Raw genomic sequence first — 103,944 nt, forward strand, 5'->3', positions numbered from 1 at the left:
CTGTGGCGGCCAATGCCACTGCTGGATGATGCGTGCCCCCATAGGCGGCGAGCACAGCAGCGATATCTCGAGGAGGTGGTGCTCGTGACGAGGCTGGGAGATGCGCTTTGTGTTCGCTCGGCACGGGAGGGGAGAGCCGCGGTCGGGGAGCGGGAGACGAGGCTTGTGCCTTGCGCTGCTGCTGCTGTGGTCTCTCGGTGCGCTCATTACGGGTGCCTCGCATCGGTGCGTGGGTGCGTCCGTGCGTGCGTGTCTGTGTGTCTGTGCGTGCCTGTGCGTGCCTGTGTGTGTCTGTGTGTGTCTGTGTGTGCCTGTGTGTGTTTGTGTGTGCCTGTGTGTGCCTGTGCGTGCCTGTGTGTGCCTGTGTGTGCCTGTGTGTGTCTGTGTGTGCCTGTGTGTTTGTGTGTGCCTGTGTGTGCCTGTTTGTGGCTGTGTGTGTCTGTGTGTTTGTGTGTGCCTGTTTGTGGCTGTTTGTGTGTGTTTGTGTACGCCTGTGTGCGCCTGTGTGTGCCTGTGTGTTTGTGTGTGCCTGTGTGTGCCTGTGTGCGCCTGTGTGTGTCTGTGTGTGCCTGTGTGTGTCTGTGTGGGGGGAGAGTGGTGGTGTAGCGGTTAACGTGCTGCGCTACGAACCTGGCGATCCGAATTCGACTCCCGCTCACGGTCAGCATCAGTGACGAATATCTGAACTGGTCCTGGACCTCCTCTAGGTCGACTCAGCATCAAAATGAGTACATGTGTGTAAATATCGCCACTAGGGAGACAAAGGCGGCCGGGAGTGGTGCTGTTAACCCACTTCCTCGTGTGCCGTTCTGGCTTTCATAGATGCTCGTTAACAGCACTTGCCCAAAAAGTCTGTAAAGGCTATACGGGGGATCTTTGTCTTGTATAGTGGGGACCAGTGCTGCAGTGGTTATCACGAAACCGGCGACCCGAATTGGATTTCCGTTCACGGCCAACACCAGGGACGATTATATGAACTGGTCCTGGGTCTCTTCAAGGTCGACTCAGCCTTCAAATGTTTGCCTGGTGCGATGTTTTAAAATATCGCCACTAGAGAAACAAAGGCAGCCAGACGATGTTCTGGCCACCCACCCCCTCGTGTATCGTACTCGTCCCAATAGTCTATTTTGGCTATGCGGGTTATCTGTATTTGTTTGTATGTATTTGTATATACCTCTATACCCGAGTACCTAATGCGGTATGTAAACATCAGCACAAGGGATACAAAGGCGGTCGGGAGTGGTGTCACCCACACGATCCCCTTGTGTGCCGTTCAACCTTAATAGGTGAACGTGGCTGTGTGCGTGTAACCGGTGGTCCGTCACGCTCAGCGCCCTCAAATCATCGCGTTGATGATCGCCGCCCAATTCAGCGCCTCGCGGACCTCATGGCGGCACGCGGCTCGATCGCACCCCGCCCCTCTCTCTCTCTCCCTCTCATCTACCTGTCCCTCTTCCCGTCTCTCTCCCTCTCAGGGCAATGCCGATTATCTCGGTTGGCTACGTGCGGTGCGAAAGAAGTTCAACACGTACCCTACGTAGGGATAGCGCGTTCGCCACTTGTTGGTGCGAATCCAGCGGCCCACTGACGGACGCTGCCGTGCGCATTCACCGCAGTGACTCCACGCGCCGCGTGCTGCACAGCGGACGTCAAAGACCCATTGTGTGCCGGCGTGCGGGTTCAATTTTGCCAAATTAGAGAATTACTCAATTGGGACTATACGTAGTGATCATCGCCCCCTACTGGTAGACTATTGCACATTAGCAGATTTGGTGTTGAGTCGCCTTGTGCCCACAGGGACAGCTGCCACTGGAAGGGTCCTTTTTTTAATGTGTAAAGAAGGGAGGTCTCTTAAAAAACCAACACATCATGATCAATATCTCGCTCCCTCCTCCCCATGTCTCTCCTCCTGTCTCTCCCTCCATCTCTCCTCTCTTCCTCTCTCCTATCTCGCTCATAACACTCATCGTATCCCTCGTCTCCTTCCATCCTCTCCACGTCCCCTGTGTGTGCTTCTCCCATCTCCTTCTGTTTCTATGCTCCCCTCCGCGCTCCCACTCTCCACTCTGTCGCTTCTCTCGCGCCTTCCTCTCGCGATCCCTCTTCTCCATGTCTCCCTCCTCTCGATCCCTGCTCTGCCTGTCTCTGGCACTGTCCCTCTCTCATCACTCCACCTCTCTTCTCTCCCTCTAACAGTGATGACGATGTCCGGTATATAGCGCGCACAAATACCGCGATGCTGACATGACCCTTCTCCGCCTCTCGACCTCATTGCGTGCGGTGGTCGGTACAGACATTTTAACCCAGAATAAAACAAGAGCCCACAGACCCTTGAACGTCGAGGCGATGGCTGTGAGCTGACCGTGGATAGACCATGGTGAATGATGATTAGAACTGCGTGTATTTATCATCACGTTTTTTTTTTAAATCTCGGTGCGGGAGCAATGATGGGATCGAGTCCGTGGGGGTAGCAGTGGAGTGATGCTCACAACAATGAACCGAGCTTCAGGTATAAAACACAAACAACAAACTGGTACATTTGCCACTCAATGATCAGCTAACCCATAATGCATGGGTTTGGTCACTGACTTCCTGCCAGTGAGCATTCAAACATTCGTTACTCTACATGGCTTCAGGGTGCACCTAGCCTGGCACAAGCACCAACGAAACCCCGGACTGGGTTCGATTTAATTGATTGTCATCCGCAAGATGTGGCCACTTAGACTAAGATAATGCGTGGAGCGGTGCTTATCTCTGATGACAGCCCTGAGGCAGTGGTGCAAGTTCCACATTCCTATTGCAGGGGCCACAAACAGTTGTGCGTCATGTCAAGAGATGAAGACATCTCAATGCAGAGAGCAGTGCACCACTCTGAGTCAGAGAATGTCCCCGGAGTCTGGCATCGCCGAACGAGTTGAGTAGGCCATGCGAGGGACAGCCCTTGTGTATGCCCGGCAAAGACTGCGTGTCACTTGCCACTCGAACCCAGATGCTGCCATCTGCAGAGATGGCATGACCCAAATTGTAAAATGCAACGTGGCCGTTCTCTTCGTCGCTCGAGGCAGAGCTGACACTGCCCCCTCGCGACACTCGAGAACACGGCTGAATCACAATCGGTTGAAACCCAGAAACGAACACATCCCCCTAGGGTGCCGGTTGAGAGCTCTTCCGCAGTTATTATGATCTCCCTTACTCACCCCGTTCCTTGTTACAACAACAGGGGATCACTAATTCCATAGAACAGGTGACATCACCTTCTAGGCCAGGTTTCACAAGCGTGAGCCCTCGCACCAATTGTGACCCGACTCCCCTTGGGTTCCGATCCTTGCATCATTACGCACCGCACACACCTCATGATTGCCACGTGAGTCCCACGTAGAAAAGCGAGTCCAGAATAAGAGCGCTCCCAACAGCCGCCGTTTGTCTTATTCTAGGTGTATTGGAACATGTTTAGCAACCATCCGGCACGTATAGCGTGCAAGGACTGAATTTGTATTTTAACAGAGAAGGCTGCCACTTTGTAGGGTTCCGTGGTTCGTATGCTTCACTCTCAGACCTATTGCTGGGCCATGGAGCTCCCAGCGTCGGATGTTGTGCCGAACAGTACGAGGCTAAACCGAGGCGCGCACGCGAGCACTGACGGAGAGGGTTGGGGCCGCACAGAGCGGCGGCGCCGCGGGTTTGGGGAACGGTGCGCTAAGCCGCCACGCTCTCTCCCCAGGTGCTCGGCTCGCCCCGCGGTGATGTCCGCGGCCGGGGCACTGCTCCGCGGATTCAGCTCCCGGAATCGGAGCGAGGGAGGAGGAGGAGGCGGCGGGGGCGCCGCACAGCCTGGGGGCTCCAAGCGCCACCTGCGAGGCCGCGGCCGCGGCCGTGGCCGGCGGAGAAAGTACGACCCGGACGTGGTGGTGGTGAAGGGCAAGGTGCGCGTCCTCAGCTTCTCGGGGGTGTTCACCGCCTTCGGGGTCCTCATCTTGGTGGTCGGCGTGGCCATGGCCGCCATTGGCTATTGGCCTAAGGGCAGCGCGACCCGTGCCCTCTCCTCCAGCCCCACGACCGCATCGACCGCTTCCTCCTCTTCAACCTCATCCTCCGCCGCCGGCAACGCCACCTCCGTGACCGAGTGGCGCAACGGCACCGAGGAGGCTGCGCCCGGCCCCAACGTGACCTCGTCCGCGACCCCAGGCCGCACCTCTGGCCCCGAGCAGGGCTTTCTGGCCGCGCAGCTGCACTCGTACCGCATGAAAGTGCTGGGGCCGCTCACCATGGGCATCGGCATCTTCATCTTCATCTGCGGCATCGCGGCCCTCTACGAAAACCGCGACCGTGAGACCAAGGTCATCCACTTGCGTGACATCTACTCGGCCATCATCGACACGCACCACCACCACCACAACCACCGCGGCGCCAAGGGGGCCACGGCGCCATCTCGCGGCCAAGTCAACGGCCTCGCGGGACGACAGGGCGCCGACCAAATCGCTCGCTGCTACGATGCTCAGTGCGCGGCGCGGCTCACGGCCAGCATGCTCCTCACCCTGCCGTGCGCTATCAGCGACCCAAAGTTTTCAGCGGATCTGTGCGACGACCTCCGCCACGGAGACCCCTTGGGCATCCTGGGTGCTCCGTTCCGCGGCGGCCGCTCTGGCTCACTCTACACCATCCACTCGGAGACCTGTCCCCGCAGCCCGCGCAGCCCACGCAGCCCCCGCGAGGAGAAGGGCCTCTCCAGCAAGGCGTCCAAAGCTCCGTGTCGAGCCACTTCCATCGTGTCCTCGTCCATCACCGCGTTCACGCTTCCCGTCATCAAGCTCAACAACTGCGTCATCGACGACGCCGGTGACCTCGCCGTCGCGCCTCCACATCGCTCCGACGCGACGGCGGAGGGCGGAGGCGGTGATGGGGACCGAGAGAGAGCCAGGTCCTTGTCTCTCGTGGACGTTAGCATTGCCTCCGGCGCACAGGGACAGACGGAACGTTCCCCCGCGGCCACAGATGGACCTGAATCTGTCCCGGACGTGTCTCCTTACGGGGAAGGGGGAGACGCGGACGTTGAGAAGGAAGACGTGGTGCCGCCACTTCGCGTCGGCTCGGGTGCGGAGCCCACGGAGCAGCCGAAAGTCGCCTCCTCCGCCGCGTCCTCGCCTCCTGCCTCGTCCCCCACCTCGTCTCCCTCCTCCTACCGGCCCATGAAGCGGCAGTACTCCAACAAGGAGAAGCTCATCATGATCTCGCGCTTGAACCGCAACGTGAGCTTCGAGGTCGAAGAGGAATTTGTGCGTCCCGCCTCTCCGCCACATGGCCCCAACCCTTCCGAGACGCATCTCTAAATAAAGACCGAAACCCATCGTGGCATGAGATTTGAGGAGGCTACCAATGCCGACCTGGGTGAAGTGTGCTATCCTTCCACGAGTCCGCCCGAGACTACAAAACCAGGACAGGAGTTGGAGCCTCCTCAACCTGGAAACAGGAGCCAATGCCGACTCCCTGTCCAACGGATTAGGGATGCTGCTCACGACTCAGATACGCATCTTCTGTGAGCCCCATAATTCATTTGGGACAGCATAGACACGGAAGGATTAGTTGGATATTTGGGGGCCGCATTTAACTTTTTATTGCACGTCCCACGTCTCGCACAGCTAGCAATGTTTACATTAAGAGAGAGAATTCTGGTCTTGCCTGATTGCGCCCACGCTTACACGGTGAGCTGGTGTTTGTAGCAATCAACTTCACAGCCACGTGGTGTATGAGAGGGTGTTTTATGGGAGGGTGTTGTATGTAATAGGCAAGCGGCCCACGCACGTGAAGACTCAACCAAGACGAAGTTGCGCGCTGCTGTTCCCGAGGACTGCGGCCCGGGGGAAGCGAAGCGCGATGAAGCATGCTGACAGTCAACGAGTCGATTAATTGGTCAATTAGTGAAACAATCGCCATGCTGAGTCTTTAACATCTGCAGTTTTCTTTTCAGAAAGCGATTAAATGCAGCGGTGAGTGGTTAGTGAAGAGAACCTCGAGACGAAGAACATCACTGCCCCATGTCACTGTGTCTCTCTGTCTCTATGTGAGTCTTTGTGTATATCTTCGTCTCTCAGTGCGCGTTGGTCCTTTGTATGCCACAAAGTCTAATATTTACGTGCCTGTAAATCTTCATCTCTGTCTCTCTCTCACTCGGCGTTTTAATTGTGACTCTGTGTATCTGTCTCTGTGTATCTGTCTCTGTGTATCTGTCTCTGTGTATCTGTCTCTGTGTATCTGTCTCTGTGTATCTGTCTCTGTGTATCTGTCTCTGTGTATGTCTCTGTGTATCTGTCTCTGTGTATCTGTCTCTGTGTATCTGTCTCTGTGTATCTGTCTCTGTGTATCTGTCTCTGTGTATCTGTCTCTGTGTATCTGTCTCTGTGTATCTGTCTCTGTGTATCTGTCTCTGTGTATGTCTCTGTGTATCTGTCTCTGTGTATCTGTCTTTGTGTATCTGTCTCTGGGTCTCGATTGGAGGTCACTGTGTGGGTGGACAATCCCTCTGTCGTGTTGAAGTCACGCACAAGAGGAGGGCTAATGTCTATTTTTATAGCTGTTTTGCGCCAGAGATTTAGTGAGCGGTGATGGTGTTTATCCAAACACTGGACAGAAATGTATGGCCTCTGTATATACATTGAATATCTAAATATTTTTGTCCCGCCAGGGCGTCTATAGGGAAACTCAACGAAGTGAGATTTATTTATTTATTTATTTGCCTCTTGCAGGGGAGTTCTGGCAGGGGACGACAGAACATGCTCTTACAAGTTGGCACAAGTCCGGCGCGCTACGATTGTCACTATGAATTCCCAATGTCGTAAGTCCCTTATTTATTCGGAACTACGACAAGGCTTCTCTTGAACCGAACGTACGCCACCTCTAGGACGTCGTACGTTGTTCGGTACTATTATGGAGCCCCGGAGCAGAGGGAGACCTGTGAAAAACATGGATCGTGGCATTGTATGGTGGATGGTGGAGACTGAGGGGAGACAATGGTTCATGATGATGGTGATGGTCTCATGCAAATGCCTGTGCATGAACCTGATTCGCTTCTTGATGACAACGCAGCTTGCTTACTCGGGTATATGTCCGTACCGCTTCACTTAACTCATTCGCAAAGCCTCCGTGAGTCTCGTGGCTCGATTTCTGGAGGCACCTGCATTAGACGCATTACTTATTCCGTTTTGAAATTTGTATTCGCATAAGTAAATAATCCGGAGTGCCAGGATATATCCTACGCATTCCTCAAATCAGCAACATACTTGCTATACTGGCTGCCTACCTTCCATGCACTTGTGTATGCTCTTGGAAAAATGGACGTTTGATCTAAATGCTTTATTTTGTGTAAATATGCTTTTAATTGTTAGCGCAGACATGAGCCGAGTCCCCGGCGTATTGGCCAGGCAGCCCGCGTGGCACCCGCCGCGGGGTCTCTGCCTGAGCCGGGGCTGTCGCTAGGAGCTGCTTTCAGGGCTCCGATGGTGCGTTACTCCGCCGAGCGCGTTGCGCTACTCAGCAGAGGGAGGCGGTGGAATGTCGCCTCGCACATTCGCGCAGGCTCTGGTCCCCGTTGATCTGCCCGTGGCGTGGCTGCGTCATCCCTTCTTCTTGCCCAATGGAGCACGGAGGCTGCGCCGTGTAGCATTTGACTTTCTAGGTCAGGGCAAGCGGCACACGCAAACAAATGCACGCGCAGGCACAAACACAGTATTTACACGTTTGAACCAAGTATATAGCAGTGTGTTTTGGCAGAGTAACTCCTGCCATTATTCGCACGCGTTACATGTGCGTCACCAGCTGGCACATGCACGCGTGGACACATTCTGACACTGGAACCCTGTATTGAGGCTTATTGGAGGTAAAGACATTGGGATATATATGAGACAGATACAAACATGTATAACTATTTTGAACATATATATATATACCATTATTACAGGTCGAATGGGCCTGAAATGAGTACCTGGTGCGGTGCGCAGACATCAACAAAGACGGTGGAGCATGGTGCTGGCCACCTACCCCCACGTGTGCCGAGCTGGCCTTCACAAGGTCTCGCTAACAGCACCTGCACCAACAATCTGTTAAGGCTATACGGGGGATCTTTGTCTTTATTTACGTATGGAGCCGATGCTGCAGCGGTTCGCAAGGTCCTACAAGCCCAGCAGTCTAGGGCTTGATTCGCAGCCACGGCTAACATCAGTGGTCAGCCTTAGCATCGGTCGACCCAATGAGTACCCGGCGCGGTGTGTAAACTTTGGTTCCGTAGGGAGACAAAGGCGGCCGTCGAGTGGCGCTGGCCACACCGAAGCGCCTTAACTGGTGCTCTTCCATAGCACTTGCCTCCAGCAGCGTGCGGCTTCAGCGGGGGATCGTTACCTCGCTTCATACAGGCCTACTGTTGCACGTGTGGTGGCAGGCACGTGCCACTGATGGAGAGACACAAATACTCTGTGTCCCATGCGGCTGAGTGTAACCTGCAGGAGAGATTGGTGCATTGATGTGTTCGAGTGAGGCGCGTTCACATCTGGCCGTGTAGAGTAACAGGCGCACGGGGACTTGTGTTCATTATTTAGTGATGTCACCCGACCCAGCAGCTGACATTCCCAAGAGCGCAGGAGAGCTCAGCTAAAAGCTCATTCGCTTCCCTTTTCCTCCAACTTGCCTGCACCGTTGCCATATAATTGTACAGTCCTTTGTCGATCCACTGCTAGATGAAGGCCTCTCAATACCTTTCGGTTATGAAGTTTGTTTGACCATACTTCACCACGCTGGTCAATCCGGCTTGGTGAAGTGGGGTGCGACCAGGATGGCTTCTGATATCATGCGTCGCTGGTGTTAGCCGTGTCTGGGAATCAAACTCAGGTAGTTAGGTGAAGTACATGGGAAGACAATCTCACTTTCGTTTGGCCTGCACTCCTCGCTACTGGTGAGCAGGGGAGGGGCGCGAACCCACACCTGGTGAGCGAGCACTTTGGCATTGCGTGTACATTGACGCATGGGGTTCATCCCTCTGATTAGCACGGTTGGCTACGTGCGGTGCGAAAGAAGTTCAACACACTGTACATACATACAATGGGAACTGATTGTCAAGAGGAGGAGGCTAGGGGCGCAGTTAGGGTGAGTGTTGGCGTTCATGAATACAGGGCTCGCTGCTGGGCTCAAGCAAAGTTGTGCCTCGGATTCATGGAGTCGAGTTATGCTTTGGAATGTGGCAAATGCAACGTTTATGGTTGGGCTAAGACTACGGTTTATGATATGGCTCTAATTATAAGGCGAGCGGCTGATCGTATACACAGCGTAAGTGAACAATTCCATTAGTTTCCCACGTGAATCGCTCGCTGTAAAACACATAACGCAGTCACTCCATGTGGTCATAGATACGAACTCGACCGGGCCTTGGAGGGCGAGTTAATGAAACCTAAAGCCTCTGTCTTGATCGCGTTGTAGCAGGGACTGTGTTGTTTCTTCTTTCCTTATTTCACGTCTACAATACAGCGCAGTGTGAATATACCTGGTGACCTGAGTACATTTATATTTTACATACACAAACACACATCATTATTCACACACACACATTATTATTATTATACACAAACATCACTCACCATGGACTCACGGTTCTGCGAGGGCTTCGCCACAGTCCATGAGTTGACACGATTCAGTCTCAGTTTATTAAAACGTTCCTGGGAAGAAATGAGGTATCCACATTTTGGACATCACTTTTGTTAAAAAACGATCCTCAAGTTGGGCACTCGCCGTGATGTTGACATTGAGAGCAGGCTGGGCCGCAAATTAGGCTGTCGGAAGGTGCTGGCTTAGCCTCACCTGGTGTAGAATCTGGGCCACGTATACGGGCTGGTTTAGCCTCACCTGGTGTAGAATGGGATGGTTTAGCCTCACCTGGTGTAGAATGGGCTGGTTAAACCTCGCCTGGTGTAGACTGGGCTGGCTTAGCCTCACCTGGTGTAGAATCTGGGCCATGTATACGGGCTGGTTTAGCCTCACCTGGTGTAGAATGGGCTGATTAAACCTCACCTGGTGTAGACCGGGCTGGACTAAGCTCACCTGGTGTAGAATCTGGGCCACGTGAAACGCAAAGAGTATATTTAGATTTGCCTGATGCGCAAACGCGGGATGTGTGCGTGCGAGTGTGATAGTCACGCGTCTCCGTCTACAACAACAATTTGTGTTAATTAGTCGCTATGTTCCTGCACTTGGTATACTTTGTAAAGACGTAAACGTGCAATTTTTCAGTACTGTAATTTTAAATTGAAATGTTAATTGTGTGGAACTTGACATTGGATGGCAATCGGAAGGCTTTGCTGTAAACGCGTTTAATTGGTGGGTAGTGAGTGTGTGATTGAGAGCAGGGTGATTTGTCCCAGTGTGGTGTCACAGTGGGACGTGCCAACACGCCAGCACGTGACCCTGGGGAGGGGGGGGGGGCACATTGGTTCCACTTGAATGGGACAATTGTTTTCATACCTTTTTTTTACATGGCCAATAAAAGTTAGTTAGTATGTGATATGTTTTCAAATGGTTAATCACTCACAAATATCGACTATTGGTATAGGTGCTTTTGGAACCCGTATGGTGGCAACATCCGCTTGCCACCCCAGGCCCGATTTCCGTACCAGTGATACATCTGGACGAATGCTCTCGGCCCACCGGGAACGAGGTGGGACCAGGCGGTTGTGTTAACTGGATGCTGTTCCTGACATTTATTTACACATCAAAGCCTAACTGAGTCTCAAGACTCTTTTTTAAGAGATCCTGTATTTGAATGTTTGGCCAATTACATTTTAAGAAAAAATAAGAACGGAGTTTACATTACTGCCAATAAAGCAGCCGCTCGCCTTTTGGCGTTGTTCTCTGGTGTGACCCTGGTGGTGAGGCGAGGCCCTCAAGAAGGCCGCTGTCTCTGGTGTAGGCCAATCCGCTTCAAAGACAATGCAGAGATTACCAGAGCATGTTTGTTTGCATGTCCACCACAAGTACGCGTGGTTCATGCAGACTTGATTACTTGCAAAATATTTCTATTTGGTATTTGAACATCTTATCACCTGTTTTATTGCCAGAAAGGATAAACCCTATGCTTATTTTTTCATACTTTGATACTGACAAAAAGGTCCCATTTTGTACATTTTAAGAGTTTGTTATAATGTGGAAAGACACTGAAGTACCCAGGGAAACCCCTCACGTGCGAGGGGGTAACAATCCGGCGTCTGCCACACTCGTGGCATCGTCCACTTGCTGATTGGTCCAGCTGAAACGAACGATCTTCACCTGCAGTCTGTGCGTGGAGCTGAGAGATTGATGGAGGCTATACGTGAGGTCTGGTTGAATATATGGTGATGAATGTTGGTATATACATCATGAAATGTGTCAACACGGAATTAAAACGTGACGTTGGAAAATGTTACCACTTGTTTGTTCATCACGTGAAGGAGTCGCGTTCGTTACGCATATGTGTTCCCACTTGGATGACATTCATGCGTAACTGTATTTAGCAAGAGGGTATTGACTGGGATGTTTCGATAAATATCTAGGAGCTTTCTCATATCGAATGATAGCAGTCCACAGAGGGGACCACCACAGACACTCGAGAACACCACGACAATATATTGATATCCTTCCACAAACTCACTTTCTGTACTGCCTTCTAGAGGAAACTGCCTCGTTATCTTGCCTTACGGCTTTCATCTCTGTATGATCCGCCAACTCCACTACCACCCTGGATTGCAGGGTCATCTCTCCAGAATGCCCCGTTAATCATCAAGCGAATGCTTAGAATTCAGCAATGAACCTAAAGTACCTTGATCATTCAGGCGGTGTTGAGAGATTATGGGCCGCATTGACGCGAGGGATTAGTCATCACAATGGACCCTTTGTTTCATCCGGCCTCGTGGCTCGGCGGTAGAGCGAGTAGCTCGCAATGGCAAGGCTGCGAGTTCACATCCTGGCTGGAGGTTGCCCCAAGCCCATCATCTCTCCGTGGCCAATGATAAAATATGTGACCACTTTGCGGGGAAGTCAACAGTGGATGTCCTTTGGATAGAAGTTCCCCCATCATAGGAATGTGGAATTTCCGTCACTGGCTCATTTGAGCAGGAAATCACTTTGATTTGTTTTAACTTGAAATCGTGCATTTCATGACGCAGTGTTTGGCTTGTGGGAGGAAACAGGAGTAACCCGGAGACATTCCACGCATGCGAGGCGTGCGTGGATGCCGGATTCTGCTGCGAGCACTTGGCCTTCCCTTGGCCGCCACTCAGGAATCATGCCAAGACAGTGAATTGGACCGACGGTAATTGTCCGTGCAAAGCCACGTGCATTTAAACACAGGGCAGACAACGCGGTGATTTGCGAGCCGCGTGTGGCCTCGGCGCCTCCTCGAAGCAGCAGTCACGACGCGCATGCCACCACGCCTTACTGCAGGAGACGCACCGCAAGCACCATACAAGACAAAGATCCCCCGTCTAGCCTTCACACAAGTTTGAGGCATGTGCTGTTAGTGAGCGCCTATGAAGACCAGAAAGCAACACACGAGGGGGTGGGTGGCCAGAACGACGCCCGACCGCCTTTGTCTCCTCAGTGACGATGTTTATACATCGCACCAGGTACTAATTTGAGGCTGAATCGACCTAGGGGAGAACCAAACTCGGGTTGCGGGGTTCGTAGTGCAGCGCACTAACCGGTACGTGACACGACGCCATGCACACGCGAACGCCCCCCGTGTCGCCTCTCTTGACGAGGGAAGCGAGCGCACGTGGGGTGGCGGGGTCAGCATCGCGCACGCACGGTCAGGCCCTGTGCGTAGCAACGGTCAGGCCCTCTGCGTAGCAACGGTCAGGCCCTGTGCGTAGCAACGGTCAGGCCCTGTGCGTAGCAACGGTCAGGCCCTGTGCGTAGCAACGGTCAGGCCCTGTGCGTAGCAACGGTCAGGCCCTGTGCGTAGCAACGGTCAGGCCCTCTGCGTAGCAACGGTCAGGCCCTGTGCGTAGCAACGGTCAGGCCCTGTGCGTAGCAACGGTCAAGCCCTGTGCGTAGCAACGGTCAGGCCCTCTCCGTAGCAACGGTCAGGCCCTCTGCGTAGCAACGGTCAGGCCCTCTGCGTAGCAACGGTCAGGCCCTGTGCGTAGCAACGGTCAGGCCCTGTGCGTAGCAACGGTCAAGCCCTGTGCGTAGCAACGGTCAGGCCCTGTGCGTAGCAACGGTCAGGCCCTCTGCGTAGCAACGGTCAGGCCCTGTGCGTAGCAACGGTCAGGCCCTGTGCGTAGCAACGGTCAGGCCCTGTGCGTAGCAACGGTCAGGCCCTCTGCGTAGCAACGGTCAGGCCCTCTGCGTAGCAACGGTCAGGCCCTCTGCGTAGCAACGGTCAGGCCCTGTGCGTAGCAACGGTCAGGCCCTGTGCGTAGCAACGGTCAAGCCCTGTCCGTAGCAACGGTCAGGCCCTCTGCGTAGCAACGGTCAGGCCCTCTGCGTAGCAACGGTCAGGCCCTGTGCGTAGCAACGGTCAGGCCCTGTGCGTAGCAACGGTCAAGCCCTGTGCGTAGCAACGGTCAGGCCCTCTGCGTAGCAACGGTCAGGCCCTCTGCGTAGCAACAGTCAGGCCCTGTGCGTAGCAACGGTCAGGCCCTGTGCGTAGCAACGTCAAGCCCTGTGCGTAGCAACGGTCAGGCTCTGTGGGTAGCAACGGTCAGGCTCTCTGCGTAGCAACGGTCAGGCCCTGTGCGTAGCAACGGTCAGGCCCTCTGCGTAGCAACGGTCAGGCCCTCTGCGTAGCAACGGTCAGGCCCTCTGCGTAGCAACGGTCAGGCCCTCTGCGTAGCAACGGTCAAGCTCTCTGCGTAGCAACGGTCAGGCCCTGTGCGTAGCAACGGTCAGGCCCTCTGCGTAGCAACGGTCAGGCCCTCTGCGTAGCAACGGTCAGGCCCTCTGCGTAGCAACGGTCAAGCTCTTTGCGTAGCAACGGTCAAGCTCTCTGCGTAGCAACGGTCAGGCCCTGTGCGTAGCAACGGTCAGGCCCTCTGCGTAGCAACGGTCAAGCTCTCTGCGTAGCAACGGTCAGGCCCTGTGCGTAGCAACGGTCAGGCCCTCTGCGTAGCAACGGTCAGGCCCTCTGCGTAGCAACGGTCAGGCCCTGTGCGTAGCAACGGTCAGGCCCTGTGCGTAGCAACGGTCAGGCCCTCTGCGTAGCAACGGTCAGGCCCTGTGCGTAGCAACGGTCAAGCTCTCTGCGTAGCAACGGTCAATCTCTCTGCATAGCAACGGTCAAGCCCTCTGCATAGCAACAGTCAGGCCCTCTGCGTAGCAACGGTCAAGCCCTGTGCTCAAATTCTGTTGACTTGATGACCGCAGCAGAATTTTAGGCTAAGTTGAAATTGATGGAAAGACAGAGATGGCTCAATTTCTAATGTGTGTTATTGTGCATTTACGGGAGCCGAAACCGGGATGTTTGGACTCAAAGCGCAGGAGCGCGCGAACCACGACGACGCCTCTCTGCCCGTTATTAAAATGTGCCGGGATGTTGACGCTTTTCCAAAGGGTCCCCAATCGGGCGTCATCTGGGTTCACTCTGCATCTCACCCATCCGCACTTCTCCCTCCACCGCTGCTCATGGCGCGATTCAGGGTCACGAGTCGAGAACTTCCAGTGTCTGTCTCGCTCGGTCGGTGTCGTCCGTGCTGCGTGTGGTCTCTGCGTGCTGTCTTGTGTTTGTGTCTCGCATGGAACTTGACGGCGGTGTTGGTGAGTCACGTTGTGGTGCAGTCTTTGACGTAGCACAGAAAGTAGGTTGCCGACATTACTCGATGTACAACAGAGGTCGAGCATTATCCATTCCATATCTGTGGGCTTACTCTGCACTCCTCAATTTACATGGAACACAATAATCAGCCATGGTCAATCCACTGCTAGAATATGGTTTCTAAAGGCGCCGCCACCTCTCACGGTCCTGGGCCAATATCAAGTGAAAACTAATTTTCAAAATTCACAAAATTAAATTCCTTAGAACTGCTTTTTGCGTTTAGATTGTTATCCATGCCCCGCATCTGCGATTAGCGCGGTTGGCTACGTACGGTGCGAAATAAGTGCAACATAAATACACCCACATCACGAGCGGATTTCATCGCTCCATCTCCGTGGTGGATGCCCTCTCGGACGGGTTTCCTTATTTGAATTCCACGGTCATTGATTACATTGTAACCACGTGGATGTATTTATATACAACGATACTGTATTTTAAAAAGTGCATTTAGACCTACCGGTAAAATCGGTGGAAAACACTGACGGTTTGGAGTAGGTATCTGATAAACAAAGCATCTGATAAACAAAGCATCTGATAAACAAAGCATGCATCGCACAACATATCGGAGTTGGGTGGGGCGTGAATGACGGCGTCCCCGCGGCTGCGGAGCTGAGCGAGCGACGATTCCCACCTCGCGCCCACAGCGCCCGTGGCGTGGGCGCGGCGCAGATTGCGAGTGGGAGTGGGGTGTGTGGTGTGTGTGTGGTGTGTGTGGTGTGTGTGTGGTGTGTGTGGTGTGTGGTGTGTGTGGTGTTGGTGTGTGGTGTGTGTAGTGTTGGGGTGTGTGTGTGGTGTGTGTGGTGTGTGTGTGGTGTGTGTGTGGTGTGGTGTGTGTGTGGTGTGTGTGGTGTTGGTGTGTGGTGTGTGTGGTGTGTGTGGTGTTGGTGTGTGTGGTGTTGGTGTGTGGTGTGTGTAGTGTTGGGGTGTGTGTGTGGTGTGTGTGGTGTGTGTGCGGTGTGTGTGTGGTGTGTGTGTGTGGTGTGTGTGGTGTGTGTGTGGTGTGTGTGGTGTTGGTGTGTGGTGTGTGTGGTGTTGGTGTGTGGTGTGTGTAGTGTTGGGGTGTGTGTGGTGTGTGTGTGGTGTTGGTGTGTGTGGTGTGGTGTGTGTGGTGTTGGTGTGTGTGGTGTTGGTGTGTGTGTGGTGTGTGTGGTGTGTGTGTGGTGTGTGTGTGGTGTGTGTGGTGTGTGGTGTGTGTGTGGTGTGTGTGGTGTTGGTGTGTGTGTGGTGTGTGTGGTGTTGGTGTGTGGTGTGTGTGGTGTTGGGGTGTGGTGTGTGTAGTGTTGGGGTGTGGTGTGTGGTGTCGGTGTGTGGTGTGTGTGTGGTGTTGGTGTGTGGTGTGTGTGTGGTGTTGGTGTGTGGTGTGTGTAGTGTTGGTGTATGGTGTGTGGTGTTGGTGTGTGTGTGGTACTCATTTTAGTCCGAGTCGACCTAGGGGAGGCCCAGGACCGGTTAAATAATGCGCCACTCTTTATGGTTCTTTCGGTAAAGTCACGTTAAAGGGTAATAATAAAATAATAAAATTAAAACATAATAAAATTCTCACGACGTATCGGCCACAACGCAAGCAGCCGTCCTCAGGTGAAGAACAGGGCTGTCGGAAATACGCTGTCTTGGGCGAACGCTGTCTTTCCAACAGATCTGTTCTTCACCTGAGGACCGCTGCTTGCCTTGTGGCCGAAACGTCGTGAAAATTTTATTTTAATGTTTTTTAATGTTATAATTTCCCTTCTACGTGACTTTACCGAATGAACCAAGAAGATGAATCCTTGCAGTCACGAAAGCTTTAAATCGAAATTTAATGCGCCACTGTTATTGGTCATGAGCGGGAATGGAACTACCTCTCCCCAGTCACACACACATACAGGTAGATGCATGCACACAGACACGAGCAGCAATCCCCACAGTCCGCCGTCCTACATGTAGTGTAGCCTTACACGCCGATGGCGTCAGTGCTGTTCGCCCTATTAACGCCCGCAGGTAGCCAGCATCACGCGTGGCTGTCCCAGATTAACCACGTGGGGATAGCCCAGCCCATTGAGATTCACTGACCAGGTTTTCGCGAGGGGTCGCTGGGAACACCGCGGCTACGCGAAGCCTCCACTGTGATTCGTCACCTCCACTCTCAATAGTTAATTACCCCTCGCGGCAAGACGCACTTCTTCGATTCCCCGGGGTGCCTCTTTCTACAGGCATTCATCTCAATTAACTTCTCTAACTTGCTAGCCCTACGCACGGTAACATCTCCGAAGATGACGCGGTATTGAGCCATACATAAAACGGGTATTGTATGAACTTATTTCCCACCGTATGTAGCCAACTGGGCCAATCGGAGGCTGAGGGGCTACAGAGGGTAGTGCATGAGTCCAAATGTTGTAATGTACTTCTATACGCCCCCATGTGTGCTTCCCGAAATCATCAACCTCACTGAGCAGAAGAGTGGTGCAGTATGGAAAAGTAATCCCTCATCCAGCAGTGGTTTGACATGAGGCCTGTTCGTGTGTAGTGCAGTGGCTTCGGAAACGATATTTGTAGAGGCACCTTCTTTTATTGAGACACACGATCTCGCCTTGCACACACTCTGGAGCATCGGCGGCGCTGACTAAGACAGCTGACAGGCTGTCTCAGGCTGTCCAGCAGCGCAATGTCGACGAGACGAAAGCACCGACGAGACGATCTAATCCCAAACCGGCAGCCTCGAGCTCCCACTCTCGGCCCCTTTTATCCTCCGTGGCCTGGCTCCGCCCTGGCCACGCCTCCCTTCTCCAACCCACGAGCAGGTTCCAGGGTCTCCCAAATGGGCCCCTCAATGACCCTTGCCCCAGTTCCTCCATTCTGCCGACACGTCCGTTATCCTGTCGCTCACTGGCGTGTTGTGCTCTTTGATCACCGCAATTATCGTTTCTGGTCACCAGCTGTCGCTACTACACTACACATGCACAGTACGTGTCTCTCACTTTGGAAACATGAATCGATAGCACCCAGTACACAGCACAACACATCACGAATTATGCAAGTCCCAATCAATGAATACATATTTTAAAATTGAATCTGGGAATGTTACAAGACAGGGTGTATCGCAGTCGAGGCAGATAACCAGAGAGGCCGATTAAGAATATTAAGCGATTATAACAGCTCATGGTGAAAGCAGTTGTTGTTAGGTGTAGTGATGTTGATGGTGGTGGTATTGGTAATGTCGGTGGTGGTGTGTGGTATTAGTTCATGTGGCTGTGTTATAGTGGCAGGTGTAGTGATGGTAATGATAGGTGGTTGTTTTGGTGGTGGTGGTGGTAATAATGGTAATGGTGGTAGTGTAGGGGTGTTACGGAGTGGCTGTTATACAGTTGTATCAGACGGTAAACAAACACAGTGGGCGTGGCTATGTCTGTGCGCGGGGAGGTGCTCACAGCGACGTCCGCACCGGGCAGCCTGGGGGGCTGACTCGGAGCTGGGATCCCCCGGGGCCCCACCCCTCAGCGGGGAAGTTGGTATATAAGGGGGTGAGCCGGAGGGCTCGAGGCAGAATGTATGAAGCTTAACCAGTGAAGAAGGAAGATCTGTTAGATAGAGCCCTGGACTCCCCTGGATCGCCGCCCTTGTCAGGGCCGACCAGGACCGAGCCAGTGGCGTGGCCCTGAGAGCCAGAGCCGGTGCTCTTGTCAGAGCTGGTCTGGGGACTCCGGGCGCCGTAAACCCAGCTTGCCAGGGCTGGGCTAGCTAGCCTCCCCTAGCCCGATAGTGGAGGACCGAGAGGTAGGCTATAGGTGTAGCCTAGAGTGTGCCTCCCCAGTTAGACGGGTGAAGGGGCCGACACCCCTTCCAGTGTTGTATGTCCCGGTCTGTATTGCACCTGGTACGGAATAAATAAGTGTGCCTCCAACCCCGGCGTCCAAGTCCTCCTGAACGTTATTACAGTAGTCTTAGTGGTAGAGCTAACTATTTTTGTCAAAGTAAAGGACTGGTAGGAATGGACAGGTCGATGAGAAAGATAATAATTATGAATGCGATTTTTCACGTGTGAATACTTCAAGAATCAGACGCAATGTCCTCTCGAGGGGTGGAGCCATAGGTAAAAGTTCCTCATGAATGATCAGCACGAGACTAAAAGAACACCAAATAAATATTAAATACTCCCAAATACAACTGTCAGCAGTAGCAGAGCACGCGTGCCAACAAGGACACTCAATTGATTTTGATCATGTTGAAGTTCTGTGCAAACCCAGCTACTACTGGCCAAGACTAATTAGAGAATCTATCTAAATTGAAATAAAAAAAATTTTGCCGTTCGGATAGCTACTGACTTAATGCTGCATGGAAGCTAATCAAATAATACATTGTGGCCTGTATAGACAGGCCACCATACTTCAATAGGGATTACCGTTGGTACGGCTATTTTAATACACACAATGCACAATGGATGAACAGGAAGGACAAGATCAAAGTGCTTGCATAATGCGCATGCATAATGTACGGTTGCCTTATTAATCCCCCCCACCTACTTTGCGCAAGAGCACAGAAGTGTGGTCACCACATCTACGCCTCCATTTAAGGAATGAAACAGGTGGACTTCACAAATCTGCCTATCGCCTGATGAAGCTAGTTGGAGAAACGTCGTACTCAGATTGTAAATGTTGTTGCTCGGCTTTCCAACACACCGGTTAGTGCTGTACTAGTGGCGAATTGGCATGTTTGGTTTACGTGACAACCCAAAAACACTTTTATTATGGAAAGTCCCTCTTATTCCAGCCTGAACAGGTGAGGGCCTGAACATGTGAGCCTTGACCTGTTGCTTGAATATGGTTGGTACTTGAATGCTCCGTATCTGCATAGGGGGAGCGTTCCAGTTGGTCAGTGCAGCTACGGAGAAACTCCACTCAGCCCGGGCGTCTTGGTTCTGGGCACAACGAGAAGAGTGGAGAGGTATGGTGGGAGACCTGGAGAGCTCGGCGACATGGGACATCGATTCTGTACTCTATCCCTGATTTGATGGGAAGCCAGTGCAACGTTTTTAGCAAAGCCATAAAAGCCACGTGACCGCGTCTGATGCGCAGGACGGCGCGTGGCACATTGCTTGTTTGTTGAGGTGTTTTTCAGTCGTCCGAGTTAGGATGGCATTGCAATAATCAAGGTTAGTGCAGAAAATGCTATATAAGCCAGAGTGTTTGCTTGTAGCAGCAGTCAACATGAAGCGGATGGACCATATGGCCCTGAGATGGCCATTGCATTCCCTTATTGTGTTGAGAATATGGTTGTCAAGTGAGAATGTAAAGTGATTCCAAGGATTTACAAGTGAATTGAGGGATTGGTGGTGGAGCCAAAGATGAGTACATCTTGGGGAGTGGTGAGCCGGTGCCTGACTCCAATACAAAGGACAACGGATTTTTTTGGATTCAAAAGAAGTTGATTTGTGCCAAGACCAGTGCACAATTTGCGAGGTTGAGTGAGCCTTGTGTGGAGTTTAGGGAAGGGTATTATTGAGTGTCATTGGCATCGGTGTGATCGATTATATTATATTTCTGTGTATGATAGAAATATCTACCAATGTGAAATGCCAATGTGGAGATCTGCTCGCCACGACATCTGCACATCGGCTGCTGTGGGCTCTTTGCACGTGTTTGTGACGTGTGTGAAACCCTTGGTGTTGCAGCCTGCACTATTATTATGTTTTCTTGGTTCTTTCGGTAAAGTCACGTTGAATGGAAATAATAAAACAATAAGAATAAAACATAATAAAATAATAAAAATAAAACATAATAAAATAATTCTCACGACGTTTTCTTTTTATTATTTTATTATTTCCATTCAACGTGACTTTACCGAAAGAACCAAGAAGATGAATCCCTGCAGTCACGAAAGTTTTAAATCGAAATGTATTATTATGTTATGATGATGATGTTTTTCTCGTCATTTCCAGATTTGACTCCCGTTGGCATTTTTAAATCAGCCCTACGTGTGGTGGGGTAGAGTGTGGATAAACACACCTGCTCTTTGAAAGCGACAGCGTGCGGCGGTTACGGAAGGGCGGTGTGTGGGCTCACGCGGTGTTCGCGCTGCGTCTCTCCGAGCGTGTGAATTGGCAGGACGTGGATGCAGCAGGCTTAGAGCCTCTAAGGCTTAGAGCCTCTAATCCTCGCGTTCCCCGTGCACGCGGTGCGTGGTGATTCATCCTCTCGGTTATAGCCTCAGCGAAGCGCAACGCAATGGCTACGTAATCTATATGTATTTGGCGAGTGTGTGAGTCTTAGTATGTATATGCATGTGTGTGTAAGGGGGGTGGGGGTAGTGGTGGCCCAGGGGTTAGCGGATTGCGCTATGAACCAAGCGACCTGAGTTTGATTCCCACTCACAACCAGCGCTAGTGACGGTTATCTGACCTGATCCTGGCCCTCCCCAAATGAGTACCTGGGGTGATGTGTACACACTGCCACTAGGGAGACAAAGGCGGCCGGGCATAGTGCTGGCCACCCCACCCCGTCATGTCCCGTGCTGGCTTTCATAGGTGCTCGCTAATGGCACTTGATGTAACAGTCTGGGCAGTCTATACGGGCAACTTTGTCTTTGTTTATTTATAAGTGAGTGTAGGTGTCTGTACATTTGAGAGTGAATATGTTTGAGAGTATGCATTGGAAAGTGTTAGAGTTTGTGCATGTCTGTGTGTATTATCTGCAGCGTGTGTCTATCTCATTATTAAAATGAGTACCTGGTGAGGTGTGAAAGCATCAGTATGGGGGATACAAAAGCGGCCGGGAGTGGTACTAGCCTCATCACCCCCTCGATGCACAATTCTGACCCTAATTGGTGCCCACGAACAGCCCTTGCCGAAACGGTCTATGTCGGCTAAGTTCGGGATATTTGTCAATGTGTGTCTGTGTGATCATTTGCTGATTTATAATGAAACTGTGTGTAATGAACAGCGAGATCTATGCAGGGAGTAATTAAGAATGAATATCCACACGTAACTTGTTGTTGCGTAATCTAACATTGCACCCAAATGAGTACTTAATGACTCTGTAATGCAATCTTCCACGAGTGAATACATTAAACAGCGTGAGCTGATTCCCAACTCTGTCCTCTCTGCTACCTCACCCCACAACCTCCAACCACCACTCACCCCACAACCTCCAACCACCACTCACCCCACAACCTCCAACCACCACTCACCCCACAACCTCCAACCACCACTCACCCCACAACCTCCAACCACCACTCACCCCACAACCCCCAACCACCACTCACCCACAGCCTCCAAACACCACTCACCCCACAACCTCCAACCACCACTCACCCCACAACCTCCAACCACCACTCACCCCACAGCCTCCAAACACCACTCACCCCACAACCTCCAACCACCACTCACCCCACAACCTCCAACCACCACTCACCCCACAACCCCCAACCACCACTCACCCACAGCCTCCAAACACCACTCACCCCACAACCTCCAACCACCACTCACCCCACAACCTCCAACCACCACTCACCCCACAACCCCCAACCACCACTCACCCACAGCCTCCAAACACCACTCACCCCACAACCTCCAACCACCACTCACCCCACAGCCTCCAACCACCACTCACCCCACAGCCTCCAACCACCACTCACCCCACAACCTCCAACCACCACTCACCCCACAGCCTCCAAACACCACTCACCCCACAACCCCCAACCACCACTCACCCCACAGCCTCCAACCACCACTCACCCCACAACCTCCAACCACCACTCACCCCACAGCCTCCAACCACCACTCACCCCACAACCTCCAACCACCACTCACCCCACAGCCTCCAAACACCACTCACCCCACAACCCCCAACCACCACTCACCCCACAACTTCCAACCTCCACTCACCCCACAGCCTCCAACCACCACTCACCCCACAGCCTCCAACCACCACTCACCCCACAACCCCCAACCACCACTCACCCCACAACCTCCAACCACCACTCACCCCACAACCTCCAACCTCCACTCACCCCACAGCCTCCAACCACCACTCACCCCACAACCCCCAACCACCACTCACCCCACAGCCTCCAACCAGGTGAGAGCTTATTGCGACCAACATTATTTTCAAGGGGGACGTAAATATTTAAATATATTAATGAGTCTGTCTGTAAATTCACGTGAATTCAAACCCCAAATATCGCCTACCTACCGTCTTCCCATGCACCTTAATTTCTCTGCCTTCACTGTTCTGTTTGATCTACAAAATATTCGGCCCATACATTTTTTTTAATTCCTTGCACGATGGAGCTGCCACCGCCAATGTAATATTCTCCTTGACCTTGATCTATGAACTTGCTATGAACTTGGCAATCTAATTGGAGCAGAGTAGAGGCATATCAAGGTGTGCGTTTGTGAGGGTGTTTGGATGGTACCATGTACGCTTGAGGAAACAGCAAATGTTGAACTCAAAAAACAGCTCAAGGCTTAGTAATGTGCACCTAGTTTAATTAACTTTATTTACGTAAAATATTTCACCTGGATAATTCCTTGAGATGGAACATCCCATTGGCAAGGACGTAATGTACTCTTAGGTTTTTTCGGTAAAGTCACGTAGGTAAAATAATACAAATAATAGAAATAGTAATAGAAATAAAATAACAAATCACGACGTTTCGGAGGCAACACAAGTCTCCGTCATCAGATGGGACCGTCATAGCTAAATTTACTGTATCAAGTGAGGAAAAATCCAACAGACAAGCTCTTAAATACAAGTTAAGGGGGAGGGGGGGAGGGGCTTATCTGAATGTGGTAGCCAGGGAATGGAACAGTGGGGGGGGGGGGGGGGCTAAAAGAGGACAATGGTGCACATCGACTCGGGGTTGTGGCCGGTGTTAGCTGATAATAAACATAAAAGAAAGCAGTACTGTTAAACGCTGGGGATGTCAACACTCGGTTAAGTATAATAGTACCTGTCAAATAAGATGGTACAAATATGTGTAGTTAAATATTTTTTACATGTGTAATGCGAGCGTAAATGGGGTTTGCTGCTGGGCTCTGGCCCAATCACATGGCCCGGGGTATTGGAGGGCAGAGCCCGGTATGGGGGTGTGTGGGAGGGGCCGCCGTTCACCTCAGCTCCAATGGGAAGCGAGGTGAATGGGGGTGGAGCCAGCAGGGCAGTATGGGAAGGCCGGATCTGACGATCCGGAAGGGGAGGAGTCAGGGTCACGTGGGGTAGAGGATATAAGTGGGAGCCCGGAAAAGATCAGGGGAGTTGCAGGAGTTAAGAGGCTGAGCCACGTTGGGTGGTGAGAGGAGATCCGCGCCATCGGCCACGTTGCCGAAGGACCTTCAGCATGCCGTCGGCCAGCGGTGTGCGGAGTGCGGGAGTGGAGGAGCTAACGGAGGAGCGTGCGTGGGCGCGTGCGAGGAGACGCTGGTCCCTTGTCAGGACCAGCGGGGTGTGAGGAAGAGTAGAGGAGCTGACAAGGGAGCGCGTGCGGGGCGCGCGCGAGACGACGCTGGTCCGCGGACAGGACCAGCAGGGTGCGGAGAAAGAACCCAATAAAAGACCAACGGAGACCAGCAGTGCCTGACGGAGTCTTTTATTACACATGGTTAATAACATCTTTCCAATGATTACTCAGTTTGTACCCATCATCACTTTTGACTTTTGCAGTCACGAAAGCTTCAAATCTAGAATTAAGGACGTAATGTGTTTTCAAAGTGACTTATTGTGTGATGCACCAGCCTTAATAGGCGGTTACTAACTGCACAGGCCTCAACAGTCTCTACAGATAAATGCGGATCTTTGACTTTGACTGAGTAGTTTGGTGAGATGATGAGTGATGCAAATTGAGCGAGCGATGTGTGCTGTTGTCTTATACGATGTATCTGAATGTGAGCATCCAAGCGGGCAAGATGAGTGATGCTGAGTGTGTATGTCCTGGAGGATACGTAAGGATATTCATCTTCACCAAACCATATTTTCTCAGCCCATAAAGAGACCCTATCAGGCGTGGCCAATAGGGATGGGCGATAGAGGGTCACAAGCTGTGAGGGGCGCTTGAAATGTATGATTAGAGTGCTTTAGAGTTTTGAGCCACTGTTCAACAGTCGAGTAGATACGATCGGTAACTCTCATACATACACGTTATGCCGCAGATTACAAATGACCAAAACAATTGTGGGATCATTACCAGATGGTGGCTTTCAAATGCAGCGATTTGCTGCTCAAATGCGCATTGAGGCCGTGCTCATCCTCTGTTGATATTCCTGAGCCAGCGGTGAAAAGTTCACGTTTCTATGGTGGAGGCGAGTCTATTCATAAGACAACCACTGTTGACTTCCCCATAATCGACCTTGAGAGGATGGTGGGCTGAGTCAACCTTGAAGCAAGATTAACCTGCAACCTGTGATTGCGAGCTGCTCACTCCACAGTTGAGCCACCTGGCCCGAACATGCACACTCCACAGTTTTCTGCAAGAATTCTAACCCCGACTCTAACCATAGTGCCCAGCTATAGTGCTTCTTCGCACAGCCCACTTTTCTCTTTTTTGGCTTTTTACTTTTGCTATTCACAAGAAGAAAGCCAGGAGGGCAATCGAACGCCGACGCTGCAGTTTGCATACTCGTATTTATCCACATACGTTTCTATGTCATGTAATGAAGTGTGACCGTTCGGATGATGAAATTAGTGATGCGGTCATTATTTTAGCCGCATGGGGCCCATTCTCAGATTACATTTACATAAGAGTCCGCTGTGCGACAGTTCATTAATCCTCACGGCGCCGCACAGGCCATTGGGTGCGCAGGCGAGCGGGGGCCGCAAAATCGACAGCCGTGGCCGAGCATTGGGTGGTAATTATCTTCATTGGTGATCCTCAGGCGAGTGGTGGAAATTTCGCATTTTTATGCCAAGGACCATTCTCCCATGATACCATAACTGGTCGCTTTCCTTCAGGGGATTAAGCCTCAGGAGGTGGCGCTCGTATTAAGGCAAAGGACGCCGGCCAGCATTTGAACTCACATTGTATCGACTCTGGGTCATGTTGCTCGCAGGACAAGGCAATGTTTTTCTCCCTGCACACCAAATAGCCATGATTTATTAATTGTAGAATACCGTGCACCGTCTGCTTCGCAGTGGACGTTAAAGATCCTGCGACGTCATTCGAAACGAGTAGGCCACTGTGTACCGGCGTCATGGTCCAACACTCAGAAAATTCAAATGTTTACCTGCAAATTACTCAATTGCGATTACACGTGGCAGAAATCAGCGCCCCCACAGAGCAGACGACTACCCACTGGTCTAGAGTCACCTTGTGCCCGAAATGAGGCTGAGTGCCCTTTCGTTTGTTTGGGATGAACATGTACTCATTGTAGTGTCGCGTTGTATAAATAGCTCTAAGATGCCCCGGAGTAAAGGGCGCTTGATCAAAAACAAATCGTGATCATTGCCTCAAAACGTTTCTCGAAGAGGAATTGGCAAAAAATTCCAAAACAGGATCGCCCTGAGAGAAAAGCGTATTCTCATTTACTGGGCTTCCATTACGAATGAAAACGAAATAGCTTTTTTTACAAATATAAAATGTATTCTCATCGGTTGAGTAACTTATAGTGTTCTCTATCACAGCCACTACTGGTATAGTGCACTGTGGTTAAATTCGTGCTCTTATTTTAATACGCGTCTAACTGAATATACCCTATTTGATGAAGAAAAGTATAAAGTATGAGTGCATATCTGCATCCTGTTTGCAAGTCGAACATGTATTTTTTCAAAAGGACACACGCATTACATGCATCTTGTCAATGTTCCAACACATTTTATTTTAGATAAACTGCTTATGCAACAAGGACAACAATTATGGTGTGACGGTAAGGTGAGCCTGACTCAGCTCATCATCCCTATGATATCAGTAAAACTAGTATAACTTTGTAGTCAAAACTCCTGACTACATTTTTAACTCTAGATTTGAAGCTTTCGTGACTGCAAGGATTCATATTCTTAGGTTACATTTTTAACCACTAAAATCTACCAAGTTGACAGTAGGGGGCACAGCTGGCGCATCTGCCATGCATCTCAATCAACCCATGGCACCTGCGTCTGTCCCGTGAACTCATATCAGCGAGTCTTCGACACTTCACGTGGCCTCAAAGTGCACCTGACCTGGCACAGGCTCCGTGGTGACGTGGGTGGGTGAGTGTGTGTGGGTGGAGTCGGTAGTATGAGGGTTATGTGGGTGGTGTGGGTGTCTGTGTGAGTGTGTGGCTGGAGTGAGTGTGTGGGTGGCTGTATTTGTCTGTGTGAGTGGAGTGAGTGTGTGGATGGTTGTGGGTGTCTGTGTGAGTGTGTGGGTGGAGTGAGTGTGTGGGTGGTTGTGGGTGTCTGTGTGGGTGGAGTGTGTGGGTGTCTCTGTGTGTGTGGGTGAATTGAGTGTGTGGGTGGGTGGAGTGTGTGTGTGGGTGGAGTGAGTGTGTGGGTGGTTGTGGGTGTCTGTGTGGGTGAGTGGGTGGAGTGAGTGTGTGGGTGGTTGTGGGTGTCTGTGTGGGTGAGTGGGTGGAGTGAGTGTGTGGGTGGTTGTGGGTGTCTGTGTGGGTGGAGTGAGTGTGTGGGTGGTTGTGAGTGTCTGTGTGGGTGGAGTGTGTGGGTGTCTCTGTGTGTGTGGGTGAAGTGAGTGTGTGGGTGGGTGGAGTGTGTGTGTGGGTGGAGTGAGTGTGTGAGTGGTTGTGGGTGTCTGTGTGGGTGAGTGGGTGGAGTGAGTGTGTGGGTGGTTGTGGGTGTCTGTGTGGGTGGAGTGGGTAGAGTGAGTGTGTGGGTGGTTGTGGGTGTCTGTGTGGGTGGAGTGAGTGTGTGGCTGTCTCTGTGAGTGTGGGTGGTTGTGGGTGTCTGTGTGAGTGGGTGGTTGTGGGTGTCTGTGTGAGTGGGTGGAGTGAATGTGTGGGTGGTTGTCTGTGAGTGAGTGAGTGGGTGGTGTAAGTGGGCGTGGTGAAGGTGAAAGTGGGCGGAACGGAAAAGGGGCGGAGTGAAGTGGAAGATGGCCGCGTCGAGCAGTGGGGATGCGATCATCAAGTCTCTCTTCGAGTGCCCGTCCTGGTGAGGCGACTGCGCCATCGCGACCCCCCTCCCCGGGCCCCGCGGGCTGCACTCGGCCTCGGCCCCCGAGGAGCCGCGAGGCTCCCGCGGTCCCCGGCGCTTCTCGCCCGTTGGCTTCGCTTCGGGCACCCGCCACCTCGCCTAGATGAAGCCTCGGGGCGCGGGCCATGCATGCTCGAACACTTAAATGAGCGAGTATTCGTGGTTGTTTATAGACTGTGTACATGTATAGCTTTACTCAATTTGCGCAATGGACAGGAACGCGCTCAAGTGAGCGTGTGCCGTGCATTTTCAGAGTGGGCATCCTGAGGATGAACTGGGCCCTGTCATGGGAATGTGTAATTTCCTCCTCTGGCTCAGCGCTGCCGCATGGGAGGGGAGCGCCGGCCACGCACCATGCACCCCACTACGGCCACGCTCGTAGTGGGGTGCATGGTGCCACACGCGGCACGCAGGGCCGGTGCGGAGGAGTAGGCCAAGATACATTTCAATGGGCTCTAGTGGATAGCCTTCCGCCAGCAGTAGCTTGAGCAAGCAATTGCAGGGCTGCGCCGTGTTGATTTGAAGCTTTCGTGGCTGCAGGAATCCATACTCTGGTTCTTTCGGTAAAGTCACGTAGGTAGACAAAATAATAGATCACGACGTTTCGATCGCAACGCAAATGTCGTGATAAGAATGTGGAATTTGTCTCGCAAGGTTTGGACTCTGCAGCGCACTGATTAAATTCCACGTTCATATGGCGGAGACCAGCCTCCATAGGACGACTGTTGTAATCAAAGGTAGTACAGTAGTGTACTTGTTTTATCTACCATCGGGAAAGATCGAGCCATTGCCGACTGACCTTCGGTAACGTGTGATGTGTATAGCCCTATACTTAACGGCGTGGTAGGGGTGGTGTATGTATACAGTACATTGTGGGAGGTGGTGGAAGTTGCCAGCCTGGAAGGTGTTGTCGTTAAAGTGCAGCAAGTGCTCAGCATGAGGAATTCTCCCTGCATGAAAGATTCGCAAGGTGAACCATGTGCTCCTCTCAGTGCCTGCGTGTGTGTGCATTGCATTGCACACGTTACCGATGTTTCCTCATTAAAGCGGTCATTGGTGTTAAACAGTTAAATCTATCTGTAGTTTACGACTCGGCCCATCATATTCTTTCGAGTCAATAAATTGGGCGCCACTTTTGTTGAAAGTTAATAGTGGGTAAGATTTACATTCACAACGCGCAGCCCCACGCTTGTTTTTTACCGAAAGAACCAAGAAGATGAATCTCTGCAGTCACGAAAGCTTTAAATCGAAAAAGTAGGGAGACTCGTTGAGATGCTAAAATACATTTGACCGCTGTATTTGTTGAAGTAATTGCCCTTATGTTGTGGTAAAATATTGCGCATACACTCAACCTTGTGTCTTCCCCACAGGGCTGGAAAGCCGCCACCCGGGCTGCATCTCGATGTGATTAAAGGCGACAAAATGATTGAGGTGCGATGGTTGTCGTTGTGTTGCTGTTAACAGCTGCATATCACGCGCTCTGTGAATGCATTCTGCTTCCTCCTGCCCTTTACCAAATTGAATTGTTCCCACACTAATTTTGACCATTGTAAATATTCTATAATTGACGTGACAAGGGGTTTCAAATTCTCAGTAATCTATTGCGTACACATGCACTGAAGAATGAATGACGGTTGAATGTCAATGTTAAGGTGATTGTCTAGAATTCATAGGGGTGATATATTTTTTCACAGTATTTTTTCAGATTTCATTTGGCATATGAAGTTTTTAATGCTCACATTGTCATCAATAATTTAACCTGTACATTTCGATTTAAAGCTTTTTTGTGACTGCAGGGATTCATCTTCTTGGTTCTTTCGGTAAAGTCACGTAGAAGGGAAGTAATAAAATAATAAAAATAAAACATAATAAAATAATTCTCACGACGTTTCGGCCACAACGCAAGCAGCCGTCCTCAGGTGAAGAATGAAACACCACCAAGCTTGGAGCGTATATTTAAGCTGGGTTGGAGGGGGGGAAGAAGAGCGCCTTGACAAAAGAATTTGCATATCAAGATGAATTTATCATATTTATGGGAAATGCGTAGGAGGTGGGCGGGGGGTTTTCAAAGTCATATTATGCCCATGCATTATGCAGGATTAGCAGCATCAAAGGGAGGGGATGGGGGTAGCATTAATATACGCTCCAAGCTTGGTGGTGTTTCATTCTTCACCTGAGGACGGCTGCTTGCGTTGTGGCCGAAACGTCGTGAGAGTTATTTTATTATGTTTTATTTTTATTTTATTCCCTTCTACGTGACTTTACCAAAAGAACCAAGAAGATTAACCTGTACATTTTCTTTGTTTCCTTTCTTATCTATAGATGAATCTGTGTATGACTATTTTGTGATACAATTTGGATTTATATAGCATCTAAATGCAACCAAATCGGAAGGCAGTGGATGGTCTTCAGCCTGGACTTGAACAGAAGTTAACAGAATATATGGCATAGGGAAGGGAATTCGAGATTATGGAGAGTAAACTTTCCCTGAAAGAAGGTTGATATTTGGCTTCAACAAAAGCTGGAATTGAGAGTTTGTGGGGGGAGATTAAAGTGAGATGATAGGCAATATTGAAGTGAATCTGTGACTTATTTGGAGTTAATTGAGGGATCGGAGTAATATGGTAATGTTGCATGGGGGTGTGGATCATATATCTGACATTTTGTGTCATGGAATTTAGAGGTCAAAAGATTTGGGGAGGTTGTCGAGGATAATATTTGAGTGTTAATATTGAATGTCGATCTTGTCATGTTTAGAAACTGATAATTGATGAGAAGAAATATTACCTGTTTGGACGGAATCAAGACCTGTGCGATTTCCCCATTGACCACCAATCATGCTCACGTGTCCATGCTGCCCTCGTCTACCACAAACACCTCAAGAGGGTTTTTATCATCGACCTCAATAGCAGTGAGTTGTTTGTTGCATGCTGTGATACACATGGAAATATAGTGAATTCCGTTATCCTGGGTACACTGTCGAGCTGATAACCGACAGCGTATAATATGGAAATGATGTGATCAATTACGCATTGTCTGGCAAAGTTCAAGTTTATTTTTGTTGAACCAGGTGAGATCGCAAGAGACCAGGATAGTCTTATTTTCAAGAATGACCTGTCACCAAAATTACCAAAGCAAACCAATATAGATTACACAAATGAAGCAAATATAACTCATAGCAAACACCTGTCACGTGATAAAGAAAATATGGCATTAAATAATAAAATGCCTGTTGTGTAAGTCGGCTTTTACATGTTATTTTTAGATTGATTCTAGTACAATTTTATCTAAGAAACGTTAAACATATAGGGTGCCTATTGAACAGATAACGCTCGTGTACCTCGTCACTGTGGCAGCACATGGCTCGTTCCTGGGCCAGATCCGTCTAGAGCCTCACAAGCCACAGCAGGTTCCCGTGGACACCACTCTCACCTTCGGTGCCTCCACACGCACCTACACGCTGCGCGAGCGCCCTCAGACCTTGCCCGGTGGTGCCACGGGCAAGGGGGAGGAGAAGAATGAAGAGGAGGAGATGAAGGGTGGACTGCTTGGCCTCCCGGAGGAGGAGACAGAGCTAGATGTGAGTGAGGTTCCCACTTAACCCGTGTCATCATCAACATCAGCCATTTGTCACAAAATCACCATCCTTCACTGGTCCTGCTGTGTGACTAGCCAACTCTTGCTCATGAATTGACCTCACAACTCTACATCAAATGTGGTTGCCCTCTCGGGCGTCACTAATCTTGTTCATCAGCCGTCCTTGTTTCGAGCGATGTGTCCTGCCTACACCCAACAATTTCCCTTCATCTTAACTTACTGATCATATCTGATTTGCGTTTGTATGTTGGTTCATCTGCTCTTCTGTCTCTCAGTGCAATTTTAAGGAGGGTATCTCCATGTTCGTGCACTTTCCAACTTATGGTCTATTTTTGTTGTCGGTGTTCGTGTTTTTAATTAAAGTCAGCAGGTCGCATGCACCGATTACAAAAATAATTAAGCAAACTAGGATGCGAGATATATACAGGCAACTAAGAAGTCACGTACAAAAAGTTTACTAAAGTGGGAAATAGGCATTATGGGGAACTTGGGGGAGGGGTGTACGGTGGTGCTCGGTGGTTCTCGCTGGTGGACGTAGACTGGTGATTCAAGCTAATTGTGGTTGATGTCAAGAGCTTGAAGCAATAATTGTGGCTGCTGGTGTGCAAATACTGTAATTCTGAACTCTACAGTAGCAGGGTGTTGGGGATATTTTGCAAGGGGGGGGTGCATTGCTTTTTGCATTATAGGAAGTGGACAGCTGTGCTGCTGAGGCTGGTGAGGGTAACAACATGGTATCAGATTCCAGCCTGCATTGTCAACCTTTTTGTGCATGCAGAGTTGATGTGCAACTAAGTAACGGTGACTTATACATTTGATATGTAATGTTTTAATGCTTGGCAACATAAGACTCATCTTTAATAGGCATGCAACAATCGACCACCATCTGTCATTTTACGTTACGATTGGGATCTTGATTCGGTTCAAGAATATTGTTTTTCATCTTGATTGTACAATCACGTTTGTGGTGCTTATCATTTGTTCTGTCTCATACAGTGTCATTTATTATCTTAGCATCAATGTTAAAACATCAGAAATGTATATGCAACATAATGCATAAATAATAATTAAAAAATGCATGGTTACACGAACCAATCCATATATATTGAGCGTATGAAACAATTATAGTCGCTCGATCTTTACACGGCTACTTAATGTCCAATGCAGGGGAGTACTGAGCTTTCCTGACTCACTTCGTACGAGGTTTTGGAATTGTCTTTTGATTGGAAAATGTGTATGTTGTGTGCAATCAGAACCTTACGGACTTCAATACCGCGCATAATAAACGCATAGCAACGCTCACCATTGAGGAGGGGAACCTGGACCTGCCTAGGCCGAAGCGTAGGCGGAGGAGCTTCCACGTGAGCTTTAGCGAGGACGAGGAGGTCATCAATCCAGGTACGCGAGTCCACTCGCTCACGCCTGTGATCTGAGCTCTCCCTGCGGCTGCAGACGCAATCGTGTGAACGTGTCTGGCTACAAACGCGTGCGGTTTACAACGGTTAAAAAACACAATTTGAAAGGCAAACTCTTCAGTGATATGTCGGTTTGGAAATCTATATTTATGTATTCGCATTACAACCTCTCTGACCAAAATCACCCAGTTGACCACCGTGTGTGCAAAGGACAGGTATAATGTGAGCAGCAGAGGGCAGTGCAGCAAAATCCATTGTTCTGATCTCCCCTCCACTTTCAACCCGCACTGACCAGTGTGGTAAAGTATGGTCAAACTTCACTAACGGCATGCAACACGAATGCATATGCCCTCATCCAACGCTGGATTTGACAAATTTTGGTCAGGGGTAGATTAACCTTTCACCCCTCTGGGGTTGATACAATTAATACCAATGCATTCCATGCATAGACCTACCCCTTAACTTCAATAGTGTGATGTTTTTTTTTCTGAAGCATAATAACAGATGTGTAAACTGAAGGCATTATTTGTTTTCCAAAGTTTTACTATATGAGTTTTGTTTGTGATTGTGAAAGGTGCTTTTTGATTTTTTTTCAGAGGACATTGACCCGTCCGTTGGGCGTTTCCGTAACATGATTCAGACGGCCGTTGTCCCACTGAAGGTGCTGTGTATCGCCTACATGACTTCCCACACTGAGATCAGCAAGACAAACACCATTTTCAAGTGGATTGCTTTTGCCGCCTACATAATATTAACCTTTTAATAATATCTATAACCATTATAGTTATTTATCTATTGGTCTTATTAAGTAGAATTTTTTGGATGTTCCTGCATTGGAATGAGTATCCAAATCCATATTTTGTATGTAGGAGAATAATGGAGTTGCCAGAGACAATCTAAGTATACAAGCAGTTGACACTACAACAACTTTACAGATTGGTGAGTGACCAATTTTCTATGCTGCTATCTAATGGCTGCCTCACAGCCCAACAAATTGAAAATCTTCATGATAGGCACTTTAAACCTCACCCCTGATTAGCACGGTTGACTACATATGGTGCAAAAGAAGTTCAACATACATTTAATAACCGGGATCAAAGAGTAGTCGAACACTGATATAGATATATCAGTTTGTAAGGAGTGTGAAACAGTTTTTGACGGGATTTATTATGAGCCAACCAACTTTTAGCCCTAACCCCGAAGTAGCTAGTCAACCAGTCATTAGTTTTAGCCCTCTCAACTGACCATAACCCAACTCCTAACCCCATCTCCAGTGCTTTGCTCATCATTTTCACTTTGTCAGCTTTCCAGTGTGGGCATGAAGAGCACAGCCACCACGTGTGGCGTGCCCATGTGCCCTCGTGCACGGGTCGATAAGTCCCGTTCCCCTGTGTGTTTGGCTTGGGCAGAGGAAGCAGGATGGGCCCGGCACGCCGACCAGCCCCGGCGACAGCTCGTCCAAGCGGCTGCACGGCTTCCCGTTCTCCTCGGGGCTCTACTCGGGAATTCCAGGCGGGGAGTCGGGGATGCCCCCAACTTCGCCCAGTGCCCTGGGACCGGGTGCTGGGGCCACCGCGCTCATTGGGGGGTTGCCCCTGCCCTTACCCAATCCGGCACCCGACGTTGAGGTGTTTCCCGAGCAGGACCCTGCACCGAATCTTAATTCGGCTTCCGCGGCGGCCGCTGCGGCTGCGGCTGCTGCCGCTACCGCCGCAGCGGCGGCACCGGAACCCGGACCCACTCTGCCGCGCAAGAAGAAGTATGCCAAGGAGGCGTGGCCCGGCAAGAAGCCTACACCCTCTCTGCTCATCTGATGCCCACATTCCCACACGTGTTGATAAGAAAAACGCGGCCCTCTCGCTGGAACCCCCAATTTTACATACAAGCCATTTCCAGAGGCGTTTTAACTTCCATGTATCTGCTTTTGTTCACAGTTCAGTACGGTAGGCTTTCTGCAGAACTGTTGCTGGTTGGCTGTGACATTGTTACATTTAAAATGCCTATGTTGTAAGACTTGTCAGCTGGAGGATCATTGTTGGACTAATATTGATGCTCCTCTGGCAAGTTGTGATGGGTTGGTGTTAAGAGGAAATATATATTATGGAAGCAAAGACGTTCCGTGTGGCAGGTGTCAATCCCAGTTCTTCATGGTTATCACGATCAGTGGTTCCCAACTTTTCTGGATCTGCAGCTACTTCAACCCTCAACATTTTTCTGGACCTCCACGCACCAGTAAGATTTTAAAAATGTCAGCTACGAAATGATATCTCCCAATAATTCTGCTGAGCATGGGTTGGGAACCACTGCTCTCGTGCATGCTGGCATTTGCAGGTGTGTGTAGTATTACATTGGAAATACGTGCAAAGCTGAAGCACTCAAGACCAAGAGGGATGCATATTTTAGAGTCCTCATACTTTAGGACTAGGCTTGAATGGCGGCACCTTCCACATGAAATGGGAAGACAACTTGATTGGTGTAATTACATCAGTTTGTACTTGATGCTGTGTATGGTTTTGGTCATAGCTATGAGTGGATATTGCGATTCATATTTTTGATGGTCATCCCAGCACGATGTTTAATAAATGTTAGGACAGAGGTTGCGTTGTTGCCCCGGTGTTCGGTTTACTGTCCTGTTTGAACAGATCAGAGTTGTATTTTTGTGTGTAATTGGCTGCAATGTAAACCTGTTGGCAGTGGTAGCTGTTAAACTTATTTAACAATAATTTTACATTAATTTTTTCCCAGTTTCTTTTGATGAATGTATATTGTGCCCTAAATGTGATGTGTACATTAGGTTGTAACCGAACGTCATCAGTACAGTGATGCCTGCTGGTAAAAATTGGCATCGTTTGTCATATCAGTGCTCAAGTCGGCAACAGACCATACACAAGTGAGGCAACTACTCTAGTCTGTGTATTGTCCACGTAAAAGAAAATTTGCAGAGCGAGAATGGATTTGCCATGGCCTATTGTAGACAACAGTGGTATTGTCTGCAGCTTGTAGTTGACACCAAGTGTGGACGATGGTGGGCGTCAAGGTGCAGTTGAAGTGGCACTGCGAACGGGGGCATACCTGCTTCTGGAGTTGTCCAAGTAAGAGCTGTAACGAGCTGTACCAAAAAGGTGCCTATTTTGTATAAATGATGGTGGCACAGATTTTCTACCAAAATAAAAACAAAAAAGCATTTGGTCTGTGATGCATTTGTGTATACAGTCGTGAAAGCAATTATAACGAAAATATTAATGTTTGGCCTTTCTGCAATTTCATAGCTTGGGAGAAAAACCTAAAACTGGAAATCAATTTTGGCATTTAGCGGGAAACTAAATTTAAAACGAGCGGTACTTTTGAGACCTCCATCTGCACATCTGACCCTAACCTAGTTCTTTTTAAAACCCTCATGCCTTCACATCCCAGCTCCACTGCTGTGACCACATCACCACAAAACTCCATGCACTCTCCTCTCATTTCCCTCAACTCCCCTTCGACAACCAACGCCTTGAGTCAACCTTCGCTAATTGGGAGTTGCTCATTCTCTGCTACCCCTGGTCTGGGAACTCGTTCTCCCAACAATCTGTGCTGTGGAATCCCTGCACCTGTTCAAGTCCAGATTCGATATCTTTATATTTTCCTCCTGTGACTGCCTATCTCTTGATAACATATGACCACGGTTTTGTATCGTGGGCATATTGCCTGTGATTGTATATAGGTGCTATATAAATCCACATTGTATTATACTGTAATAAGTTTCACTGTTTTAAATTAACTCAATTGGTTAACCCTCAGTCACATTAATATGTGAGGATCCAGATTTAAAATGTGTTATAATAATAATACGTTGCAGCACTTTGTAAATTCACTGCTCGACGGAGACCTCCCCATGCCTTGTTAGTCCATACTGACAAATTCACACTGGTCAAGGAGGGTGCTCAGCAATAACCCAGCGGCATGTTGCAGCTGGTTCTGCCCTGGTGGTCCATAACACGAAAGCAGTTGTCGTCCTGTAACTGCACGCGGCACACCACACCCAGCATCCCTCGCTCCGTGTGGCTGCTACTGTACAGGAGTCACGTGCCACCCACTGCACTCGACCAGCGACAGAAAATATTGAGTGAGAAACATGAACCCCGAGCTGCAGGGCCCCCCTCCTCCTCGTGTCAGCCGAGGCTGGGAATTGAACCCCGCGGACCATAGCCCAGCGCGCTAACCACAGCGCCACCACTCCAATGTTTGTGTGGAGGGATAAAACATTTGGTGGGCGGCGATACCCTCATCGATATTGCGGTGGGGGCGAGCGATAGTGCGTGTCGGTGTTCCTGTGGTAAACACCGAATCAAGCACCCCCTCAACACCACCACCACTAACACCACAACGCCACCACTACCACCACCACCACAACGCCACCACCACCACCACAACGCCACCACCACCACAACGCCACCACTACCACCACCACCACAACGCCACCACTACCACCACCACCACAACGCATGCCGGACCCCTTCGCCGCCGCTTCGCGATGACGCGGCGCCCGACCTCTGGCTGCCATTTTGCAGTGACGAGAGACGAGGCCGCAGCAGCAGCAGCTCCACCACCACCATCATCACTACTATCACTATCACCATCACCACCGCCGTCGTCGTTTTCTCTCCCTCGTCAGAGACCTTGCTTTGCAGTTGCTTCCCCAGCGAGGAGACACAGAGACAACCAAAGCTACGATGTCAAGTCTCTGGATTGGCGACGTAGGTACCAGGGAATGTCTCGCAGACGCACGGGGATGGATTTGTCGATGCGGCGGTGGGACTTGTGGGGCTTGCGGGCGGTGATTTGAGTCGTCGCTGGCTCGCTGCAGGATGGCGATGGTGGTGGTGGTGGTGGTCGTGGTTCGTCGCGGGCTCTGGGGGCGCGAGTCTGCGGCTGTAGCCGAATTTGCAGCCGCCGCCGCCGCCGCGTGAAGCGCGCTGCACTGAAACATGTGCGGAGAGGCCGGGTCAGGCGATGGGGCAGGGAGACAAAGGCGGTTGCGGATGAGGAGGGGACGAGGTCCTCGCTACTCTGTGTACGCGTGGACTGGAGACCAGTGAGGACCTCGGGGTGGGCGACACGAGAGGCCGGGTCCCCCCGGGGAGCAGCAGCAGCAGCACGTGGGTTGGGGGGGGGCTCGGCCCTTGGCGACCCTTTGTGGGGTTCGATTCCGCCTCTTGCGGCAACGCGCTCAGCGCGCCGGGTCCGATCCACATCGCAGGTTGGGGACCAGGTCCCGATGAGGCGTTTATCGATCCCGGGCAACCCCGTGAATCACGCAGCCTTGCCGCACGATGCTGCCAGCAGCAGCAGCAGCACGGGGTGGTGGTGAGACCCACCAGGGCCCTCCCGGCGGCTCCAGCGGCCCCCCGCCGCTCGGTTCACCACCGCGCCCCCCGCGGGCTGCTGCTGCTGCTGCTGCTCCCCGTGCAGAGAGAAGCGTCTGGGCGACCCGCACTCGTTGAAGGGAGATTTGGCTTGTGGCAGGACAGGGCTTGGTAATCGAGTTGGTGTAGAATCACAAAGTGTCACGTCAGGTGAACGTGGACTCGCGCCGTCTCATTGACAGCTACGAGTCCATTGATGGAAATGCCACGTTCCTGTTGTGGGGCTGTATCCAAGGGATGGCTCCTGTTGGCTTGCCACGAAGTGGCACCAACGCGACTTGTTTATCTGAGGAACCCAGGCACTGTCCACATTGAAACAGCCCTCGCCCCCCACTATAACCGTGTGTGAAGTAAATGGGGATCCCTTGCTCGGGACTAGAAGTCTTACATTTACAACGATTACAGTTACATTATTAATAGAAAATATATGAAGCCAACATTTGATTATTTGGGCCCCCAAAAATGATAGTGTGGAGTTTAGGTTCACCCGGGTTCAGGGTTAGTCCATGGTTCTGCATCGCTCCAGTTGGTGCTAAACGCGATTCCCATCACCAGTCCACCAAGTAATGAGACCCAATGCAGCCTGCCGCTTAAGCTGAAGGAAAGCAGCCAAAGCCGACATATCTGTGTTTACTCTACATTAGGGGTGGGGAACTTTTATTTTTTTACTATCGAGGGCCAAACTAATTCCCAAACAGATGGGCCCGCACGCTGTTAACACGCTAACACCGGTGAGATGAACACGCCGCGGGTGGCGGAGTCGAACCTCCTCCTCCCCCAGAGCCGCGCGCTCCTCAGTGCAGCGGCAGATGCGGACAAGTCGCGCGGACCGCTTACACCAGAGGCGGTGCGACAGACACGGACCATGTCCAACTTGTCAATGTAGCCATTGGAAACAGGAACGTTCTGCGGAAGCGAGAGCAGCCCGTACAATGACGGCTCGCGCAGCGCTCGCACGGATTTCTAAAATTTAAAACTCGACAGCCAATCAGCGAGAACCACCGGGCCACGTGACCCGCTCGGCACATGTGGCTGGCGGCCATGTGAAGATGTTGAAGTGAGCCTCGTGGGGTAAGGAGGTTTGGCCACCCCTGGTGGTATAAACTCTCGCTCTCTTCTCCTTGCGTACCTCTCTCGATACAATGCATATGTAGAGTACATGGGTGTAAGACAACCTAACACGCTCAAATCAGTGCGGTTTGTGTGAAGAAAGTTGTGTCATTTGGTTGGTAAAACACCTTCCTGAAGCATATCCATCTTAAAACCAAGTCAAATTTACAGTCGTGGGTTCATGAAGCTGTCTGTTACCCACCGTTGATTTGCTACGTGTCATTCCTTTATACATTTTCTCCAGGCACTTTGGTTGCCTTCCACATGACACTAAACTATATTTAAGAATACAAAAATGATTGTCTTGATCGTAGATAATATAAGTAAAAATAAATAACACTGTAACATTTATTTGTTACCTATTTTCAATGAGAAAGCGGTTGAATTTGTGTCTTTTCGCTCACAAAGTCAGAAAACAACATGAATCAAAATTAACAAGTATTTATACTAAAGTAATACACATGGAGAATATAAGTACCAACATAAATAGACGGTCTCCTTCCTATATCTGTCCCTCTACATAAAGTATTTTCTACAGTTGGTTCATAATTAAGTGGCCAAACATCCCAATGCAGTGATGTCCTCAGAGAGTGTGGAGATCACTCTGGTATTGGGAGATAAATGGTATTATACGACACATTTCTGCGGCTTGTAGTTGTAAGCCCAGTGATGCTGTATGCAGGACACATCAGCTTGGTGTGTGTGTGCGTGCGCGTGTACGATGGGATGTTTAACGGGGGATGTGTTCTTCATTGTTGGCTCTTCCAGGTCGCCTCCAAGAGTGATCGGATGTCTCCGAGTACGACATGTCCATGTACACTCGTGCCTTTTGTCTCCCGCATGCTGAGCCCAGCTGGACCCAGCCATGGACCAGAGTTTCGTGGCACGAGCATTCGCCTCTGTGGGCGAAAATGTGACGGGCGTCAAAATCATCCGGAACCGGCTGACCGGGTAGGAAAGGGCCCTTTGACCTCATTGCCCATGAACTGCAAACACCAAAAGTGAAGAGTGTGCTGATGTAAATATATTCTTATGCCCACTATACAGTAAAACCTTGAATTGCGAGCATAATTCGTTCCGGAAACGTGTTCGTAATCCAAAGCAATCATATATCATGACGAATTTCCCCATAAGAAACAATGGAAACTCAGATGATTCGTTCCACAACCCCAAAATACTGTATTCATATAAAAATGATTAATACAAAAGACCTTTTTATATTTTTATTATTTAAATTAAAAATAAAGTAATCAAATTCATTAATTAAATGTAATCGTGGCTGGTGTGAGGGAGACGAGAGAGAGGAGAGGAGGGTTATTGTGTAGGACGACTTTCACTTGCAGTACAGTTACTAAAGAACAGTCACTACACTTGGACACAAAATAAAATAAATGTTTTACGCACACACTCGTGGTCACAACACTATAGTAGACAGTATACGCTCGCACGGATGTTGACTATACGAGTGAGGCACGCCGACTGAGACCGAGCATGGGAGACGATTACCCACAATCCCGCAGCGAGAGAGAGAAGAACCATTGGCTCAGTTGTGATCACGTGACGCTCGGCAGACAAAGCGTATACTGTACGTACTACAGTACTCATATTGCAAGACCTCGCTCGTTTATCAAATTAATATTTACGTAAAAAAAATTCTCATCTTGCAAAACACTCGCAGACCAAGTTACTCGCAATCCAAGGTTTTACTGTATATGTATTTAGTCACATGTTATTTTTATATTTTTCATTTATGTAAATTCTACTTGCCTTATATGATACTGTTACTCTAATGCTAATGGAATGGAACAGAATAGACGAGACAGTAACAAGACTAAATATCTTGAATCATATTAATCTAAAATATAATATTTTATAGAATTGCATTATGGGTCAATCATTTATGTTGAATTCGACTATTTTGTCAGTTATTGTTCTAAGTGTCTGAGCCCTTGGAATTTCAACTGAATCCTAAGAATTCTAAGGTAAGGATTAGGGTAGGGCTAGGGTCGGGCAGGTATAAGAGACTAATTGGCTCGTTATGGCTTAGGGTTATACGGTGAGTAGGGAGAGTGTTTGCCTAATGTGGTTAAGGGACAGATGTTTGGTTAGGAACAAATCTCAATAGGCTCGTTCGGTAGAAAACTTGATTTGAAGCTTTCGTGACTGCAGGAATTACTCGTTGGTTCTTTCGGTAAAGTCACGTAGAAAGAAAATAATTTATTTTAAATAAAAATAAAAATTTCTATGTGATTTTACCGAAAGAACCAAAGAGTAGTTTGGTAGAGTTAAGACTAGTGCTTATTTTTTATGAAGGTTTTTGAGTTAGATCGCGTAAGTATAAATGTGTGGAGGGTTACGACACAATTATACTTACGCGATCTAACCCAAAAACCTTTATTATGAATAATATTGGTCGCGAAAGCCTACGTGTTAAACTGACTAACCTCTATGGGTAGGATACTTTTCTTAAAACCAGAAAATTGTAGAAACTCTGCATTAAGCGTGTAAAATTGATGTCTTCACTGGCATTCCTCAAAAGGTGCATAGATTCAAAGGTAATACCAAACGCAGTTAAAATAACATCACAAAGTCTGTGAAAGCTAACCAAATACTACACAAAGCTAGAGAATTATTGTTACTAGAGAGAATAACAGGAGTTAATTATTTCACATTTCTGAATCTCTAAAGCACTTGCCCATCAGCAATAGTGTATCCATACATATACTATTCCAATATTACATTATTGGAATATAATCCACACTATAACACATTAATCCGCTGATAATGTATTTAATCTTGATTTGAAGCTTGTATTTAACCTAACCAAAACTAACCAAATTAATACATTCTCGAGACTTCATAACAAACAATTTCCAACTAATAACGAGCACTTTAAAAACAAACTATAATGAACTTAACTAACACTGATTTAACCAGCGACATGATATCAGTCCTCTCTAAAGGTCTTAACTTTGCCATTGCCCCATTCACACTTCCAGTACATGAGATAATTGCTGAGGTGGAATCAGGGGTAAGACACCTTCCTCCACATAATGAGGCAGAGACGACGAGGCACGCGGTTGCCAAAATAATTAGAATAGCAAAGTACCAAAAATAAATATTAGCTTTAACAAAGCGAAGTCCTTAAGAGAGCTTCGATCAAATAAGATATCCAAATTCTGGTGGATGATAAAGGCCGCACAACTGTAGTGATGTCACGAGCGGATTAGGATAATAAAATGAACGATTTACTGGAGGAAAGTACCCATATTAAAATTAAACGAGATCCAACTAATATTTTAGAACGTAAGACTACTGCAATCGTTGCAAATTCATTAATTACCAAGGCTGAGCATTACCAAATTAAGCCAAGGGACTCAAAACCAGTTAGACTGCACGGGCTACCAAAGATTCATAAAATCGGTATCCTATTACGACCCATAGTGAGTACATTAGGCTCTGCCACATAAATTAGCAAAATATGTAACTAAACAAATACAGCCCTACACCGGTTGGACATCTTCATTCATAAGAAATTCAGAACATCTTGTGAATGTGATTAAAGATATTAAACTTAACCCTAATGATAGTCTGGTGAACTTTGATGTAATTTCTCTGTTTACTAAGGTTCCAGTTAACGAGTCACTTAAATTACTCGATAAGCTAGTAAATAAGACAGGTTTACCAAAAGATATTCCAAAACTACCTGACCATTGTCTAAATAACACTTATTTCTTATGGAGAGGTGCTTTATTTAAACAAAAGGAAGGTGCAGCAATGGGCTCTCCTTTATCTTCTGCTATAGCGAATCTGTACATGGAAAACTTTGAAGCAATCGCACTTGCTTCAAGTACTTTAAAACCATATTTTTGGTTTAGATAATGTAAATGACACTTTGATTGTCTGGCCACATGGTAAAGACACAATGCATTTCTAAATCATCTCAATTCACAAAATCCAGCCATCCAGTTTACTATGGAAATGGAGGGGAATAACACTTTCCTAGATATTTTGCTCGGACGCGGCCTAAATGGTAAAATAACACGCAGCGTTTACCGAAAGATATCTGATGCCTATCTGAATGCAGATTTGCATCATCACCCTGCATAGAAATCCTCTCTCATCAAGATGCTCATACATCGGGCTAAAACAGTGTCAGATGGTGAAAGTCTGAGGAGAGAGATTAAACATGTTAAATAAGCGCTACGATGGAATGGCTACAACAATTCTCAAATTAACAGAGAATTAAATGCGAAACCAAGATCGAACAGCAATACTGCTGAAAGCAATCAGGTTATTTAAACAATTAAAATATATATCGCCGGAATAACTGACAAATTAGCTCGAGTTTTGCAAAAGCAAAACATCAAAGTAAGATTTGGCACGGTACACAAAATTCTAAAACTGGTATATTGTACTAAAGATTAATTGCCTAAGTTATCAACAGAAGGTGGGTATCGGATTAATTGCTTATGTGACATGCTATATTGGACAGTAACCTTAGCGTAAGACTAAAAGAACACCAAAAAATATTAAATACTCTCAAACACAACTGTCGGCAGTTGCAGAACATGCTTGCCAACAAGGACACTCATTTGATTTTGATAACGTTGAAGTGTTGTGTAAAACTAATTATGACTGGCCAAGACTAATTCGAGAATCTATTGAAATTGAGAGAAATACAAATAATTTTAACTGCTCTGACAGCTACAGGCTTAGTACGGCCTAGAAGCGTATTATTAAGTAATACATCTTAATATTACAATTCCGTATAGAGGAAACACATACTAATTAACTGATTACTAATCTATTCTATAATTACAATACCCCCCCTCCTCCGCCTCTGGTCTTTGCCCCTGAATGGTTCAGTGATGACGTCGTCCTGCTCGATTTAAGACCAGAAGCAGGTGGATGGCTTCACTATTCTGGAAAATCGCCCGATGATGCTGGATGTAATTACCAGCGAAACGTCGTACTACTCAAATTGTAAATGTAGTGGATTTACCCTCCAACACACCGGTGGGCTGAAGTAGTAACTAATTGGCGTTTTGTTTAGGTGAAAAATCCTTTACTAATTGGCGTGTCGGGTGGTGGAAAGTTACGACACATTTAAACTTGCGCGATCTAACCCAAAAACCTTTATTATGAATAGAGTGATTTAGATTCCAGGGGCGTTCAAACGTCGAGGAATGAGTGACCGTAACAAAGAGTACATAGGGGTCATAAAAGGGCAGGGGAGGGACGAGAAGGAGGGGAGGGAAGAGGAAGAGAATGGGCAATGGAGAAGAAGTAAGCTTTGAGAGAGAAACGAAAGGAGGTTGAGGGAGACTGCTTAATGTACAGGGGAAGAACTTGTGCAACAAGCATTGAATACGCTACCGCAGTTGCATGTCACAGTGCTACCACACTCAAGTTTTTGAGCAGCACTGCGGTAGCATTGGATGAGGACCAATGGGCGTGCAAGACATCGCGAACGAGCCGGCGGAGGCGGTAGTTTCCGCAGTGCGGGTGTTGGTGGCTGCACGACAGGCGCTAATTAACGGTGGTGTTTGTCGCAGAGCGCCGGCAGGGTATGGCTTCGTGGAGTTCCTTGATCAGTCCACGGCCGAGCGTTGCCTCCACAGTCTCAATGGACAGCCCATTCCCGGCGCGGCGCACGTGAGTTCCGGCTGCCCCCACCGCCACAGCACACGACCCCTCTACTACACAGATGCCCACTACACCTCGGAACTGCACCTTTCCACCACGTCATGCTTAGCCATCCAGTCTCCCTACGACGTTGAAGGTGCCACGGCGGCGAGTTGTTAACTACCTCGCCTGGTGTACAGGAAGTCGTGGGTTCGGTCCCGACCCTGATGCATGTATATTTTGAGTTTGCATGTTCTCCCTGTGGTTGCATGGATTTTTCTTCGGGTCTTCCAGTTTTTCCCTCCACATTTAGACACGTGCGTTTAGAGTATTTGGCTGCTATGTATTTCCAGGTGATGACAAGCCACTTTGTTTAGCTACCATTTGTGGCCAGGTCGCTTCTGAAAAATAAACAAATAGCTCAGTGGGCCTTACCTACAAAAACTTAAAAAAGTTAAAACAGTATTTACCCACCCATCAACACTATGTCTAACATTCCTGGCTGCATGTGCAGGAGCACACCATGGTACTTGATGAGCAGTGCCACGAAGTACATCTTTGCAGTATCAACCACTACTTATAAACACTACCCTAGGTGCTTGTGCCTGGATTAGTTGTTTCACTTGAATTACAAAAAACCTCTCGTGATACCCATTCAACAATTGTTCATTTGGCAATTGGAAGTGAATGATGTGGTAAGATTTTCAGTTGAGTCGATTATATTGTAATTTTACTTTTATTTGCCATGCCAAGAGACCGGTAGGGAGCATTCAAGTTGGCCATCTAAGTGGTGATAGTTAATGTTTTGGACCAGGCCTCTTGAATGTTGCACCTTACTGTGTCCCAGTGGTCCAAGTTTTAAAAATTAGCTGGACCATCCTGCAAAAGTCTTGAGACTTCAGTGAGGCTTTCCAAGGTAATGAAGCATAATAATATAAAACATTCTTAACAAATAACTAAAATATTAAGTGTCAGTTTTGGTATAATTTGATATTTTGCATCATTTCACATATTTACGTGCTCAATCCTTAATTGTCTTTGCATTTTGGGATTTTTTTGCCTTTCATTTTCATCCTGAGAAGAGAATGCTCTTACACGTCTCTCACCTTGTAACAAATGAAGGATGTGATTGTGGTTACTCAGTCATTCTCACGCAGGCAGCTCACAACCGAATGAGGTACAGATGTGCGAGCACCGAGAGACAAAGGATAAACACCCACGACGAACGCTCAGTGTCCCCCGCACAAGATCTCTCTGGAACTCTATAAACCCAATGCCTGCGCCTTGAGTGGATTACTAATGCCACGAGGACTTAGTTATATACAAGGCGTGTGCAGATCAATGGTAGCCTGTGGCAGAGCCATATGCAAATTCATATGAATAACTTGACTCAGCTGACCTCACCCAGGGGTTTGTGATTGAGCTCGGAGTTGTACCCGCAAGGCTACCACAACCTCGATGCTTGCGCGTGCTGTCCAGCCGATGACGTTTTAATTTCCTTGCTTTCCCCCAAGCAATGGTCACTCGTTTTATTGCCACCATTACGAGTAGGCGTGTGACACGTCGTCCTGCCACTCTTGAACATCGGTTCAATCTGATGTTGAAGAGTGGCAAGACATTTGGGGGCTTTGTTTGTCGGCACGATAGACGATGTGTAGATATACATATAGATAGATATACACCGTTCCGCTTTGTTGGTTCGCTCCTGATTTTACCTCTTCCCTGTCTCTTCACGTCACCCTGCTACCCTCCTCCTATTTTACTTTTCACTTTGTTCTGTCTCCTATTTTACCTCCTGTTTCACCACTTTTGCATTTTCTCAATCTAGAACGCAGCATAGGAACGCTGTGGTATTATGCGTACTGCCAAGTGTCGGTTACTTGACAACTCTCGACTCTGGTACTCAGATTGTAAATGTTGCGGATTTGCTCTCCAACACAATGGTGTGCTGTACTAGTGACGAATTGGCACGTTCTGTTTACGTGACAAACCTTACTAATTGGCTGTGTCGGGTGGTGGCGGGCTTAACAACACATTTATATTTATGTGATTTCACCCAAAAAACCTATATTACGGACTCTGGTTCTGTTTGCCTCTGTACACTTGTTAAAAACCACAAATAAAAGAAAGTTAAAAATAATAACGAAAAAAGCAAGAGACTCGAGGTATCCTATACCTTATTTAATTATTTATCACATCATCTTGCCATCTCATTTGTATTGTTTCTCATTGTATATATCCTGTTTCTCATTTGCTACATCAGAATAAATGTAAATTGAATGTAATTTCCATTGTGCATAATAATGACGTGTGATTCTATGCGTGTAGCCTGAGTGTCATCAATGAACTGATGTGTCATTGCATGCCTTGTAAATTGAGTTTTGTATGAATGGTGGCAGAACAAATGCGTGTTTTGACTTTGCAGCACAAACTCTTCAAGCTGAATTACGCGAACCACAACAGGACACCGGTGAACGACGGGGCTAGGTAAGTGCAGCCTCAGGCTCTTCACCTATCTCCCACAATCGTGATGTGAGCACTTTACGTTCGAGGCAGCGAGGTGTTGGTGGATCGCACAGATATTGTGAAACTCCCTTCCCGTGGGTTTTGGGGTGCCATCACTTGGCTTTCCACGAGAATGTGATTTAGCAAAGTGTGGACTTATGTCCATCTGTTCTAACTCCCTGTGGGTGTGGACGTGCCATACCCTAGCTTGCCAGGAGCAGGTGCTATAGCAAATGTGGATTCCACCTATTGTTTCTATTCTCGCGTATGGCAAGACGTTCAGGAGCTAAATACCACTGCCGAGGTCTGATAACCACACGAGGGTTCAGGAAAGAGTTTGTGTAGTTTTGATCAACCTACATTGAAGAAGCACTAAATACAGTGATTTACTATATTGCTCGTAATTTGGTTTGCATGGCCACGATCACACTGTGACTTGTCTTTAATTCACCATTAATGCACATTGGGCTGTTGATGTTCTGATGGAGTTGATGGTTAAACTGACGTCTTTGAGGAGGAATGTAAAAGCCAGGGAGTGTGGTAGTTGGGTTTGGAATAAGGTGTTTATTCTGGATGTTGGCATTGTTCCACTTTGTTCGCCAGAGATCTTTAGTATCTTGGTGAGATTCTAGGAAGGTGACAGCATGATCCCAGAAGGGGAAATGGGACTTTCAATGGCACCGAAAAAACCTAAGAATATACTTTCAACGGCAAATAGGTATATTTTTGAGATCTTGGTTAATGATGGGTAGGTTGTTGTCGTTGACAACAAAACTTACAAACTCCCTTGCAGTTTGCATGTCTCTGTGGATATTTGGTGGCAGAATGTTCAACAGAAGAGGCAAGCCAAGGGGATTGTTATCGGTTCAAGTGTTCCAGTTATAATTCGTATTGCGTTATTTAACTGTGAAACTTTCACAGTTGTGTATGTTTTACGGGTCTCTCTTGATTTCTCTTTGCTTTATTGTTGTATCTTATTTTATTAATTGCTTTAGTCATTTGGGTGACCTGGGTCACTCTTCCATAGCAGACTCTCCTGATTTATTACTTTCTCACCTGGTTAAACAAAATCAACTTGGAATATTGTGTGTATGTGTGTGTGTGTGTTGGCAGGAGTTACTGGGCACAGAGACCCACAACCATGGCTCCTCGGTCAGACGGATTTACGCCTCGCCCCCAAGGGTACGCTCGTTCACCACCTTTTTGTTTTATTTCAGGCTGGGATAATTGTAAGTATTATAATAGTAATTCATGGGCAGTGACAGGGCCGAGTGTTAGCATATTCTCTGCTCGTTCAGAATCAGAATCTTTATTTCGACTGCAGGAGGAGGAATCCTATGAACGACGACGCTCTGTCTCACAGATGTCCGGTGTGGGCGGTTCAGTGGGCGTGTGACACGTCGTGTGCAAAATTAGAGAAGCAGGTAAGCAAGTCACTAAATATCAATACATAAATAAGTCTTATTTATCAAGCTTTAGCAATGCAGCAAAAACAACAACAAACCAGTCCAAGACCACTCGAAGACAACGGCACGCAGCAGTAGTGCCTCAGTACAATGTCACATTAACATTGAACTATCGATACACAAGTAAGGATCAACTCTATCCAGCACTAATCTTCTGCTTCAGGATATTTTTTAAAGGAAGATTTACGATGTTAAGGGACGAAACAAGGTTGCAAGGGTTATTTGTGCAAACCCACCAGGTGGTGCTGGTTACACTGGTGTACAGACAAAATGCTTCAAAAATAAATGTCCAATTTTACTAATTCCGGGTCACTGAGAATGAAAATTATGCTTAAAATTGTTGATTGGCTCTAGTATTCAAGATATGCTCCTGGGTCAGTATATACGACCCTTGACTTGGGAATGGCGGAGGATAAGTGAGTTCTAAAGGGAAGGGATCTCAATTTAAACCAGAAATGACTAAAATACATCTTTGACTGGATCTATGAATACATCTATGACTGGGTTTGGACAGCACTTGCTTTTTGAGCAAAACAATGAATGATGCAATCTGAACCTGGTATTGCATTATACATGATATGAATTGAATCATGTTATTCCTAGAAGTCATGGATGATGCAATCATAACTAGGCTTACATCCCTCTGCTGAACAAATTGCCCTACATCAGCTCTAGAAATCATACAGTGTCATGCTCTATTATTTGTCAGTGTTTGATTTTGCAAAGGGACACATTTCTGTTTAGCCAAAGTGAGCAGAGATGCCTCGTACTTGTGTGAACAAAGCAGATAACCTCTGCTATGTTTGTGGTGAAGTGACTTTGGCATCACAAAAGCGCAGTATAACCACGATGGTTAAGAAAGCATATCACCTTTATTTTGGCTGCAAAATTGGAGATCAGGACAAGATGTGGGCCCCACACATATGCTGCAACACTTGCAAAACTAATCTTTGTCAGTGCTTGAACAGTGGAATCTCCTGGCAGGTGATGTTAGGGTTTCCATGTTCTGTGACCGTTAAAAGGATCTTGTCCCATTCTTCTTCATGGAAGGTGTTCTTTTAGCCTGCAACAACATCGATGGTGTGATGGCAGCCCTCAACCTCGTTCATGATCCAGATGATTGGAGACTGTTCATTGATTCATCGAAGATGAGTCTTAAAGCTGTTTTATTGCATAATGGCAATGTTTTGCCATCAATTCCAGTTAGTCATGCAGACCATAAGAAGGAAACCTTTGACAACATGAAACAACTTTTGAGGTGCATAAATTATGACCAACATCAGTGGCAGCTTTGTGGCGATTTGAAGGTTGTTGCTCTCTTGCTTGGTCTGGAGACTGGATACACAAAGTACTGCCTCAGCAGTTCTCCTGCTGTGTTTGTCTCACCTGATGATGATTGCTTATGTTGCGATCGAAACGTCGTGATCTATTAATTTTCTACCTATGTGACTTTACCGAAAGAACCAAAGAGTATGGATTCCTGCAGTCACGAAAGCATCAAATCAAGAGATGCTCCATTTACTGAATACAAGAGACAAGCCAAGAAGCTTCCCTCCTGATGACGATCGCTTGTGCTGTGATCGAAACGTCATCGTTTTTTGTTATTTTCTTTGAACCATCTACCTGATTTTACCCGAAAGCCAAGAAGCGCCGAGTAGACATTGAATAAGAACTAAACTACGTACTTATATATACGTAATAGTTTTTTTGCCTTTAAGTTTCATAATACATCTTATTTTTATAACCTTTTGCTGATATTTTAAGTGTTAAATGAACAGGAGAGGTGGCATGTAATCATGTAAAGCAACAATAAACGTAAATATCTTGGGAACAGTAGCCAATCAGTTGTTTGAATTCTCATATTTGAATTAAGCACATCAAAATCCATAACAAACAGCACATTTAATCTCTAAAGCATGCGACGTCTAAAAAATAATTTGCGCTGTCTCCTTCACAGTGGATCACGTGACATAATTTTGAAAAGAAGAGGACATTGTGGTCCAATTACAATAAAAACAGTACCTGGATTGACGTCGTCTCCAAATATGATCGTATCGCAAGACTGTACATGCACATCGTCTCTTTTCAAGCTTTTGGCAATATGTTCAGTCGCTAAATGCCAAGGTCTGCTAGCCACGACGGCTTGAGGAGCGAGTGCGTGTAGTTTTTATCTTCTTCTTTTGAAGGAGCTCAGAGTACAGTGCTTCACTGTATGGTCCATAGTCTGAATTGCATCGGTGGGAGATGGTCACCCCATCTCACGGTGGTGCCATTTGTTAAATATTTTCGTGTCACCTTAAACAGAAATATTAACATAGTCTAGGCGAAATGGAGGTCATTAATTTGAATCCAAATACCATCAGTAGAGCGGAATGTACCTTGTGGGGCTTTGGAAAGGAGATGAATGAGTGTGTAGCTGCTGTGAATTAGATTTCTCTGTCTGAGGGGGGTGTGTGTATGTGCGTGTGTTCACCAGTTGCGGAGGGGTAGTGCATTGGTTAGCGCGCTGCGATACGAACTCGGCGATTTGGATTTGATTCCTGCTCACAGTTAACACCAGTGACGATTATCTGAACAGGTCCTAGGCCTTCCCTAGGTCAACTCAGCCTTAAACCAGTACCTGGTGCGGTGTGTAGTCATTGCGACTAGGTGCTGGCCACCCACCCTTTCGTCTACCGTGCCAGCCTTCATAGATGCTCGCTATTAGCACTTTCCCCAACAGTATCTTAAAGCTATACGGGGGATCTTTGTCTTTGTTCACCAGGTCGGACTTCTCGCTCTACATTGGTGACCTGACACACGACGTCGACGACTTCCAGCTCTACGACTTCTTTGTGCGGCGCTACCCTTCATGCCGCGCCGGCAAAGTGGTGGTGGACGACCTTGGGCACTCGCGGTGAGTGCTTACGCGAGTCGTCGCTTTTCCAGGCCAACCCTCGCGGTCAAAGCTTTGTCTATTGGGGTGGTGCTCATCCATAACGCAGTTGGTTTTTTTGCTTTGATATCTATTTGCTTCATTGCTGTACTTTCATATTCGATAAGATTTTTTCATCTTGTTGAACTAGGTCACTATTGCAAATTTTGGGTATTTTGAGTTCTCACTTGGTTCAACAGATAACCTTGAACTGGGAAATTCGACATGCTCATGGCGGAGGCAGGCTGTCCATGTATTGACTGCCGTCCTAGTCATTTAATTGACTGCTGCCCTATACATTTAATTGACTGCTGTCCTACGCATTTAATTGACTGCTGTCCTACACATTTAATTGACTGCTGTCCTACGCATTTAATTGACTGCTGCCCTACACATTTAATTGACTGCTGCCCTACACATTTAATTGACTGCTGTCCCACGCATTTAATTGACTGCTGTCCTACGCATTTAATTGACTGCTGTCCTACACATTTAATTGACAGCTGTATTACGCATTTAATTGACTGCTGTCCTACACATTTAATTGACTGCTGTCCTACACATTTAATTGACTGCTGTCCTACACATTTAATTGACTGCTGTCCTACACATTTAATTGTCAGCTGTCCTACGCATTTAATTGACTGCTGTCCTACACATTTAATTGACTGCTGTCCTACACATTTAATTGACTGCTGTCCTACACATTTAATTGACTGCTGTCCTACACATTTAATTGACTGCTGTCCTACACATTTAATTGACTGCTGTCCTACACATTTAATTGACTGCTGCCCTACACATTTCATTGACTGCTGTCCTACACATTTAATTGACTGCTGTCCTACGCATTTAATTGACTGCTGTCCTACACATTTAATTGACTGCTGTACTACACATTTAATTTACTGCTGTCCTACGCATTTAATTGACTGCTGTCCTACGCATTTAATTGACTTCTGTCCTACACATTTAATTGACTGCTGTCCTACACATTTAATTGACTGCTGTCCTATGCATTTAATTGACTGCTGTCCTACGCATTTAATTGACTGCTCTCCTACGCATTTAATTGACTGCTGTCCTCCGCATTTAATTGACTGCTGTCCTACGCATTTAATTGACTGCTGTCCTACACATTTAATTGACTGCTGTCCTACACATTTAATTGACTGCTGTACTACGCATTTAATTGACTGCTGTCCTACGCATTTAATTGACTGCTGTCCTACACATTTAATTGACTGCTGTCCTACGCATTTAATTGACTGCTGTCCTACGCATGTAATTGACTGTTGTCCTACGCATTTAATTGACTGTTGTCCTACACATTTAATTGACTGCTGTCCTACACATTTAATTGACTGCTGCCCTACACATTTAATTGACTGCTGTCCTACGCATTTAATTGACTGCTGTCCTACGCATTTAATTGACAGCTGTCCTACGCATTTAATTGACTGCTGTCCTACGCATTTAATTGACTGCTGTCCTACGCATTTAATTGACTGCTGTCCTACGCATTTAATTGACTGCTGTCCTACTCATTTAATTGACTGCTTAATTGACTGCTGTCCTACACATTTAATTGACTGCTGTCCTACACATTTAATTGACTGCTGTCCTACGCATTTAATTGACTGCTGTCCTACGCATTTAATTGACTGCTGTCCTACGCATTTAATTGACTGCTGTCCTACGCATTTAATTGACTGCTGTCCTACACATTTAATTGACTGCTGTCCTACACATTTGACTGCTGTCCTACACATTTGATTGACTGCTGCCCTACACATTTAATTGACTGCTGTCCTACACATTTAATGGACTGCTGTCCTACACATTTAATTGACTGCTGTCCTACACATTTAATTGACTGCTGTCCTACGCATTTAATTGACTGCTGTCCTACGCATTTAATTGACTGCTGTCCTACACATTTAATTGACTGCTGTCCTACACATTTAATTGACTGCTGCCCTACACATTTAATTTACTGCTGTCCTACGCATTTAATTGACTGCTGTCCTCCGCATTTAATTGACTGCTGTCCTACGCATTTAATTGACTGCTGTCTTACACATTTAATTGACTGCTGTCCTACGCATTTAGTTGGCTGCTGTCCTACGCATTTAATTGACTGCTGTCCTACACATTTAATTGACTGCTGTCCTACACATTTAATTGACTGCTGTCCTACACATTTAATTGACTGCTGTCCTACGCATTTAATTGACTGCTGTCCTACACATTTAATTGACAGCTGTCCTACGCATTTAATTGACTGCTGTCCTACTCATTTAATTGACTGCTGTCCTACGCATTTAATTGACTGCTGTCCTACACATTTAATTGACTGCTGTCCTACGCATTTAATTGACTGCTGTCCTACACATTTAATTGACTGCTGTCCTACGCATTTAATTGACTGCTGTCCTACACATTTAATTGACTGCTGTCCTACACATTTAATTGACTGCTGTCCTATGCATTTAATTGACTGCTGTCCTACACATTTAATTGACTGCTGTCCTACTCATTTAAGTGACTGCTGTCCTACGCATTTAATTGACTGCTGTCCTACACATTTAATTGACTGCTGTCCTACACATTTAATTGACTGCTGTCCTACACATTTAATTGACTGCTGTCCTACGCATTTAATTGACTGCTGTCCTACACATTTAATTGACTGCTGTCCTACACATTTAATTGACTGCTGTCCTACACATTTAATTGACTGCTGTCCTACGCATTTAATTGACTGCTGTCCTACACATTTAATTGACTGCTGTCCTACGCATTTAATTGACTGCTGTCCTACACATTTAATTGACTGCTGTCCTACGCATTTAATTGACTGCTGTCCTACACATTTAATTGACTGCTGTCCTACTCATTTAATTGACTGCTGTCCTACGCATTTAGTTGGCTGCTGTCCTACGCATTTAATTGACTGCTGTCCTACACATTTAATTGACTGCTGTCCTACACATTTAATTGACTGCTGTCCTGCACATTTAATTGACTGCTGTCCTACGCATTTAATTGACTGCTGTCCTACACATTTAATTGACTGCTGTCCTACTCATTTAATTGACTGCTGTCCTACGCATTTAATTGACTGCTGTCCTACACATTTAATTGACTGCTGTCCTACTCATTTAATTGAAAGCTGTCCTACACATTTAATTGACTGCTGTCCTACACATTTAATTGACTGCTGTCCTACGCATTTAATTGACTGCTGTCCTACATATTTAATTTACTGCTGTCCTACACATTTAATTGACTGCTGTCCTACACATTTAATTGACTGCTGTCCTACGCATTTAATTAATTGACTGCTGTCCTACATATTTAATTGACTGCTGTCCTACTCATTTAATTGACTGCTATCCTACGCATTTAATTGAAAGCTGTCCTACACATTTAATTGACTGCTGTCCTACACATTTAATTGACTGCTGTCCTACGCATTTAATTGACTGCTGTCCTACATATTTAATTGACTGCTGTCCTACACATTTCATTGACTGCTGTCCTACACATTTAATTGACTGCTGTCCTACGCATTTAATTGACTGCTGTCCTACATATTTAATTGACTGCTGTCCTACACATTTAATTGACTGCTGTCCTACACATTTAATTGACTGCTGTCCTACGCATTTAATTGACTGCTGTCCTACGCATTTAATTGACTGCTGTCCTACGCATTTAATTGACTGCTGTCCTACATATTTAATTGACCGTAGTGGGGTGAAGGGCTGAGTTCATGCCCCAGCTAGGCTCTCACTAAATCTCTTCAGATTGTGGCTCAGACATCCGTAACCACAATGCCAGCTGCCTCGGTCATGATTATTATTATATTATTACTCTAATTTTTACACATTACCCAGAAAAGCCTCGCTGAGATACAACTGTTTTTCAGGAAGGTTCTACCAAGTTTTTTGTAGTAGAGGGTGATTGCTATGTGTATCACAGTGAAGTAATTGGCAAATATTTTTTTAAATTTGGCAAATTTGGTCAAAAGTCAGTCTCTATTGTTCGAGCTTTCTGTGGGGTGGTGGTGAGCACAATGGACTTGCAATGCAAAGGACGCCGGTTTGATTTCCTGGCGCCTCTTTTTTATGTTACACAGTTGCTTAGCACAGTTCCAATGCCCACAACGTCTAGCGGTCAGCAACACACAGCATGGTCAAAGTTATAATAGATTAGGGTTAACATGTTTTTTTTTTTATAATTGAGCAAAGTTAAACAAGCTTATAGAAAGAGACAATGGGAAATAATTCAAAAGTGGAGCAGTTGGAGGGGAAGAAGCAGAGCAGTGTTGTGACCTGCAGTGTCGTGGTTCATAATCAGAACATGTATTTATATTGGAGGAATCCAATGAGATGTCCAGTAGTTGCACACCGTGTGGATGACATAAAACAGTTAAAACAATGAGGAAGCTTTTTCAGATGCCCCTAGCTTTTGTCCACCCAGCTGAATTAATAGGCATGCACCGGATAGTTGATCAGCAGATCACGTGCGGTGAGGTAAAGTGTGGGTATTCACACTTGGAATAGGCCTGGTCAACGTGAAAGAGTAAACCAAATAGTGGCGGCCCTTCCACCAGCAGTGAGCGAGCATTGGCAGGTCTGCACCTTGACCATTTTACTGTCGTCGTGCGATACACGCCATACATAAGCATTTTCGCACGCTCCGTGCGTCGCACTAAGGCGGTCTGTAAGTTATTCTTGTGTGGTTTGGAGGTAAACGCAGGAGTGGAGTCAGCACACTGGTTCACGTATATCCCATGGACAGCACGCACTAAGTACTTTGGATGTCGCCATTGCATTGTGTGCGGCTTTAAATCAGGTGACTTTGGGACCAGCTTTGCCCTGTTCCAAGTGCCTGTGCATTGTGGCACTAGCCAGAGCACAAGATGGAGCTGTTTCACCGTGCCCATCTTGTGGGGCCCTGCGGAGTGCAGTGAGTTCGTGCTGATGGGACGTGCTTCACTGCATGGCTTTCTTGAGCCCGCCTTGTCCTCCTCACCTCACATCTGTGCATGTGGGGAGTGGCGGTGCGTCGATTCACGCACTGTCACAAACCTGGCACCTTGCTTTCAATTCACAACCTTAAATTACTACTTGGTGTGGTGTGTAAACATGATAATAATGTTTGCATTTATTTATATGGTCTTGCTTAAATGCCTCAACATATCAAAGCATCTTGCATAAAATATAATCTCAAACATTAGAAGGTAACCCCCAATAGGAGCTGTCCTTGTGTGGGACAAGGTGACTGTGCCAGCTTGCTAGTGCGCATGTCTGCCAGAAAGAGACGTTGATTGCTGCTATGTGTATACCTATTTGAGTAATTGTCGCAAAACTTTTCAAATGTGAACCATGTTACACTTTTAGAATGATGTCATGGGCTCTTTCACGTTCACTGTGAAGCAGACAGCACATATGTAAAGGTTAATACATCTGCAGTAATAACCAGGGTGGCCTGCCGGGTTTGAACCATTGACCTCTGCAATAAGTGGCAAATGCGCTACTGCTGGGTCAAACAACAGCACTCTAGAGACAATGGGAGGAGCCATTATAGTGCTGCTCACACCACCCCATCTTACGCCACGTGGGCTTTAATAGGTGCTTGCTAAGAGCATTTGTCTTGTGTACATTCACGGGGCTAAATGTGGGATATTATTTTATTTTGAGTTAAAATTTCTGTACCGACCGCCACAAGCAATCGCTAAGAGGTCAAGAGGCGGACTTTGCGTGTGTCTGAACCTGTGACGTTCGCCTGCGTGCAGGGGATTTGGGTTCGTGAGGTTCCGAGACGAGCGGGAGCAGAAGGCTGCCCTGGTGGAGATGCAGAGCGCCGTGGGGCTGGGCGGGAGGCCTCTGCGCATCAACCTCGCCAACCCCAAGCGGTGAGTGAGAAGGCCCCCCCCCCATCCCCCGCACGCACTTGCCCCTTTCCTCAGACGCCCCTTTTCTCCCTTTATGTCAACTTGAGTCATAGTAAATTCCTGCCCAAAATGAGCATCAAGGCGGTGCTCAACTCCCGTTTGCAGCCCTGAACCAGTGGTGGGAATTCTCCATGCCTATGGCGAGGGCAAATCTATCCTTAGGACAACCACTGTTAGCTTCCCCACAAAGTGGGACTCGTTTCTTACAACACGGAGGGTCAGTGCGTTGAGTCGACCACTTCACCAGGATTTGAATTCACAATCTTCCGATTGCAAACCACTCGCTCTACCGATGAGCCACCTGGCCAGGTATTTATAGCTGTGCGCCTTTCACCCTTTCTTCCCTGTGCCTTGTCCCCACCTGTCAATCACTGAGAGATGTTATTTATTGCCCAACCCTGAAAGGTCAACATTTTCCCATGCTTTTTTCCGAGCACTGGGTGGAGTGTATCTCTTTTAGAGGTCCTGGCCCTAAGGTGGAAATTGGATATTCCTGTGGCAAGGCCCAGTCTTGCCATGATACAGGAACCACCACTGGCTTCCAATGCGGGGGGGCACGCTGTGTTTAATCACGAGGGTGAATGGACAGGCGTAATGTTGATAAAAACAAATAGAATATAGATACGTAACATTAAGTGTTTAATTTATATTATAAAATGCATCCCTCTTTGTGAATTAATTCATTGGAATAAAAGCATTTGTATTGCAGTTTCACTTTCAAAATCAGGTACTGAGAGTCCGTACATAGTTTAAAGTTGTGACTAAAGATGTAGCTTCCAACAGTGCACCTTCATAATATGCACCAGTTTGTATCACTGACACCAATTCTTTTAACGTTGCATTTTCTAAATAGTGCTGGTTGTATTCTTACAATTTTTGTGTTTTTATTCAATGTGTATTGAGATCCATAATCTGTATTTATCCTGGAGAAATCTGATGAGCTATTAAGCTCTTTTTCACAGATGTCCAGAATTTAGAATGCATTGTGATGGCTTGTGAAAGCACCCTGCAGGCGTGATTTATTCGTTTCTACTTTTTTCCACTAGGCCTGTAATTATTCACTCTGCGATTCATTGACTTGCCACGATCCGGGTCACAATTTAGGAAAATGTATTTTAATTTTTGTTTCATTTGCATAATTTTATTTGCATTGTGTGTACTGTCTTTCCTGTGTAGGATCAGTGGTGCTTGTATTGTATCGCCAGTCTTTATGTGCAACGTTTTTCTTTCTTCTGTCTTCTTTATTCCATTTGTTGTCACGGAAAATGTGCATCAGTTGTGCTTGAATGTTAAATAATCGATATTAATACATGATTTTGGCACGTGAAAAGTATAATAATCGGATTAAAGCAGTGAATATATGACTTGTACATGCCTCAACAGTTGACCCACACTTGTGTGTTTATTGTCAATCTCACTGCACTACAGCGACGACTAACTGCTCTCGTCTGTGTCTCCGTCAGAATCAACTGAAGCGCATAGTGAAGGTCAGTCCTCACCCCCACTCGGCTACACTCACTCGCACTCAGCTACACTCACACTCAGCTACACTCACACTCAGCTACACTCACACTCACTCAGCTACACTCACACACACTCAGCTACACTCTCACTCAGCTACACTCACACTCAGCTACACTCACACTCACTCAGCTACACTCTCACTCAGCTACACTCACACTCAGCTACACTCACTCAGCTACACTCTCACTCAGCTACACTCACACTCAGCTACACTCACACTCAGCTACACTCACACTCACTCAGCTACACTCACACTCACTCAGCTACACTCACACTCAGCTACACTCACTCACACTCAGCTACACTCACTCACACTCAGCTACACTCACTCACACTCAGCTACACTTACTCACACTCAGCTACACTCACTCAGCTACACTCACACTCATCCACACTCACTCAGCTACACTCACCCCCACTCAGCTACACTCACACTCAGCTACACTCACACTCAGCTACACTCACACTCACTCAGCTACACTCACACTCAGCTACACTCACACTCAGCTACACTCACACTCACTCAGCTACACTCACACTCAGCTACACTCATTCAGCTACACTCACTCAGCTACACTCACACTCACTCAGCTACACTCACTCAGCTACACTCACACTCAGCTACACTCACTCACACTCTGCTACACTCACTCAGCTACACTCACACTCAGCTACACTCACTCAGCTACACTCACACTCAGCTACACTCACTCAGCTACACTCACTCAGCTACACTCACACTCAGCTACACTCACTCAGACTCAGCTACACTCACTCAGCTACACTCATTCACACTCAGCTACGCTCACTCACACTCAGCTACACTCACTCACACTCAGCTACACTCACACTCACTCAGCTACACTCACACTCAGCCACACTCACACTCAGCTACACTCACCCCCACTCAGCTATGCTCACTCACACTCAGCTACACTCACTCACACTCTGCTACACTCACTCAGCTACACTCATACTCAGCTACACTCACACTCAGCTACACTCACTCAGCTACACTCACACTCAGCTACACTCACTCAGACTCGGCTACACTCACTCAGCTACACTCACTCACACTCAGCTACGCTCACTCACACTCAGCTACACTCACTCACACTCAGCTACACTCACTCAGCTACACTCACACTCAGCTACACTCACTCAGCTACACTCACACTCAGCTACACTCACTCAGCTACACTCACACTCAGCTACACTCACACTCAGCTACACTCACTCAGACTCGGCTACACTCACTCAGCTACACTCACTCACACTCAGCTACACTCACTCACACTCAGCTACACTCACACTCAGCTACACTCACTCACACTCAGCTACACTCACTCACACTCTGCTACACTCACTCAGCTACACTCACCCCCACTCAGCTACACTCACTCACACTCAGCTACACTCACTCACACTCAGCTACACTCACTCAGCTACACTCACTCACACTCAGCTACACTCACTCACACTCTGCTACACTCACTCAGCTACACTCACACTCAGCTACACTCACTCAGCTACACTCACTCAGCTACACTCAGCTACACACACTCAGCTACACTTACCTGCATTCACCTGCGTCTGTCCCGCACCTCCGCTTAGCACGGTTGGCTATGTAGAGGGCATCATACGTCCCCTGTATGACTCCTTGTCTGCCGTCAAAACTTAGCTGAAGAATTCTTGTGATTGGAGGATAATGGCCAATCCCGATTAAATGGCTGCTTCTGCAGCTAGCAGACAGGAGGCGAAGCCTCTTATCAGGTTATAAAATCAGTTCACAAGTTCGCTTGGTATTCCCACTGTGATCATAGCGCAAGGCTATCATGGAGGCACTGTTTCACAGACACAGTCTGCAGTGGCTTCACTTATTATAAAGATGACGATGATGGTGATGATATCTATAGGACCATTTTTTGCCGATATCAAGATGATGATGCATGTGTGACAATTACAAACTAGTGTGTTACTAACGCTAATAGAAATTAGGAAAAGCCCTCTACAAAGTATTATAAAGAAGATTAGGATGATGGTTGTGTGGTGATGCTGATGATATTTCCTTCCACAGGGTGTGATGACGGTGGAGATGATTCACAGATGTGACAGAACGAGTGCTTTCCAAGCAAGAAAGCTCGTCAGCATTTGGAGGTCGGCGGACCATGCCAACCCATTAGTGATTTTTCTTACGACAAAAAACAACTTAAGGGACTGCATTGGCAGCAGAGTACAAGCATAGACCGCAAGCACCCATCACCTTCATCATTACCACTGCCTTATAACCAGAGATCACCTGATAACAGATTGCAGTCGTTAAAGTCTGGTGTCAGCCATTAAACGCTCGGATCTCCCTTGGTAACGATGATTCGATTTTCACTCTCGATATTCCATCGGCAGCATCCGATTTAACAAAGAATGGCCATTGCCCAAACCATTGGCCCACTATCTATTTATCCATTGTAAGGCATATTTATCCGTTAAAAGGCATTCGTAATCATGATACTGATGAGGTTTTTCTTTTTTTCTTATCGTGTTTTCAAACTTATTTCCTTATTAACGTAAATTTACTGTACATGTTAGTGCCTCATTTTTATAATGCACTTATTTCGGCATGCTTCTGTGTGGTTGTAAAAATGAGAAGAGGCTTTGGAGGGTTGTGGAGAAGCATCAAAGCGTGATCTACAATGGTCCTGCGTCTTGACGTTACAAACATTTCTTGAATAACGCGGTGAATAGCGGTTTTCGTTCCTGAAGTGGTTTATAGGCATTGGATGATGCACAGATTTCATCGATTAAAATCGATTTTTACGCTCACGATGTACATCAAAGCATGGGTGCGAGGATCGATTCTTATTGATTCTTATATGTTGTATATGATTGATTCGTGTAAACCCTGCAGCCGCTAGAGGCGCTACACTCACCGCAATGGCATCACATGCATTTATCGTTGAATCCAATTCTGACTGAATTGCGACAATTTATCTGATTGCAAGGGGGGACAGATTGTTACACGCCTCGTGGTTTGAGTCACTGCAGTATTTCATGAAATTTTTAGGAAACTGCCCCTCAAGTCATGATGGGTATCTACTGTACTCTGTAAACGTTATGTGAAAGTGTTTTAAGTTTTGTGAACAGAAACATGATCTTTTGAGTATCTACAGTGGTCTAAATAAATTCCTGCTTTTAACATTTAAACATTTGGCCTTGTTTTGTTTTTCAACTGCAAAACTGACTGCACCTAAATAGTTGATTGTTTGTTTGCTCCTTGAACGTGTCAACTGGTTTACAAGTAAAAACAAATGTTTTTATTTCACTGCACCGTTAACTAGATTTGGTCCATTTGTGGTTCGTATATGTTGACAGTGAGGATTTAACAAGTACATTTAACTTGCACACAGAGAGGCCTTTGTAAATCTAAATGGGGTTTTTGTTTACGGTAAAGTTTTAGTAATGCCACATCGGAACCACTGGCAAAATGAGCATGCTATTAGCCTACTCTTGTGTGGATTTAAATGAACAATTTTTAGGAAATAAATCCTTAAGATTTGTGATGAAATGAAAACCAGAATGGAGTTTCCCTGGCCGGCCACGTAGCTCAGCAGTAGAGCGAGTGGCTCACAATCGGAAGGTTGCCGCTTTCACATCGTGGCCGGTGGTTGACTCGGCTCGTCGGTAAAATGAACACCACTTTGTGGGAAAGGGCACAGCGGCTGTCCTGTGGATAGGAGTGAGGAAGTGCCACGACTGGATCAAGGCTGTAAACGGGAAATGTGCACACCAGTTATTACTCGTAAGCAGGAAATCTATTTCACATTTGTACTTGTTTCCCATTAAACAGCTGCCATATTCTCACATCCCTCATCCACCGCTCCTAAATCCCCAGTACTGCCGCAGCTGTGGGGAGCAGAGCGTGGTTAGAGGAGGTCAGGGTGGCTGTATCCGCCTGCCCCCCAGGTGAGGGCCAAGCCAGGGTGTGGCTGCATGCGAGTGATGACTCCCACCCATGGCCGGTCCGACCACCTGGGCTCTTCACAGCCGGCGGTCGGCCACGCCCTGCGTGCGGCGTGTTTTTGTTCCAGTCGGGTAAGGGTTCGGCAACGTCCACACCTGCTCTGACCGCGGAGGAATGGGGGAGGTCGCAGGGCAAGTTGGTGCCCCGCCCGGATCCCTTTGGCATTAGCCAGTATCAGTAGTAGCAGAAGCAGCAGCAGCGCCGTCCGGCTGAATTTGAGTCCCGCGTAAAGCAGCAGCAGCAGCAAGAGCGGCAGCAATGCAGACCGGATCCCACGACATCTCTGGACTCAGCCACAAGCCATCGCTGCCGCTGGGCTCCCTGCTGTTCCGCCGGCTCGATGGGCTGCTCATTGTTGGAGAGCTGGTAAGTGATTGCGCGTTTTCATCGCTGGCTTGAAATTGCGTTCGACAGGTTTACTCTGTATTTGTTAACGTCGCTAAAACTGACTCGGTGCCCGACGGGACAATTTTCACTTCTCGCGCTCTGTTAACTGATTTCAAAGTTAATGGCATTCTATTATTATACAGAGTACACATCGGAGGGACTAATGCTGATCCCTAAAAGACTGCGAGAGATGAAGAGGGTGGATTGCCAAAGCATCGCTTGCGCCCCTATGCTGCCCATGCTTAAGTGACCCATGATGATGATTGCATCGCTGTATGCATCTATGGGGGTTTTGTATACAGCCAGGTGGCTCAGCAGGAGAGTGGGCGGCTTGCGATCAGAATGTTGTGAATTCAAATCTTGGTTGTGGGTTGACAGCCTATCATCACTCTGGGGTTGATAAAACAGGTACCGCTTTGTAGGGTAATCAACAGTTGTCATCGATAAACCCACCCTGCCATTTGAATGTGGAGTTTCTGCCACTGGCTCAGGGTTGTAAATAGGATATGATCACTGCCTATTTGCTTTAAACACTTTGACATATTTTGTATATCGGGTTAAATATGTATCTATTTCAGGTGACAAATCTTTTTGAACAATGCCCTTTGCTGTAGTGTGTTTTTGTATTGTATAAAACATATCCCTATTTTTATGCATTTAAGCTAAAGTGTGTGCATTAACCAAGTGCAGTGTGCTGACCATTAAACATTACGCCGCGGCCGGGCGGTGCGGTGCTGAGACTCCTCTCTGCTGTGTGTACCAGGCGGTGCGGTGCTGAGAGTCCTCTCTGCTGTGTGTACCAGGCGGTGCGGTGCTGAGAGTCCTCTCTGCTGTGTGTACCAGGCGGTGCGGTGCTGAGAGTCCTCTCTGCTGTCTGCTCTCCGCAGGTGTGTGGGGCCCTCGTGTGGTTCCTGGAGGCGGGCACCAACCTGCCGATTCCCACATACCAGGGCTGGGTGATGTTCGTGGCCGTGACATTCTTCATTCTCACCTTCATCCAGTTCGTCATTTACCTCTCCCACATGCCCGAGCGCAACATCGACGCCTGGAAGATGGCCGTGAGATGCCAATTTATACTTTACGTATATGATACCTCGACTGGCTCCAAATTGTCTTACTTCCCTCTCTGTGGCTTCTCTTATCTCTCAACCCATGCACACCACTCCAGTGACAAAGGCGCGCTGGCGAACCCCCACAAGTAATATCTGATCTGCAGAGGTCACTTCTTCCCCTTTGCCACCCCTATTTCCTGGCACTCCCATTTGGCTCCGCACCATCACCTTTATCCCCCTCTTCTAGTCCAGACTCTTGCTTTCATCCTTCGCTGCTTCTCCAGTCAACCCCTCCCTCCAATGCCCAACCCTCTGCCCCATAGTCATCACTCCATCACCTTGCACGTCCCCCCCCCTCAAAAAGCTATAGCACACACACACTCACAATTCTAAAAGCTTACCTGCAAAGCAGTCAATTTGGATTAAACACACAGCGACATCGTCCCTACTGCCATACATCTGGCAGGACCCTCCTAAAAAAGAGTCCTGAGACTCAGTGAGGCTCTCCTGGGTAAACAAGCGAAATCACAATAAAGTAACACAAGTGCTGGGGACCACGTTTTGATGTTTTCATCATCCAGTGTAAATTCCTATGGGTCATAATTAAAATCATAGTTTTTGTCAAAATCCAGTCTTTTGATTGCCTTCATATTGGATACAGTAATCAATTTGATGTATTTTTATTAATGAGTTGTATTTATTTATAATCAGGTGAGAGTCCTTCAAGGCAATGCTGTTGTGCAAGGGAGGCCTGGGTAAATTGATTTAGACTCTGTGCAGAACAAAAGCAGCGAGAAACTTAAAACATTGTCCAAATGTGAGCAAATGTACGTGTGCTGACTATCAGACTAGCCTGCTACAAAAACAGAAAGTGAACATCAACACAGCAATTTTATCTTGAAAAACGAACACCGAAGACATTATTGAAACAGTTGGTTGGGGATAACCAGTCGCCTGTAGTGTCTCGCGTGGTTATAGGGGAACGTGTGAACGCCACCGCACCATCTGCAAATGTCAGCTGCTTAAGGCAGAGTTGCCGCCACCGCCCAGGTCTATTTTAAATGTTGGGCGCAGCGCGTTCCAGCGGTGAGAGGCGATTTCAGCCGCTGGTGGCGGCGGCGCCGCAACTGCTGGCACGCGTGCAACATAGAGTGAGCAGCCAGCGCGCTCGTGTCAATCCCGGGAGCGTGAACCGTGGGAACCTGCGAGGCTCCCAAACGCGTTGGGCTGCGAGGCGGTATCACAGCCAGTGGGTTCGTCATCATTTATTTACCCAGAAAATCCACATTGAGTCCTATGACTTCTTTTCAGGTGCATTGGAATGTTTGGCCAACACCAATTTAGTTTGTATGAGAACCTGGAGGAAACCGATGCATAACATGGGTTGAACATACAAGGTCTATACAGAAATGTGCCCAAGTCGGAAATCCAACCCAAGTGTTTCTTGCTGAGGCGAGAGGATTACCACTCTGCCGACCTTGCCGTTTAAATGGAGGTGGTGTAGTGCCTCAAGTGGGATCAGGAATATCTCTGTGAGAACCTTCGAGTTGTATCTCCCCCATATGCTTGGTGTTTCTCCAGATAACCTGGACTCCTCCCATATGCAAAACAATTAGTAAATTAGGTTTTTTCGGTAAAGTCACGTAGGTAAAAACATTAAAAAGTAAAAATAAAATAAAAAAATAAAAATCACGACGTTTCGACAGCTGTATCAAGTAAATGAGAGATTGCAGGAGCTAACACTCCGTTTATATAATGGTTGGAGAAGGTGGTGGGGCAAGGGCCGCATACTTTTTATTAATATGGTAAGGTGAGGCTTAAGACTAAGAATAGACTGCATAACAACGGCTGAGCCTTTGTTATGGAGAGGTGCGGTTTGTGACTCAACCTGTAACAGGGAGACCACCACTAAACATGGTAAAACTGTGATGGTTGTCTGTCAAATAAGATTGGCAAATAAGTGCAGTTAAATCTTTTTTGCATGGTTAATCACATCTTTCCAATGATTACTCAGTTTGTAACCGTCATCACGGTTGAAATTATGTCTGTGTATATTTGTATGGCTTCGTGTACAAACCTTTGATGGTAGCCAGGAGGTTTGCAGAGAACCTTGGTTTGTACACAAGCTTGTGTTGCCTCCGAAACGTCGTGATTTATATTTATTTATTTATTTTTACTTTTTAATGTTTTTACCTACGTGACTTTACCAAAAAAACCTAAGAATATGAATCATTGCAGTCACGAAAGCTTCAAATCTAGAAACAATTAGTGAAGATAATTAATTGACAAATATCCCCAATGTAGGTTCAAAAATGGTTTCCTGGATAAATAAAATATTTGTTTTTAATGTGAGATTGGTTCCCACTCAAATTCCTGTGGTGTGCTGCTCATCCAAATTACAATCCTGAGCCAGCGGTGTAAATATGACAGGGGCGAGTCGATATAATATAACAGATGTTTTACCTCCCACTAAGCAGCACTCATTTCACCAACACTAGAATGGAGAGGGGATACATTCACCGCTCACCAGAATTTGAACTCGCAATTTTGTGATTGCGGAATTTGGTCACTATACAGTACCGTATGGCCAGAAACCCAGCCCTGTACCACTTTATTTTAACTTGGATGTGTGTGGCAACGCCCACGTGTGCAATTTACTAGTTCTAATATAGCTGTATAGTGGCCAGTTTATGTTTTAGTGATAATTATAAACGAGTATTACATTGCACGTGATCATTAACAACTATGTCTACTACTAATTGGTAATCATAGTTATACCATTCACACAACCATTTATAAACCACTTGACAAGTCTCTTCTTCAAGAGAGACATGAGAATATTTAGGTAAAATTTGAGGTACACATTTGGTGCAATCAAATATTCGAAAATTGTGCAATTATTTTATGGAAATCACAAACGTTTTTAAAATCAACATTTTATTTAAGTTGAATATTTTAAAATTACATTTTGAAAGCAAAGGTTAAACTTTTGTCTAGAAACACAACTTAACATTTCACAAAATCAGTCTTCTCAATCGTAACAAGAGCATGCACTTATTCTCAAATGTGAAACTTGAATGGAAGCTGATATCATAGCATGACCTTTACAAGTCACAGCATTTCACTATTCTTGCGTTTGCGTTGAGGCATGCTTTGTGCGTTGTTGCTTGTAAAGCCTTTGTAACCATCGGGCTACTGCAATGATGCATGCCCTGGGTTCACTCTGCATCTACAGTAATACCCAATGGGAATTTGACTGCCTATCAGTTCATTCAAAAAATGAGTGCGCTGCCACTGTGGAATTACATTGACATGGTCAGTAATTAGCTTAATGCTCGACTGTTGTGTGCCTGGGCCATGGACCGTATCGGGCGTGGTGGTTGGTGTTGTAATGTTACCAGTCGCTGGTTAAGCCCAGGACACAACTGTTAATGAAGCCACTGAATTACAAAACGACAACTCGATACTCATGAAAAGTGAGCAGTCCTGACGGCCCCAGTAAAGTCATGGCGAGGCAGCCGCCGCTGCGCCGCTTACGGTGCCGCCACCTAGGAACGCAAACTGCTGCACCCGCGGAGCTGATCGACATTGCCCAAGGCGCATGACACGGCGCTGCTAAACTCGTTCCCCGACTTCCACTCCGCATGCTCTCCCCAGTGCACAGCTACAGTGTCGTTTATGTCAATATTGCGTCTACAATGAGGCCTCGTGCCCACACAAGCTCTGGGTAACGCTCATCCCCGCTGGCTGTCTCAAGCCACTGGTTTAAATGCCACATTGCTGTGGCCATCATTGGTTCTGTCAACGTGACAATCACTGGAAGTGTCCCACCTGGCGGTTGTCCTGCTGCAGCGACGGCTTGTGGCTAGAGTTCGAAGAGGCAGCTTGCGCCAACTCGGATTGTCCACCCTCGCATGGCGCAGGCAGGTGGCTGAATCGATCATTGGAGCCGAAAGACAATAGGGGCTGGTGATGGTAGTGATCCATTTTTTTTGCATAGTTGCTGAGCACAGCCCCAGAGGTCCAAAACGTTAAGCGGCCAGCAACAAATGGCACTATAAAGTTATAACAGATTAGTTACGTTTATTGAATTAATGTCCGAAGTGCTGGGAAAAGAGACGATGGGATGGAATTCCAAACTAGTCTAGCGTAAGGGAAGAAGAAAAAATACAAAAGATGCAAGTTGCAGTGTGGAGGTTGAGTGAGTGGGTGGGTGAATGGGTAAAGGAGTGAGTGGGTTAGTGAGTGTGTTGTTGTGACCTGCAGTGTGGTGGTTGAGTGAGTGCGTGGGTGAATGGGTAGAGGGGTGAGTGGGTTAGTAAGTGTGTTGTTGTGACCTGCAGTGTGGTGGTTGAGTGAGTGCGTGGGTGAATGGGTAGAGGGGTGAGTGGGTTAGTGAGTGTATTTTTGTGACCTGCAGTGTGGTGGTTGAGTGAGTGGGTGGGTGAAGGGGTAGAGGGGAGAGTGGGTTAGTGAGTTTGTTGTTGTGACCTGCAGTGTGGTGGTTGAGTGAGTGGGTGGGTGAATGGGTAGAGGGGTGAGTGGGTTAGTGAGTGTGTTGTGACCTGCAGTGTGGTGGTTGAGTGAGTGGGTGGGTGAATGGGTAGAGGGGTGAGTGGGTTAGTGAGTGTGTTGTTGTGACCTGCAGTGTGGTGGTTGAACACTGGATGACACGAAGCGGTGTCCGGTTGACCGAGTCCTCATTACGAGTGAAGTTCACTGGAACGGTAACTGTGGTGTCAGCAATAGAAGAGTGATAAGGAGGCAACCGACCACCAGTGAACGAGTAACTGGAGTAAAGTAGTGAGTGCTGCACCGTCAATCACCATGACTGGTTCCCATTGAATTATTTTATGCTGCACAATCGTTGGACTCGAGTGAGCAGTGTTTTTAAGAATCTGCATGGACTGTACGTACGTATGTTGAACTTCTTTCGCACCGTACACAGCCAACCGTGCTCATCGGAGGTGCGGGAGAACTTCAACAAATTAAACACAAAAAGCCGACTGCATGCGCCTGCTTGGATTCACGTAACTCAATTCAGCTACACACGTCGCCGAGATTAAAACCAGAGGCAGATTCTGTGGCCTCCTCAACCTGGAGCCAGTGTGAGGTGGCTGGGAAGCTCAGTCGACTCGCGTTGTGTCAGAGTGCAGAGTTGGCACCGCTGAATTTCTGGGTTAAAATCCAGGCAACTGCTCATGATTAAACCTGGTTCTCGGGTGTAACAATTAATCGGTCTCTAAATGGTCTCAGCTGCTTTAGCAAATAATGTATACTCAGTTTAGTTTTTGACTTAATATTGCTATATTCAAGATTGAATGAGAAACGTGTTAATGTAGCTTTGCTTACCGTGTATCTCTTGACGAGACGCCCTTAAAACGGATCGAGCCTCTTCTCATTCGCTTCATTGTCTGTGTTTAAACAATTACGATTTCAATCTTCTGAGAGATGGGTCATGAGCCTCGTCAACAACGCATTCTCTTCACGGGTTTTACAATCATAGTTTCAATTTACTACTGCTGCATCAAAACATATTGGAGGTAATTGTACGGTTGTTTTGAGAGATTTATAAATTATAGATAGGAGGTGGTTCAGGCACCTGGTAAGGATGCCCCCTGGTTAGACTCCCCCTAGAACTGTACCAGGCAGCACGTCCCACTGGGCGAAGATTCCGGGGCCGGCCCAGGACATGCTGCTGGCAGGACGATGTCGCTCAGCTGGCCTGGGAACGCCTGGGAATTTCTCAGACAGAAAGAGCTCGAGTCTGTCGCCAGGGAAAGGGAGGTCTGGACCGCCCTACTTAACATGCTGCTGCCGCGACCCTCACCAGGACAAGCGGATTGAAAATCAAATGAACGAACATAGATGGTATAATTAGGGGAAAAAAATTGGAACTGACAGTAAAAGTTATTTACAATCTATAATTCGCACAGTTTTTGTAAACTCTCAGAGAGAGAGAGAGAGAGCGAGCGAGAGAGTATAGAGAGAATCATCCAGAGATGTGGGATACCACTGATAAGTGGGAAGCAACCCAGAACCGGCACTCTGTGGTCCTATGTTGGGATGTTGGGACAAAATCTGCTTCCCAGCTGACTGCCTCTTTGTTGTGCATGTGCCCAGGATATCCTGTACAACTCAGTGGCGTTTGGCATGTACCTCAGCGCGTCAGTCTTGCTGGCAAACTTGCTGGCCACCTCATTTCCAGGGAATTCTTTCTACGGTCTCAACGTGGCTGCTGTGGTGAGTCCTGCTGCAGTCCGAAGACGGTACCCACAGGCATGGCAACACAGGTTGCAGACGCTGCTGCCAGTGTCATGTCACGATACCAAGTGTCCGGTCGGAACTCGCACATCAGTAGCCGAGGCTGTTTGTTTTAATTAAACGTATAAGATAACTCCTACTGATGCCTTTTCAGTGACATGCCACACTTTACCACGTGTACTACACGAAACCAAACACTCGTTATTAGAATTGGAATAAAAAATATTGCGGCGCCTTCGTTAAAACAGTTGATATTCGGTGAGGCTTCCCAAGGTGAAACACGTTCTTTTTATAATTTCAAAGTGCAAATACCGCATGAAGGCAACATCACCTTTTATGTGGTGTATTATAATTGTGTTCAATTATTTGTCAATCTAATATTGGATGAAACTTCACCACGATGGCTTTTTATTTAATTTTATCCTAGAATTGTTTGTATTGCACCCTGCTTTGAGTGTCTATCACTCCACTGCCACCTGCACGTCCTCCCTCCGTTGGGGATGTAGCCCTCTCCATCTCCAAGCACTTGCCACTGGCGGGCACTTCCACTCAAACGTCACGGAGCAAAACGCCTCACTCAGCGGAATCAAAGTTAGACATTTCTTTCTCATTCTCATAAATGTGAATTTTGCATGTACATTTTTTTTTACAGTTAATGAAATATGAGGTTGCTAATAGTGCTCATGTTGTGCGTTACAATAAACCATCTACAGCACTCTCAGGAGCATTCATGTTACAGGCACCACGGGGCATATTTCATGAACGACCTTAATTCTGACTGCTAAAGCACTGTGATGCCTCATTTAAATAAGTAGCCTTTTTCTTGGTTCTTTCGGTAAAGTCACGTAGAAGGGAAGTAATAAAATAATAAAAATAAAACATAATAAAACAATTCTCACGACGTTTCGGCCACAACGCAAGCAGCCGTCCTCAGGTGAAAACCAGGTCCGTCGAGGCGACAGAGTCTGAATGAAACAGCACACGAGCTTGGAGCATATATATAAGCTGGGCGCATTGACAAAGGAATTTGCATATCAAAAGGAATTTGTCAATGCGCCCAGCTTATATATATGCTCCAAGCTCGTGTGCTGTTTCATTCAGACTCTGTCGCCTCGACGGACCTGGTTTTCACCTGAGGACGGCTGCTTGCGTTGTGGCCGAAACGTCGTGAGAATTGTTTTATTATGTTTTATTTTTATTATTTTATTACTTCCCTTCTACGTGACTTTACCGAAAGAACCAAGAAGATGAATCCCTGCAGTCACGAAAGCTTTAAATCGAAATTTAAGTAGCCTTTTTCAAACATCATAACATTGATGGTCTCAGGCCAGTCACCAATACTCTTTGTTTTTTTCGGTAAAGTCACGTAGGTAAAAAATTAAAATAAATTAAATTACGACGTTTCGGAAGCAACACAAGCCTCCGTCATCAGGTGTAACCTACGTGACTTTGCCGAAAAAACCAAAGAGTATGAATCCTTGCAGTCACGAAAACTTAAAATCTAGAATCAGTCACCAATAAATGGACAAAAATAATTGCAATAAAACTTAGCTCTGCACTTACATGTATTTTGGCTTCAGTTCTGAGAATTCGAATATCGGTTTGATTGGCACGCGATGTACATCTCTGTCATGTGGTGCTGCCCTCGACTGTGTGCGGACCAGAGGACACTCGAAGAAGGGATCTCCGATGTAGCTTTGATATCTGCTGTCATCGGCTTTTCTCCATCACGGAAGGTTGCTCTGCTCTATGAGAGATCCAAAGAGCTTCTTCATCTAGTTCCGTGATGCTGAAAGCAAGATTGGGATAGCATTAGGGCAGGCGCGAAATATTAAAAGAACCATCACAAACAAATCAAACATTCCTATTGAGCTGCTCGAGTCCCAAATGCCGATTTTTCCAAACACGCCACTGCCGACAATGCCGCCTCTCTCAGCATCCATGCTGTCATGGTGTGACTATACTTGATCCTACCCGTGTAAAGCAGTGTATTGCCTCACAGATATACAACCAAGCGGAATGAATTGCTTGCTTACCATCCCGTTTCAAATATGGAGTGTCCTGCATTGGGGCAAATTATTTTGGGTGTTTTTACTTGGGGAAGGAAACTGGAGAAACTGGAGTTTCCTGGAGAAAACTTACGCGTATTAAGGGATAATACTCAAAGCTTTGCACAGTTGGATTCAGTTATACATTTGATATACTGTATATAACTTGACCACCTTGCAACCTAATGGGTTTGAGAGGTTCACAAATCTCTGTGATTCACCAACCCTTGGCTCTCAATTACTGTGTTATAGGCGTGCACCTGTAATCCAGCTGTCTCGTCATCGAACACGGATGGTCACTGCATCGCGGGCTTTCAGATGTGCTTCTGCGGCTGTTGAACTCTTTCGCACCGTACTTAGCCAACAGTGCTAATCTTAGGTGATGAACGCTCTTCATTTCAATAATAGGAAGCCACTGGAGCTAAGCTCTTTTAATATAGACTGAAAACTCATTTCTTTAGAACTGCTTTTTGTGTTTAGTTTGTTGTCCTTCCCCCACACCTCCGATTAGCACGGTTGGCTACGTACGGTGCGAAAGAAGTTCAATATGCAACATACATGCACCACCACATGTGCAGGCATTGAAGGCTGTGGAGCGAAGTGTAACTCTACATTGTGTATGTTCATTCCAACAGATCTTTGCCTTCTTAACGACGTTGTTCTATGGAATGAGCATTGTCTTCGGCATCCGGAGAGGAAAGTTTGAATGAACAAGATCGATGTGGCACTGTGCACACCTAAGGAGACGGTTGTTGTCGTGGTCTTTTCAAAGTTGTTTCGAACGTTTTAGTGTTTCACCAAAACCCCAAGTGTATATTTATCTGCACTGGTTGAAGCAGGACACGTTTTAGCCTTAGCTCTAGAATTTGCAATTGTCTAAACTCGTTTATATGTTACCAGCCGCTTTAAATATGAATGCCGGAACCCACGAAACGTGCAGTGGGAAGGCTCCTCGTGCGTCACGGATTAAAGGGTCGTGGGGATGAGTCCATCAGCACAGCCACCCACACACATCGCTCTTGGTGATTGGATTCCCCGAATTCATGACATGGTGTAATAAAACAAGAATGGTAATAAAATGTGGATTTACTCGTCTTTAATAAATGTTTGTTCTTAAAGCATATAATTTTGTTTTCAACATACCTTCTTGATAAACTTGTGGAACATTTGCCAACACTGAACGCCGTTTCGCGAAGTGACCGTATTGTGTATGGCGAGGGCGCTTGATGTAAAACGTGACATCAGAGGGACGCCACATAAAGAAGTATTTTTACAACCCATATTTTGACTCCTGCCCTTATGTTACCTCCTTAATTCATAAATCGCCAAAAACTTGTTTTTAAATGACATTAAAATCGTGTGAAAAAGTGGCCGAAAGAAGATCTTTAGCAGTCTTGAATAAATTCAAGGAAATAAAAAAAGTGGCCGAATTATGGCCCATGGTGTCTCACGCACAGGGGCCAGGGACAGTACGTATTTTACAATCAATGAATCAATACATTGTCGATCGATTAATTGGCAAACATGAACGTAAATGTTAAACATTTAACATTATGGCCATGTTGAGGAGCTTAGCATTCTGTGTAGCAAAGGTCACATTTCTTCAGCATTCCAGTCATTGATCTCTCTCATTGACCAATACATGTACGGTGTATATATATTTTACATTTATCGGCATTGCAAATCGATCAGCAACAATCAGATGGGAATATTTACAATAAAATGTGAAATATGCCCATGTTGGTCTGATAAATACAAGGACCATTGTGTTGCGTTTGATTAGTGAATAGTTTATCATTGCTTAACAACGATCTCATCGATCATTGCAAATGGCCATAGTTCCTTAAATGGTTTCCAAACACCAGGCAAGTGTTCTAGTTATCAATATTAACACTGATTAATCGATATCTCCTGCCAGTAATCGATATTAACTCTGATTAATGGATATCCACGCTGATTAATCCATGGCCACTGATAAATCGATACCCACTGTTTAATCGATGGCCATTTTGAACAATTGATATCAATCTTCTTGGTTCTTTCGGTAAAGTCACGTAGAATGGAAATAATAAAATAATAAAAATAAACCAATAAAATAATTCTCACGACGTTTCGGCCACAACGCAAGCAGCCGTCCTCAGGTGAAGAACAGGTCTGTCAGAAAGACAGCTTCTGAATGAACACCACCAGGCTTGGCAGCGTATATTTAAGCTGGGAGGGAGGAGGAAGAGCGCCTTAGCATATTTATGGGAAATGCAGATATGCGACTAGTACTATGCATTTCACAAATAGTATGCGACTAGTACTATTTGTGAAATGCGTAGTACTAGTCGCATATCTGCATTTTCCATAAATATGCTAAAATTCGTAGTTGTATGGTGAATATGCAGCAGTGTGGTGTGCAGTAGGGTGGGTAGAATAATACATAGTGTAATATTACATAAATATGCTAAAATTCCTCTTGATATGCAAATTCTTTTGTCAAGGCGCTCTTCTTCCCCCCTCCCAGCTTAAATAGACGCTCCAAGCCCAGGACGTGTCACAGACTCTGTCTTATCGACAGACCTGTTCTTCACCTGAGGACGGCTGCTTGCGTTGTGGCCGAAACGTCGTGAGAATTATTTTATGATGTTTTATTTTTTATTATTTTATTATTTCCATTCTACGTGACTTTACCGAAAGAACCAAGAAGATTAATCCCTGCAGTCACGAAAGCTTTAAATCGAAATTGTATTGATATCCACTTCTAATAATCGACATCCACTCTTGAATGGATATCCGCTGATTAATTGAAATCTACTCTGATGAATCAATATCCACTTTCAGTAATCGATATCCACTGTGATGAATCGACATCTCCTCTTCTTCATCGATGATCGATCACTGATTAATCGATATGCGTTTTGGGTAATCGATGAACGCTCTAATTAATCGCCGCGTGTAAACGCTGTCGCGGCTCCGCCCCCGTGACGTCACGTGAACCCACGTGACGCCGCCCACACCCGGAGTCGCTGCTCAGAGTCCGGACGTCGCCGCCCGTGAATAGAAGCGGAGAAGGCGGCGAGGGGCGAGGGGCGCGACAGACGACGTCCGTGTCCCCGCACGGCCCCCCACGACACCACCCCCCCCTGCCCCGTGGTTCAATACCCCAGGCGCTTCCATCGGCGTCTGTGGCTGTCTGACGCTGCGGCCTTGCTGGGCGGGTGAGTCCCCAGTCTTGCCTAGATATCCCGCCAGCCAAGGCAGAGCCGCCCCGGCAGGGCCGGGCCGGGCCGGGCCCCCACGGGGAGTGTCGTCTTGTGTGGTGTGTGGTGGGGGGCGGTAGTGTAGCGGTTAACGGGCTGCGCTACGAATCTGGACACCCGGGTTTGATTCCCGCTCACGGCCAACACCAGTGACGATTGTATTATCTGAACCTGTCCTGGGCCACTTCTAGATCGACTCGGCCCCAAACGAGTCCTTGGTGCGGTGTGTAAACATCGCCACGCGGGAGACAAAGGCGGCCGGGCATGGTGCTGTGCCGTCGCGGTCTTCAAAGGTGCTCCCTAACAGCACTTGTTCAGTCTGTTTAGGATACACGAGTGGACGGTGTGTGGATGAGAGAGACCGAGAGAGACGGGAACTGGCTGGTTAATCATCGACTCCCGGTGTGGTTCCGGCTTGTGTCGTGTGTCGTGCGTCTGATGAAAGTGTGGATCTCGACTTTCCCTTACCGCAGGATTTGGGGATGCCACCACTGGCTCGTGGTTGTAAACAAGAGATTAGCCCCATAGTAATGATGGCACTGTAACAAAGACAATTGTCCCTGGGTAGTAAGTGTTATTTCCTAATTGCGTATGCCTCAACAGTACAGTAATTGGCTATTATTCCCCACAAACTTTGCTTTTGTGACCAGGACAGTGATATTTAGAAATTTACCTATTTTCAATGAGAAAACGTGGTGTGCATTTGTGTCTTTGATTCACATAAAGTCCTGGTCACAAAAGCAAAGTTTGTATTTAATAATAGCATTTTTCTATACTTTTTAGGCATAAGCAATAAAAAATAACACTTAGTACCCAGGAACAAAAATTGTTACATAGTGTGATCATTTGAGCATTAACTCGTTGAACAACGAATCGTGTTTGTGTTATGTTGTGTGTACAATGTACAATATGACTGTAGATGATTGTGTTTCGCATTGTGTATCGTAATGTGTGTACTGTACACAGTATTTGTGTATATTACAATACTCTGCTTAATCCTGGAAACTCTGAGTTGCTGGTTGGGCTCAGGCAACAACATTTGTGGGAGGATCAGGTGAGTCGGTGGCGGACTCCAGCATCCAGTGTCCGACTCCTCTACGGAGCCTCGGCACCAGACTCGACCAGAATGTCGTTTGGTCACTCCGTGTAAAATATAATCAGGCCCTGCAATTTTCATGTCGGAGCTCGACGAAACATTCATCGAGACGTGGCATAGCCAACACGGTGGCGTGTGGCATCGTGTCGACAAGGGTCGATATTGCAACTCACTCCTCTACGGGACGTCTGGCAAAAAAATTAGTACGACACGTGCCGCAATCTGTGTCACGTGCCACAATCTCTGTCACGTGTCACATTCTCTGTCACGTGTCACAATCTCTGTCATGTGCCACATTCTCTGTCACGTGCCGCAATCTCTGTCACGTGCCACAATCTCTGTCATGTGCCACATTCTCTGTCACGTGTCACAATCTCTGTCACGTGCCACAATCTCTGTCATGTGCCGCATTCTCTGTCACGTGCCACATTCTCTGTCACGTGTCACAATCTCTGTCACGTGCCACATTCTCTGTCACGTGCCGCAATCTCTGTCACGTGCCACAATCTCTGTCATGTGCCACATTCTCTGTCACGTGTCAATCTCTGTCACGTGCCACAATCTCTGTCATGTGCCGCATTCTCTGTCACGTGCCACATTCTCTGTCACGTGTCACAATCTCTGTCACGTGCCGCAATCTCTGTCACGTGCCACAATCTCTGTCATGTGCCACATTCTCTGTCACGTGTCACAATCTCTGTCACGTGCCACATTCTCTGTCACGTGCCACAATCTCTGTCACGTGTCACAATCTCTGTCACGTGCCACAATCTCTGTCACGTGCCGCAATCTCTGTCACGTGCCACAATCTCTGTCACGTGCCACAATCTCTGTCACGTGTCACAATCTCTGTCACGTGCCACAATCTCTGTCACGTGCCACAATCTCTGTCACGTGCCACAATCTCTGTCACGTGCCACATTCTCTGTCACGTGTCACAATCTCTGTCACGTGCCACATTCTCTTTGTCACGTGCCACAATCTCTGTCATGTGCCACAATCTCTGTCATGTGCCACATTCTCTGTCACGTGTCACAATCTCTGTCATGTGCCACATTCTCTGTCACGTGTCACAATCTCTGTCACGTGCCACATTCTCTTTGTCACGTGCCGTGGCGGCTCCTGCAAGATCTCGCCATGTCTGTCCCGTGCTCGCCGAGCTGCATTTTGGTTTCCGGTTGCACAAAGTTGCTGCCCACAAGCGCGCGGCTGTCTTGCTGATCTCATCAAGTGGCATCAACCATCACGCGATCTCCGGTCATACTCGCAATGACTTTTGGCTCACCATCAAAGACGGTCACTGCATCGCGCATTTTCAGATGCGCTTCTGCGGCCGTCTGGATCCTCTTCCGACATTAGGAAGCTATGCACTTTTACATCTAGAGTGACAACTCGTTTCTTTAAAACTGTTTTTTGTTTAGTTGTCCTTTCCCCACCGTTGGCTACGTACGGTGCGAAAAAAGTCAAACATAAATATGCGTGAATTGTGCACTATAGTGTTGGATTGTCGTACTGTGTGTGTCGTCTAGCATGTGTAGTAATGTGTGTATAGTAAATTGCAAGGCACTTGTTTTACGGTACGGTGTGTAGAGTAGTCTGTACGTAGAATAGGGCATTCAGTACACGTCTCGATGGAGGGACTTGGCTCATGGCCCGTGGAAAGTCACTTCGCCACGGCATCCGCAGTCTCGCCGCGTGCAGTCGCGGCTCACGGAACGCGCGTCTGTCAGTACACGATGGCAGCGTGCGCGTGTACACGTCCTGCACCGGTACAGTCTGTTATTTTCCACTTCACGTAACGTAAGGGGCTATATTGGCGTTGGGCTGGAAACAAGATGAGACATTTGCCACCATCAACCTAAATAACACATGCACTATTATTATTTTACATGCACTGCTGAACAACGAGAACATACCGTAGAGTCTCAAGAGGCGAATGACTCGAAAATCATCTGCAGTACAGTCCAATCGGTTACATCTCATGTAGTGGCCTTCCTCAGAATATCTGCAGCACTGGTTTATATGTGTTTTCAGTTATTTTGTATATTCCAGTTGTGTACGGATGCTCAGGTTTACCACGTCCCATGATTGCGAGAGATGACGAAATACAAAGCATAAAAAACGATTTCTACAGTCATTTGACGAAGTACTGTACACGCTGTTGGTACAATTACCCGCAATATATGACATGGCTAATCATTGCTTGTGTTTAGATTCAATGACAAACGGTGAAAGGCTGCCACCTGGCGTCCGTGCTTGTGTTATACAGTACTGTAAAGCACTTTTGTTTAGCACGGCATTCGGTTTGCCGCTGTTAAGAGTAAAAGTGCTTGCGTGTTAAGTTTCGTAAGTGCGCGTGAGCTGTCGTCATGGTTCGGAGTGGTGTGTATCCTGGTTGACACTCTCACGGCCCTCCTCCCAGCTCCTATGCCCTCAGTGAAGTTGATGTCATCCCTCAACCCAGCTTGTTCACTGGTACATTACGGTACAGTACTCGACTTGTTTAAAGTAGCGGCGAGTTTTAGGCAAAGACAACATTCTCTGAAATGTTTCTACCACAACTCGCATTGCGCTGAGGACTTCATCCAGTTGTATAAGCAACATATAGTATATGATCTACAGTGTAACATTAGATACTATAAAGCCAATGTGAGGTGGCTATATGTGTATTCATAATAGAGGTTTTTGGGTTCGATCGCGAAAATATATAAATGTGTGGTTAAAAACCGCCACCACCCGACACAGCCAACTAGTAAGGGTTGTGATGTCACGTAAACAGAACGTGGCCAATTCGTCACGAGTACAGCACTAACCGGTGTGTTGGAGAGCCAAGCCACAACATTGACAATCTGGCTGTCCAACACACCGGTTAGTGCTGTACTAGTGACGAATTGGCACGTTCTGATTACGTGACAACCCTTACTAGTTGGCTGTGTCGGGTGGTGGCGGGTTTTAATGACACATTTATATATTTACGCAATCTAACCCAAAAAGCTCTATTATTGATATTGGTCGCGAAAGCCTACGTATTAAATGTGTGCGTTGAGCTTCTTTCGTACCGTATGGATGCTAGCTGATTTATGGTGAAAATTCCACCTCAGATCAGCACTGACGAGAATTTTGGTTTGACATGCAAACAAACACTTGACTAGGCCTTTTGAAGCGATTGAAGAAGTACGGGGTGCTGAAAAGTGGTCTGCGCTCTAGCACAGTAATTTCTGAAAATGGGTTTATTGTGTCCAACCAAACCTAACACGAGCTCACATATTGTGAAGCACACTTCTTCTGGCTGTGTTTCTTCACCACATGGGTTATTTCCAGTGTTGGTTCATTCAGGGTTTGATGGTTTCTTTCATTCTCTGCCCAGACTTTTTGATCACGGATTTCTTTGACCCATTTCTTTGGTGTTGTTCTCTGATACTACACGGTACCCTGATAGCTGCAAAAGGTCTGAATTTAATTGTTTGTGTGATATGACTTTACTCGTTAATGATAAATATAGAGTACTTAGTAAAATAGCACAAATCTAAATTGTTCACTCTTTTTGGGAGCTGTGGTCTGAAGAAGGGGACGTGCTCAAATGGCGTGGCTGAAGTAAGTTGTTCTGCATGACAGTGCTACTTTTGACAGGACGACAGTTAACGCTGCCACCGACGCTCTCTCCCCCCAGCTCTTCATTCCCCAGCTATGTCAGGATTTCCAGGCAGCGATGGGGGTTACACCTCGTACCGTCAGGCCACCAATGGCGACCTGGATTTCAGCGGACTCGCCCAGATCATCAGCACCAACATCCAGAAGATCTCGCAGAACAGTGGGTGTCGCTGCACATTGTCTGCACATCTCACCACTCGGATATGTGACTGCTCCCTCCATATACCCACTTTGACTTGTCTGTATTTGCCTCTCAGATTTTCATCTAGGTTTGGTTACAAAGATATGTTAATTATAGGAGTTTCCAGCCTAAATAATCGGTTTTCTATCTCGGCTGTGTCCTCAGGTGTTCAGCTTGAGTTGGAGTCTTTTTACAAAGAGAAATAAGACGAACATGCCATGAAGGTTTGCCACCGTCTATGCTCCAGTGATGCCTTTGCAGTACAATTGCTGCACGTTTTAAACCAATATCTCATCATCGTGACATCACTATAGCAGGCTAAGGTGGCATACCTGCAATTCACTTTCAAATCCCTTTTTGTCGCTATTCAAAAATTAACCTAATCTCTAACACCGCGGGACACAGATTGGATACATTTACTTACAATGTTTGTTTCTTGGGCTGTGTTTTGTGTTAAATGTTTTGTTGTTGTTATTCTGCCTCTTCGTGTGTGACAGCTGCTCAGATCCAGAAGCTGGTCAGTCAGCTGGGGACCGCACAAGATACCACACATCTGTTAGAGCGTCTGTACGTACCTTTTTCTCTGGTCACAGTGATTGTGTATTGAATGTGGCCTACTCAATATGGTCACTATTATAACTTCTGAACACATTGTGCAGATGTAGAGGAGACATAGCATAAAAAGGGTTGTCTGCTGCGATTTTAACCATCGTTTGTGAGAAGAGTATTTAAATTCATTGTCAAGCACATCATTTTAGAACTATAGTTATGTTATTCCCTCATTGGTGGTGACTTGGCTGAGTGGTAGCGCTCTTACCGCTAGTTTCAGATGTTCACAGTTCGAATCTGACAGGCTGCCCTGGTTAATACTGCAGGTGTATTATCCATTAAATGACGTTTGTCTAATGATAACTGGTAACCGTTTTGAGAATCGATTACTTGCTCTGAAAATCAGATGATTTTAACAACCCTACATAAAATATGCACCACCTTCTTCCTAGTGAAAATTAAAGATTCTGTGACATAATTCAAAGTACAGTTGGCCTTTGTGTGCCAACATCATGGTCCAAATTTGCCACATTCGAAAAAGTATTTGCAAGTTCATTAACCGAGAAACAACATTCGTCACCGCCTCTGTGAAAACATAGGACCTTCCAGAAAGAGTCTTTGTGACTCGGTCAGGCGTTCTTGTATCAACAAGTATAATAATTCACTTTGAATACGGCATCAATGCAGTGATGTTTCTAGAACACTTTGACATCACCCTCACTTAAAAGTCTTGTTCATCAACGCCTCACCCATGAACACAGCATCAGTACATGCCAAGAAGAGATGTCTGATTTGTTAGTACAGCTTTCCTTTAATTGCACGGTCATTGGTGAAACAATTGTACATGCATAATATTAATCTCAGATTTCATATTTTCACAGTTTTTTTTCCTGAAACATGTTGGTGTCACAGATTTCTTTGAAGCATTCATTTCTCATACGTTCATCAGTGCAATAGAAATGTGAAACTACAGGTTAAAAACCTTGTTTTTTTTGCAGGCAACAGCTGCAACAAAGCGCAAACCAACTTGCTAAAGAAACCAATAAATACTTAAAGGACCTGGGCTCATTGCCTACACCCTCGAGCCAGTCTGAGCAGGTAAGGTATCACTGCTCCTGTCGTAGATAACCGACTGAGCACTTGCACTTTTTTAGTCAAGCAAACACTTTGTCCCTTATTCTTGCATGTGTTGATTCCAATATAAGACCTAATGGTACACTTTAAAAAAGATCAAAGATGCACCCATGCAGTTGCATGCTGACACCACTGCTGGTGGAAGGGCTTCCGCGAGAGAGCTGTGTCGGGTTTTTGGTCAACTCTTCCATGCTAATTAGATATTTTGTAAGAAGTAGGAATACCCACATTTTACTCCACCACCTCACACAACCTGTCTGTCAACTTACTCGTTTACCTATTTATACTGCTTGATGGATGCACTGTTTTTTTGCAATTATACGGATATGGATTATTGTGCTGGCATATTTCTGTGTATAGGACCAGATTTTTGCTGGGATTTATATTAAGGCAGGCGCTATGCCTTAGCTGCTTACTGGAATTATCGTTTAATAAGAAAATATTTAAAAAGACAATGAGGGTATGTTAATCGGAAATTGAGTGATGGAAAGTTGACACAGATGTCCATGATTACGGTGGTCATGTCATCCTCGCTCGGCACACAGCGGCACAGGAAGATCCAGCGGGATCGTTTGATGAACGAGTTCTCAACGGCGCTAAACAACTTCCAGACAACTCAGCGACGCGCTGCCGAGCGGGAGCGCGAGAGCGTGGCGCGTGCCCGGGCCAACTCGCGGCAGTCCCAGGGGGTGAGACCATCAGCCACATGGCCCAACGCATGCCCATTTCATTGCCCCCACACACTCACTCCTGCAGTACAGATACAGTGCAATACATTGTTGAAAGAGTGGGACGTGCATCACAGCCACAAAAATGGAGGTATTTATATTTTGTAAGTAAGGTACGATTGAAATTATTTTATTAATAGGAAATGGTCAATGGCAGTGAAGAAGATGATAGTATTGAAACTGGACTTTAATTGGGGCAGGGAGTAGGCAGCATGAATTCCCATGGGTAGGGAATTTCAGACCATTGTGGCAGAAGCAGAGTAGGACTAGCTTCTCATTGAGCAGTGGGCATTTGAGGTTTTTGCCAGAAGGCATTAGGTCCTTGAGCAGTGAATGTGTGAAGGGGTGGAATTCAGAAGAATTAAAAGGGAGAAGTTGGCTTGGGTAAATCTGTGAAGGTTCTTGAAAATGGTGAGAGTGAGTTTGTAGTTAGCTTAGGATTGGAATGGAAGCCAGTGGAGCAATTGGATTAGGGGCTCGGCAACAGATGAGCTTGGCCCTGATCTCGAGAATTAGACTGCTCCGCACTGAACTGGATCATGTAGATAAGACACTCTTAAAATCACACTTAACATTCACAGAAAAAATGTCTACATCTCATTGGGAACATGTAGATAACATGACCGCTTCATCAGCCACTACAATGTCAGCTAAATGTGAAGATAATCTGAAAGAAGAAACCAGATCTACACATTAAAAAGTTAGACGTTGACAAGGTTGTTATTAATCTGAGTAATAGCCCAATTTCTGATGGTCTAAAGTCGGTTTTGGCTAAAGGATTGAACTTCGCAGTCACCCCCAAACACATACCAGTGGATGACATTATTGCTCAGGTCGATGTAGCTCTTAAGGGTTTGAGACACATCGCTGCAGACGTCACAAGATCTGAAATCGCTGCAACCCTCACAAGTGCTAAAATACCAGTCGGCAACATCAGTAGTAAGGAGGGGCGCTTTGAGTTATTTCAATTAAAAAAGAGGGAGGATACCGTCATCCTCTCAGCCGACAAGGGCAATGCCACGGTCATCATGGACAGAAACACGTACAATAACAAAATTCTGGACCTACTTAATAATGGTAGCTACACAAAAATTAAGAGATCCCACCAACAGCCTCCTTACAAAAACTAACAGTATTATCACGGATTCAGCTTCATTAATTGAACAGACCAAACGGGATCTCCTTAAAACCTTCTGCTGCTAGACCACCCAGATTAGATGTCTTACCAAAAATCCATAAAGAAGGTACCACCCCTTCGTCCCATCGTCTCCACCACTGGCTCACCCACCTACAAACTGGCCCGATATCTGTCTGAGAACTTGCAGCCATTCACTGGTAAGACCACCTCTTCTGTACTTAACTCAGCTCACCTGGTATCGTCAATTAAAGACATCTCTCTGTCCCCAGGTGATTTGCTCCTTAGTTTCGATGTAGTTTCTTTGTTCACCAAAGTTCCTGTACCCGATACCATTGCAATAATTGAAGATTTGGTCCAACAAGGACTGCATGCTGATGTACCAGCTCTGGTGAGACACTGCCTCACCAATACATACTTCACCTGGAATGGAACATTCGACAAACAAATATTTTCACGGAAAAATTTGAGACGGACCCCATCCAGGCTTCCACTCTATGCCCGTCCTTGTGGAAGAGATACATGGATGACACGTTTGTCATCTGGCCACATGGCCGACTGGCTCTGAAACAGTTCCTCAACCACATAAATTCCATACACCCAGCAATCAAATTCACCATGGAGGAAGAAAAGGATGGCATGCTACCTTTCTTGGATGTCCTAATCAAATAGATACCAGATGGCTCATTGAGCCACTCTGTCGACAGGAAAGTAACCCATACTTGATGCCTACCTAAAACCTGATCCCAACACCATCCATCCCAGAAGAATTCCCTCATCAAAACGCTACACCATCGAGCTCAATGTATCTCCGACCTTGAACACTTGACTAGTGAACTCAAACACGTACACCAGGCTCTCAAGGCGAATGGATAGTCTGACTACCATACACAATCCGCAAAGCCATCACCCCAACTGAGGAAGGAGCCATCTGAAGATCCATTCAAAACCATCACCTTGGTTTACATAGCAGGGATTACCAAAAATATTTCCAAAATCTTGAACAAACACAAGATCCAGGTCCGATTTAACATGGTGCATGAAATTCGTGATCTGATCCCATCTGTGAAGGACAAGATTCCTGACATGCAATATCCTGGCGTCTACAAACTAAGCTGTATCTGTGGCAGCAGTTACATTGGGGAAACTAAACGACATGTCTCGGACCGTGTTCGTTAACATAAGGCAGATCTGAAACACGGCAGGACCAATACTGCTGCCGTGGCTGATCATTACTTTAATGCGACTGGCTCACACGAAATGTATTTCTCTAAGACGAAAGTACTTTGCAAGCCAACTGGCTATCAACAAAGATTCGTTAACAAAGCCATCCATATATACAGACAAGGACACAATTTCAACCGAGACGACGGTTTTAAACGCGGCATCATTGGAAAGATGTCATCAACCACTTTGGGTTATGACTTGATTTGTGTTTTCTTGTCAACCTCTACCGTCCGTGTGGATGTGTGTAGCGAGGTGCAATGCCCCCCCCCCCCATCTCTACCCCCCTCTCTTCCCCTATCTCTACCCTCCCCCTCTCTCTCCCCCCCTGTCTCTGCCCCCTCCCTCCCCTCATTGTCTAACACACTGCTTGTACCTCCCTCTATCTCCCCCTATCTCAACCCCACCCCCTCTCTCTCCCGTATCTCTACCCTCTTCTTCCTCCCATTGACTAACACACTTGGACTGCGCCCTTGCTTTCAGCTCCCCCCCCCTCTTTCCCCCTGTCTCTGCCCTCTCCCTCCCCCATTGTCTCCTACATTTGCGCTGGCTGCCCCGCCCACTTTGAATGCCCTTATAAGCAGTTGCATTTGCAGTCACCAGAGGTGGCACTTTCACCATAGTTGCAACAACAAAAAAACGTTGGTTCTGGAATCAAATCATGATCCTTGCAGATATGCCCTATACACACATGCGCAATATACACAACCGCACGCCTGCAATCTACATACCCCACACCCACATACAGGCATCCATGCTTTCCGAATGTTATTATTCTTAAAGGACGACATCTCAAAACACAAATTATATTTTGCAGATGTATCACTTCGCTCTGCATTCTGTCCTATCTAAGTCGTGCCCAAAGTTTGGTTCATGTGAAAAAATAATTAAAAGTTGGTCATGTCACTGACATTTCTCCCATGCAAGTTTGTCCATGCAGTGGTGGCGACACTAGAGGGCGCTGGTGGTGTTAGTGGCTAGAACTGGTTTCTTTTTTTCTCGCAAATTAAGCTTCAGACTGATTGCAATTGTCGGACAGTCTGGCACACTGTCGCTATTATTTGTTTGGGTTGCATTTTATGGAGGCACTTGTCAGTGCCACTGGAACATGGAATTTTTGCCACTGGCTTAGTGATGATAACAGGAGATGTCTACTGCGTCAACACTCATTTGAGCAGCAAATAATTTTGACTTGACTCCTTTCAGGCTCCGTTTTAAAAATCATCTTTAGTCTACATTTTGGTGTTCTGTAACAAAGCAGTGTTGACGGTGCTGAATGTTTTCTTGTGTGTAATTGTGCATAATGGGCAGCATGTAATTATATTTTAAGTCATTCACTTGAGCAAGTGATTTGATACAATTTCTATACAAAATCATAAGTCATGTGAAACAAGAAAAAGTAGTTTAACATTGAAAAAATACAAACTGACGAACTTAACGTTCTGCACAACATTTTAAATGAATAATTTTATATTATTGTTATCAATTATATTATTTAAAACTGAATCTGTAGACTTTAGATTGCTTACACTGTCTCTTCCTTAGATTCCCTCGTCAATAACACTGAGTGGTGACAATGCTTCCTTATCATCTACTTGAAACCCGTTGCTGTGTTAAAGCAGTGTGTGCAAAGTCCCATGGTTAAAAGATGCCATTTCTGGAGCAGTGCAGTCCCTGCGGATGGAGCAGGGAGGCGGTGTTTATAGCGCCGCTCCGCACGCTGGCAATGCTACGGGCAAGTGAGAGAGTTCGCTTTAAGGGCAGCGGTTGGGATTCAAAGTCGCCAATTCGTCATGAGCAATGCCATCTTTGCCCCCTTCCTCCCGTGTGGCTCAATCAGGGAAACTATTTGGACGAAACTGCAACACGGGATGGACACCTGGTGAATGTCGGGGAAGGGTGAGTGCAGACCCGTCAGCAGAACATTACACCCATTGGGGAACTCTCTTTACAATTGCAAGCATATGCAGCCAGCTGCATTGTATGCCACTGCACGAGCATGCACATATTGCCATGGCGATTTACATTGCAATATATAACGATTATACTGCTTCCTTGATAAACAGGCATGTGTGTGCATGGCCCAGCTGTGTCGGCTGCAGCAGCACACACCGTGCATCACAAGACCACTCTTGACATCGTGAAAGTGATGGGGCCCATAATGAACACAATGTCCGAAACTGTTTCAGTAATGCCGTTGATAACACGTGAACTATAAACACAAAAACTTGTATGTAAACCAAACTTTTATTCCTAGACCACACATTAAGGGAACATTAACGTAATGCACCCAACCGCACAGTGACGTGCTATGTACGTAAATATTTGTTCAGTATTTTTTTTCTGTCTTTGTTTGCTTTTTGTAAAAAAGGAATAATGGAGGCAGGGGTGCGCTACCACCCACCTCCTTGTGTGGAGTGCTCCGTGTCGATCGGCCTTCGTGTCTGGTTTTGGTTTTGCTAACGCCCTGCTCAGAATAATTCATAAACACAGCCATCTGGAAGGGCGGCACTTTGAAGCCACCCGAGGTCTTTGAGCAGCGAGCACTGGGCTAGCTCGTGCGTGAGCGAGCAGTTGGAATTATGTTGGGCGCTGCCTCTTCCAGCTCGCATCCATGGGTGTTTTTACATAAATGTAATGAAAAAGAATGAAACACATTCGTGGTAATGTTCCTGGGAACTTTGTGCTGAACAGTAAGCCATGTTGTGTTGCTTTAGTGGTGATTTAAAACACAGACGTAACTGGTTCTGTTTTGTGAAATCTGAAGTAGTGGGAATTTTTTTTTTCAAGACGAAAACTTCAGACAATAACGTAACATTTTTGCTTCAAATGCTAGTGGATTTTTTAATAGTGGAGGAGAATTTATAAGGGATAAATATTGTTCATAAGGAATTAAATGTGTGGAGTAATGTTTGTGCTTGCTATATGCTAGATGTGTGGGTGGTACAGTGTAACATTACTTGTCGTTTCTTTGTGCAGATGTGTTTAGTAAAATCTCTGCCAGCCATGTAAAGTGTTGCTGTAGCTTGTACAATGTTTGGCAGCTTCACTGCAGGCCAGAATATAATTGGCAAACTCTTTTATCGTCTCCCAATTGAACAGTTGAGTGTTATCTATTAGAGTAGCATTACATGACCTGCACAACATTCTGTGAAGAATAAATATTAAATCATGATAGATAACCTCTGTCGTTCACTTCCATTGTCTTCTCTTTTCGTTGTCTCTGATAATAAATACGATGGTTTGTGTTTCCGCACAGTACGATGTTGCAGATGCACAAACTTGCCGCTCAAGCCGGGCTTTACGCATGATCATATTTTCCCGCGGTTTAGGTGCGTTTTCCACAACTGTCTTTGAAGTGGTATGCAGTGTATTAAAGCAAACGCATGCAAGAGAAGCCTAACTCGACACACAAACAGATATTGTCTAATTCTGTTCGGCTCTCGGTGAGGATCCAAAGGTTGGCGTGTGGGGTGGGCACGGCTCCGCACTCCTTCCGCCACCTGGCTGGTCACGGCAGCAGCGCTCGCAGCCACACTGAGTGCTGTGTTTTGGAACACGTGCACATGACAGCCGTAGTACAGTGGTTCCATCGATAAATGATCCTCCTCCCATAGGGTCCCATTGTTTCTATTAACGATAGATTTAGATTATCGATATGTTTACAATATCACGCGGCTGCTGATTTCGGCCAATCGGAGTGCTCCTAAGTGGACTCGGCAGACCTCGGCCAATCAGCGACGGCCTTTTTATGAGTGTTTTGAGAGCAACTGGCTAGCTTTTCAACGTTTGTACTGTTAACTCTAATCTGTTTGGTTAGTTAAACCAGATTGTGGATTAACTATGCAGATTTCTTGCTCGTGGTCTTTTCCTAACTTATAACCTTACTTCATTCAAGACACATGCTGTTTGTCGCTGGCCATTTTACATTTTGGGCCTTTTAGGCCTGTGCTTGGCAACTGTAAACAAAACGTTTCATTATTATCCAATGGTATTATCCAATGGTATTATCAATGGTATTATCAGCTCGTCACTATTTAAGGGTTAGTAGCTTGGTGCCCATGTGACCGAAACATCAGCAAGTCAACCGATTGAAGAAATGATCAAAACAGAACAACACGTTCTCCGTCTACACCCCTTTTATACATGGTTAAACAATAACTATGTTGCCCTGAATGAGCAAGAGTTCACTGTGAAACCGTAGTGCAAATGCCGCTGCAGCAGAAGTGCTAACGACAATGGTTCAAAAGGGGGTTTTGTTTGTCCATGTGTCTTTTGTCTGTTTTGTTACGTGGGTGGATGTATGTTCTTTTGCATGTCTGAATGCCGAAGTGTATGTGATTGTGTGGTTGTGCGTGTCTGCCCGCGTTTGTGCGTGTGATGGTATGGTTGCGTGTGGGTTCACGTGTGTGTGGTCATGTGGATGTGCAAGCTCGTGTGCTTGTGGACACTTATGTTTTGTGTGCTTGCATGTGGCATGCGATTCTTCTTGTTTATATGGTCGTGTATACGGTGTGTGTGTGCATCTTCATATATGCATATTCAAACAATAAAAACTAAGAAACATTTCGATTTTACCAGGTGAGGCCCACGAGCTGTATATCTCTTCAGAAGCGACCTGGCCACAAATGACAGCTCAATGATGAGGTGGCTTATCACATGGAAATGTATAGCAGCCAAATACTCCTTAAACGCACGATTGTAAATGTGGAGGGAAGAACCGGAGGACCCGGAGGAAAATTGAACCTATGACCTCCTGTTTACACGTGTGTATGTTTGCAGGTTTGAGGATCGCACGCTACAGTCACAGGCGCAGGATGAGGGTATCACAGAGGAGGACCTGGAGGAGATCAAAGAGAGGGAGGTGGCCATCCAAATGCTTGAGGTGCTTGATCGCTGGTCACTGATTCTTACATTACTTTTTTGTAATAATTTCTCATGGTTTTTATCTTATAAAAATTAAATTAAATTTTCTGCCAACTTATTGCAATCATGCAGGAACTCCGTAACGGATGTTTCCTTTAACATATCATAGATATCATGCTTTAATTGCATACAATTAGCCAATTAACCCTGTGCTATTTACTGGAAATCGTAAACACGTGAATTTTGTCTTGTTTTTACGCAATAACAAACTAAACAAACTAAACATATCGTTATGGAAGATCTCCTGAGGCCTTGCAGAGGAAAGTGGGCCAGCGGCATCTGATGGTATTTCATGGGTTGCCAGGCTGACATCATGGACATCAACCAGATCTTCAAGGACCTGGGAACCATGATCCATGAGCAGGGGGACATGATTGGTGAGGATCCATATGTACACGGAGCACCATTGTTGACCCTGCCAGGCAGTTTAACCACCTTGCAAGTGACCAGGCTGACTTGTTTGGGTGCTCTTTCTGTTCAGGCAATCGATTAATAAGCCACAGGCATTTTCCTGCTGGTCTCGAGCTGTCATCTGTGGTTTTAAGATTTAAAAATAATTTAGATTACAAATAACATGGTTAATGTGATGGTACCATTGTAAGTAGACTGGTACATTATACCTTAGAAGAGCTTGTAGTTGGATGGCAGGATTAAAGCAGCAACATTCAAATTGGAGAGGTGTCCTACAAGAAGATTGCCTCTCACCAAAGCTGTCATTAACATTTTCCTTGATTGGAAAAATAAATAATAAACAAAAATATAGACTATGCATACATTTGCTGATGACCATCATAGCAATTGGTGAAAGTTATCCACAAAAATTATTGAAGAACTTAAAGAAGGCTGGAAAGTTTTGCTAAATATAAATAAGATGGAGGCATTCACCTAGCAGTATATGATCAAGGCTGATGATGACACCACATTTAATTGCAATGAAACACCACTAAATTGAACCTCCCCAGTGTAAGCCAAGTCATTGGTATACTGTCAATTATTTCCGAGGAAAGGCTCTCATTCCCAAGACTTTCAGGAGAGTCTTACATTCAGATTTTTGTCCAACATCTTTAATGAGTGGCTTGCACGTGGGAGGAAGTCGGAGCACCTAGGTAGAATTCACACGAGGAGCAACACGTTCATGGACATGCTTACTGTACTGCCATTCAGCCACGTTGCCACCCAACAGGTTTGGAAGTTTTGCAAACCTACGTGATGTACCAATCTTCTCCAAGTCACTGGATTGCAGGTGTGTGCAGCTTTGCCCGGCTGTAACCCTTACTGCGTTCCTCGTGCAGACAGCATCGAGGCGAACGTGGAGACTGCGGAGGTGCATGTGGAGCAGGCGAACCAGCAATTGCGCCGAGCAGCACAGTACCAGGTGTGGCAGGGGCTCTCTTTGTGTCAGCCTGTCATGTGGCAGTGGCTGCCCAGCAGCCCCCTCACTCCCCACTCTCTTGACTGGCTAATCCCTCATCTCTGGGCGTCTCATGATTGCAATGTTTTCATGCGCGTTGCAGACTTGCATGATCTTGTTATACCTCTGTGAATCTGACGCCCTACAATTATCAACATTCCTTTGCACAGCGTCTTCGCGTTTTGATCTTGTGTTGTAGGTTTTTTCCACTTGATGTAGATTTTTCAAATTCGTAAATATTTAATAAATGTAAAAAATAGGAATTTTCCTCAACATGAGTACCAGTGCTGCACGTGTCAGGCTACGATGTTACCACAGGTCACCCCCTAACACGTAAGAAGTATAATATGTATGTATGTATGTTGAACTTCTTTCACACAGTATGTAGCCAAATGGAGGTGTGGGAATATGCGTATTGCTATTCTCATTAAATTCAGTTGAATTGGTTTCTTTTTACAATTTCTGTTTGGCGTTCCGATTCATTTGACCGCATTGTTTCCTGCACCCTTGCCTGTTAACTGGAAAGAAGTGTTTTGTGCCATATGCTGAGAAGTTTTTTCAATGGGGATGGAAATCAATTCTTTAAACATACAATAAACGCATGAAATCTCTTTTGCAAAAGTCCACTTTTCTAATCTGCAAACTACATGCACATATTATGATAATGCCATGGCATTTTTTTAATGCCTGCCCTGATATGGCATTTAGAAATGGGTAATGTGATGACCAATATCATCCATAATACAGTGAGGGAAAAAAGTATTTGATCCCCTGCTGATTTTGTACGTATGCCCACTGACAAAGAAATGATCAGTCTATAATTTTAATGGTAGGTTTATTTGAACAGTGAGAGACAGAATAACAACAACAAAATCCAGAAAAAACGCATGTCAAGAACGTTATAAATTTATTTGCATTTTAATGAGGGAAATAAGTATTTGACCCCCTCTCAATCCCTCATTAAAATGCAAATCAATTTATAACATTTTTGGCATGCGTTTTTCTGGATTTTGTTGTTGTTATTCTGTCTCTCACTGTTCAAATAAACCTACCATTAAAATTATAGACTGATCATTTCTTTGTCAGTGGGCAAACGTACAAAATCAGCAGGGGATCAAATACTTTTGTCCCTCACTGTAGAGGTTTGTTTTTGGTTAGAAGGGCTCGCATGCACATGCATAATGTACGTTGGCACATTAATCCCCCCCCCCCACACTTTGCGCAAAAGCGCAGAAGTGTGGTCACCACATTTACGCCTCTATATAAGGAACGAAACAGGTGGACGTATCCACAAATCTGGCTGTCGCCTGATGAAGCTAGTTGTAATTACTGGCGAAACGTCGTACTCGGATTGTAAATGTTTTGGCTTGGCTCTCCAACACACCGGTGTGCTATACTAGTGACTTGCTAGTTAGCTGTGTCGGGTGGTGGCGGGTTTTAACGACACGTATATTTACGCAATCTAACCCCCAAAAAAACCTCTATGGTTAATGTGATGGGTACAAAAATTAGTCGGACAAAATAGAACAATACACGGCACAAATTTAAAACATTCAGTTATACTACAGACGAGATGGTACAAAAGTGAGGACAGTACAAGAAAGACAATACAACGTCTATGCTGCAAATACCGTACAAAATTGAAAGAATACAGAACATGTGAAAGATAAGACAATGGTACTAGTTTTCATCAGCTAGCAAATCAACTTTGTGGGCCAGTGTGTGTGTAACTATAAGTTGAAATTCTGGCCCTTGATGTAAAGCAATGGCAATTGGAATGTGAATAAGACTTTGGTCTCCCCTAGATCATCTCAGCCAAAAATCAGTGTCGGTAGCAATGCGGAGATATATGCAGATGGGCATAGTAGTTGCTTAAGCTACCCTGTTACGAGCCACACTGATCTTAATGCCAGCTCACAAATTAAAATCACTGCCTCTTCCACTCATGTTAATGTCGTTTTATTACGCAATAAAGCCTTGCTGTATCTTCATCTGACAGTAGATTGCAGATATTACGGTGATTATGATAATATGATAATGCCCTCTTAGGAAAACTTCACATTTCCAGCAGGGTTCTGCATTGGAATGCTCAGCCATTCCATTCATCAGTATTCCTAAGAAAGGAAACAGCAATATACCTGGAGAATATATACAAGGCAGTGACTTCTCACACTACAAATGGATTCAATTGTTGTCTTTTCTCTCTGACCACCTCGCAACCCAAACCAATAACACCTGGATATTCTCTGGAGGTAAGGGTTGGGGAATGTGTCCAGGTGTGTGTTAAAGTTTGTGCGTGTGCATCCGCTCTTTGCACCCCCCCCCCCCCTCTTCCCCGGCAGACCGCATCGCGTAAGAAGATCTGCATCATTCTTGTCATGCTGGCGGTTGTTGTGGCCATCGTGGGCATCATCATATGGCAGGCAACCAAGTAGCCGTTGGGATCGTGAACACTCTGCCTGGGCGATATGGAAGGAGGAGGGGGTAGGGAGGTGAAGATAATCTCTCACAATACGATGACGTTGGTGTGCATAAATAGGGCTAGGCTTTTTTTCTCAGGGGGTAGAGGCAAAGTGATTGGGTTAAAATGAAATTTGCAATCTAAAATAAATGAATATCTTTTGTAGATTGTGGCGTGTCCCAGGCAGTCTGTCGTGAATTTAAAGCTACATTATTGAGAAAATACACAACCCTTTCCCATTCCCATCATACGTGTACGTCATCGGAAAGGAATGCATTTCGAACGGAATTGGAAGTGAAAGGCCACACGGGAGGGCATGTGGCACAGTTTGGCGCCAGCTATCATTGAGTGCGGTCCTGTCGCTACAATTCTCTGCGATGAGTACGTACAATGTCTTTAAAAACAGCAGCGCTACGCCTATAAATCAAATTTACTGTAACCGCTTACGCGTTCCGAGATTCGGCGGTGAACAAGACCCACCCTGCAACTTGCAGACCTCTCAGAATGGGAAAGGGTTAAAATGTACACTAGTAACATCACTCCCATACACTTATTTACAACACCAATGTGCCATTGGCACTAGATCTATAGTGGCATGCTTGACCATTACTTTAAAGCGTTTTGTGTATAACACTGCACGATTGCGTTGGATGACCTGGGACACACCGCTTTGGTGTGTATCCACAAAGTAAGAGCTGTTGGTTTATTTGGGTTGCGTCTACCTTTAATCTTAGCGACACAAGTGCGATCGTGAGTGTTTGCCAGCTCCGTGTGGGGATGGGGGAGGATGAAATGGGAACACGGGCTTGCCGCCAATCCACTGGAATTACGGCAATCCACTGGCATAACAGCTGCTTGTGTCATCTCCCTAGCACTTAACAATCACTTGACTCCAATGGCTGGCCATATGAATGAACCTGTACTGGAACTCCTACTCCTATGCTGAGCACAAACTGTGCACCTTGACCACAACACTGCACCTAACCTTTCGCTTTGCCCCAATTGTGCACTTAGCCCAAATGCTAACCCTTCTTATAACCTCAACGCCCAAGCTCACCATGTGTCTAACCTGAACCCCTATACCTGCACGTCACCTTTGGGACCTTGAGCCCTTATGAGAGTAGCTCGTGGAGTCTGAGACGGAGCATCTGTATTGCTGTGGAGGTCGATTTTAAGTCGGCTTCCGTTGGCTGTTAATAGCACATGTTGTTTAAAGGAGTCTGGCACATGATGGTGTTAGGTAAGCCTTTGTGTGATTACATATAGAAAATAGCCAAATGGCAAAAAGAATAACAAAGTAAATAGATTAATCTTAACCATACTCTTAGCGATTATATTGCAATGTATGTAGCTGTAGAGAATGGTGTAATTTAGTCTTAACACAGCCTTGTAACATTTGCCAAAGCAGGAATTCTGTTTAACACTGTTAACAGTTGTTTGCACATGCTTTGTTGCCATATGTTTTAACTTGACCACTCTGTCCTTTGCTGTAAAGGCCTCTTGCGCACCCACTCCAGTTACCATCCCGTTTTAAATTTGCTACGGTTGCTTAAGTGAATACAGTGTCCATGCACCAGTGCGTTTTCCAAAACCCACATTCAATCACATTCTCTTCATGAACTTCAGTGGCTTTGCTGCTCTGCTCATTGGCTTGTTTACATAGAAGCGCACCTGTTTGGCAAACCTTATAGACAAAAACATCAATGTTTAATAAAAGCCTTTTTGTTCCATATTGAATAATGTTTTATATAAAACGCTCCGTATACATGCTGGTGGACACAGCTGGAAGTTGTGCACGTGTTTACACGTTTGTGTTTACACGTTTGTGTAAACACGTATACAACCAAGCCAGGCATGATATTGGCTGCGGGCGGAACTCCTGCCTCGGGCAGCACGGCGGCATGCCGGGTCCCTCTGTACTTTGCCTTGATATTGCACTGCGTGTTACACTGTCCTTAACTTAATTTCAGCAAAATCGCAACCACTTGTGTCTCGAGTCCATGGTTGTGAGCAGGTCTGATTGCACACGGAGTTGTCATGGTGGTCCATGAGAGCGTGCCGTGTAGACCCCATTCATCGCAGGTATGAAGACCAGTGCACAGGACGCTGTTGACTCCCCATTCGTACCTGCGAGGAGGCCGTTTGACGACGCATGCAACATTTTTTTTGTCAGCAGAGTTGAGCTGTTTCCAAAAAGTTACGATGTCAATTACGCAGGATCACCGTCTTGCTCCTGTGGCAGTTGTCCTTTTAGGCAGTGTCAGTGGCTGCCCGCTTGTCTGATTTTTGTCAGTCTCAAAATTAGAGGCTTTTGTGCAAGCTTGGTAAAAAAAAGATTTTGAGAAATAGTGACAGTGCTTCACGGAGTTTGGTCATTTTTTGAGAAGTTTAACCAAACACTAGAACATGTTTAGAGTTTTGCAAATTGTGATCGCATGTGACTGCACATGAGGATGGTTTTGAGGGCGATTTTCATTCTGCCCTGCCAAAACGGTTAAAACTTGAATTTCGGCTGCCATAGTTTATTTATTATCAAAGCCAATTACCATGATGGTTTTAAGCAGTTTTGACTTGTGCTCGTATGTGTGTGAAGCCAGCGTACGAGCCAACCAGTACGATGGGCACAACGCCGTGTCAAGCACGATACATATTTGAGGGCACTTGGCGTGATTCCTTTCCCGCCGGGTTGCACCCTGTCCATATATGAATAATTGTTTCGGAGTAGCGCACTGTGTGTTTATAAAATAAGAAAGAAATTGCATTCCACGCTGATCAAGGTTGTAATTCAAAGTGTAATAAATGTTGTGGTCCAGATCATGTCATTAAGTTCCATGCATTCCTGTTTTAAACATACAGCTTTAAATTGATACATTTTAATCTTGATTTGAAGCTTTCCTGACTGCAGGAATCCATACTCTTTGGTTCTTTTGGTAAAGTCGTGTAGGTAGAAATAAAATAATATAAAATAAATACATTTTACCTTCTAAAAATGCAAGATGTCTCAGTGTTGGTGTTGCACTCAATATGTCACGAGTGTCTCAAAGCCATTCGGAGGAGAGCATAATTGTGTAATCCAGGGCTTTGTAGACAAAGGATGGATTACAGGTTTGTGATACTCCCACACTGAGGCTGCAAGGTGGTGAGGATATTGCAATATAGCAAGTATTCTTGTGAACCCATCTACATTGTGAACCCATCTACGTTTTAAGTCTCCCATGTGGATTCTCTTTGGGTACTTTAGTTTTCTCCCGGATATAAAATGCTCCTTTCAATGTAATTGACCTTGCATATTAATGACGAACCCTCATGAAAAAGTGGAGATTCGTGGTTCCCTGGATAACTAAATAAATGTATGTATTTTGAACTTCTTTCGTATCGTATGAAACCAAACGTGCTAATCGGAGGTGCTGATAAATGATAGGAAGAGACATTTCATTGGGAATGGGAGGCATGACAGCAATCATAACGAGCTGTGTTTACCCACAACACAATCACTGGACCCAATACAGCGGCCTTGAGTCGAAATTACAAGTGTGTTGAAAGGACGGACTTCTAAACTTTTTTATGGCACACACTGTTTATTGTATTAATACAGTCTCTAGCACACAAATGGGTATATGGTCCCCTCATCGTTACCCTGAGGAGGTGCAGCCTCCGGACCTTGCAGGCTCTCTAATCTCCCTGCTATCCCAGCGTCCTCTGGCTGGACCTAGGGGATCTCTCCCCGACCGCTGGTTACACTGAGCCCTAGCCCTGATAAGGGCTGGAGGGCTTGGTCCAGGGTCCTAGATGTCTTCGGCCGACTTGGGTCTTCGTGTAGCAGAACTGGCCAAGAGCTCTCAGCGCTCTGGCTTTTATACCTGTTCGTGGCCGGGTTGTCCAATCCCCGGCCACCTTGCGGAACCCTCCGATTGGTCCTTCCCAATCTGGCGTTTGGATCCTACCTCACCCCATTTGACCCTGACCGTTTGATTGAGCGGGAGAACCTTGTTTACGATCCGCTCTCACAGTCCACTATACAAGTACTCATCAGTAAATTCAGTTATCCAAAGTTCAGAATACGTTCATCACCGATAACAGCACTCTGTTGCATTGTTGGCATATTTGAAAATAATGCAATTCTGGATGCGACCGTGGGAAATCTGTGAAGTTAATGATCGTTCGTGTTGCTGCAGGGCACATTGGTTGGGGCCCGTGATTGGAATGTGTCTGCAGTTGATGTAGTTCCCACGGATTCATGGCTTCGAGCTGCGCAAGCAGCAGCAGTAGTGAGGCAGATGTACTAGCCAGTGTGGATATTTCTTCTGCTGCTCTTACGATTCTAGACACTTGCCGTTGGCTCTGCTTTAATACGGGTTTATATGTCCTGGTGGTTCAACGATTGAGCGAGCAGCTTACAATCACAATCAAATTATGTTTTGGGGTTGACTTGGCCCATCATCTCTGGGATAAAATTAGTACCACTTTGTGGGGAAGTCAACAGTGGTCCTTTGGATAGATTAAAATTTGCACGCAATGTGAATGTGGAATTTCTTTGCTATAAATATGGCAATTGCCTCTGCTTATTTCAGCAGGAAATAACTGACTTGGGCTCCAGCATTTCCACTGCACCTTAAGGATTGTATTGTTGCTAATTTGAGGTTTTAGCATTTCCGGTGAATATAAAAAACGCCACTATAAGGTAAGCACGATAATGTAATCAATAAAACATTAAGATAAATGTATACATACAACGGAATAAGAATGCATATGTTGCTTCCTCGAGTCGGATAGTAAAATGGTGAAGAAATGCGTAGTCTAGTACAGTATTGCAAAAGTGCATCCTTTCCATGGGTGAGGATTTGTATGTTCCCACAGTTGCTGTATTCAAAGCAGGTTAATTCCATAGTTTGAGGCCTTCTGTAGGTCCATATCGGAGCATTTTCGCTGAATCTTAAGGCTTCTAGGTGGAAGTTTGGAGCAGGCAGAGTGTGGCGACCCAAGTCCTTCAAACATAGCGTGTACAATCTTAATTTTGGAGCTTTCGTGACTGCAGGAATTATTCTTTGTTTTTTTCGGTAAAGTCACGTATAAAAATAAAATAATAAATTATGCTATTATTTAATTTATTATTTTATTTTTATACGTGACTTTACCGAAAAAACCAAAGAATAGCGTGTACAAGTGTAGTGGTGTGTATATTGAGCCACTACGGCGTCTAGCGCCAGCCACTGAGGGAAGTGCGGAACTGTTGAGTCTCTCTGTCATGTCCTCTCTGACCGTTACCAGTCTGGGTGAACCCGAGAGGGCACGTGACCAGGTGAGGGTATCAAGGGGGAGGCAAGAGGGACATGTGACATGTGGCCCAGAACCTTTTAGAAGGATCCAGAAGGGGGTGGAGCCGGGCCACGCTCCGGGGCATATAAGGGAGGTCCCGAGAGCCGATCCGGGCTGTCTTCAGGAATCAACCCGCGGTGCTCCGTCTCCTCGGTCTTCGGTCATCACGTTTGGCATTGTGAGTCGGGCAGTACATTACTGACCTGACTCAGATGAGTAGTTATCCCGTTGGGGTCTGAGTTAACCGTGGTAGTTACCACCTATATCGTTATGTGTTATGTAGTACCCTTTTGGGGTGTAGTAATAAAAGTGTTGCCTCCAAGCGAAAGTGCGTGCCTCCGTGGAAACCACTACATCTGGCGTCAAGTGAAAAATAATAGCGAGGTGGTTGCCTTAGCGTAGTTAAAATGTTTATTGAGATGAAGGCAACTCACCAGGGCGTCTTCTGATGAGGAGGATGACGAAGGGGTGATTCAAATTGTAAATGTTGTGGTTTGGCTCTCCCAACACCGGTGTGCTGTACTAGTGACGAATTGGCACGTTCTGTTTACGTGACAACCCTTACTAGTTGGCTGTGTCGGGTGGTGGCGGATTTTAACGACACATTTATATATTTACGCGATCTAACCCAAAAACCTCTTATGGATGATATTGGTCGCGAAAGCCTACGTGTTAAACATGTGTTAAGATGTTCAAACACTACGTAGATACCTTTTGCAAGGTATCAAGTCTGCATTAACCACACATACTTGTGGCCAAACATGCTCTGATAATATATGGCATTGTCTTTGAAACTGATTGGCCTACACCAGAGGCAGCCTTCTTTATGGCCTTGTCTCACCAATGTGAGACCAGAGAATGCCCAAAGGCAAACAGTTCAAAGGCAATCGGAATATTGAGAATACCAAAATTCAAGTCGAGCAGTTATATCTATGGAACCTTTTTGCCAGTATCGTAATTTTTATACTGATATTTATATATATATAAGTCAAAAATTGTGGGTTTGTGTGTGGTCGCTCGCTTGGCTCTCCAACGGTGGGGTATACGTTTAAAAAAAATAGCCAGTTACCACGCCGTAAGCCCCGCGGTCAGCAAGCGCTATTCCTTTTTCACATCGGTCAACTTTTCATTAGTTAAATTAACGATTTAGTGCGATTTTTTTGTGTGTCACCATTATTTATTTACTTATGACGCGTGCACGACCATACCAACTTACGCACCTTTGGTGGGGGGGACGGCCCATGCCAAGTCGCACGACTTCGGTGGGAGTGAGGGGGACATTTTCTTTCGCGTTGAAAATGCTATGCAAATACACTAAACACTCACGTTAATTATTCACTGTGTGATGTCTCCCCCACCCCGATGCGTGCAGTTATTACTACTATACAGTCGCTAGATGTAGCAGGTACCACCACAGCCAGTATTCACTACTGTAATCATAGCAAGTATCACAGTCAGCATTCACTACTATAATCATAGCAGGCACCACACCCAGTATTCACTACTGTAATCATAGCAGGCACCACAGTCAGCATTCACTACTGTAATCATAGCAGGCACCACAGCCAGTACTCACTACTGTAATCTTAGCAGGCACCGCAGTCAGTACTCACTACTGTAATCTTAGCAGGCACCACAGTCAGCATTCACTACTGTAATCATAGCAGGCACCACAGCCAGTACTCACTACTGTAATCATAGCAGGCACCACAGCCAGTACTCACTACTGTAATCTTAGCAGGCACCACAGTCAGTACTCACTACTATAATCATAGCAGGCACCACACCCAGTATTCACTACTGTAATCATAGCAGGCACCACAGCCAGTATTCACGACTGTAATCATAGCAGGCACCACAGCCAGTACTCACTACTGTAATCATAGCAGGCACCACAGTCAGTATTCACGACTGTAATCATAGCAGGCACCACAGTCAGTACTCACTTTGTGCTATAGAGTCGATAAATACTGCTAGAGAGTCAGCATGTACTACTGTAGTGATAGCAGGTACCACCACAGTCGGTATGCACTGCTGTAATCATTGCAGGTACCACCTCAGTCGGTATGCACTGCTGTAATCATAGCAGGTACCACCACAGTATGCACTGCTGCAGTGAAATCAGGTACCACCACAGTCGGTATGCACTGCTGTAATCATAGCAGGTACCACCACAGTCAGTACGCACTGCTGTTACATATTTACGAGTAGTTTTGAAATATTTTTAAGACCCGGGTGACGCCGGGTACTTCCTGCTAGTACTGATATAAATAAATAATTTCTTCTATTAACGAGGCCTGCCCAAGCCCACTTTTATTCAGTCAATATGTTGCTGTCTTGCTGTGCTTTTAAATCCACGTGTCCCTCTTCTTGTCTCTCGGTAAATCTGTCCATGCTTTGTTTTATACCGTTCAGCTTTTGATACATTTTCCTTGTCTGTCTGTTTCTGGGCAATATCTCATCGCAAATATACACTGATTAAACACTTTGATCCCGGTCCGCCTTTAATAAGTACCCTCAGTATAAACACCAACGTGTTTCCACAAGTTTGTGAAACAATTTGTATATCTAAGGGATACAACTGGAAAACACTGCTGGGAATGCAATTGTAGGTTTACGGTAATTCCTCGCTAAACGCGTGTTAACACAATGCTCGTGCGCTATAACGCGGTTCTTTCATTAGGGAACACTTCACAACACGGAACGCGCCCGTTATAACACGGTTTCTGAGCAGTCGACAAACTATTACACTACTCTTTGGTTCTTTCAGTAAAGTCACGTAGGTATAAAATAAAATAAATCACGACGTTTCGATCGCAATACAAACGGTCGTCCTCAGGCGCAAACAAACTATACCGTGTTGAGCTGCACGGCTGAGCGGTGCGATAAAAGTACGTGGAATGATAAAGTAATGTGGTGGTGAACCCTCAGTCATGTTTCCCGCCATCTTACTGTGTGTGTGTACATCGTATCTCGCCAAACGTTATCGTTACATTGTTTATGCGGAAATTGTTTTCACTTCACGCAGCACTTTTCAGGAACACATCTATCGCGTTAAACAAGGACTTGCTGTACTTTAAAGAAAGCTGTTTTACCCCTTGAAATAAAGGTATTGTGTGAATAAATGATAGTGTAGCTGTGTTGTCTTGCGTGTATTTTATAAGAATTCCAGATGTTTATATCAATCAACCCGGTGATCGTGTGAATATGGGTTTACACGGAAGTGTAGGTGACTTTCAATGCTTCTTAATGGGAAATGTCTCATGCATCGGGCACCACTCTACCACCCACCCCCTCCACAAGTTCCCATAAAAGTTGGTGTCGTGATCAATATTTCTGCAGTGACAGACTGTGTTTTGTCCAATGGTAGAATGCACGTTTGCTTCTGTTTACGCCGCGTGTACACTATTGTGTGAGCACCAAGGGCTATAGATGGTAAAATGGCTCTCTCATCTCTGGTTGAAAAATAACAAAAAAATGTATTTGTACATTTGCGGAGATTGTTCCCACAATTATTGCATTATGTAAGCAAGTGAATTACGAATACAATTTGTAAGTATATTAGGGACTGATTTTCATGAACTATCTCCTCATTAAGGTGCATATTTTTCTCCAATGCATTAACCACCTAGAAAATATTCAATATTCAGTGACAAAATATGGCTTAGAGTAAGGTG

General features: G+C 46.3%; 5 protein-coding genes across 9 annotated transcripts in view; all 5 read left to right on the forward strand.

Annotated features, from left to right (window-relative positions):
* Positions 1-12,700, forward strand: part of LOC133352970 (transmembrane protein 200A-like) — a 13,508-nt gene extending 808 nt beyond the window's left edge. For 2 of the 3 annotated variants that reach the window (XM_061569009.1, XM_061569010.1), the window contains one exon: positions 3,722-12,700. In XM_061569009.1, coding sequence (XP_061424993.1) covers positions 3,722-5,327 — 1,606 coding nt within the window. In that variant the 3' untranslated portion in view covers positions 5,328-12,700. Of the gene's footprint in view, positions 1-170; positions 226-3,721 lie in introns of those variants that run through there. The other variant, XM_061569011.1, reaches the window with a different exon arrangement.
* A 15,038-nt stretch (positions 12,701-27,738) lies between these two features.
* On the forward strand, positions 27,739-36,105 carry PPP1R8 (protein phosphatase 1 regulatory subunit 8). Of its 2 annotated transcripts, XM_061568755.1 has the most exons (7): positions 27,739-27,867; positions 29,280-29,340; positions 30,667-30,820; positions 31,266-31,489; positions 32,760-32,904; positions 33,518-33,582; positions 34,331-36,105. In XM_061568755.1, exons 1-7 carry the CDS (start codon positions 27,809-27,811, stop codon positions 34,733-34,735), a joined length of 1,113 nt encoding a protein of 370 aa, XP_061424739.1. In that variant the 5' UTR covers positions 27,739-27,808; the 3' UTR covers positions 34,736-36,105. The 2 variants fall into 2 exon arrangements, with proteins under 2 accessions (XP_061424739.1, XP_061424740.1); XM_061568756.1 differs by lacking the exons at positions 27,739-27,867; positions 29,280-29,340 and having other exon boundaries at positions 31,235-31,489.
* A 1,290-nt stretch (positions 36,106-37,395) lies between these two features.
* LOC133352935 (tRNA selenocysteine 1-associated protein 1-like) lies at positions 37,396-62,642 on the forward strand. Of its 2 annotated transcripts, none has more exons than XM_061568941.1 (9): positions 37,396-37,660; positions 40,293-40,390; positions 44,998-45,097; positions 47,493-47,554; positions 48,686-48,754; positions 51,803-51,934; positions 57,759-57,878; positions 59,381-59,404; positions 61,519-62,642. In XM_061568941.1, the coding sequence occupies exons 1-8, from the start codon at positions 37,637-37,639 to the stop codon at positions 59,388-59,390; spliced, it is 615 nt and encodes a 204-aa protein (XP_061424925.1). In that variant the 5' UTR covers positions 37,396-37,636; the 3' UTR covers positions 59,391-59,404; positions 61,519-62,642. The 2 variants fall into 2 exon arrangements, with proteins under 2 accessions (XP_061424925.1, XP_061424923.1); XM_061568939.1 differs by having other exon boundaries at positions 37,398-37,660; positions 59,346-59,404.
* Positions 62,643-63,542: 900 nt separating this feature from the next.
* LOC133353018 (protein MAL2-like) lies at positions 63,543-74,585 on the forward strand. The gene is made up of 4 exons (XM_061569080.1): positions 63,543-63,825; positions 64,734-64,904; positions 71,022-71,141; positions 73,846-74,585. Exons 1-4 carry the CDS (start codon positions 63,718-63,720, stop codon positions 73,918-73,920), a joined length of 474 nt encoding a protein of 157 aa, XP_061425064.1. The 5' UTR covers positions 63,543-63,717; the 3' UTR covers positions 73,921-74,585.
* Positions 74,586-76,204: 1,619 nt separating this feature from the next.
* On the forward strand, positions 76,205-97,743 carry LOC133353072 (syntaxin-12-like). Its single transcript, XM_061569176.1, has 10 exons — positions 76,205-76,413; positions 81,222-81,362; positions 81,881-81,950; positions 82,931-83,030; positions 83,612-83,755; positions 87,994-88,052; positions 90,936-91,038; positions 91,384-91,456; positions 92,372-92,454; positions 94,833-97,743. The coding sequence occupies exons 2-10, from the start codon at positions 81,239-81,241 to the stop codon at positions 94,923-94,925; spliced, it is 849 nt and encodes a 282-aa protein (XP_061425160.1). The 5' UTR covers positions 76,205-76,413; positions 81,222-81,238; the 3' UTR covers positions 94,926-97,743.
* Positions 97,744-103,944: the final 6,201 nt, after the last annotated feature.

This window comes from Lethenteron reissneri, chromosome 42, assembly GCF_015708825.2.
Source record: "Lethenteron reissneri isolate LAM-NWPU_2019-01 chromosome 42, ASM1570882v1, whole genome shotgun sequence".
Lineage (NCBI taxonomy): Eukaryota > Metazoa > Chordata > Hyperoartia > Petromyzontiformes > Petromyzontidae > Lethenteron > Lethenteron reissneri.

Excerpts from the sequence above, each read along its gene's own strand:
- PPP1R8 (XM_061568755.1), top strand. The coding sequence starts at position 27,809 with ATGGCCGCGTCGAGCAGTGGGGATGCGATCATCAAGTCTCTCTTCGAG. Across the intron at positions 27,868-29,279 it reads CTCTTCGAGTGCCCGTCCTG|GGCTGGAAAGCCGCCACCCG; the intron begins GTGAGGCGACTG and ends TCTTCCCCACAG. Across the intron at positions 30,821-31,265 it reads TATCATCGACCTCAATAGCA|CACATGGCTCGTTCCTGGGC; the intron begins GTGAGTTGTTTG and ends TCACTGTGGCAG.
- LOC133352935 (XM_061568941.1), top strand. The coding sequence starts at position 37,637 with ATGTCAAGTCTCTGGATTGGCGAC. Across the intron at positions 47,555-48,685 it reads CCGGTGAACGACGGGGCTAG|GAGTTACTGGGCACAGAGAC; the intron begins GTAAGTGCAGCC and ends GTGTGTTGGCAG. Across the intron at positions 51,935-57,758 it reads GACGACCTTGGGCACTCGCG|GGGATTTGGGTTCGTGAGGT; the intron begins GTGAGTGCTTAC and ends GCCTGCGTGCAG.
- LOC133353018 (XM_061569080.1), top strand. The coding sequence starts at position 63,718 with ATGCAGACCGGATCCCACGACATCTCTGGACTCAGCCACAAGCCATCG. Across the intron at positions 64,905-71,021 it reads TCGACGCCTGGAAGATGGCC|GATATCCTGTACAACTCAGT; the intron begins GTGAGATGCCAA and ends GCATGTGCCCAG. Across the intron at positions 71,142-73,845 it reads GTCTCAACGTGGCTGCTGTG|ATCTTTGCCTTCTTAACGAC; the intron begins GTGAGTCCTGCT and ends TCATTCCAACAG.
- LOC133353072 (XM_061569176.1), top strand. The coding sequence starts at position 81,239 with ATGTCAGGATTTCCAGGCAGCGATGGGGGTTACACCTCGTACCGTCAG. Across the intron at positions 88,053-90,935 it reads CTGGTGAATGTCGGGGAAGG|GTTTGAGGATCGCACGCTAC; the intron begins GTGAGTGCAGAC and ends GTATGTTTGCAG. Across the intron at positions 92,455-94,832 it reads GCCGAGCAGCACAGTACCAG|ACCGCATCGCGTAAGAAGAT; the intron begins GTGTGGCAGGGG and ends CTTCCCCGGCAG.